At 48.8% G+C, this 107,870-nt stretch overlaps 5 protein-coding genes and 1 long non-coding RNA gene across 7 annotated transcripts; 1 reads left to right on the top strand and 5 right to left on the bottom strand.

Moving 5' to 3' along the window:
* Positions 1-9,449: 9,449 nt before the first annotated feature.
* LOC117049274 (whey acidic protein-like) lies at positions 9,450-17,858 on the bottom strand. Its single transcript, XM_033154013.1, has 4 exons — positions 17,789-17,858; positions 16,613-16,801; positions 13,220-13,360; positions 9,450-9,637 (listed from the first exon to the last, which is right to left on the bottom strand). Exons 1-4 carry the CDS (start codon positions 17,856-17,858, stop codon positions 9,474-9,476), a joined length of 564 nt encoding a protein of 187 aa, XP_033009904.1. The 3' UTR covers positions 9,450-9,473.
* A 5,752-nt stretch (positions 17,859-23,610) lies between these two features.
* LOC117049187 (waprin-Phi1-like) lies at positions 23,611-32,549 on the bottom strand. Of its 2 annotated transcripts, none has more exons than XM_033153903.1 (4): positions 32,433-32,549; positions 26,133-26,282; positions 25,426-25,578; positions 23,611-23,699 (listed from the first exon to the last, which is right to left on the bottom strand). In XM_033153903.1, exons 1-4 carry the CDS (start codon positions 32,440-32,442, stop codon positions 23,668-23,670), a joined length of 345 nt encoding a protein of 114 aa, XP_033009794.1. In that variant the 5' UTR covers positions 32,443-32,549; the 3' UTR covers positions 23,611-23,667. The 2 variants fall into 2 exon arrangements, with proteins under 2 accessions (XP_033009794.1, XP_033009793.1); XM_033153902.1 differs by lacking the exon at positions 32,433-32,549 and adding an exon at positions 27,199-27,383.
* A 1,359-nt stretch (positions 32,550-33,908) lies between these two features.
* LOC117049188 (waprin-Phi1-like) lies at positions 33,909-41,328 on the bottom strand. Its single transcript, XM_033153904.1, has 4 exons — positions 41,149-41,328; positions 40,661-40,810; positions 34,883-35,035; positions 33,909-34,094 (listed from the first exon to the last, which is right to left on the bottom strand). The coding sequence occupies exons 1-3, from the start codon at positions 41,255-41,257 to the stop codon at positions 34,884-34,886; spliced, it is 411 nt and encodes a 136-aa protein (XP_033009795.1). The 5' UTR covers positions 41,258-41,328; the 3' UTR covers positions 33,909-34,094; position 34,883.
* A 14,558-nt stretch (positions 41,329-55,886) lies between these two features.
* LOC117049191 (nigwaprin-a-like) lies at positions 55,887-57,656 on the bottom strand. Its single transcript, XM_033153908.1, has 3 exons — positions 57,541-57,656; positions 56,758-56,891; positions 55,887-56,053 (listed from the first exon to the last, which is right to left on the bottom strand). Exons 1-3 carry the CDS (start codon positions 57,617-57,619, stop codon positions 56,042-56,044), a joined length of 225 nt encoding a protein of 74 aa, XP_033009799.1. The 5' UTR covers positions 57,620-57,656; the 3' UTR covers positions 55,887-56,041.
* A 6,309-nt stretch (positions 57,657-63,965) lies between these two features.
* Positions 63,966-74,225, bottom strand: LOC117049273 (WAP four-disulfide core domain protein 18-like). Its single transcript, XM_033154012.1, has 5 exons — positions 74,212-74,225; positions 73,915-74,015; positions 69,041-69,175; positions 67,745-67,879; positions 63,966-64,652 (listed from the first exon to the last, which is right to left on the bottom strand). Exons 1-5 carry the CDS (start codon positions 74,223-74,225, stop codon positions 64,636-64,638), a joined length of 402 nt encoding a protein of 133 aa, XP_033009903.1. The 3' UTR covers positions 63,966-64,635.
* Positions 74,226-86,773: 12,548 nt separating this feature from the next.
* On the top strand, positions 86,774-88,422 carry LOC117049194. Its single transcript, XR_004426924.1, has 3 exons — positions 86,774-86,849; positions 87,494-87,627; positions 88,271-88,422. It is a non-coding gene; the product is annotated as an uncharacterized LOC117049194 (long non-coding RNA).
* Positions 88,423-107,870: the final 19,448 nt, after the last annotated feature.

Here is a 107,870-nt window from a genome sequence, read left to right as displayed (position 1 = left end):
TCAGATATTTGAAGGCAGGGTTGCCATTCGTCCATCAGAAATAGGGTCCTGGCGGAATTTCTGAACATTGCTAAAAATGTCCTCCAGATTTTCACTTATTGAAATATGGCCGCCCTTTTTGAAGATGGCTCCCAAATCTCCTCTCACTCTCCTCTTCTTGAAGCTAAACTCCCTCAACTGTTCCACACAAGGCTTGGTTTCCAGGCCCTTCATCATCTTGGTCTCCCTCCTCTGCACATGTAAGGAAAATATCTTTTTTAATGCAGAGTAACAGTATAGACTCAGCGGGTGTAACCCTTGGTGACAATGCCACCCACAGTAATGGCATATGAATCTGAATGCAGGACTTTATGGAAGCAACCTTTCTGAGTCAAGAGTCAGGAGAGGAACAAAATATTAAGGTAAAGGTAAAGGGACCCCTGACCGTTAGGTCCATTCGCGGACGACTCTGGGGTTGCGGCACTCATCTCGTTTTACTGGCCGAGGGAGCCGGCGTTTGTCCGGGTCATGTGGCCAGCATGACTATGCCGCTTCTGGCAAACCAGAGCAGCGCATGGGAATGCCATTTATAGTATTAAAACAATAAAAATTATTATAAAAAAGGAAGCGCCGTTTATAGACTAGAGCAGCTCCCAGGGTTAAATGTGGCAGAATTGGTTTAAGCTTTGAGGTGGACGCAGCCCTGTGGATGACCCAGTCTCTTTCTGCTCAGCTCCTCATTTACTTCCGTCTCCAAACTTGGTGGCCTCCCAGTGTGTGTTTGTGTGCAGGCTCAGCTGTGGCCACCAAGAGCTCTCTCAGCCAGGCCCCGGAACTGGAAGGGAGGGGAACAGACAGGGTGGGTTTGCATGGCCCCCAAAGCCTGGGGCGAAGCAGGGCAGCCTTACCTTCTTCCGCCTCCTTGCAGACGTTGCTGCAGCTGATGGAGCAGCATTTCTTGGTGCCCTCGCAGTCAAAGTCATGGCTGCAGTTCTTCAGGGATGGCTCTGGGCAAGGCCCCATGGAGCCCCTGAGCTGCAAAGGACACGCTCCAGGCTTCACTGCAACACACAAAGGACCTCTGAGGCACAAGGGCAATGGAGGTGGGGATCCCACCAGAGCAGGCTGGAGAGGGGTCAGGGGACGAATGAAGCAGGAAAGCTTTCCAGGGTCCATCTGGCAGGGCAGTGCAATTTCCAGAGAGAAGGAGTTGGGAGATGGTGACCAGGAGATCACCTAGGAAGCTGCCATTGGATCATCTTGCTCAGTAATGTCAGGGCCATCTTCACCCGGGGGTGCACGGGGTGCGGGGCACCCAGGCGCCGAATTCTGGGGGGCGCCAGGCACCTGCCGCTGAAGCTGCCTAAGCTCTTAACTATCTACCTGTTATGAAATAATAGTTTTGATCAAGCTAGAAAAACAAAATACATATATACCTAGGTATTACCGAAATGTATACCTACTGTTTCACTAAAGGACTTTCGAATTTGTGCGCTCATTTACCAAAGATGCGCCGCACCAGCAGCAGCGCTTATCATTCACAATGACGGCACTTGTCATTCTCTCTCTTTTTTTCTATTTTTTTTATTAAGTTTTCTCATAATTATAGTTTAAACAATAATATACAACATTTATAACTTATATATGTATATACAAATTTGTATAAATAAAAATACACTTAAACCTGTGTCATATTCTCAATGGCGGCGTGCATGAGAAATCAACTTCTGTTTCAGTGTATCTGAAGAAGTGTGCATGCACACGAAAGCTCATACCAAGAACAAACTTAGTTGGTCTCTAAGGTGCTACTGGAAGGAGTTTTTTTATTTTGTATCAAAATATTATGTTACGTATTGTATTGAGCTGCTATGCAGCAGCGGGGTGAGTCAGCGGCACCTTTGACACGATTGATGTTTCTCCTAAGTAGGTGCCTAAACAATACTCATAAGTTTAAGTGTGGTGGTGATGTATATTTAAAATAATTTTACGGGGATGTATATTTAAGTATAAGTGTATTGTAAATAAATGAGCAAATAAAAAAGTTTGTTTCTTTTCCCTCCCTTTTTTCATAAACAAGAGATAAGGCATAAGCGTGGTGTCTGACATAAGCAAAATAAAAGTTAATTTGGAGGCTAAGCTAAATTTGGGGGCGCTGGGCAGATCTTTGCACCCCGGCAACGCATATGCTAAAGACGGCCCTGAGTAATGTCCACACTGACCGGCAACAACTCTCTGGGGTTAAGGCAGGGAGTCTCTCCCAGACGTACCTGAAGATCCTGGTGAGGATTGAAACTAGTCAACCTCCTTGCAATGCAGGAAAAACAACTAGAGAATTCTGTGGATAGTTTTTGGGCAATGACTGCTTGGGGTTTGCATGCCACACTAAGCTACGGTTAATGTTAACCATGGTTTGTAAACCAACTACAAGCCTTTAGCCATAGTTAATAAACCTCAAGTAAGCTCAGCTGGGTTCACACAGAGCAGCAAGCCACAGCTTACTGAACCATAGCTTAGCAAACCATGGTTTCATGTGACGTGTGAACCAGGCTACTGTGGAAGATCCTGAACTAATGGACCAATGGTCTGACATTGGATAAGGCAACGTCCCATGTTTCTATGTAAAATACTATTAAGAAGAACATCTGCTGGATGAGGCCAATGGCCCACCAAGTCCAGCATCCTGTTCTCACAGTGGCTAATCAGACGCCCCAATGGAAATCTCACAAATCTCCAACGAGCTGTAAGAATTGCAGAAAGGGTAATTGATGTTAGCTTGCCTTCAATAGAGACAATTTATGCTACCCGAGTTAGGAAGAGAGCAGAGAGAATTGTAGCAGATCCTTTACATCCCGGTCATCATCTGCTTGATTTACTTCCATCTGGACGTCGCTACAGGACTTCATATACAAAATCGGCCAGGCACAAGAATAGTTTTTTCCCTTGTGCCATTAAATTGTTAAATTCATAGTTGTATAGCTTAAGGGGAGGTAAAATACGGGTGGGGTTTCTTTGCTTCTGTCATCCTGACAGCCTCCTCCTCCTCCTCTGTGAATTCATCTGATCTTCTTTCAAAGCCTACTAAAAACCACATTAGTGCACCATAGCTGCCTCTGTTCTCGTGTGTCCTCTGAAGGCCATGCTCCTCATGCGCATGATGCAGAATGAAGCATGTTCCTGCAGCAGCATCCCTAATACCTGACCCTTAACCCCCTCCAAGAGGCAACTTACCCAGGACAGGCACCAAACAGACCCGGGCACAGCCATTCCAGCAACACTTCCTTGCTCCGGGGCACTCGCTGTCAGTCCTACACCCCGTCCAGCACCACTGTGGGGCATTCAGGGGGACGACAGGACAGGCTCCAGGCCGCTCTGCCTCTGACAGGAGAGGGAAGCAGAGGGGGAGAGTTTAGGAATTCCGTTTGTTTCCACTATTAAAACTTGTTCATTGGTTACCCCATAGATGCCCACTTTGCCTTTCTCTGTGTTTGATCGCTTTTAATAATAATAATAATAATAATAATAATAATAATAATAATAATAATAAATTTATTTATATCCCACCCTCCCCGGCCAAAGCCGGGCTCAGTGCAGTTAACAACAAGTAAAACTAGTACACTGTGCATAATATCACACAGTCAATTAATTGAAATACATTCTAAAATCAATTCAGAATCAAATTAATGGCCACCATTGGGCTAGAGTTCTGTGAGGATTAGAAGAAGGAGAGTTGGGGTCTGACTGTGCCTTGGCCAAAGTCTTGCAGGCCTTGCAGAAAGACGTCAAGTCCCGCAGGGCCCTAGTCTCTTGTGACAGAGCGTTCCATCAGATCGGGGCCACAGCAGAAAAGGCCCTGGCTCTGGTCGTGGCCAGTCTGACCTCCCTGGGGCCCAGGATTTTCAGGGTGTTGTTATTGGCAGACGGTAGGGTCCTCCGCGGGGCATACCAGGAGAGGGGGTCCCGTAGGTACGAGGGTCCTAGGTTGCATAGGGCTTTAAAAGTCAAAACCAGCACCTTAAACCTGATCCTATACTTCACCGGGAGCCAGTGCAGCTGGTATAGCACCGGGTGAATGTGATCCCGCAGTGAGGACCCCATAAGGAGTCTCGCCGCAGCATTCTGCACCCGCTGGTGTTTCTGGGTCAGTCTCAAGGGCAGCCCCACGTAGAGCGAATTACAGTAATCAAGCCTGGAGGTGACTGTCGCAAGGATCACTGTGGCCAGATCAGGGTGACAGAGGTAAGGGACCAGCTGCTTAGCATGGCGAAGGTGGTAATATGCCGCCTTTGCTGCAGCTGCAACCTGCGCCTCCACGGAGAGGGAGGCATTGAAGGTTACACCCAAACTCCTGACAGAAGGCGCTGGCACTAATTGCACCCCTGCAAGGGATGGGAGTTTGCTCCCCAACACCAGAACCGGCACTGGTAGCAGTGCTGCACAATACCCATTCCGTATTTGTAAGACATTGATGTTCCAGCATGGTAGCATCTGCACTTTGGAACTCCCTGCTTCTTGATATATACCAAGCGGGCGCTTTTACCTGTGCCTGCTGCAAGCATTCTTGTTTAGACAAGCCTGCACAGACGCATTGGGGGCTGGAGCACATTTAATCTGTACTGAGTTTATTGCTGAACTTATTTTTTGAATGTTTTCAAGAGTGGCTTTCAATGACTATTTTATTGTTTCATTCTCTTTGAGAACCGCTTTGAGGGTTGTTGCTGGGTTTCTTCAACCATGAAGCAGTGCATAGATTTCAAGATCCAACTGGCACAAAATACTCCGGCATCCCCCTCCTCCCCCCCTCCAAGGGCTCAGAAAGAGGGAGGGACCTTGTTGTCATAGCTACATGACTGGGTGAGGATTGGCTGAGCAGTGCAGAGCTGACCGAGGAGGAGGAGGAGGAGGAGGAGGAGGAGGAGGAGGAGGAGGAAGAGGGAGACTGGCAGAGATGCCCAAGGGCTCCTCCACACTTCACTGGAGCCTCACCGGGAGAGCATGGCGATTCTGGAGGGAAATCGTTGTTCCTGGGGAAAACCACTCTTTAGTGCTCAACAGGAGCAAACAGGAATTCAGGTTTTCTCCTGGTGGCCATGCTTCCTAGGCAAGGCACAAGTGAATTGCGAATGAGCCCCTATGGAGGAAGTCTAAGGGGTGTGGGGAACAGGAAAGGGTGAGTGGCTCTGAGATTTTGAGGATTTTTTGTGTTGTTTTTTTAAAAAGAAAAAGATTCTTGAGTTTTCACGGGAGGGTTGTGCCCTTGTAGCCCCAGTACACCCAGTGGAGTTGCCTCCAGAGTCACTCACCTGCAGGTGGAGGGGTCAGGATGGGGCCCTTGGCTGGCTGGCCAGGTGCGGAAAAGGTGGCTCTCACGGGTCTCGGCGCCACTGTTGCAGCTGGGGGGGGGGAATGGGGCAGAATCAAGAGCAGGAGAAGCGCTTCTCATTCCACAAGAGACCAAACAGGGACATCCAACCGGTCAATTGCAATCTACCGGTCGATCGCGGGGCCTTCCTGGTCAATCGCGTGATCCTGGTCGATCGCCCCCCCCCAAAAGCTCAACAACTTTGCTGAAGTCTGCCCAGAAGAAGCTGAACAACTGTGGGTGTCCCTCTCCCCAAAAAGCTCAACAAGCTCAACAACTTTGGTCAATCCAATGGCTAGATCACTGGGAGTGTTTTTATAGGGGGAGTAGATCACCGTCTCTTGGGAGCTGGACAGCCCTGAACTAGAACAATAGAATCACTGAAGTGTGGAGCTGGAAGGGACCCCCAAGGGTCATTCAGTCCAACCCCTGCAATGCGGAGGTTTATATTGGGTGAGTGGGTGTCACCTGACAGATTCCCGCCTTCCTGCGGAGGCTGGAGAAAGAAGTTTACCTTTCAGGGGTGCCACCAGGGCGAGACAAGGTACCTGGGTGAAGCGCTAAACACTTGAAGCCACAGTCCGTGGCGATGCAGCTCTCGCCTCCCGGGCAGCCAGAGTCATCCCGGCAGAAATCGACGCAGCTCTTTGGAGTGGTTTGGGCTGGTGCCTCTGAACACGGAGCTGGATTTTCTGGAGGGGAAGGGGGTTGTCCACAATCACAATCTTGCTCACTGCCTCCTGCAGGAGGGAGTTCCACAGTTCAACGCATGAAGAGAACCCTTTCCTTTATCTGTCTGGAACCTCCCAAAACGCAGCTTCATCGGATGCCCACAAGTTTTAGTGTCCTTCGTTTATTTTAATTTTAATTTTTTATTTTATTTATTAATTTTTAATCTGCGTATCAGGGCAGTTCACAACAATACAAAGTAACAGAATACAAAGTAAAAATACAAATAAGTGGTTAAAACAACAACAACAAAACAATAGCACCCCCACCTAAAAACACAGTGCTTTTTTTCTTAAAATATGCTTAGGGGTACTCTTATTTTGACTCAAGAAAATCACCATTTTATGGTTCAAATCGGGAAAAATACTGTAAATGGACAGAAATACAGAGATTCACAAAATGTTTGGTGTATGCATACCCCTGCGTACCCCCAGGAAAAAAGCAGTGTAAAAACACATTTGAAAGGCTGTAGAATATTAATCAGCCAAAGGCCTGCTTGAAGAGGAACGTATTTTAATTATGGATGTTGCTATTTTAATGACTTTATACTGGGTTTCTATGCTTGGAAACTGCACAATAACTAATAATAGGAGTTGGTTTAGCATTTTAAATCAAAAGGAAGAGAAGCATTAAAATGGTTTGAATAATGCACATGACAACCCTTCAAATTGCACAAGTGAATCACTGTACCAAAAAATACATTTGATTTGTCCCATGTGCCACATTTACTGTGTGATTAAAGACACACATATGCACAGATGACCTGCCTGGGACTCTTTTTCTTTCAGGTCACTCAAACCCACGTATTTAAAACTTTTCCAGTGATGTCTTTGGGTTGTTTTTTCTGCTGGTTTTACTTTGCTGTGTTTCATGTCATTGCGAACTGTCCTGGATAACAAGGACAACAGATAAACATATCCTGAGTAAACATGCCTGCTGTCTTTGTCCATGGAGTTTTCTTGGCAGGGGTACTGGAGTGGCTTGCCTGAGAAATCTCTATGTGGGACAAGAAGCTACAGTTAGAACTGGATATGGAACAACTGATTGGTTCAAAATTGGGAAAGGAGTACGACAAGGCTGTATATTGTCTCCCTGCTTATTTAACTTATATGCAGAATTCATCATGCGAAAGGCTGGGCTGGATGAATCCCAAACCGGAATTAAGATTGCCGGAAGAAATATCAACAACCTCAGATATGCTGATGACACAACCTTGATGGCAGAAAGTGAGGAGGAATTAAATAAACTTTTAATGAGGGTGAAAGAGGAGAGCGCAAAATATGGTCTGAAGCTCAACATCAAGAAAACTAAGATGATGGCCACTGGTCCCATCACCTCCTGGCAAATAGAAGGGGAAGAAATGGAGGCAGTGAGAGATTTCACTTTCTTGGGTTCCATGATCACTGCAGATGGTGACAGCAGTCACAAAATTAGAAGACGCCTGCTTCTTGGGAGAAAAGCAATGACAAACCTAGACAGCATCTTAAAAAGCAAAGACATCACCTTGCCGACAAAGGTCCATATAGTTAAAGCTATGGTTTTCCCAGTAGTAATGTACGGAAGTGAGAGCTGGACCATCAAGAAGGCTGATCGCCGAAGAATTGATGCTTTTGAATTATGGTGCTGGAGGAGACTCTTGAGAGTCCCATGGACTGCAAGAACAAACCTATCCATTCTCAAAGAAATCATCCCTGGGTGCTCACTGGAAAAACAGATCCTGAAGTTGAGGCTCCAGTACTTTGGCCACCTCATGAGAAGAGAAGACTCCCTGGAAAAGACCCTGATGTTGGGAAAGATGGAGGGCACAAGGAGAAGGGGACGACAGAGGATGAGATGGTTGGACAGTGTTCTCGAGGCTACCAACGTGAGTCTGACCAAACTGCAGGAGGCAGTGGAAGACAGGAGTGCCTGGCGTGCTCTGGTCCATGGGGTCACGAAGAGTCGGACGCGACTAAACGACTAAACAATAACAACAACAAAGTAAACATGGTGCAGAAGGCAGAGCTTGCCAGCAGAGCAACCACTCTAAAGAGAGCTTTACTGTTTTAGGTGGGTTGTCATGTCTTCTCCTGTTTAATTTCTGGCCTCACTTTGTAAAAGCCATTTCAGTGCAGAAGGCACGAGAACCAACTTTTAACAGATGGTTCAGAAACTGGCTCAGAGACGCCAAATCTTCTTTTTCTGCAAGAAGCAGCTATGCCTCCCATTCCAATCTGAATTGGCATTATGTGATGGGGTCTGTGTGTGTGTGTGCCAATTCTTCTGCTGTGTCACTGACGTGCCCGCCACCCCCATCTTTAACAAGTGGGGAAAGTAGCCGCTGGAGGACCAGACCTTTCGCCCTGTGGAGGCATTTAAGTCTGGACTGCTAATTCCCCAAAGAACCATAGAATCTTTGCATTGAAAGGGACACCCAGGGGTCATCTAGTCCAACCCCCTCTGCAACACAGGAAGACCTGGGCACATTTCCCCCCCCCCCCAAAAAAATCCTTCCTATTTTAACCCTATGCTTAAAGACACCCCCTCTCCCATTCTCCAGGCTCCCTGGCCCACAGCCTCTCTGAGCTCAGTCCTATTCCTGGGAGACAGTTGGGAAAGGCAGAGGTTTGTGGTGTGAAGAGGCCTTAACTGGCTGCGGAGGATTTTCTCAGAGCATTGGGAACTGGCTCCTGGCCACCTTCTCTCAGATGCAGCAGCGAGTTTGGCAAACAAAACCTGCTGGTGCATTTCATTGAGCAAATAAGGTTAGCGGGAGGGTCACTGGCACAAAACTCCCTCCTCCCTCTGCTCTCTCTTGTTTTTCATCGTTGCCTTGTCATGTGTTTAGCATTGTCTGCCCTGACTGGCAGCAGCTCTCCAGGATTTCAGGCATGGATTTCTCCCAGCCCTACCTGGAGATGCTACCAGTGGGGATTGAACCTTGCGTGCAAATCAGGCACACTGCCACCGATCTGTGGCCTTGCCCTAGGGCTGCTTCATCCCAAACTTGCTTTTTGTGAGGACCAGAAATCAGGAAGGACTTCGCCTGGCCAGGACTTTTCTGCCCAGGAAAGGGTGCCCAATTTGGAGAGTCTGTGAGTTTCCCTCTTTTCTCTTCCGGTACGAAGCAGCTGGGCTTGCTTGCTTGAGCCACCTGCAACTATTTGCACTGTAAGCAGCTGACTGCTAAGGTCTGGGCGGCCTGGCTTGATCTGTGAAGTTGGGTGTCATGGTGAAGAATCAGACGGGATGGCCATGGCTGCGTTTGCAACCTTTGGCTGGATGCGCCTGAGAGTTTAGAATCACAGAATGATGGAATTGTAGAGTTTGAAGGGACCGCAAGGGTCATCTAGTCCAACCCCCTGAGGTGCAGGAAAGTGAAGCACCCGGAAACTCCCCACCCCCATGCTTTGTGCCCCAGAGATGCTCATGAGACGGCTCTGGTACCTGCAGAGGGGTTCAGGCATTCAAGGCCACAGCCAGCGAAGCAGCACTTCTGGTCCTCAGGGCAGTCTCTGTCCTCTTTGCATTGGTTCCCGCAGGGGGTGCCGTTCGGCCACACCGTCCTCCGTGGGCAAATGCCGGGCCGAACTGGGGCAAAAAGCAGCACAACAGCATTCAGTCGAAGCCTTTGTTCTCCTGCCCAAAGGTTGCTACCCAGGAGCCTTTCAGCACGACATGTATTCAGGCCCGTCTCGTCCATTTGGGCTGGGGGCGCGGCGCACCAGGGCGCTGGGCCCCCAGGGGTGCCCCCGCGAGCCCACCAGCATACCGGGCGCCCCCTCCCCAACCCGACCCCACGGGCGGGTGGGCAGGCGGGCGCTCGTGCGCCGGTGGCACAGCCCCGTCTTCGAGCGCAGCAAGCGGGGAGGGAGTAGCGCGGCCCTGCCGGCGGCCTCCCCCCCGCTCCCACGGGGCGGCGGGTGCTTGCGCCGCCAGCGCTCTGCCACGGACGGATGGGAGCACCGGAAGGATCGAGCCCACCGGCATACCGGCCGCCCCTCTCCCCAACCCGCCCCCGCCCCCAAGGACGGGCTGTTGGCCGGGCGCTCGCGCGCCGGCGGTGCAGCCGCTGTCGCCCATGCCGGTCCCGGGTGGGCTGCGAGCCGGCCACCCTCGCCTCCCGTCCCGGGAGCACAGGAAGGGCGCGCAGAGCCCCGCGCCGCTCCAGCGCCACGCCCCTCATCCCCCGCTCGCCCACCCCCCCTCCCGAGGGGCGGCAAGCGCAAGAGGGAGGCAGTGGAGAGGCGGTACGGCGGGGGCGCCGGAGGGATCACTGCGCCACGGCGGCCGATCTCCTTAAGACGGCCCTGCATGTATTGCAGCGTCTAAACTTTTGGTTAGACCCAGAATGCAGATTTCTCAGAGGCTGGGGGTGCGCATACCTCCCCCCCCCTTCTCAGAAACAACACCCCTGTCCTCTGATGCTAGTTATGCAAGTTTATTGATTCGGAGTGTTTACTTTGCTCCCCGATCTCGTGACCCCCCAGGCCTCTTCCTGCCTCTGCCCTTCGACGCTGCCATCAATCTTCTGTTCCAGTGACCTGTTTCAGTCTGTTCCCTAGACACGAACACCATGATCTAGAAGAGGCAGCGCAGAGGGCACCTGCCATATTCGCAGGCAGCGAGTGCCAGAATGTTGCTCTTGTTGCCACCTGGAAAGTTCAACCCCTCGCAAGCGGAGAAGGAACATTATGTGCCCCTTACGGAGGTCAAAGCTGTTGGAGGGATACTTAGATTGCGGGGGAAGGCGATTCTTGGACCAAACTGACTCTAAGCTGCGGAGGGCTTTATCTGCTCAAAGGGAAGCCTTTGAATTTGGCCAGGTAACAAATTGGCAGCCAGGACAGATCTCGGAAGAGGGAGGATTTCTTCACATCTGGGCGTTAAGCCATGTGCAAATAAATAACGCCTGGTATAAGCAGCGCTCTCCCCCCTAGAAAAAGAGGTGCTGGTACTCGCCATGAAGTTGTTGCAGTAAGTGCCACGCTTTTTAACAACAACAAAAAGACTACATACCCTTGAGCACCCCCTGAAAAAAGCACTGGGTATAAGCCACATCACGATGTCTGTCTGAAATCAGGGAGAGCTGCTGCCAGTCTGTGTAAGCAGTGCTAAGCTAGGAGGCCCAAGGGATAATAAGGCAGCTGCTTGTGTTCCTAGGACCAGCTCTCAATTGCCTTCATTTGCTTCATGAATCTGTCTGATCCTTTTTTAAAGGTAAAGGGAGCCCTGACCATTAGGTCCAGTCGCGGACGACTCTGGGGTTGCGGCGTTCATCTCACTTTACTGACTGAGGGAGCGGGCGTTTGTCCAGCTTCCGGGTCATGTGGCCAGCATGACTAAGCTGCTTCTGACGAACCAGAGCAGCGCACAGAAACGCCGTTTACCTTCCCGCCGGAGCGGTACCTATTTATCTACTTGCACTTTTGATATGCTTTCAAACTGCTAGGTGGGCAGGAGCTAGGACCAAGCAACGGGAGCTCACCCCATTGTGGGGATTCGAACCACCGACCTTCTGATCGGCAAGCCCTAGGCTCTGTGGTTTAACCCACAGCACCACCCACGATCCTCTTTTAAAACCATCCAAATGAGTGGCCATTGTTGCTCCAGGGGGGGAACAAATCCCATAGTTTAGCTGCATGCAGAGGGAAGGATTCCTTCCTTTAGTGACTGTTCTGAATCTCCCATTTTCTATTCTACCCTGGGTCCAGTTCTGGGCACCACAATTCAAGAAGGATATTGACAAGCTGGAAGGTGTGCAGAGGAGGGCGACCAAGATGATCAAGGCGACCAAGATGATCAAGGGTCTGGAAACCAAGTTTGAGGAGGCAGTTGGGGGTGTTTAGCCTGGAAAAGAGCAGTCTGAGTGGAGATATGAAAGCCATCTTCAAATATCTCCAGGGCTGTCCCATGGAAGAGGGAACAAGCTTGTTCTCTCCTGCTCCGGAGGGTAGGACTTGAACCCATGGATTCATGTTACAAGAAAGGAGATTCTGACTAAACACCAGGAAGAAATTCCTGACAGTACAAGTTGTTTGACAGTGGAATGCACTCCCTCGAAGGGTGGTGTCTCTCCTTGGAGGTTTTTAGGCAGAGCTTGGAAGGCCATCTGTCAGGGGTTCTTTAGCTATGATTCCTGCCTTGTAGCGGGTTGGACTTGGGAATTCCTTCTGAATCTACGGTTCTGTGATTCTGTGGTTAGGAACAGTGCTTTTTTCTGGGGGCACGTATACCCCTAAACATTTTGTGAATCTAATGGGAGAAGAAACTATTTTTTTTAAAAAAAAGTTTATTCTCTAGCACGGTGAATCGTCAGTTCGGTTGCTACCCCTGATAGTGGCTTCCTTTCATTTCCCAGTGTTTCCTGAGTCGCAGACGGAAGCGAGCGTTTAATGTGTGAAGCAGTGTGAAATGTGGATGTGTGGTGTTTTACTGATGAAAGTTTGGCCTCATTGAGGGGCAGTCTTCCAAATGAGTAGGAAGGTGTTAGTGCCCACAACCCATGTCAAGCCTCCGCTTAAAGACCTCCAAAGAAGGAGACTCCACCACACTCCTTGGCAGCAAATTCCACTGCCGAACAGCTCTCACTGTCAGGAAGTTCTTCCTAATGTCTAGGTGGAATCTTCTTTCTTGTAGTTTGAATCCATTGCCCTGTGTCCGCTTCTCTGGAGCAGCAGAAAACAACCTTTCACCCTCCTCTATATGACATCCTTTTATATATTTGAACATGGCTATCATATCACCCCTTAACCTTCTCTTCTCCAGGCTAAACATACCCAGCTTCCTAAGCCGTTCCTCATAAGGCATCGTTTCCAGGCCTTTGACCATTTTGGTTGCCCTCCTCTGGACACCTTCCAGCTTGTCACTATCCTTCTTGAACTGTGGCACCCAGAACTGGACACAGTATTCCAGGTGATGTCTGACCAGAGTGGAATACAGACCTCACCTGGAATAAATCACCATTTTATGTGGTTTTTTTTTCAAATCTGGAATAATTTTTCCAGATTTGAAAAAACAACAACACATAAAATGGTGATTTTCTTGAGTCAAAATGAGAGTACCCCTAAACTTTTTTTTTAAGGGGAAAAAAAAACCACTGGTTAAGAAGACAGGCGAGAAGAGCTTCCCTGTCCCAAGCAGAGATCTGCCAGCTCAAAGAACGCTGCTTACCTGGGGCAGCTGCCACACAGCGCATGTGGCAATTGTCAGGGCAGCACTTCTCTCCGGGGCCACACCAGGTGTCATCCAGGCAGCTCACGTGGCAGGCCTCCTTCAGCCCAGAGCAGAGTTTCGGACAGTAACCTGGGCTCACTGCGGAAGAAAAGGGATTGGGGGGCGGAGGTGAGGAGCAAAATCTGCCAGTGTGGTTTCTCATATTTCTTCATGAAAATTCACCATATGAACATAGAAGAGCTCTGCTGGATGAGGCCAGTGTCCCATCCAGTCCAGCCTCCCGTTCGCACAGTGGCCAAGCAGATGCCTCAATGGGAAACCCACAAGCTGGATCTGAGCACAAGAGCAACTCTCCTCCCCTGGGGTTCCCAGCAACTGGTATCCGGAAACATTTACTCTGTCTGACATGGAGGCAGAGTATAACCGTCATGGCTTGTCGCCACTGGCAGCTTCTTCTCCATGAAAATATACATGCTTGTGTATGCACTTTGGCTGAATATACAAATTTTGCAAGGAATTTGCACGTTTGCATCTTAGTTTCACTTATGCATGCATTTTCATGCACACACTGCCCTGTTATTTGCACTCTTGTGCACATTTCTCATTTTTTAAATTTTTTATAATTTTTATTTATTTATGATTTTCAGTAATGTACATTTCAATAGTCTTACAATCATTCTCACATTTCAAAACCCGACTTCCTCTTCCTTCTGCGGTTCCTTAATTTATTATTTTTTTATTTTTTTACATTTCCTGCATATTCTAAATTAACTCATTCTCATCTGGAAAACTGCACCGTGCTCGAGAAGTGCAAAATTGGAAGGACGCCTGTATTTTTGGAAGGAGCAAATCGGGCAGGTTTGTCTTGACGTGTGAGCTGAACGGAATTTCACCCCATTGGCGAAGACTTCGGCGAGAGGCGAGGTTCCTACAGAAATGTTCTTGAGATGAGGCCAAGCCAGGTGGGAGCAGGTCAGGCACTGAGTGAGGAAGTCTTGCGGGTCTGTCCCAGCCAGGAGGAGACAGACCAGAAGGGATGCCATGTTCCCACAGCTGAAACCCCTTTGGCCAGGCCAGGGAGCCTGTCCCTCAGAGTGGCCGCAGGGCTTGTGCTGATGACTCAGTGCTGAGGGAAGATTTGTTCTGACCTCCTCCTCCCAACAACAGCTTGATAGATAAAATGTTGGGGTTGGTTCACCTGCAGGAGGCATCCAAGTTCTGGACTGGATCCAGGAAGATCGGACGATTCAGGACAGGTCAAAGAAAGAACACAATGCATAGATAAACTATGGCAGTGTTTTTCAACCTTTTTTGGGCAAAGGCACACTTGTTTCATGAAAAAAATCATGAGGCACACCACCATTAGAAAATGTTAAAAAATTTAACTCTGTGCCTATATTGACTATATATAAAGTAATTTTTCAATTGTTCCCACGGCACACCAGGCAACATCTCGCGGCACACTAGTGTGCCGCGGAACAGTGGTTGAAAAACACTGAACTATGGAACTCCCTGCCACAGGAAGCAGTGTTGACCACATAAAGAGATGCCTTTAAAAGAGAATTGGATAGATTCATGGAGGAGGAAAGGGCTGTGGGTGGCTACTAGCCAGGATGGCTCTGTTTTGTCTCTGCAGATGGAGGCAGCAATGCTTCTGAATCTCGGTTGCTGGAAACCACAGGAAGGGAGATGGTTCTTGTGCTCAGGTCCTGCTGGTGGTTTTTCCACAAGAGGCATCTGCTCGACTATTGTGAGAACAAGGTGCTGGGCCCTTTGGCCTGATCCAGCTGCTACTGCAAGTGTTTGCTGAGGTTCTTCCTGGAGCTGTTTCTTTCACCCTGGTTTGACAGTCATCTTGCCAAGAAACTGAGCTACATGAAAATTACGGCACCCTTCCTGCTGACATTTTTTTTCTCTAAAATTTATGTTCAGCAGAAATAATGGCACCTGTCTGTGATTTTTGCATTGCAGAGGGTTGGATTAGATGACCCTTCCATCTCTACAAATCTATGATTGTATGAAGGTTTGCTGCTGGAAAGGCAGAATCAGGAGGGGTGTTTGAATATCTCTTTCCTGTACACGGAATATAAGCATTTTATCTCTCAGCCACTTTTTGTTAGCATTTCACAACAGAGTCTTCTCCCTCAAGACCTGGAGTGTTTTTGAATATTCATGGCAGAAAGTTGGCTGAGCCAATGGCCAGGGGTGAGGGGAGGGAGGCTTGAAAAGATAAGAGGAGCCCTGGTGAATCAGGCCAATGGCCCATCTAGTCAGAGAATCATAGAAGCATAGAATGGTAGAGTTGGAAGGGGAGCCAAGGGTCATCTAGTCCAACCCCCTGCCATGCAGGAATCTCAGCTAAAGCATCCATGTGAGATGGCCATCTAACTTCTGCTTAAAAACCTCCAAGGAAGGAGAGGCCACCACCTCCCTAGGGAGACCTGTATCCTGTTCTCACAGTGGCCAAGCAGGTGCCCCAGTGGGAAACCTGCAAGCAGGACATGAGGGCAAGAGCGATTCTCCCCTCCTGTATCTTCCAGCAGCTGGTATTCAGAAGCATCGCTGCCTCCGACTGTGGAGGCAGGGCAGAGCCATCCTGGTTACTAGCCTCTGAGAGTCCTCTCCTCCATGAACTTGCCTAATTCTCTTTTCAGGGCATTGTTACGGAAATTATGGGGGGGGGGTCACCCAAGCAAAGTCTCCTCCCGAGCAAAATCATTTTGGGTATGGAGTGATGCCCTTAAGGGGACCCATCTCTCTGCCATGATCCAGTAGGAGAGACCACGTGCACAGGGAAATGCCTCAGCAGGTAATCTCTGGGTGCTTCAGGCTAATATCCCTCAGCTGGAATCCCATTGTTCTCTCCCAGATAAGTGCTCAAGGTATCCTTGCCAATACTTAACACCAATTCACATTGGCCCAGGGCTATCTCCCTGATATTGCTCTGTTTCCCCCATATGCTAATCTTGTTTTTCCTATATGTTAATCATGTATAACCCTCCCCTTTCGTGATGTAGTGATGATGTTTCCAAACTGTATTCTGGGATATGGTAGGAGTTTTTAAAAGTTCTTGTAACGCTGTTCTGGGTGGGCAGTTGGACTGTAACCTATTGCGCAATAAACCCTGTCTTGTCCTTGCTCCAGTGGCTGGACTTCTTTTATTTAACTCCGCAGAAACCAGTGGGCTTATCCCCAAGGGCCAGGTGGCTGGGCCGTTCCACACCTGGGATTTTTCCATTTACAGCATCCAGACTGGCGGACGTGACCTGCCTCTTGTGGGAGCGAGTTCCACCGTTTAACTCTGTGCTTGTAGAAAGTCGAGCCATTTGGCCTCCCCTAAGCAGGCGGTTCTCACCACCGCTGCCCCCGTCCTCTGCCTGCCCCACTTACCCATTGCAGGATGCGCACAGATCCTCAGAGTCCCCACGTTGCAGCACTTCTCACTGCCGGGACAGGAAGCATCGGAAAGGCAGAAGACTTCGGAGGGCTGGACATCCTGGTTCCCTCCTGGTGGGCACAGGCCAGCTTTCTCCAGGGCAGAGGCAGGAGGTGAGGGCAGCGGACTTCTCTTATCAGCACCTGCCATGGAAAAGAAGAGACCATTTGGGCAGCAGAGCCTGCCGGAGAAAAGTCGCAGCCCTGCCTCTTGGCCGGCCGGCCTTTCTTGTGAATTCCTCTGCTCCGGAGGAAGGAGAGAGAGGGTGTTTCTCTGGAGAGGAAGGTCTTCCAGAAAGGCTGCCAGTGGGTGCTGCTGGTCCCTCGGTGGTAGGGCAGCTGCCTTGCAAGCAGAAGTTCCCAAGTTCAATCCCCAAAGGCGTCTCCCGGCAGGGCTGGCAGAGGGTCCTGCCTGAAGCTCTGGAGAGCCATTGCTGCCAGTCAGTGTAGGCAACACTGGAATAGACGGACCAACAGTCTGATTCAGGGGAAGACAGCCTCCTAGTGGAAGCCAGCAGAGTGTAGCGGTTAGAGTTGTCAGAGTAGGACCTGGGAGAGGCCGTGTGACCGTGGGGGTGGGCAGATGGTGCCTCTTAACCTAATCTACCTCACAGGGTTGTTGGTGTGGGGATTAAGTGAGGAAGGGGAGGAAACCACGTACGACACCTTGAGCTCCTTGGAGAGAGAAAGGTGAGATATAAATGAAATTAAAGGTAAAGGTAAAGGGACCCCTGACCATCAGGTCCAGTTGTGTCCGACTCTGGGGTTGCGGCTCTCATCTCGCTCTACTGGCCGAGGGAGCCAACGTACAGCTTCCGGGTCATGTGGCCAGCAGGACTAAGCCGCTTCTGGTGAACCAGAGCAGTGCACGGAAACGCCATTTATCTTCCCGCCGGAGCGGGACCTATTGATCTACTTGCACTTGACGTGCATTCGCACTGCTAGGTGTGCAGGAATAAATGCAATTAGTAAAATAAGAAAATAAATAGTCCCTGAGCTGCAAATCCCTTCTAAGCAGCTCCTGGAGGATATGGGGAGCTCCCTGCTTGTGCATGAGAAGACTCAGATCTCTTTCTTGCAAACCCAAACACACCAACACAGACACATGTTTGCCCGCCCTTCTCCACTAACCTCCCAGCCCTGGCTTGGCCACTGAGACGATCAGCCCCGCGAGAAGGCAGAGGGATGATGGGAGCTGCATGGTGGCGCTGCATGGAGGCGGCTGGCCTGCCCTGCCTCGGGCTATATATATACATTGGCCTGGCGGACTTCCCTCCCTCGCTGCCTTCCCAGGAGAAGAGGGGGCGCATGCACAGGAGTTTCCCATCTTAGCCGGCAGTGGGTCCCTGCCAGCATTAAAGCAGCCTCTGCCCTCCTTCTCCAGGGTTTTGTTCTCCTGCTTCCCTGCAAGCCACGATTTCTCATCTGCAGCTGTCACCTTGACATGAGCAGAGCTCCTGGGTCAAGGCTTGAAGCAGTGGGACACAGGCCCAGGGAGGCCTGAGCACTGAGCCATGGAAACGTGAGAAGGGCTGGAGGAGATGACGGCCGGAGGACGTCGTGCTTCTGAATTCCAGCTGCAGGAGGGAAGGGAGTTGCTCTTGTGCCCAGATCCTGCTTGCTGGTTTCCCATAATGGGCATCTGGTTGGCCGCTGTGAGAACTGGATGCTGGACTAAGTGGGACTGGGAATCTCTCCTACCTAACCCTTGTAATAAAAATTAGGTTCAACCCCAGAAGGGAGTCCACGAACCCGGGGGAGAGCCTTAGTAGGGCTCCCCTCCTCTCAGGAGCACTTATGAATAAATAGAGACGATACAGAATCTCCCAAAGCAAGGCGGTAGCCCTTTATTAGAAACTGCTGCAGCAGGGTGTTTTTGCAAGCAAAAGACCCCGAACAAAGGTGCGCAAGCTTCTATATAGATTTTTGAAATTGCCCCCCTCCAGCTCAAGACCACCCCTCCATACATTAGAATTACATCACAAATTGGGAGGGTCTGGTAGCAATGATCTGAGCATCTTGGACCCTGCCCCCCATGTCTCCTCTTGCCCTCCACCAAAACCCCATCAAGTGAAACAAAAGATATTTACATTTCCCTATCTCCCAGCCAAGTTAATCACACCTTTTTGTCTGACACTCAGATATCAGGATGCCAGAGATTATCACTCAGGCAGAGGGCTGCTGAGTAGCTGGAGGGGCAAACCCCCCCCCCTTTGTTCCTGAGACAAAGAAATACTTGGTCAGTTGGGAGTCAAAATGGAGTGAGGCCGGTCTGTGCTGTTTTTCAGACATTTGGCCTTATTTGTTTTGGTACATTAATAACAATTATTATATATAAAATACCTTAAAATTCTTACAACACCCTGAAATGTTGCTGCCAGTCCGTGCAGACAATACCGAGGTGGATGATGGACCAATCCCCTGATTCAGTATAGGGCAGCTTCCTATGTATGTTTCTACACAGTAATACTAGAAATATGGCAAAAACGTAGTTCCGTTTCATTGGAGTAAAGCTGTCCTTGTTGACAGGAACTGGTGGTAAGGGGGTGCAGCTAAAATGGAAGTGATGGGGAGGGGTCCCTGCAAGAGATATGTTTCTGCTGTGCCGCTGCCTGGACGTGCCCATTTGTCAGCGGTTGCCTTTCCATTGTTCTCTGCAGTCAGTGAGGGGAGGACAAGAGGAATCGGAGTCGGGTCACGTTGCCAAGGACTGGGGGAGTCCAGAAGCAGCAGAGGTTTTCCGCTTTGCCCATTGAATTCCAGGACAATGCAGCTCTACTCCTCCAGCCAGAGGCCACAGAAGCACCTGGCCAAGTTTGCAGAGCTGTTGCTCCTACAGTCATAGAATTGAAGAGTTGAAAGGGACCCCCAAGGGTCATCTAGTCCAAACCCCCTTCCACACAATGCAGGAATCACAGCTAGAAACTTCCTGACAGTTCAACCTCTGATGGAAAACCTCCAGTTTAGTTAGGAGAGTCTGCCACCTTCTGAGGTGATCAGCTCTACTATCAAGCAGTTCTCGCTCTCAGAAGGTTCTTCCTCATGTCTGGTTGGAAGCTTAATTCTCCTTTCTTGTCACTGGAATCTATCGGTTTGGGTCCTCCGCTCTGGAGTAGCAGAAAACAAGCTTGCTCCATCTTCTGCAGGTCTGCCATTTCCTAAGGAAGGGCTCTGGGTCTCTTGGGTGCCAGTCAGAGAGGCCGGGCGAGGAGATGGACTCAGAGGCGACTAAGGCAGAGAGCCAGTGCGGTGTAGTGGTTAAGAGCGGTAGACTCGTAATCTGGGGAACCAGGTTCGCGTCTCCGCTCTTCCACATGCAGCTGCTGGGCGACCTTGGGCTAGTCACACTTCTCTGAAGTCTCTCAGCCCCACTCACCTCACAGAGTGTTTGTTGTGGGGGAGGAAGGGAAAGGAGAATGTGAGCCGCTTTGAGACTCCTTCGGGTAGTGAAAAGCGGGATATGCCATGGTGCCTCCCCCCCTTTCCTTCTCCCCAAATGAATGTCTCTGGGCTGCGTGGAGACTGTCATGTTGGGAACTGGCAGGTTTTGTGTGTGGCAGAAGGAGGTCCAGGGGGAGGAAGAGACCAGAGAGCAGGGTGGACATCGCGGATCCTGCTTCTCCTGGCTCATCTTAATGGATCAGGGCATCATTCCATCGGGACTCATAATACAAAAATCTGGAGCCCTCTCGGCCTCTTGGCCCACTTGTGACACTGAGCTGCTACAACAGAGTTCCTGACTCCAGAGACTGCAAGGAGGGTCACCTTCCTTGAGAAACTGTCTGGCTACCAGAGAAAACCTGCTGATGCATTTCCACGGCCATGGACAACTCCAAACAAATGGCGATGCCCACTTTTTTTTTTTTTTTGGCTCGCTTTATGACACCTCGTAATTCATAAGATAAAGCTTGTTTTTCTCAGATGGGGGAATTTGCCCTCTTCACCTCATGTAGGCATGATTCCTTATAACCATTTATGACCGGAAGGTAGAATTTGTACTGTGGAAAAAGGAAAGGGTCAAACCACCGCAAGGGGTGTTGAAATTTCGGGAGGTTGGATAATTACAAGGGAATGGTCTCGGGGGTGGGGCACACATTTTTATTCTTATTTATTTATTATTACTTTGTCAAATGAAAAATTAAATTATAAAAAATAATTATTGATAATACTACTACTACAACTACTACTATTTATTTATTTATTTATTTGTACCCCGCCCATCTGGCTGGGTTTCCCCAGCCATTCTGGGCAGCTTCCAACAAAGATTAAAAATACATTAAAACACCAGTTATTAAAAACTTCCCTGAACAGGGACATGACATGAAACGTATACACTGCTTGATTGTAAAAAGGCAGCGACAACCTCAGAGCACTTTACAAAAAATATAAAACAATAAAAATTTTAGTGAGCAGAATCATTTGAAGATGCCTCTCCTATCTCCTCTCAGTCTCCTCTTGTCCAGGCTACGCATACCCAGCTCCTTCAACCATTCCTCATAAGGCTTGGTTTCCAGACCCTTGATATTATTATTATTATTATTATTATTATTATTATTATTATTAAATTTGTATACCACCCTTCATCCATAGCTCTCGCAACATAAAAATACTAGAAAACCCCCACAAAATATATACTAAAAACAAGAACAAAAGCAAACTGATAGCCCCGCTCTCCCCTATCCGCCCCCCCCCATCTTGGTTGCCCTCCTCTGCACACATTCCATCTTGTCTTTAATTGTGGCGCCCAGAACTGGACCCAGGACTCCATGTATGGTCTGACAAGGCAGAATAGAATGGTCTGCTTACTTCCCTTGACCTGGACACTAGACTTCTCTTGATGCAGCCTGGAATTGTGGACTCAGGTTCAGCTTGTGTTCCACCAAGACCCCTAACCTGCTGCTGCCCATAAGCCCCAGCCAGCATGGCTACGTGATGGTGGGATCTGAAGTCCAAAACATCTGGAAGGCACCAAGAGACGTATTAGAACCTCCTGCACCTCAATGTGACGGTTTTGCAGCTTCCGTGCATGGACGCAATGGATCTCGCCATTTCCACCCTTGACATAGCCATTGTTTCAGAGTCAGTAGCAAAGGCTATCTGACTTTTAGAAACAGGTAGGTAGCCGTGTTGGTCTGCCATAGTCGGAAAAAAAAAATTCCTTCCAGTAGCACCTTAGAGACCAAACTACCGTAAGTTGGTTCTTGGTATGAGCTTTCATGTGTATCTGAGGAAGTGTGCATGCACACGAAAGCTCATACCAAGAACAAACTTAGTTGGTTTCTAAGGTGCTACTGGGAGGAATTTTTTATTTTATTTTGACTTTAAGAAGACATCTGAAGGCAGCCCTGTACAGGGAAGTTTTTAATGTTTGATGTTTAATCATGTTTTTAATATTCTGTTGGGAGCTGCTCAGAGTGGCTGGGGAAACCCAACCATATGGATGGGGTATAAATTATTATTATTAATTATTATTATTATTATTATTATTAGATGCCCCTGACCTCGTCTGGGCCGATTTTCATGAGATGACTTTTCTAGATAATGACAGACAGCTGAGGAAGTGGACAGGATCCTTGGCTGTGATCAGCCTCTGATAGGGATTTGGCACTTTGACTTCCGGCCCCTGGGCTAGTTGCGGCCGAAGAAACTAAGAAGAGCATTTGCTGGATCAGGCCAAAGGGGGCCCACCTAGACCAGCCTCCTGCTCTCACAGTGGCCAGCCAGCTGCCCCAAATGGAAACCTGCAAGCAGGATCCGAGCACAAGAGCAGCCCTCTACCTCTTGAGGCTCCGAGCAACTGGGATTCAGAAGCATTTCTGCCTCCAATTGTGGCCCTTGGAAGCTCCTCTTTTGGCCCCCAGGACCTCCCAATTCTCACCCACTCCCTTCTCTAAGGCTTCTGTGCTGGGTGCAGAGGCTGTAGGTTCTGCAGGCTTGATCTGGATATGTGCCCTGTTCTATGAAGATGTGGGTGTGCACACTGGGGTTTCAATTCTTTTGCTTCCGCTAAGAATCTGGCCAAGACCAGCTCCCTTCTGCCTTCATCTTGCATTGCCCCCAAAGTATTGCTTTCTTCAAATGGATCCCAGGTGCTCTTGGATGATACAGATCTCCTAGAATCGATGTTGTGATGGTCATGTAACTTAAGTTTTGCAAAGGCCGAGTCACTTGTCTTATTATCAATTTTTATTTCATAAAGTCCACATTCCACTTGAAAAAATGTCACACAAATCTCAAATTGGTTTACCAAAAAACAAAACAAAACAAAAATTCAGTAAAAAAAAAAATTAAGAAGTTAAAAACAGCTATTCAAAACATTCCAAAAAATTTAAATCAGTGATAAATGAAAAACACATTAACATACCAGGTACATGTCAACATTCTACATATCTGGGTATGCAATGTTTTTAGCCGGTGCTAAAAAGAGGACAGTGCTGGCTGTTCGATCAAAGCAAAGCATTTTGCAAGGCATCTCAGATTCTCTGCAAGCTTTGTGAAAACTCAGCTCCTTTGCAAGATAACTTTGCTAAACCTGAGGTGCCTGGCAGCTCATGTCTTGAAGAATTTCTTTAACTGCAGGAAACACAGGGCACAGGCGACATGCGCACAGAACAGAACGACAAACCTTTAATTCTATTATACATGATAAGAAGCACCTTAAATGTGTTTGCTGGCGGTTTATGATCAACATGACTGCTTTCTTGGCTTGGCTTTCATTGCGAACCAGGAGGGAGGAATGGGAGGCGGGACCCCAAATCCAAAGGGAGGTCCTACACCTTCCTGATACTGTCAGGTGTTGTGTGCATGTACAGAGCGACGGGCGCAGGTGGTCCGGAGGACGGAGCAAGCAGTGGCGACCAAGGCAAGCCATGTGAACTGAGGGCTGCTGTGCAAAGGGAGAGTTTGACTGCGAAAGTGGGTGAGGGACTCCAATGAACACGGCGAAGGTGAAGAGGGAGGCCAGTGGTTGTCATGGCCCGGGGGTCGGGGTCTGTGGAGGGTCCCCCGCCTCAGGTGTCCCATGGGTTCTCGGCTGCTGGATCTGCAGAGGGAAGATGAGAGATGGATTGGTGAGCATAACTTTGCTGGAGGTGCGCAACACAGGGTATGGGTTACCGATCCAGAAGTCACTTTTATTTCGAGGAGTTAAGTGATCTGACATGGTTACCTTCCCTGCCTCTGTTTGCTTCCTCCTCTCTGTCTCTTGTTCAGCTCTTCAATGGCTGAGAACAGCCTTTAATGCCCTAATCTGTGATAGTGCTGGGCACCTTCACCTTCTTTGATGTCAGGCATTGTTTGGAGAAAGTGAGGCACTGGGAGAGGGTAATTAATAATAATAATAATAATAATAATAATAATAATAATTTATTTATACCCCACCCATCTGGCTGGGCCTCCCCAGCCACTCTGGGCGGCTTCCAACACAATATTAAAATACAATAATTCATCAAACATTAAAAGCTTCCCTAAACAGGGCTGCCTTAAGATGTCTTCTAAAAGTCTGGTAGTTGTTGTTCTCTTTGACATCTGGTGGGAGGGCATTCCACAGGGCAGGTGCCAACACCGAGAAGGCCCTCTGCCTGGTTCCCTGTAGCTTGGCTTCTTGTAATGAGGGCTAATGAGTTATCTGCATGTAACCAGTCCAGCAAGCCATGCAGGCTAACAGGCTAGCTAGCTATAAATCAGATGGTTTGGGGCATAGTTTCTGAGAAGCTCGTGCACAGACTGAGGCTACCTGGAGGAGTCACTTTGCCACTCCTTGAGGGCTTCCAAGTGGCAGGTTGAGGTGCTTGCTTGGCATGTATATAGTGCCTTCTGTTTATTCAATCTTCTCACTCACTCGTGTTTTGTGTCACTTCTGAATCTCATTTTAAAAGAACCACCTTGCATTTGGCAAGACACACAGCATCATCTCCGTAGATGGTGTTTGACATGGGAGGATTTCAGTTACATATACAGTGCAATCGCATCTTACGCATGTTTAACTTGAGCGATTTCAACTGTATGCGGCTGAAGGTAGGATGGTTGAAATTGCACAAGTTAAACCCAAGCAAAGGAGAGAAGCTCGTTTCTTGCCAGTTCTGCTTGGGTTACCCTGTGCATAAAGAGCCTTTAAACTCTCTGTTTTTCTGGGAGGGGGGCAAGGTCTGCTCAGCATGCCGGATCTGCGAAGCTCAGACATGATCTTGCGGGCACCATATGAGTTTCTGTGAGATCTCGCACGACCATCCCTAGCCTTATCCAGCATGAATATAGCTTTTAAGCTCTCTACTTCGCTTGTCAGGCAAGGTCTACTCAGTGGACTTGGGTGGAATCTACACACATGTAAAAATAACGCTGTGAAAATGCTTTAAAAAAACGTTTTGAAAAAAAAAACATTGAATTTGCCATAGCTCACTTTCGCCATCTAGTGTCACATTTGTATATTGCACTTAAGACTTTTGTTTGCAGCTGTATAGCTGAGTCCTGGGAATTCTCTGTCTTTGCTTCACCTGCTAGCCGAGAAGGAGCCTGCACCAGATTGCAAAAGTGTGCATCTCAGGCAAAATCACATTCAAAGGTGTTCATATTAGGAGAAACTTGCCCTAAAATGTTGATGAATTTTCAAGAGGACTTAAGAAAATAATACCGCAGAAATGAACATGAGACCAGCAAAACGAAAAACCAGGAGCCATCAATACTGACAGGTTCACTGAGACCTCCTGCCTCTGAAGACCCACAACACAGAAATGATCTCTTCATGCCCCGCTTCTCTGCCACTCACTTACCTTGCTCTCTGGGAAGGACGCAGTTCCATTTCTTGCAGCCACTCATGCAGCACTTCCTGTTGCTCGGACAATCGGAGTCCTCCCTGCACTGATCCCTGCAGAAGCCCAGCAGTGATATGATAGGCGGATTTGGAGGGCAGAACCCAGGTTTATCTGCATGGGGAGAGAGGGAGAGCATCAGACTCCTAATCTCAGGGTCGTGAGTTCGAAACCCACTCTGGGCAAATAATAATAATCCTGCATTTCCAGACGGGTTTCAGGCCGGCTCTTGCACAGCTCCCCCTCCCTCATCCCACAGAAGGAGCGGAATCTGGATTGTGCTCCTTGCAGGAATGCTTCACCCATCAGAAGCTGCTTGGTGGGAGCTGCAGCCAAGTCGTCTCTCTGGCTGCACCTTGCCAGCAAATACTGTTAGCCCAAGTTACAATCTGACCATTGCTTTTCCTGGACACTCTCCTGTGCGGAGGGGCCCCTGCCTGGAGACTGTGCCACTGCTGGGCCCCTGGCACCATGGGCACCTTGCCTCCTGTCACAGCTATTCCCCCAGGTTGCATCCAGCACCTTAAAGTGCGACTCCTGCATCGCGGGATCCGTCGGGCCCCTTCCAGCTCTACTGTTCTATGAACCTGTCATTGAGGCAGAGGCCCACCTGAGACTGGGTCCTGGGGGCAGGAGAACTGCAGGGGGCAAAGGAGGGCAAGCGTTACCGTTTGGGAGATGGCAAGAGGCCCTGCAGCCCGTCCAACAGCATTTCTCTGTCCCCGCACAGCTGGCATCAGACTGGCACTCTTCTGTGCAGTTTCCACGGGCCGTGACCATTGTTGCATTGGGGCATGTGCCGGCTTTCTCTGCAGCAACTGGAAAAGGCAAAGAGAAGCAAACATTACGAAGAACTTTCGGGCTTTAAAAGCTGTTTGGCCGTGGAACTGTCTCCCGCAGGAGGTTGCGGACTCTCCTTCCTTGGAGGTTTCGAAGCAGAGGTTGGATGGCCACCTGTCACAGATACTTTGGCTGAAATTCCTGCATTGCAGGGGGTTGGACTAGAGGACCCTTGGGGTCCCTTCCAGCTCTACAGTTCTATGGTAAAGAGGTAAAGAGACCCCTGACCATTAGGTCCAGTCGTGTCTGACTCTGGGGTTGCGGCGCTCATCTCGCTTTATTGGCTGAGGGAGCCGGCGTACAGCTTCCGGGTCATGTGGCCAGCATGACAAAGCCGCTTCTGGCGAACCAGAGCAGCACACAGAAAACCGTTTACCTTCCCACCGGAGTGGTACCTATCTATCTACTTGCACTTTGACGTGCTTTCGAACTGCTAGGTTGGCAGGAGCAGGGACCGAGCAACGGGAGCTGACCCCGTCGCGGGGATTCAAACCGCCGACCTTCTGATCGGCAAGCCCTAGGCTCTGTGGTTTAACCCACAGCGCCACCTGCGTCCTATGGTAGCCACCCTCAAATATCTAAATGATATGGGAGATGGAACAAGCTTGTTTTCTGCTGCTCCAGAGGGTGAGATCTGAACCAACGACTTCAAGTGATAGGAAAGGAGTTTCTGACTGAACTTTCTGAGGCTAAGAGCTGTTGGATGGTGGACTGGCAACAGGCCTCCAAGATTCCAGGTAGAGGTAGCTCCCAGTTCTACCTGGAAATGTAACCAGGGATTGAGAAGGTGGGTCTTTCCAAGGCAGGCACTCCCCCCGCTGAGCTTTGGCCCTTCTGCTCCTTTGTCCAGCTGGGCCTCTCCTCTTCTAGGGACTGCCACCCGCTCACACCCACCTGTAACGTTCTGCCCAGGTGTGTCTATCAGCTGAGCTGAGGCTGTGAGAAGCCCCACCAGGGAGACAAGGAGGAGGAGGTGGAGGCAGCTGCTATTCCTGGGCTTCATGGTGATGCTGCTCACAGGGAAGATGTTGTGGTCTCTGGCTGCTGCAGGCCAAGCTTTAAGCTCTCTCAGGTGTGGCTGGTGGAGGGGGAGGGAAGGGAGGGAGGGGGGAGGGAGGGCGAACAGAAGCAATGACTGGAGAACAAGGTGAGCCCAGCTCCCTCCTCCTCCCATTGCACAATCGGATCAGGTAACACCCCTGGCCCTCTTGCGAACCAGGAAGCTGGAGGCTCAGAGAGCAGGCTCAGACCCAGGGGCACAGCCCAAGCCAGGTGGTTTGCCATCAGCAACCTGGAAGCCCAAGGAATGGCTCTTACCTGTGTTGGCCCGGGGCTAAGGGCTTCCCACAAATCCCGTGCTTGCACCTGAGCTGTGAGGGGTTCTTGGGGTGCAGCCTGAGGAGCCTTGCAACTTCCATGCAGCTTCTTCTGGGGTGGAGCATATCTGATGGTGCAGCAGGAAAGAATTACAATCCGCAGCAGTGCTTCTGAATACCAGTTGTCAGTTGTCCTCTTGTGCTCGGGTCCTGCTTGTGGGTTTCCCGTGCAGACACCTGGCCGGCCACTGCGAGAACGGGATGCTGGACTAGGGGGACCATTGGCCTGATCCATTATGTTCTTAGGAAGGAGAGAGCCTGGACTTGATGGCTGCTGGAAGAGGAAATGCCCCACAAGACAGAGAGGGCAATGGGGGTGGTCTTTAAGGTGCCAGTAGAGACATTCCTCTGCCCTCTTTCAGGACATATCCAGAGCTTCAGCCCTGTAAAGCTGCAAGGCAGCCTTTTTGTTGCCCCCCCCCTGGCTGAGTTATTGGGGGCGAGGAAAAGCAGAGTTTCAAAGTGGGCACCAGTGGTGGCTGAAGAATAATGCACCAAATTCCAGCTTATTTGAAATGGTTGTTGAGTGATTTTTGGACCTGCTTAGTGTCAGTTGTTAGAGAGGAATCTCTCTCTCTCTCTCTCTCTCTCTCTCTCTCTCTCTCCTGACCCACTCCCTGCCCAGACCATGATGACGGAGGCTCTTAAGAATAAAGGAGAGATTGTTACTGAAGCAGAGGATGCTTGATATTTACAGGCTGGGCACCATGAGTCACAGCAGCCTCTGTGCTCATGCTAGATTCCAGGCAAAGCAGGACAATCAGGGCTGGGAGCAGCAGCCCAGGCTGAAGGAGCCCACAAACAGGGCAAGGAGTTCAGAACTCCAGAGAAGCAAACTAGCTGGCCACTTACTCAGAGAATCAGAGAGCTGGAAGGGACCCTCAAGGGTCATCCAGTCCAACCCCCTGCAGCACAGGAATCACAGCTCAGGTGACCCTAACAGGTGGCCACCCAAACTCTGCCTGAAAATCTCCAATGAAGGAGAGTCCATCACCTTCTGAAACCGTCCATACCACCATGGTCAAACAGCCGCCAGATAGTCCTTCCTAATGTTGAGTCAGAATCTCCTTCCTTGCCATTTTAATCCATTGGTTCGGATCTTCCCCTCTGGAGCAGCAGCAGAAAACAAGCTTGCTCCATCTTCCATGTGGCATGGCAGCCCTTCAGAGACTTGAAGTTGGCTATCGTATTGCTTCTCTCTATTGGTTCTTAGGTGGAAATCCCTCAAGGGCTTGGAGAAGCCAGATGGACCTTCCTGGGTTACTGAGGTCCAGCTACGTGTCTCTGCTATGGATGCCTACTGCACTCCTCCCTTTCGGGTCTGGATCATCTCCAGACATTGACCACCAAGGATAGCTCAGTTGGTTTGAATGTGGTGCTGATAACACCAAGGCTGCAGGTTCAATCCCCATGAGAGACAGCTGCATATTCTTGCTTGCAGGGGGTTGGACTAAATGATCCTCAGGGTCCCTTCCAACCCTGCACCTATACTTCCATGATCAGCAAAACCTTCCCTGCCGTTTAAGAATTTGTGGCCACTTGGAAAACTCCAGAGGTGTGACCCTGGTCTGTTGAGACAGGTGAGTCACACTTTCCTTTTTATGAGAAGGTTTAGCCTCTTCAATGTCACATAGCTGGGTTGTGTTTGCAGCTAATTTGCAGACGGCCCCCGGCCACAGTCCCCTATGCAGCATCTCTGAAGCTTAGGAGAGTCACTGCTGCTCCCAGTCAGTGTTGGTGACAAATAGTGCTACATGGACGGTCCAAGGCAGCATCCAGCATTCCTACCAGACTGATGTAGATTTGGTCTGTTGCTTCCTCTGGACATTTTAGCATATACCAGCGGCACTACTCCTTCTCTTGATCTTGCTTGCAGGGGGTTGGACTAAATGATAACATAACATAACACCGGTCCTGAGAGATCTTCATTGGCTCCCAGTACATTTCCGAGCACAATTCAAAGTGTTGGTGCTGACCTTTAAAGCCCTAAACGGCCTCGGTCCTGTATACCTGAAGGAACGTCTCCACCCCCATCATTCAGCCCGGACACTGAGATCCAGCGCCGAGGGCCTTCTGTCGGTTCCCTCACTGCGAGAAGCAAAACTACAGGGAACCAGGCAGAGGGCCTTCTCGGTAGTGGCGCCCACCCTGTGGAACGCCCTCCCATCATAAGTCAAGGGAATAAACAACTACAGTACCTGACAGATGGGCGGGGTACAAATAATAAATTATAATTATTATTATTATTATTATTATTATTATTATTATTATTATCAGGACACTATACTTCTGGATCAAAAGTAGCATCCAGATCAAGGGAAGTGATAGTACCTTGGTCAGACCACATCTGGAATACTATGTCCAGTTCTGGGCGCCACAATTTAAGGAGGGTATTGACAAGCTGGAAGGTGAGGATGATCAAGGGTCTGGAAACCAAGCCTTATGAAGAATGGTTGAAGGAGCTGGGTGTGTCTGGCCTGCATAAGAGGAGACTGAGAAGAGATACGATGGTCCTCTTCAAATACTGGTATCTCACAGGCTGTCTCATGTGAGAGGGAGCAAGCTTGTTTTCTCCTGCTCTGGAGGGCAGGACTCGAACCAATGGCTTCAAGTTACAGGTAGGTAGCCGTGTTGGTCTGCCGTAGTTGAAACAATTTTTTTAAAAAATCCTTCCAGTAGCACCTTAGAGACCAACTAAGTTTGTGCATGCACATGAAAGCTCATACCAATAACAAGCTTAGTTGGTCTCTAAGGTGCTACTGGAAGGAATTTTTTAATTTTGTTTCAACAATGGCTTCAAGTCAGAAGAAAGGAAATTCTGGCTAAAGCTTGGGAAGAATTTTCTGGTGGTAAGAGCTATTCAACGATGGAATGGATGGCCTTGGAAGGTGGTGGACTCTCCCTATTGGGAGTTTTTTAGACAGAGGGGATTATAAATCCTCAAGCAAGGAAAATAGATTCAGAATAAGATTAGATATTATTGATGATTGTACAATGTTAAGAATTTTCTAAAGATGTTATACAGTGTACGCAGAAGGAGAGGATGTGAGGGAGTCAATTAACAATGTTAAGGAATAGAATGACTTTGGTTATTGTAGGTCATTTTCGTGTTTAATCTTTTTGTATTTCTTTTTTAGTTTTTTTCTTTCTATTTTTTGTATTTTTGTACAATTTTTCTTATTGTGATGTTTATGTGGATTGTTGGTGTTTTATGTTTTGAAAGCTTAATAAAATTTATTGGAAAATATATATATATATATAAATCCTCAAGCAAATGACCCCCCCACACACACACACACACCAACCAACTTGGGTCCCTTTTTACTTATGCAAGTTTCACTTCTGAAGTTTCGCTTCTTCATTTTCCCAGTGTCAGAAGAGCAGCAAGGATTGAACAGCCTCCACAGTGCAGCCACCTAGTGGCAGGGAACGGACATTGCCTGACATATACCTAATCTGCACAGCTGGTAGTGACTGGCGTTATTTCCACGTTTTGTGGTAGAGCTACTGGAGGCGTGTCAGTTGGTGCAATGACAAGCAAAGTGATATTGGCCAGAAGCAACTCTTACAGCTGTGGCTCAGCTATCAGGGGAAGGCAGGGTCTAACTGTCCAGTAAGCACTTGCCCTAACTGGCATTGGGCTGGGAATTTCAGGTCTAAGGAAGTCAGAAGCAAAGTGAAAATGGCTTTGCAAAGTTTCCTGGGCTGATAAAATTTGCAATAAGACTCGCTGCTGTGCCTCTTCTACAAGAGGCCCGGAGGGTGCTGGCTGTGTGATGCCCCCCCTTTCCATGGGGGGTAGGAAGGGGATCTTGCTGCGCTGGGAAGGGTTGCCATTACTTGAAGAGCAAAAAAAGAGGACAGAGCAAGCTGCTGCCAGCCCAAGCTGGGGAAAGAGGCATGTGGGGCCGCCACTGCCATGCCCTCGTGCCTCTTTCCCTGGCTCAGGTTGGCAGCAGCAGTGGCGCGCAGAGGAACCCAAGTCCAAGATTTTTTTCTATTTTGCTGCCAAGGAGTGTGGTGGAGTCTCCTTCTTTGGAGGTCTTTAAGCGGAGGCTTGACAGCCGTCTGTCAGGAATGCTTTGATGGTGTTTCCTGCTTGGCAGAAGGTTGGACTGGGTGGCCCTTGGGGTCTCTTCCAACTCTAGGAGTCTATGATTCAAGATACCACTAACTAAATAAATAAACCCCGAAACCCGGACATTTCTCTTAAAATGTAAAAATCTCCCCAGATGGGCATGTTGCCCCCCCCCAAAGAGGACATGTCTCGGATTTCCCAGATGTATGGTAATCCTACTGCTGGGGGAGGCACCGTCTTCTCCTTGCTCTGCAGCTTCCCCTCTGAGAGTGACCAGGCTGACACTGCAAGAGGGAACGGATGTGCAGAAAGTCATGCGCAAGGCAGGGGAAGAAGGGCCAGCAAGCCCCCCGGGAGGAAGTTTGAGCGCTGAGACAGATACGGACCTCCCAGACTATCCTTGTAGCTTTATTTCTATGCTGACCTCTCTTACTGTCTCCTTGCTGTTTAGACTGATACCTCTCCGGTTGCATTGTGCTTTCGGCTTCCTCTGCCTTCTCACACTCCTCTCTCAGACCACGAGAGGTCATGCTGGAACGTTCCTCCAGGAGATCACAGGAGGAGCCAGCGCATTGAATAAAATAACACCACAGGCCAGTCAGTCAGACTAGAACCAGGAACGTTTCTCCCCAAGTATGTAGGTACGACAATAAACGGCTTTGTTATTCTCCTACCTGCAAGCATCTCCGTTTGTGTGATTGCTGGTTGCCACAGGTAAAAGTCTTCTGGGATCCACTCCCTTATTGCTTCCTTGCTGGGTTTCAGGAAGTGACCCAGTGGACCCCAGCCAGCACACTTGCAAGGAACTGCTCATTCCCCCACCCGCAGAAACATCCCATGAGAGAATGAAATCAGGCCTGCATTTTCAGGGGGAGGAGGCACTCAGCCTTAAAGTCTTCCTTCCTGCTTTGAAATTCGGCCCTCCAATTTTGTTTCATGTTGCCTCATTTGCACATAAAGGGAACGGTGGTTTATTAGATTAAGCCTTGGACCTGGTCAGGGGCTTAACCATGGGTTGTTTCCTGCCCACAAGCAACCGTCTGAAGCCATGGTTGGTTATTTGTGGCTTGATGGGCCACCTAGCAGCAGGTGCTTGCCAAGGGATAAAGGCAGGAGGAAAGAACAGCTGGAAAGCAAACTTTGGAAACACAAGCCACGGTCTGTTTGATTATCCAGAATAATTTTTTTAAAATGTGTTTGTGGGAGGGGGTGCTATTGTTTTGCTTCTGTTTTAATTATGTTTTTATCTTGTATCTTTATGCTGTGAATCACCCTGACACCTAGGGATGAAAGGCAATAGACAAATTTAATAAATGAAAAAAGTAAATATTCAGGCACAGATTGTGGTTAAGTCTTGCGTTGTTAAACAAAGCAAGTAATTGTCAAGTAAGTAATTTAAGCTTTGCAGAAACTGAGCTACTTGGATAGCTGGATAGTTCATTGTGTGGTGCTGACAATGGCAAGGTTGCAGGTTCGATCCCTCCAATGCTATGATTCTATGAGACCAACCAAAGCAAAGCACTTTGCAAGACGTCTTTCTGAAGAAGAAGAAGAGTTTGGATTTGATATCCCGCTTTTCACTACCCGAAGGAGTCTCAAAGCGGCTAACATTCTCCTTTCCCTTCCTCCCCCACAACAAACACTCTGTGAGGTGAGTGGGGCTGAGAGACTTCAAAGAAGTGTGACTAGCCCAAGTTCAGCCAGCAGCTGCATGTGGAGGAGAGGAGACGCGAACCCGGTTCCCCAGATTACGAGTCTACCGCTCTTAACCACTACACCACACTGGCTCTGCTTCTCTGAAAGCTTTGTGAAAACTCAGCTCATTTGCAAGTGAAAATAAATTTGCTAAACCCAGCAGCTCTTGCTTTGAAGAGTTTCCTTAATCCTATAACTGCTGCAGCAGGAAACACAGGGCAGGTGTTTCTGTGCAGTATGCATTTTGGCACATGATCTGTGTTACTCTTTTCTTGCCTTGACTTTCATTGTGAGCCAGCAGGGAGGAATGGCAGATGGGAGGAATGGGAGGTGGGCTTCTCCCGGGGGGGGGGGTTCTCCATCTCCCACTTTCTGGTGTCCCCCCCAGAGCAAGGGAGGCGGGTGGTTCGAAGGGCACAGCGAGCGGCCGCGACAAAGCCACAGGAACCAGGGACTGCTGTGCAAAGTGAGAGTTTTACTGCAAAAGTGGGTGAGGGGGTCCAACAAACATGGCGGAGGGGGGGAGGCGACCGGGGGCTGAGAGCAGAGCATCAGGGAGATGGTGGTTGTCACTGTCCTCAGGGTGGGGTCTGTGGAGGGTCCCCCACTGCAGCTGCTCCACAAGGTCCCGGACGCTGCATCTGGAGAGGGAAGATGAGAGAGGGAGAAGGTGAGCGTGGCCTCGCTGCAGACGGGTGCCTTTGCAATTATTACCGTTTATTAAATTTAGGGACGTGGGTGGTGCTGTGGGTTAAACCACAGAGCCCCTAGGGCTTGCCGATCAGAAGGTTGGGGGTTCGAATTCCTGTGACGGGGTGAGCTCCTGTTGCTCGGTCCCTGCTCCTGCCAACCTAGCAGTTCGAAAGCACACCAGCACAAGTAGATAAATAGGTACCACTCTGGCGGGAAGGTAAACGGCGTTTCCATGCACTGCTCTGGTTTGCCAGAAGCGGCTTAGTCATGCTGGCCAGCTCCCTCGGCCAGTAAAGCGAGATGAGTGCTGCAACCCCAGAGTCGTCCGTGACTGGACCTAATGGTCAAGGGTAACTTTACCTTTACCTTATTAAATTTAGACACTGCCCTCCATCTGAAGATCTCAGGGCAGTTCACAACATAAAGGAGGGAAAAGGCACTGTTGCAAGGCCTGTGTTTTACAGGCATCCCAGAGTTGGGCTGGCAGAATCCAGCCCACGACACTCACCACCCCAGTGCCATAAATGTCCCACAGAAATCCTGCTAGCAGGTCGATATCGTGATGCCCAACTAAACCCCGCGGGGGGCTCATGGCAGGTTCAGGGGGTGTCTCTGATTTCCAGGGAATGGCAGTGTTTTTCCTGCAGGCACGACCAGTTCTGCCTGGGGTTTCTACCCGCAGACCTCTCCTCCCTTGGCTCTCCAATATGCTCCCTGCAGGACATCATGGGGTCACCTCAGAATTCAGGAGTGGAACAGGCCAATTTGCCACAGCCGTTCTGGCAGCATTTCTTGTCCCCCGGGCAGTTCGAATCCACTTCGCACGCATTGTGGCAGGCGCCCAGCATGGAGATCCCGATGGAAAGGCTGGGGCAAGTGCCGGGCTTATCTGCAAGGGGAGAAGAGCAGAGAGTGAGCAGGAAAAGGAAGGCAAGCGCAGAGGCAGCCGCTGCCGCTGCCGCCCATCTGGCAGTGGGTGTCCTCCTCCAGGGCAGGGCAGGGCAGGGCAGCCCAGGCTTTGCACTGCTTGTGGACAGGCAGGTGAAGGTGAGAGAGAGTGTGTTTGGAGTGGAATCACAGAAGGATCCTACAAAGCAGAAGACCAAGGAAGGAAGGAAGGAAGGAAGGAAGGAAGGAAGGAAGGAAGGGGAGGAAGAAGGAGCTTCAGAGTCACAAAGAACCCCAGAAGAGCCTGGCTGCTGGATCAGGCCAGTGACCCTTCTAGTCCAGGATCCTGTTCTCCCAGTGGAAAACCAGATGCCTATTGTGGGGATTGGGGAACCTGTAATAAGTGGAAGCAGCAGCAGTTGCCTTAAAGGGGAGGCCTCTGCTGCTGGCGGACAGCTGCCATCCCAAGCACATTTTCTAGGACTGGACAAGACTTACCTCTGAGGTTGGACACAGGAAGCCTTTGAAGCGCACACCAGTCCCCTTTCCACACTGCACTTTTCATAGAGTCCTAGAGTTGGAAGGGACCCCCAAGGGTCATCCAGTCCAACCCCCTATAATGTAGGATTCTCAACTAGATCATAGATGGTGTTTCCTGCTTGGCAGGGGGTTGGAACGGATGGCCCTTGTGGTCTCTTCCAACTCTAGGATTCTATGATAGATCATTTGCACAAAACGGTATGCAACTGGACACACAATAACATTGTCTAAAGCAGCAGCTACTCTCTGTGTTGTCTGTGCACACAGGTAGGCATCCTTACAAACGAGTGTGCCACAGTGTTCTCTATTCCCCTCCCCTTAATTACTGTTTCCATTAACTCCTTCTTTGGAGGTCTTTAAGCGGAGGCTTGATAGCCATCTGTCAGGAATGCTTTGATGGTGTTTCCTGCTTGGCAGGGGGTTGGACTGGATGGCCCTGGTGGTCTCTTCCAACTCTAGGATTCTATTCTATGATTCCCCCCCCTATTTTTTATTTTAAGGTTAGGGGTTCCAAGGGCTCTGCACATACATACCCATACTCTTGGGGCCCTGCCCAAGACCTTTTGGCACACAACTTGAAACATTAAAGAGTGACCCCTGCCAGGGAAAAAAGGGTGACTGTAGATCTACATTGGAAAGAAGAGTGTGGGGTCGGTGGGTGTCAAATCAACCTTCAATCTGGGAATCAAAGGCAGCTGCAAGGGGGGGGCACTGAATGATGCTGGGCGGTTCAAACCCCAGGAGGCGCCAGAAGGCAGCCCCCACCCTTTGCTCCCTGGGGGTGGGAGGAGAGCATCAGTGCCACCTATTCACCCAAAGGCCACTGTAGAGGCAGCACTGGGGGGGGGGGGGGCTCCTGAGGAGGGTGACAGCCCTCCTTCCCAGAAGTGCACCAGGAGTGCAACGCAGCTGTTGCTATCATCGCAGGATCAACAGCAGCCGTGGGTGGTGATGCAGTCATCGGATGCTGGATCTCCTGCCTGAGATACTTGCCTCACAGTAGATGCAATAGATAGATAGATAGATAGATAGATAGATAGATAGATAGATAGATAGATAGACAGAGTGCTTTTTCTGGCAGGGCGCGGGGGAACGCATACCCCTAAACATTTTGTGAATCTAAGTTTGGCTTCATTGAGGGGCAGTATTTTAAAATGAGTAGGAAAATGAGAGTACCCCAAAACATTTTTTAGGGGGGGGGGAGCACTGGATGCTTTTGAATTGTGGTGCTGGAGGAGACTCTTGAGAGTCCCATGGACTGCAAAAAGATCAAACCTATCCATTCTCAAAGAAATCAGCCCTGAGTGCTCACTGGAAGGACAGATCCTGAAGTTGAGGCTCCAGTACTTTGGCCACCTCATGAGAAGAGAAGACTCCCTGGAAAAGACTCTGATGTTGGGAAAGATGGAGGGCACAAGGAGAAGGGGACGACAGAGGATGAGATGGTTGGACAGTGTTCTCGAAGCTACTAACATGAGTTTGGCCAAACTGCGAGAGGCAGTGAAGGATAGGCGTGCCTGGCGTGCTCTGGTCCATGGGGTCACGAAGAGTCGGACACGACTGAACGACTGAACAACAACAACAACAAGCACTGGATGGAGAGAGAGAGAGAGAGAGAGAGAGAGAGAGAGAGAGAGATGACAGATGATAGATAGATAAATAGATAGATGATAGATAGATAGATAGATAGATAGATAGATAGATAGATAGATAGAGAGATAGATAGATGATAGATAGATGATAGATAGATAGATAGATAGATAGATAGATAGATATCAGTCTACAGAGATGGCAAGGTTGCTGCACTGCTTCCTATCCTGCCTATTTCATAGAATCCTGGAATTATACAGTTGGAAGGGGACCCCCTCCTCCTCAAATCCAGGGATCATAGCTAAAGCATTCCATTCATAGACATGTTAAACACGGGAAGTGGAAAGCACAGCCCTGCAAAGTCTGCTGCAGTCGAAGGTGACCTCTGAAAGCTCCATGCCGCCCATGAGCTCTGAGAAGGGCCTTCTTGGGCCAGAATGAGTTGACTAGTGCAGACCCTTGGGGTCCCTTCCAAATTACAATTCTATGATTCTAGGGACAACATGGGGATGGTGTTGCATGCACAGGACCCCAAAACGGCACCTGCACCCAGCAGTGGGTGCACCTGATCGTATGGTTTGTACACGCCCTGAGTCAACACTAAGTTCTTGCCTGTGTGAGACGCTCATTAAAGGATTTCAACAGGGAAAGAAGCACTATATTAAGTATTTCCTGGAACTGCAGTTGGTTGCGAAAGAGAAATGCCTCTGGGACGCGGCAGGAGGACCTTCTCCAAATGGGGAATGTCGGCCCCGCAGAGACGAAAAGGAGATTCTCTTCAGAAGTAAAGTTCTCTGCATCTCTATCAGCCTAGATGGGGCACCATCCCACCTCCAAAGTCCATCCCAGCCCACGGGGTTGGCAAGCTTGGCCTGGCATTTAACAGCATCGTTAAATTCTGGGCACCACAGTTCAAGAAGGATACTGACAAGCTGGAACGTGTCTAGAGGAGGGCAACCAAAATGGTCAAAGGCCTGGAAACGATGCCTTATGAGGAACGGCTTAGGGAGCTGGGTATGTTCAGCCTGGAGAAGAGAAGTTTGAGGGGTGATATGATAGCCATGTTCAAATATATCAAAGGATGTCATATAGAGGAGGGAGAAAGGTTGTTTTCTGCTGCTCCAGAGAAGCGGACACGGGGCAATGGATTCAAACTACAAGAAAGAAGATTCCACCTAAACATTAGGAAGAACTTCCTGACAGTAAGAGCTGTTCGACAGTGGAATTTGCTGCCAAGGAGTGTGGTGGAGTCTCCTTCTTTGGAGGTCTTTAAGCAGAGGCTTGACAGCCACCTGTCAGGAATGCTTTGCTGGTGTTTCCTGCTTGGCAGGGGGTTGGACTGGATGGCCCTTGGGGTCTCTTCCAACTTTATGATTCTATGATTCTATGAAAACGCAGAACTGAAAGTGCTGAAACAGAGGAATCCCCACTGCTTTGTGGAGAAGCTCAGCTGGAGACTTGGGCATCTCTCCAAAGGAAGGGGAGCCTGGGAGTGTTTTGGGGCTACCCAGGGGATCCCTGCACAAGATCGTGTTGCCGGTTCTCACTTCTCCAATGCCACTGCATGTGCCTCCTGCCCGCCCCGTCCTGCCCCCCACCAGAGAAGCAAGAAAAAGCCACAGCCGCTTCTCCTGCGGTGGAGGCTGCCTCCAGAAGCCAGAAGCCTCTGCCACAGCCATACGACCCCAGCAAGTCAGGCTTCAGCAGGGGGTGGGGTGAGCTTGGAACCTGAACATTTTGCCTCAGGTGGCAAAATGGACCATCTCTGTGTTTAGCAAAGGAAAAATCAATTATGGACTGCAAGAAGATCAAACCTATCCATTCTTAAAGAAATCAGCCCTGAGTGCTCACTAGAAGGACAGATCCTGAAGCTGAGGCTCCAGTACTTTGGCCACCTCATGAGAAGAGAAGACTCCCTGGAAAAGATCCTGATGTTGGGAAAGATGGAGGGCACAAGGAGAAGGGGACGACAGAGGATGAGATGGTTGGACAGTGTTCTCGAAGCGACTGGCATGAGTTTGGCCAAACTGCGAGAGGCAGTGGAGGATAGGCGTGCCTGGCATGCTCTGGTCCATGGGGTCACGAAGAGTCGGACACGACGGAACGACTGAACGACAACAACAAACTTCCAAAAAGCCACTAGGAATTCCCGTGAAGGCTTCCCTAACTGGGGGAGGACAGAGAGTGAGCAGGCACCTCTGCCCCCATTCTGCCCCACTAGCACATGGGGCTCCAGTCACTCTTTGCAGACTGGAGTGGCAGGAGATTTCTGCCCTGCAGGGGGCTCAGCTAGATGGTGGGAATGGTGCATCCAATCTGCTATGCAAGGGTTAATGCCGCAGCACAGAATCCTATGGTGTTAACAGCACTGTTGGGTCAGAGGGTGAGTTTTAATTGTGAGAGCAGCAGGTGTTTTGATCCTGCTGTGTTCCTGTAAATATTCGTCAGTCTCATATATAAATTCATGTAAATATGTTTCAGAATACCAAGTAAAAGGAAAGTGTTATTTTTAAACTTTAAACAAAGTCTCTTAGTAGTCTTTTCTGGGATAGAATAAGAGAACTATTTAAAAGGGTCAAATGACCCCAGGCAATTTCCGCATAACTCTGTGTAAAGTATAATTACCACATACATCAATGCCCCCCTCCCCCCCCCCCGGGGTCCCTTCCAGCTCTACAATTCTATCATTCCACAAAGGAGATCCTTGTCTCCTGCTTCTGCAGGATACTGGTTGTTACAGAAAGGCTTCAGGCTGGCTCCTGCGCGGCTCTCTCATCCTCCTACTGAGAAGCTTAGAATCATAGAACCATAGAGTCTGAAGGGACCCCAAAAGGTCCTCTAGTCCAACCCCCTGCAATGCAGGAATCTCAGCTAAATCATCCAGGACAGATGGCCACCCAACCTTTGCTTAAATGCCACCTCCCTCCTTTATGCCACAGAAGGGGCAAAATCTGCTCTTTGCATGGATGCTCCACACATCAGGAGACCCCAGGCCTCACCTGCATACCTTGTTTTCCCAACATATGACCTGACCATTCTGCACCCGTTCAGAGGGGCCTGGGCATGGTGCCACTGACTGCTGGAAAGGTGGGGCAGGGGCTTCCATAACGGGCAGCCCCCCTCCCACTCACAGCATCTGGCATCATGGTGCTGAAGCTGAGGCCTAAGATTATAAGAGGAGCCTGCTGGATCAGGCCATTGGCTCATGGGAGTCCAGCCTCCAGTTCTCACAGTGGCCCATGGGAAATTTGCAAGCGGGATCTGACCACCAGAGCCCTCTCCCCTCTCTGAAGCATCCTGGTTAGTAGCCATTGATGGCCCTCTCCTCCGCTGAGTTATCTAAACCTCTTTTTAAAGCCTTCCAATGGGTGACCATCAGGGTCCCCTGTGGCAGTGAGTTCCACAGTTCAACCATGTGCTGCTTAGCTGAGACTGGCTCCTGGGGGGGGCAGGGGGATTGCAGTGGGCGGGGGGGGCACAGGAGGGCCAGCGTTACCATTTGGGACATGGCAAGAGGCCCCGCAGCCCGTCCGGCAGCACTTCTCGACACCCTCGCAGCTGGCATCAGACTGGCACTCTTCTGTGCAGTTACTGCTGTTGCTCTCCATCTCTGTATCTGGGCATGTGCCCCCTTTTACTGCAGCAACTGGAAAACGCAAAGAGAAGACAGTGTTGCCTTAAGGGGTTCCACCCGGCCTCTTCTTGGGGGGCCCTTGATGCGGCCGCAGGCCGTTCCCCTGCCCTTGGCACGTGGAAGCTCAAGGGGGTGGCAAGCTGGCATCAATGCCCATGGCGGGCATTGCACCAAATGCCTTTTCTGGGGGGGTGGAGAGCAACTGCCCGCGGCTCCCTCCCCGGCACCCACTTGCAGGTAAGAGAGGCAAGAGAGTCAGATGGGCTGGGCCTCTTCATCCAGCTGGGCCAGGCTAGAGACAAGGGCTTTTCTCTTCTTCTCGTCTAGGGATAGCACCCTCTCACACCCACCTGTAATGTTCTGTTTGAGCACCTCTATCCGCAGAATCGAGGCTGTGAGAAACCCCACCAGGGAGACGAGGATGAAGAGGTGGAGGCAGCTGCTATTCCTGGGCTTCATGGTGCTGTTGCTTGCAGAGAAGGTGCTGTGGGTCTCTGGCTGCTGCAGGCCAAGCTTTAAGCTCTCTCAGGTGTGGCTGGTGGAGGGGGAGGGCGAAGAGAGGCTCCTGGGCGATGGACAGAGAACAAGTGGAGCCCAGCTCCCTCCTTCTTCCATTGCACAATCGGGTCGGATCAAGTAACACAGCTGGCCCTGGTGTGAACCAGGAAGCAGCAGGCTAAGGGAGCCACGAGTAGAATCTGGGAGTCTCTGCTCAGACAGCTAGGGACCCTTCTATCTCTCCACCAGCTCCTGTTCTCCTTGAAGCATGCAGGTGTTGAAGATGCTCAAGCAAGCCTCTGTTCTCCCCAGAGGAGAAGTGCAAGTTGGACCAGCATCCTGAAGGCCAAGAGCATTGTGCCGTTGAGCAAAAAAACCCCACCGAAATCTCATTTCACCATCTGAGCCAGCAAGGGGTTCTCGGGAGACCTGCCAGGGCGGGTGGAGCTTGAGGGTCCTCAGCACTTCTGCCATCGAATGTGGTGCCACGGGAAAAGGTTTGGAGGAAGAGAGGCCGGCTGCTGGCCCTGAGGCAGAGAAGGCAGCAGAGTGGCAGAGTCCCTCTTTCTTTCAAGATAGACCCAGAACTTCTTGTAGTGCCTCCCCTGACACCTGAACGGCGGTCAATGGTAAATGATGATGCAATGTTTGATGGTAAGAAGAGTCTGCTGGGTCTGGTCAGTGGCACACCTGGCACAGCATCCCATTCTCACAGTGGCTGAACAGTTGCCTCCATGGAAAAGCAGCATTCGAACACAAGAGGACTCCCTCCTCCTGTGCTTTCAGGTCTTCAGAAGCACTGTTGCCTCCAGCTGTGGGGCAAAGCAGAGCCATCCTGGCCAGTTGCCATCAACAGCCCTCTCCTCCTCCGTGAATTTTTCCAGTCCTCTTTTAAAGCCATCTAGGTTGGTGGCCCAGGTGGCGCTGTGGGTTAAACCACAGAGCCTAGGGCTTGCTGATCAGAAAGTCGGCGGTTCGAATCCCTGCCACGGGGTGAACTCCCATTGCTCGGTCCCAGCTCCTGCCCACCTAGCAGTTCGAAAGCACGTCAAAGTGCAAGTAGTTTGAAAGCACATCAAAGTGCAAGTAGATAAAAAGGGACCAGCGGGAAGGTAAACGGGGTTTCCGTGCGCTGCTCTGGTTCGCCAGAAGCGGCTTTGTCATGCTGGCCACATGACCCGGAAGCTGCCTGCGGACAAATGCCAGCTCCCTCGGCCTATAGAGTGAGATGAGCGCTGCAACCCCAGAGTCGGACACGACTGGACCTGATGGTCAGGGGCCCCTTTACCTTTACCTAGGTTGGTGGCCATCACTGCCTCCTGTGGAAGGGAGTTCCACGGTTTAACTACACACTGTGTGATGAAGTCCTCGGTGTTGTTTAACTTACTTGCTAGATTCATCAAGAGATACCGGCTCTCTCAGCCCTTCTCTAGCTTTCCACCGACTCGTGCCCTCACCAAAGGCCAGAGCAATCCGCTGTGCCAAATTGGTGCCTGCAAAGGGGTGGGCGCAGTGCAGAGTGATGCCCTGCTTTGCGCAACCAGCACTTGAGCAGGAGAAAGGAGGGACAACCAACCCTGTCATCTGAGGTACCAGGCTGCCTGTCCAGGTCTCAAGTTCCATGTTAGCCCGGCTGCGGGATCCACCCAGGTCCCTTTGCACCCTCCCTGCTGGGGTCACAGGGCACCTGGCAGCCTCCCTCCTTGCTTGCGTTCTCACGCCAGTTCAATCCACACTGTCAACAATGAGGCAAGGTTTTGGGAATGCTGGAGCTGACGCTTTGTTTGCAGTTGCAGGCACCATGCCCTGATCGAGGGACACAGATGTCCGCTTACGTAATGGGGGTTTAACTCTCCCAGCTTCCAGGGCAAGCAAGATTATCGCTGACCACTGCGGCCCAATCAGGGTTAGCACCCCTTGCTTGGATAGCCTAAGAGGATGGGCTACGAAGGTGCCATGAGTTCTGATGGAAAAGGTTGACAAGGAGGGGCGTTAGGCTTCTGCCTGGCCCGGGCAGGTGAGCACTTCCTGGCTGAAGCGTTCCTTCACAAGAACATAAGGAGGCCCTTTTGGATCAGGCCAATGGCCCATCTAGTCCAGCATCCTCTTCTCATAGCGGCCCAGGAATCACAAATGCTTCTTAGAACCTCAGAAGATCCCCTCATGCCGATGGTCCGAATCCATTCTTTTCACCACTCACTCTGATAGTGGCAGGAAAGCGTCCAGAGTGGGCTGTTTTGCAGCTGTGTGCGCAGAGGAACCTGGGGCGCAGATCAGCTCTGATTTCTTTAGACTGGGAAGGGTGACTGGCAGGCCAAGGGGCAGATCCAGATCTTATTTCTATATCTGCACATCTCCAATTGAAGCACAAAGTAAGCCGGAGAGGAGAGTGACCGAACTCTGGAGAGGAGCACACCTCCTTTTCTGTCGAGAGACTCCTAATCTTCAGGACACATTAACAGCCCACAATCACATTTGCCCACATTATCCAGAAATATTTGCAAGAGACTGCTGGATCAGGCCAATGGCACATCTGGTCCAGCACCCTTGTTTCTTGCTTCTTGTTTTGGAGTTTATTGCATTATTATTTTCCTTGGTGGGTCCCGCAAACCACTATTCCGAACCAAGGGGGTGGCCCCCCAAAAAGTTTGGGAACCACTGGTTCAGAGGGACAGATGGCCTGGCTTGGTGGTTTCTGATGTTCCTCAACCTTCCCAGACTTTTCTTTCTTCTTGATGCCATTTGCTTTGGTCCCTCCTGGCTTATCTACCTGTAATCTCTCCCTGTGTAATTGTTCTTATCATTAGGAAGCAAAGCAGAAAGAACCGACAAAGGAGGAAGATGTGGTTAGAAAAGGATCTGTTTGCAAATGGCAGGGAGGCACCCCCACCCGCTCTCTTTGTCCTTCTCTTCAGTGAACCATGTTTTCATGGCGCAGCTGACTCTGGTGTATCGCCCTGGCTCCTTCTGAAAGTTTGCCATGTTCAGGAGAATGGCGAGATCCTGCTTCCCTAATAAGCTCTGGCTAGCTGAAGGGGACCTTGCCAACAAAGGTCCATATAGCTAAAGCTATGGTTTTCCCAGTAGTAATGTATGGAAGTGAGAGCTGGACCATAAAGAAGACTGATGGCCGTAGAATTGATGCTTTTGAATTATGGTGCCGGAGGAGACTCTTGAGAGTCCCATGGACTGCAAGAAGATCAAACCTATCCATTCTTAAAGAAATCAGCCCCGAGTGCTCACTGGAAGGACAGATCCTGAAGTTGAGGCTCCAGTACTTTGGCCACCTCATGAGAAGAGAAGACTCCCTGGAAAAGACCCTGATGTTGGGAAAGATGGAGGGCACAAGGAGAAGGGGACAACAGAGGATGAGATGGTTGGACAGTGTTCTCGAAGCGACTGGTATGAGTTTGACCAAACTGCGGGAGGCAGTGGAGGATAGGCGTGCCTGGCGTGCTCTGGTCCATGGGGTCACGAAGAGTCAGACACGACTAAGCGACTAAGCAACAACAAGCTGAAGGGGAAACAGGCAAAATGCCCTTAACAGCACCCTGAATCAGGTCATCCTGGTGCTTGGCACAGCACTGAGGGACTCATCCTGGCTTCCTTTTGTGCCATATCTCTAGGCACAGGTCTGTGCTTTAAAGCATTGTGTCCAAGCACTTTTATTTTGGCCCTGGCACTTTCCCCAGGAAAACCCACTGTTCACCGCTGGATCAACGCAAATGTCAGTCGGCAGAAATCCTGAACTGCCGTTTGTTCCAATGGAGCTTTAAAGAATGGGTTTTGTGGGGAAAGCACTGGGGCAAAGAGAAAAAGAAGAAGGTGCTCAGACACAGTGCTTTAAAGTGTGTGTCTGTGCCTCACAAGTGTGGATGAGCCAGATGTGGATGAGGTCAGCATAATCATCTGTTGATGTTCTTGCAAAGCAGGCTGCCATTCCATTCAGTGCAGAGCTTCAAAGTCTGGTGTAATATGCTGGCAATTCTGTTTGCCTTGTGCGCTCCAGATTTCATAGGGCTAAGCCTGTGAGTTTGGGAAACATTTTCCCATGGACTGCAAGAAGATCAAACCTCTCCATTCTGAAGGAAATCGGCCCTGAATGCTCACTAGAAGGACAGATCCTGAAGTTGAGGCTCCAGTACTTTGGCCACCTCATGAGAAGAGAAGACTCCCTAGAAAAGACCCTGATGTTGGGAAAGATGGAGGGCACAAGGAGAAGGGGACCACAGAGGACGAGATGGTGGGACAGTGTTCTCGAAGCGACTAACATGAGTCTGACCAAACTGCGGGAGGCAGTGAATGATAGGGGTGCCTGGTGTGCTCTGGTCCATGGGGTCACGAAGAGTCGGACACGACTGAACAACTGAACAACAACAACAATGGATGAAGATAAATAAATAATAATAATAATAATGGGAGTTCAAGGCTCATTTGTTCCCCCCGACCTTAATTTCCACAATGGGGATATTTGCCCCCCTTTCCAGTGCCAGGGACCTCCCTGCTCATCCTTGGCTGCCACATGGTCAGAGCCTGCAGGAACCATGCATTGCAGGGGACGGAGCCAGATGACCCTTTGTGTCCCTTCCACTCTATTGTTCTGTGGTTCTGCAGGGAGCAGGGGTCTAGGACGGTGCTTTATAGCTTGGATGAAATTATATAGGCCGAAGCAAAAGCATCCCTCCCTCCCTTGGTCAATGTTTGTGCAAAACTGCTCTACAGTCCAGGCCAGATCCATTTTCACCTGAGAACAATCCCGCCTGTGTCCTTTGAGCCGCATTTTGAGAAGAGCATTTGGGCATGTTGTGTGCCAGAGATGAGCTCCTTGGCAGAACTCTTCTCGCACCCATGGCGGCAGGGACTTGGAAAGTGGTCAAACTCAGGGAGGGGTTTAGGAGAGAGAGAGAGAGAGAGAGAGAGAGAGAGAGAGAGAGAGAGAGAGAGAACTACCTGGTACATTTCCAGCCAGCTTCCTTAGGCCAGTCAGCAGTTTGTAACCTGAGTTGTGATCATCTGTTACATAAAGGATTAATTGGTACTTACCTTACAGATGATAACTATGAGGGTGAAAGCAACAGTGGCAAAGGGGGGGGGAAGCAGGGTGGGGGTGGCCATTGCATTCTAGGACTTGTTTGCCGCCTGATATATTTCTGTTTGCTCAGCCTGAGGAACTGCTCTGCCTTTCAGCAACTTCTCTAACTGCTGCCAAATTGCAAGCAGTTACTTATTTTGTGCCCCAGCCTTTGGGGCAATAGCGTCCCTGTCCTGGCCTGCTTGGGCTGCTTTCTCTGCCGCAGCCATGCATTCGTGCATTTAGGTGTGTCGTGCATGCATAAAAGATTTTTTTTAAAAAAAAAAAAGTGGAAGGTTGCACGACTGCACAAAACGCATGGAGTCAAGGCATGGGGAACCTCACGGCTGTTGGATTGTCACAAGCTCTGGAGGAGATGGCTTGGAAATAAGTACGGCCTTCTCATCCCAATAGGTCACAGTTGACTGTGTACTTGACCACCTCTAGCAATCTGCTGCAAGGACCAAAGGCAGAAGCCCCAGGGCAGCGTGGCCTGGATGAGCCTGAAGCCAAGCAGAGCTGGATTTGACTCAGTGCCTGGATGGCTAGCTGCCTGGGAGAACTTTGGTCGGCATGTTGGAAAAGATGCAACATGTAAGCATGAGAAAATCAAGAGATTCTTGCATTGCACGGGGGGTGGACTAGATGGCCCTTGGGGTGCCTTCCAGCTCCACAGTTCCATGATTCATTGCACTTCTCAACTTGAGGATGGGGCCAGGATCTGGAGGGGAGTGGGCAGGAGGGCAGGTGGACCTGGCTGGCTGGCCGGCCCAGAAGACCTCCCCCTCCAAGTCTCTGTCCGGTCTGGACCCTGTCCAGATTAATGAGATTAGATGTGGACTTGATGTATCCAAAGATTGACTTTCGCCGTGACGTCTGCATTCCTGCTCCGGAGGACAAAAGGCTCCCTTGCCACAGAAAGCCCTGCCCTTGTTTGCTTTCTAGGCTCAGAGCAGCAGGTTTGGGAGGTGCTTGCTGGTTCCCAGGTGAGCAGTTAGGGTCCGGTGGCAAGAAGATGAGCTGGGGGAGGGGCGTGGGTGCAGCGGGAGGGTGGGGGCGGGGAGAGTTTCTCTGCTCTTTCTCAGAGGTCAAGAAACATGGATCCACCCAAGGAAACTAGGAAACCACCTAGCTCAAGATGAACAAAGTAAGAGAACTAAGAGAGGAGAAGGAGCCCATGGATCTCACTGCAAATTTTTATGGTCCCTGGAGTTGTCTTTGAGTTGGTGACTAGTACTAGCCATGATAGAACCACAGAATTGTAGACTTGCAAGGGAACCCCAAGCATCATCTAGGGCTGACCCACACTTACCTTTCCTCTGCTGTTTCCAGGCACAGTCCGTGCTTCAAAGCTCTTTGTCCAAAAACTCTTTTATTTTATTTTTGCTCAAAAACCTGCTCTCTAAAGCTAAATTGCAGCCCACATCAATTCTGGATTGCTCCAGTTCAGCTTTAACAAGTGACTACACCGATTAACAAAGCTTCCACAACAACCCTGCAGGGTAGGGCACTGTAATAGGAGTGCAGGCACTATCACCTCCATCATTAGATGGGGAAGCAACATGCTCAAGGTCATGCAACAAGTTAAAAGAATCATAGAACTGAAGAGTTGGAAGGGTCCCCCGAGGGTCATCTAGTTCAACCCTCTGCAATGCAAGAATCTCAATTAAAATTCCGGTGCTGTAAGGAGCTGATCAAGATCCCTTAGACCCGAGCCATGTGCTCTAGCCACTAGACCACCGTGTCTCTCAGGGCATCAATGGAAGGGCACTCTTGTCCACAGACAATTCTCCCAGAATAAAAGTGCTAGCCTTTAGTGTTCCACGTGCAGCTAATCTTGCAGCAGACTAACACACGTGCTGGAAAACAGGTCCAGTCTCTGGCTCTCAGCACACATTTTGGTGCAGACATAATTTTGGGTTTTGCAGGTTGCCTCTGGGTTTGCTTTTAAACTGGCAGAAATCCTCCTTCTGGCAGTGAAGGAGTCAACATGCTTTTGCCTCTGCAGTGGTTAATGTTTGCAAGGCGCCCCCCTCTAGCTCTGCCCCCCTCCCTGCTCTGGTCCCACCGCATTCCTGAGCCTGTGTGGGTCAGAGAGTGCAAAGCAAGGGATATGGGGCTCCATGGGTCTTCTGGCAATCCAGAAACGCTCTCCCTCTGCCCAATCCTCTCCCCCAGCATCCCACAGGTGAAATGCACACTCACCTGGGATCTGAGGCAGGTGGTGCCAGCTGGCTGAGCACCAGCTGAGTCACAAGTCACAAGCTGCCAGTTACAAACTCACATAGAATCAGGGAATTGTGGAGCTGGAAGGGACCCCAAGGGTCATCCAGTCCAACCCCCTGCTGGGCTGCGTCTCGATTTGTCTGTGTGCATTTACAGCATGCTTCCTTTTATATACATAGAACAAATTTCGAGGGTGGCTGAGAGCCTGAAACCCTTTTTAAAACAGCCAACCAATCCAACAATGACTAGGAGCAGCCCAAATGTGGCAGGCAGGTAAGGATGGAGAAAAGAAGACCGAGAAGGTGATACGATAGCGGTCTCTGAATATCTGAATATCTGAAGGGCTGTCACTTGGAAGATGGAGCAAGCTTGCTTTCCTCCTGCTCTGGAGGGGCGGATTCAAGTTAAAAGAAAGGAGATTCTGACTAAACATCAGGACGAACTTTCTGAAGGTAAGAGCTGTTCCACAGTGCAACAGTCTCCCTCGGGAGGAGGTGGACTCTCCTTCCTTGGAGGTTTTAAAGCAGAAGTTGGATGGGCATCTGTCTTGGATGCTTTAGCAGAGATTCCTGCATGGCAGGGGGTTGGACTAGATGGACCTTGGGGTCCCTTCCAACTCCACGATTCTATAAGGTGCCAGAGGACTCTGCCTTGCCTTCATTCAGCTCCACGTCTCCCTCGTCCAGCCTCTCTGACAGGCACCCAAGAGACCAAGACCCTGCAGCCTTTCGAGAGGAAACGGCAGACCTGCACTCACCTTGGGAAATGGTTTTGGGGAGAGGAGATGCTGCAGCTGATGGAGGATTGGGCCCGAAGAGCTCTAGGTTGAGCGCCAGGAGGAGGAGGAAGACGGTGAGGACCAGCTTCATGGTGCTGCCTGTGGGAAGGGTCATGGAGCCAAGTGGAGCGGAGCCAAGATATAAACCCTCTGGCCTGCTGTGTGGGTGTGGGTGGAATTGGGGGTGGGAGGGGCCGCTTCAAGGTGACCTTGTTGACTAGTCAAGGTCCCCCCCCCTCCATTTGAGGTTGGTTCTCCTTGCCCCAGGCACTGGCAGCCGGCCCCAGACGTGCCTGAGACTTGATGGGTTGCCTGAGCAACTGCCCAGCGGGTGCAGCCATGCGATCGATGCAAAGCCACATCGCCACCTGCCTTGTTCCTCGGACGAGAACGCAGCCAGGAACTTGCTTTATTGGCAAAAACTGAGGAACAAATGATGCATTTCCAGAGGACAATGTCAGAAGGACAGATTTTGCAGAGGTCTGGTGTGATTTCATGACAGATGTCAGTTAGGACGAAGACAGTCTGCCCCCTCGCTCTGCTTATCGGTGGATTTGGTTGATTCAATAATATGTGGTGTTGTCCCTCTTTAAGATTCGGCCCAGTAATGGGTTTTATTTCATTCTGTGTTAAAAATCATACCCAGCCTTCTATTTTTGTTGCACCTGCTCAATGTGGGTCTTCTTTTGCTGCTGCTGCTTCTGTTAGCCCAGTGATGTATTTTCTTTAAGTCACTTTTCTTATTTAAAACTCATTTAAAGAGGGAGACAGAAAAACACAGCCATTGATTTCTAAGCAATTTTTTTTTGGGGGGGGGGGAGCTTGCTTTATTGGAAAAGCTGGCTTACAAACAACACACCTCCACCTGTCAGGGACTCCTTAATGCGATTCCTGCCTTGCAGGGGATGGGACCAGATGACCCTGCAGTTCTATAAGGCAGCCAAACCCACGAAATTGCCATCTATCTATCTATCTATCTATCTATCTATCTATCTATCTATCTATCTATCGGAAGCTGCAGGCAGTAAATGGTGTTGAACCAAGGGCCACTTGGGCATTCCAGGATTCGAACCTGGACCTGCCAGCTTTCAAGCTGGCATTTTAACCACTGGGCTGCGCTGATTCTTGCTGGTGAAAGGAGCAGGTGGAAGGCACCCCCGCGCCCCCAGTTTTGCTTCCACAACAGCAGGACCCACCTTTGCAAGGCTGCATGCCCAGCTAAGCCCAGTACCCCCCTTGCCAAGGCGTGTCTGGTGGCGTTGTGTTGCTGCTGCTGCTGCTGTTGTTACTTTTTAAGAGTTACATAACACATTGTGCTCCAGGCCTGTCCAAGGTCAGAGAGGTCGCCCGGGCAGGGAGACCCCAGGGAGGCGGCTGGGCTGAGAGCATGTGTGTGTTTGAAACATGATGGGGCCGCCTAAGTGTGTCAACAAGGCTGCGTGTCTCGGTGTGTGCGATGCACGAGGGCGTGCCTTTGCAAAGACGGGGATTAAGGAACAAGCAGAGTGTGAAAGGATCCCGAAGGGGGAAAGTAAATGTAACGAATTCCGGAGGAGGAGGAGGAGGAGAAGGAGGGGGAGGGTGTACTCTAAAAGGAAAGGGGGGGGGGAAGAGATTAAAAGATAAAAGGTACATGGTCACCTTGCCAGCCCATCAATCAGCCCGTTTTTATTGCCAGAGTTTCACCTGAGCAAACAATTTAATCATGCGCTTTGACACAAAATACAAGATCACCAGGAACATATCAAAATAGTAACAAGAGGATAATAGTCACAGGATGTAAAACCAAGCGGGCAGGTGGGTATTTGTAGCAGAGTGCTGGACTAATTTATGTATTTATGGCATTTCTATCCCACCTTTTCCTCTGCAAGGAACTCAAGGCAGTGTAGATGCTTCTGCCTCCTTGCTTAGTTAATCCCCACAACAACCCTGTGAGGCAGGATAGGCTGAGATGCAGTGACTGGTCCAAAGGGAGCTTTATGGACGAGCAGGGAATTGAACTCTGGTCTCTCCCAGGTCCTGGAAGGCATTCTAGTTCCTGAACCACTCTGGTTCTAGGGACGAGGGCCAGGGAATCCCATTTTCCAATTGCAAAAACATCAGCAGAGCCTGACTGCTGGATCAGGCCAATGGCCCATCTAGTTTAGCATCCTGCTCTCACAATGACCAGATGCCTCTTTTTGGGAAACCTGCAAGCAGGTTCTGAGTGCAGGACCAACTCCAGCAACTGGGAATCAGAAGCACTGCTGCCTCCAACTTCAGAGGCAGAGCAGAGCCATCCTGGCTAGTAGCCCTTGAGAGCCCTCTCTTCCTCCATGCATTTGTCCAATCCTCTTTTAAGGCCACCCAAGGAGGTGGTCATCACTGCCTCCTGTGGCAGGGAGTTCCATAGTTTATCGTACGTTATGTGGAGAAGTGGCCCTCAGTTCCAAAGTTTTGACCATTTGCTGCAAAAAGAAGCACTTCCTTTTGTGTGTCTTGAAGAAGAAGAAGAAGAGAAGAGTTTGGATTTGATATCCCGCTTTTCACTACCCGAAGGAGTCTCAAAGCGGCTAACATTCTCCTTTCCCTTCCTCCCCCACAACAAACACTCTGTGAGGTGAGTGGGGCTGAGAGACTTCAAAGAAGTGTGACTAGCCCAAGGTCACCCAGCAGCTGCATGTGGAGGAGTGGAGACACGAACCCGGTTCCCCAGATTACGAGTCTGCCGCTCTTAACCACTACACCACACTGGCTTCCCACATGCAGCTTCAATCCTTTCTTACCCAGCCACAAAACTCCTGGCGTGCCCTTAAGCCAATCCCCATTTGTCTGCCTAATCTACCTCAAAGGGTTGTTGTGAGGATCCAAGGATGTGGGCAACCTGCCACCCTCAGGCCCTTGGAAGGATAACATGTGTAAGGGTTGTGTTCAATTAGCGTTTACTTAAGAGTACCTTCCTCCCCATTGAAATGAATGGCCATGGCTTCCTTAGGTCCATTACTCTCAATGGGTCTACAGTACTCTGAGCAATAGTTGGTTGAATACCAGAGAGATAGATAGATAGATAGATAGAGAGAGAGAGAGAGAGAGAGAGAGAGAGTGCAGAATAAGGAAATATGCCTGCCTAGGAAAGAACAGGCGCTTCCACTTCCACTTCCACTTCCACAATAAAACCTAGAGACAACCCCCTCCTGTAGCTGCAGGGTTTGGGCCCAACAACGCCATGGTGGTGGCCTCTCACACTGCAAAGGGAGCACTCTTGTCTTAGGGGTGTGATGTAACTCACAATACGTATTTTGATGCCACCCTCTCCACACCTCCGCCGCTCTGATTCTGCAACTGAGATCTGGATCAAAAGGAAGCAAGCTGTATTTTCTACACATATGAATAACAGCAGGCCAAACCCTCCATCCCACAGCCTTATTGCTCTGGAGGCGGAGCTGGAAACCCGGTGGACTCCAATTGCCACCCTTCGCCTCCTCCCTGGCCATTTTGGCTAGAGCTTATAGGAGACTTTCTTCTTCTTCTTCTTCTTCTTCTTCTTCTTCTTCTTCTTCTTCTTCTTCATCATCATCATCATCGCTGCCACCAGCAGTTTATCTTTTCCACAATTGTGCCCAAATGACTTCCAGCACAACATGTGAACAAACAATCGTGGCAATCCAAAAGGAAACGATTAAAAACAATTAAAAATAATCACCGTGTAAATAAGCAGAGAAAACAAATCCATGCAGCACAATAGAAAGATGACTTTCTTTAACAGCTTAAAACTAAACAGGGGAGAGAATAATATAGAAATAAAATGTCATAATTTGCAAAGCAAGCACATCACTGGTACGGAGGTGACCACCAGGAACAGCACACTCTTTCCACCATTAGGAAAACACCGTTAACAGCATTTTAAAAATGTACTCCATGTTCCCGTATCTTATTAACAGTCTGATCCATTGCATGTTTGCTCTAAAGCAAGTGTTGGTTAATAGGATGTATGTCTACGTTAGTATTCAACGGGTCAGGGGGCCTGGAAAGTGCCCATCAGAGTTGCACATACCAGCACCTGGACTGCAGACTAAGCAGATGCACCGCTCACCTGTCTAAAGATGGAATTACTTCTACATTTGCATCTCTATGTATAAATTAACAAATGCAAATTTGATGCAAATCTATGCCCACCTTTGTGATTTTTTCCCCCGCTTTTTGGCGCGGGTGGTGGTGGTGGATGGACCAAAATTGCTCTTTCTCCAGGAGCCACGAACTGAACAGGTGGCAAGACTGCCAAAAGGTTCTCAGTGCCACAATTCCCAGAGTGGGAAGGTGAATGTAGAAAATAACTACCTATTCCACTGGGGAGTGTCAAACCGAAAGAGGCTGGAGAAGACCCAGAACATCTTTCGTTGCCAAATGTCAGTCCCACCTGGAGTTGCCACCAAACAAATCAACTTGACCTTCACTAATGAGGTGCTAAAATTAGAAATGTTGCAACATCTCTCTGCAGCTGTAGCAAAGTTACCTTTCCAGGAGTGTGGATGGTGTAAATATGAAAACAGCAAAGTATGAGTGATGCTTACATACAACACTGCTGCTGTGTCGGGGGGGGGGGGTCGCAGAGGCTTCTCAAGTTCATGCCCACCCCCTACCCCCGTATTGCACCACAACCTCAACAAACCCAGTGGTGCAGCTGCAATGTGGGGGCAACTTCTTCCTCCTGCATCCGGCACTGCTGGTCTCCATTCTTGTTCCTGATGTAGCTCTAGAGATGTTTCTCCCTGGTTCCCGATGTAGATCTTTACTCACCCCCAAATTCCTAGTGGGGGGCATGCCATTTTGTGGTGGGACTAAGGTGCCAAAATGTCTTGGGCTGGCCCTGCACCTGCCCACAGCATTTCACTTTAGCAGGATTTGGCCCTATACCACCCTATATCTTAACATTGGACAGTAGGGTAATTTGGTTGGGGAAATGCAGTGGGGAGCTAAATGCATATTCATCCTGACAACTACTGGAATGTACTAATTCCTCAAAGTCAACAAGGTTGAAGTGGCTCCAGTCCACTGGCAGAGTACAATTCCCTCTGTGGTTGCAGGGACCTCCAGATTGAACATCCTTATTCTAAAAAGTGCACTTCCATTAGAAATCAGGCATTATGAGAGTCTGAATGGATGCCCATAATCTCCCCTCCCCATCCTGGCAAGGGGGAGACCAGTCAGGTGGCTTGCTGGTGCCATCCCGCTTCCACAGCAGTGCTCACTTTTGTTCATTCACACACCTATGTGCTGGTGGATGGGTCCTTCACACAGATGGAGTTTCCCTCGAGGACTTCCTTCCTAGGCAGCCTCGCCTTTGGGCTCAATCTGGGTCCAGTCTGACTCCACTTTCAAAGTGTCCTGCTCACCTTCCTCTCTGCCAGGCACTTCTGACTCTTTAATAAGCTGAGATGTTTCTCTCTCCATGTTATGGCTGACGTCATAATGCTATTGGGCTGGTTGGCTTAGCTGCAAAGGGGATGGGGGCTGGAAGATGGAAGGTGATGACAGCATCCCTGGCCGGCCAACTTTGGCTGAAAAACCTCCAATGAAGAAGAGTCCACCATATTCCCAGAGAGTCTGTTCTACTGTCAAACAACTCTTACGGTCAGAAATTTCTTCCTAATGTTTAGTTGAAATCCCCTCCCTTTTGACTTCAACCCATTGGTGTGGGTCCTCCCCTCTCCTTTTTCGTGACCCAGGAAGAGGGCTCAGGATGGCTGAGTATATTTGACTTGGTTGGGAATCTGGGCCTCTTTGCTCTGGGGTGGCATGAAGAGGATGCCTTGCTACCCTATGGAAATGGGGTACATCCATGGATGCTGCCTCTGAGGAACAGGATTCCCAGCCTGAAAGGCCAGGCTGCCTGTGTTTAGGAGGACTGCTTCTGCCTTTCTTCCACTTGAGGGTCACACATTGATGCCACTTGGACTCTGTGTTTAACAGGAACCAGCTCTTGGTGGGTGAATAGCCAGAGGAGGAGGCCCCAGGAGTTCTGGTCACCCTCCCTGTCCATCACTGCGGGGGGGGGGAGGGTCCTGCACATGCAGGTGGTGCCATCCCATGTCCTGTTGCTTTCAAAAGAGGAAGGTGGGCACGAAAACAGCAACCCATTCCAGGAGAGAGACTTCAAAGGACCTGGGTCCCAGAGGCAACTCATAAGACACACGAAGCCCTGCTTAGTTAGACAGTCAAATATTCGGGAACTAGGGATGGAAGTCAAGAGAGGGGTGCATCAGTCAACCTACTAGATCCCGTTACACCCAGCCTGCTTTAAATCAATGGCCTTAGTTCTCCTGCTTCTGCCCCCAGTGGACAGGGACCCTTTGCCCTTCATCCAGTGCATTTTCCCTACTAACGCTGCCCCATTGCGAAGCTGCCCTTCCCTGGTTCTATGTGTCATCTGTTGGGTTTCCACAGTCCTCAGCCAGAGGCTCTTCCTCCCTTCCTCCTGCCAAAACCCTTTTGGAAAGATATAAGCAAACAAGACTCAAGGACAAGACACTCTGGTATGCAGGTGCATGGATCATTTTATTGCAGGTGGGGAAGGATGCTGGTTTGGGCCCACTGGGTCAAGAGGGAGCTGGGTCTATCGCTGCCTTCACTCCTTGGGTGCTGGGTTCACATCTCCAAAAGTGTAGAAGTTGCAGGGAATTCTAGTTATGCATCACTCCCATTGCTGTGGAAGTAAGAGAGTGTTCAGGCACCCATGGAAAGGCAGGGCCAAGAACCCTAGAGAGATTGGTGCTCATCACCCTAGCTAAGCAGACAAGAAGGGTTTCCCTTACCTGGAGATGCCCAGATGGAGCCTGGGACCAAGGTGCTCATTGACAGAGCTATGGCGCTATCCCCCTGTTCCCATGTCATGATTATGGACCATCTCTTAGCTGGCAATTCAGAGGCAACAGGCATCGCTCCTCCAGCAAAAAGGCACTTGGGCAATTTGTGCACAACTGCTGTCTTCAGCCCACCTAGTTCCTCTCCTGACTCCATTCAAGGTGCTTACATTAGTGGCTAAAGTCCTAAATGACTTAGGCACCAACTATCTGAGAGAGCTTCTCCACACTTGCAGGCTCTCTTGGGAGCCCCTCCACCCTGACAAAGTATTCTCTGTGGCAGCCCCTAAGTTGGGGGAACTCCCTCCCCACAGAGGTGCATCTGGCGCCCTCATTATGTTGTTTGCATCGCATGCTGAAGATGCACCCTGAACTTTGACACCTGATAGATATCTACATTTTTGGACCCACTCTATTTCCTGAGACTGTAATTTGTTTTAATTGCAGTTTCAAACTGCAACCCACACTGGGAGCCCGTAGTGAAGGCAAAGGTGGGGGGACCCCAATAAATAACAATAAATCGCCCACAAGAGGCTCAGCATCTTACTGGGTTTAGGCAGACCATGGAGCACATTCTTGGACAGCATTTCATGATGCCGTCACAATCATAATCTGTTCTACATTCCTTTATGCAAGGTGGCCTCTCTACTGCAGGAAACATAGGGCATCTTCCAGGCTTCCCTGCAACAAAGAACATCATTATGGGTCAGAGACAACATTTGAAAAGGAGGCACCAAGAGCGTAGAATCTGTTGTGGCTTTGCACATCCCAGCAGCCCAAAATCCCCAGCCTTTATAGGATGAGCACAGCCCAGATGAACAAGCTTTCTCCGGTTTTCCCCTCCTTCCCTCACAGCAGAGGGATGCACATCTGGCTTGAAACTGGACCAGTCTTTGCTGGGGCTGGCTAACTTCTCCCACAGTGGCCACCCACCCCCATCCCTTGACACCAAGTTCTTTCCAGCTATGGACTGTGCACCAGAGACTTCCTTTGGGCACTTGCTTAACTCCTGGGCTGCAACTTTAAGGGCCACCTTGGGGGGGGGTGTTGGGGAGGTGCCCCCATCCCCACCCCCCTCCCCTCCTCATCCTACTTCTCTTCCTCCCTCCCATCCACAAGAACTCTCTGGTTTCCTACAAGAGATGGCAACACATTGAAGGATTCACTGTGGAGCCACCGAAAACATTCCCAGGTACAGCAGTGCCTCTGCTCCTCTGAAGAGTCTGAACTCTACACCTGGAAGGGTTTGGAGGTGTGGGATGAAGGGGGTCCCACATGGAGGCCCACACAAAGCAGCATCAGAAGGATTGGCCCCAATGGGGTCACATACCTCGGGCTGAGGCAGAGGGCATCATGGCACAGAGAGTGAGGAGTCCCACGAGGAAGAAGGCGAGGCCAGCAGACTTCATGGTGAGGCAGAGCAGAGTGCTCTCTAGCCTGTAGCCAGGTGCTTTATAAGGCCACGTCCTCAGGGGAGCCCTGCCCAGATTTAATGGGCTGTAGGAAGATGAGGCCATCATTGCACAAGAAATGATGGGAAACATGTATTGCATAGGTGCAAGGGAAGATCAAAGAGGTTATCTTGCAACATATTCCACATTTCCCCATTCAGAGACACAACAGCACCTGTCCCATTTAGAGGCTTCCCTATGCTTCTGGTTGGCCCCAGTGAGGATGGAATGATGGATGGAGCAACAGCAGGGTCTTTGGTCTGATCCAGCGCAGGGGGCTCCTCTGGCCTCCTCATGCTCTCTTCCAAGTGCAACCAGCAGACCACTTCATTGAGCGGTCTTTCTGGGCCCACCTACCACCTTCTGTCATGTTCAAAGAACCACGGGCTTGCCAAAACAACAACAACACACACAAAAACACCACCAACCCCTTAACCATTTGAGCAGGAAGATGGAAAAAGCATCTGGAATACCATGTAAAGTTCTGACCACTCTCCCTCGATAGGATATCTTTTCTGAAAAGGTTCAGAAAAGGGCAACCAAATCTATGAAAGGGATGGATCCCAAGCCCTACAAAGAAAAGTCGCAACATTTGGGATTTCTTTAGCTTTAAGAAAATACAAGTGAGGTGACAGGATAGACCACAAACTTGACATGAGTCAACAGTGTGATGCAGCAGCTAAAATAGCCAATGCAATTCTGGGCTGCATCAATAGGAGTATAGCGTCTAGATCAAGGGAAGTAATAGTACCACTGTATTCCGCTCTGGTCAGACCTCACCTGGAATACTGTGTCCAGTTCTGGGCACCACAGTTCAAGAAGGATACTGACAAGCTGGAAAGTGTCCAGAGGAGGGCAACCAAAATGGTCAAAGGCCTGGAAACGATGCCTTATGAGGAACGGCTTAGGGAGCTGGGTATGTTTAGCCTGGAGAAGAGAAGGTTAAGGGGTCATATGATAGCCATGTTCAAATATATAAAAGGATGTCATCTAGAGGAGGGTGAAAGGTTGTTTTCTGCTTCTCCAGAGAAGCGGACACGGGGCAATGGATTCAAATTACAAGAAAGAAGATTCCACCTAAACATTAGGAAGATCTTCGTGACAGTGAGAGCTGTTGGACAGTGGAATTTGCTGCCAAGGAGTGTGGTGGAGTCTCCTTCTTTGGAGGTCTTTAAGCAGAGGCTTGACAGCCACCTGTCAGGAATGCTTTGATGGTGTTTCCTGCTTGGCAGGGGGTTGGACTGGATGGCCCTTGGGGTCTCTTCCAACTCTAGGATTGTATGATTCTATATAGGGCAGGCATGTTCAACAGGTAGATCGTGATCTACCGGTAGATCACTGGACACCTGCGGTAAATCACCAGTAGATCATTGGCTCCCTCCAAAGCAGCTGTACAACTGTGACTCCCCTTAAAAAAAGCTTAACATTTTACCTCCTACCTGAAAAAAACTCAACAACTTTGACCTGAACCCCAAAATAGGGGGTAGTTCACTGTAAGTTTTAACTCTGTGAGTAGATCGGAATCTCTTGGGAGTTGGCCACCCCTGATATAGGGGAACGTGAGGTCCTGGAAGCCAAATTTAGGTTGCTGGGTAGGATGCTGAGAGACACGACCTCCAAGGTAGCTTGCTCTGAAATGCTGCCTGTTCCATGTAGGGTCACAAATGCTGACACAGCTTTGGGGTCTCAGTGCATGGAAGAGGCAGTGGTTTCAGGAAATGGGGGGGGGGGGTGGATTTGTGAAGCAATGTCTGCGGAACATTCTGGGGCAAGCACCTGAATCGGGATAAAACCAGGCTGTTGGCGCTTAAACGAAAAAAGGTGGCAGAGCAGGTGGAGCCGAGGAGTCTCTGATTCAGAAGAAATCTCCCCCCGGGATGTAGATGATAAAAACCAATGGAAATTTAAATGGGGGTGGCAGAGAACCAGGCATCGTTAGTGCAAGGGCACAAGAGAGGAATTCAGAGAGGCCAAAGCATCACAGTTCAAAATGCAAGTGCCAAAGGCAGCTGGGGAGAGAGGGGAAGCATACAAGTGTTTCTATGCCAATGCCTTAAACGCAATATTAGGAGCTCAGCTGGAGCGTATGGTGCTGAGTTAAACTCTGGAACTTTGCTTCTGCAGGAGGCATCGAGGGCCACCAATCTGGGTGTCTTTTTTTTTAAAAAAAAAGATTGGACAATTTCATGGGAGGAGAGAGGGCTCTCCATGGCTCCTGGCCAGGATGGCTCAGCCTCCACTGCTGGAGGCAGCAATGCTTTTGAATGCCAGTTTCTGGAAACCACGGCGGGAGAGAAGAGTTGCTCTTGTGCCCAGGTCTTGCTTGCGGGTTCCCCTGTGAGATTAGGATGCTGGGCTAGCAGGGCTCTTCTGAAGCTCTTGTGGAACCTCCAGGCGCTGAGGCAGTCTACCTAGATTCCTGGGATGCTTGGGGCATTTGACCACTGTGAGAAGAGGGTGCTGGACTGGACTACTGGGATAAATCAAGTCGGTAGAGCATGAAATGGGCCATTGGCCTGATCCTGCAGTCTCTTCCGATGTTCTTCTTCGCGTGAGCTGTAATTTTTCATGCGAGCCGCTAGAGGCCGATCTGGTGCCAATTCCTGGGTACATCGGTGGCTGCAGATTGTACGGCCCTTTGAGGCCCGGGGAAGCTGGGAATTGTAGTTTCTCTGCAACAGGCAGGCTGATAGGCGCACGTGCATCTCCGCGGGGCTAGACCTGCGTCTTGGTTCCCTTTGCTTCCCAGGCACCCCTTGTAGAGTTGGAAATCACCCAAAGGTCATCTAGTGCAACGCCCTGCAATCGTCTTGGTTCTCGGCTGGCGGCCGCAGGGCGGGTCCTCCTACGCCCGGGTCCTGCAGCCCTCCGCCGCACCTTTGCCAGGAGAGGTGGAAGCAAGCGGGCAGAGGCGGATCGGTGACTCCCCATCCTCATCCCACGGTCCTTGGAGATGCTGGAGGGGACGGATCCTGCTAGCTGCCGCATGCAAAGCAGGTGCTCACCCCGCTGGGCCTCGATCCTCCTTCCCCCAAGCGCACCGCGGAGAAACCCGCTTCGGGAGGCCAACCCAAATGTGGCAAGCTCGTGACAGTTGCAGAATCGGGATGGTACCCCGGGGCGAGTCGTGTGTATGTGCTTGCCCGCGAGAGAAGCCCCAAAGGCGTGCAGTCTACTCTACAACATTCCCCGACTGCAAGCTGCCCGGGGCGGGGATGCGTCAGTGGCAGCTTCGTCTTCTGCAAACTGCTCCGCTCCCCAATTTCATTCCGTAGGTACCAACTCCCTGGATGCCCGAGCACCCGCAAAATTCCCCATGAAGGGGCCAGGCATCCCCACATATTTCGGTGCCGGGGCCATGCACTCTGCATGTCACCCACGGCCGGGCACCCGCGGTTGCGTTCCCAAGCTGGCACCTGGCCAGTCCCCTATATTCGGTGCGCAGGAGGCGCAAAGGCACTAGATCGGTCCGCGGACAGTTGCGCCTTCTGACCACGAGGGGGCATCCACTCCGCTGCTGGTTTATGTTCGGTGGTGTGTGAAAACAAGGAATTCTGGGAGTTGTAGTTTCTATGTGGAGGGAGAGAGAGAGAGAAAGCGACGGATTGTTTCCACGTGGCGGGGCTGGAGGGTGGAATTGGGGAGCTGCAGTTTGGATGGAGCCTGGAGGTGCCTTGAAGATGACGAGAACAGAAGCAGATGTGTTGTAAGCCAAAAATGGCTTTATCTTCTGAGTTTGCACCAATAAAACTCAGAGACGAGGAGTTGGGAGTCCATTGTTGTTTATTGCTAGGCAACAGGTTACAGTTGAATTGTTAAGCAAAACTGCAACCCACCCACCGTGGGGCAGGGGTATTTATAACATTTCAAATAAAGGATTTCATTTTTCATCAATCATGTACATCATTACCTCATTTCATGTTTAATGCACATGCGCAATAAGCATTGCTAACTAATTCTCACCGTGATCTGTTACGTATTCTTAGTATGCATGTTGGGAACCTGTGTCACGCGTAGCCATTTGCACCATGTGTCAACTTGTGTTCTAGTTTATGAGCTGTGTCTTTGTGATTCACATACTGTATTATGTATCTGTACTTCTGCCCTAATGGCAACAGGTTACCATAACTTCTCTATTAGAAGCACACTCAAGGATTTATAGGGGTTCACATTATCCCATTCATTATGGCCCTGTGGGCCACCACCACAGAAGCACTGGGGATACTTTGCGTTTTGGAAAGATATTACCTGCGTCTCCAAGGTGTCTTCCCAGGGGCGGGCACAGGAGGCAGAAGAGGAGGGCTGTTTGGGCTGTATCCTGCCCACTCCTTTCTCTGCCCTGATCTGGAGTTCTGAAGGTTTCCGGTGGACTAGCTTAGAATCCATGGCATTGTAGAGTTGGAAGGGACCACGAGGGTCATCTGGTCCAAACCCCCTGCAATGCAGGAATCCTTTTGCCCAACATGGGGCTTGAACCCACGACCCCGAAATTAAGAGTCTCATGCTTGACCAACTGCAGCAAATAAAAAAAAATTCCTGGAAGTAATTTTTTTATTTTGTTTCGACTACGGCAGACCAACACGGTTACCTACCTGTAACTGCAGCAAATAGGATCTTGTTGTTCTTGTTGTCGTTCAGTCGTTCAGTCGCATCCGACTCTTCGTGACCCCATGGACCAGAGCACGCCAGGCACGCCTATCCTCCACTGCCTCCCGCAGTTTGGCCAAACTCAGGCTAGTCGCTTTGAGAACACTGTCCAACAATCTCATTCTCTGTCGTCCCCTTCTCCTTGTGCCCTCCATCTTTCCCAACACCAGGGTCTTTTCTAGGGAGCAGGCGCATAGGGAGCCACTTTGCCGCCTGGGGCGGCAAAGCGGGGGCAGCCCCCTGGAGGCAGGGTGCCGCTCGCTGCGCAGTCCACCCAAGATGGCGGGCGCGAGTGGCTGGCACCCCTTCGGACCGTGTGGCAACGGTGCAAAAAGTTTTAAGGCTGCCGTATGGTCCGAAGGGGTGCTGGCCGCTCGCGCCCACCATCTTGGGTTTGTGTGACCAGCACCCCTTCCGACTGTGCGGCAACGGTGGTGCGGCAAGTTTTAAGGCTGCCGCTGCCACCCCTTGCGTAGTCAATGAAGCAGAAGTAGATGTTTTTCCTCGAACTCTCTAGCTTTCTCCATAATCCAGCGCATGTTTGCAATTTGGTCTCTGGTTCCTCTGCCCCTTTGAAATCCAGCTTGCACTTCTGGGAGTTCTCGGTCCACATACTGCTTAAGCCTGCCATTTAGAATTTTAAGCATAACCTTGCTAGCGTGTGAAATGAGTGCAATTGTGCGGTAGTTGGAGCATTCTTTGGCACTGCCCTTCTTTGGGATTGGGATGTAGACTGATCTTCTCCAATCCTCTGGCCACTGCTGAGTTTTCCAAACTTGCTGGCATATTGAGTGTAGCACCTTAACAGCGTCATCCTTTAAAAATTTAAATAATTCAGCTGGAATATCATCACTTCCACTGGCCTTGTTATTAGCAGTGCTTTCAAAGGCCCATTTGACTTCACTCTCCAGGATGTCTGGCTCAAGGTCAGCAACCACATTACCTGGGGTGTACGAGACCTCCATATCTTTCTGGTATAAATAAATAGGATCTTAGACTTGTCTTATCCAACCCTCTGCAATGCAAGACGCATAGCTAAATACAACTCAATTCCAAGTTGCACCTAAAATACATTCAGATTTGTTAATCTTTTCCCTCTCGCTTCATTTTTCACAATTTCTTGGCAATGTGTGATATATGTGCCTGCGACTCTGGTTAACTCAGGTTGAAACTGAAGAAAGAGGCTGTATTTCATCAGCTGTGAAGATGCCACAAGCCTCTCTGAGCTCATTCCTGGCCTCTCCTCCCCTGTGACCTGCCCACCTACTTATGCTTGAAATGATAAATGCATAGTCATAGGCTCATAGAACTGTAGCGTTGGAAGGGACCCCAAGGATCATCTAGTCCAACCCCCTGCAATGCAACCTGCCACTGGGGTCGGCATATTTGCAGGTGGGGTAATAAAATGGCATTTTCTATTTGTTGATGTGGAGCTGCCCTGACACTTTAAAATAGAAAAGGTAGGTTGAGAAGCAGAAGATCCAGCTGAACGGGGTCAAAGCTTCCTTTGGGCTCCAACCGAAACATCCCCCCTTGTTTCCAAGGGAGGCCAGGCCTGGGAAATATTACTACTTGTTGTGGGTGGTATTGATGCAATAGTTGCAATCAAAGTTTGCCCTGTCTCATGGATATACCCAAAATCACATGAGTCAGTGAGTGGAGAAGGAGTCCTGTTGTATTTTATTTCTGTACAGAAAGGACCAGCAGGGCTTTCGTTGTCCCAAATCAACTGGCCGCCGGATCCAGCGTTCCAAACAGTTTTATACATTTGGCACAGGTTCCACACATTCTATTAAGATTAAATTTCCTATCCAATCAAAGTACTCAGTTCCTATTACCCCATTTCCTTATAAGGCACTTAACCCCGTGATTGCTCTGAAGTTCCTACAGTGGGAAGCATGCGTACTAGATACGTGTTTAGACAAAGGAGCTTCCTCCTCGTGGTCTGCTAGAGTTTCATTGGCAGGATTAGATTTCACCTCCGGTTACCGACCACATTCCCTGAGTATGCTCAGTAAGTCGAAACCTTATATGGTACAATTACAGTATTTATAATTCTACTTCGCAAGTGTAAATAGTTGTGGGGAGAGTTCTGGTTGCTTGTTCCATGCGCATTTACTAAAGAAAGCAAGAGTCTTCCCCTGTAAGAGAGTTGTGTGAGTCTCGCAGCAGCTGTTGTCAAGGTGCATATGTTCCAGAAGCATTGAAGAAGCAGCGATTCCAGGTGGTTGGTGGGAGAACTGCCTGGGCTCATGAGGTGGGAGCCCACCTTTGGCGAGGAGTGAAGCTGTGTCCTTCAGCCGGACTCCTCTAAGCCCTGCTGCCCTTTAGGCCTCATCGAAACCTGGGAAGAGAAGAAGGGAACAGTTAGAGGGAGGTGAAGGAGTCCTGCCCTGGGTGAGCCGCTCCATTTGCAGAGTCTGGTTTGCTGGGGGTGCTAGGCATTGAACCTGAGACCTTCTGCATGCCAGTCAGCCATCCTGGCCACCACTGAGCAATGCCTGTTCAACCCCCGGCCTTTGGACGAGGGACCAAATGAAAGGCATGCTTGTAAAAAAAAAAAGGAAACAAAATAGAAAATTCTTTCCAGTAGCACCTTAGAGACCAACTGAGTTTGTTCTTGGTATGAGCTTTCGTGTGCATGCACAAACTCAGTTGGTCTCTAAGGTGCTACTGGAAAGAATTTCCTATTTTGTTTCTGTCACGGAGCAAAGCGGGGCTGGGAACAGCAGCGCAGAGGAAAGAGGGAGAGAAAGTTGGAAAACAGTCAGGCTGGGGGAGGAGACGGCATATAGAGACAAAGGGCCGGTTATCTCAACAGATACATCATCGTCAAGCAGCCCCCCCGAGCCGGGGTCGCCGGAGGAAAGAGAAAGCACTCAATTCAGAAATAGACAGGGGGAGGAGAGTCGGAGGGTAAGAAAGAGACATAAACGTCACTTCAGATTGAACCGGAAATTCCTGTGCTGGAAAGTGCGCGAAGACAGCAGTTAGGATTTTTGTAGCAATGGAGTGCAGACGTGATTTATAGCTCTGTAATTAGCAAGGACAATAAAATGCTTTTGAAAACCGAGAACCGAGCCGGCTGTTATCTCACAGCAACATCCAACGGCAAGGGTTGCCGTGACAGTTTCCTATTTTGTTTCGACTATGGCAGACCAACACGGCTACCCACCTGTAACTGGAACTATGGAAGGCACCACATTGAGCCGCATGAAATGGAAGTCCATCAATGGTATCTGAAGAAGTGTGCATGCACACGAAAGCTCATACCAAGAACAAACTCAGTTGGTCTCTAAGGTGCTACTGGAAAGAATTTCCTATTTTGTTTCCTATTTTGTTTCGACTATGGCAGACCAACACGGCTACCCACCTGTAACTGTAAAAAAAAAATGTAAATGAAGGGACAGTCAGGAACTAGAGAAAGATCTGGTAGAACAGAAAGATCTGTTCGAACAACTTCCTGACAGTGAGAGCTGTTTGACTCCTTGCTGCCAAGGAGTGTGGTGGAGTCTCCTTCTTTGGAGGTCTTTAAGTGGAGGCTTGACAGCCATCTGTCAGGAATGCTTTGATGGTGTTTCCTGCTTGGCAGGGGGTTGGACTGGATGGCCCTTGGGGTCTCTTCCAACTTTATGATTCTATCTGAGGAATGGGCTCAGGCAGGGCCAGTTTCCAGTAGAATGAAGCAATGGTTTATGCAAAGCTGTGGGCAATTGGGCAAGATCTAGGGTAACCTTGGAGGAAGCCGGTTACATCTATTCAGGCCAGAAGCTTCTCTGCCTGATGGATCCACCCCTTCTTTCATGAATACAAGAGGAATATTTAGAAACAAGGCTGTTTCCTCACCATCGGGCACTGTTAAGAAAGAAAAAAGATGGTTGCTTTTCCTGCTCATTTATCCACTGCACCAAGGGCTCTAGCAGAACACGGGAACACCAGAAGAGCTGCTGGGGCAGGCCAGCACCCTGTTCTCAGTTGCCTGTGGGAAATCATCAAGCAGGATCCAAGCTCAAGAGTCAGCTCTCCTCTCCCGTGTTATCCTGCAAGTGGTATTTAGAAACACCACGCCCTCTGACTGTGGAGCCAGAGCATAGTCATCCTGGCTAGGAGCCATCAACAGACTTCTCCTTCATGAATTTTTCTAATCCTCTTTTAAAACCATCCAAGTTGGTGGCCGTCACTGCCTCCTGAAATTAGGTGCACTTGCATCTCGTTGGGAGAAGAGAGGGACATAGCAATGGTCAGGAGACGGCCAGAACTCAGTTACAGACTGTAACCGTGTGCCAAGGAAGAACTCAGGAGTGGAGTTTTAATGGTGGAGTTTGTTTATGTTCTCTGGGACTGATTTGTAGCCGCAGCCTGTATGCGAGTGATGAACAGCGGAAGTTGGAATGTGATCTTGCAAACACTGCAAAGACCGGTGAAAGGCTTTTGGGATATGATATATAATGAAATTAAGAAAATGTTGAAATATACATTTGTTAAAAAACCAGAAGCTTTTCTATTGGGAATTACCGGTACAGACATTAAAAAGCAAGGTGTTAAATTTTCCCAATATGCTGTAACCGCAGCGAGAATCTTAATTGCACAAAAATGGAAACAGGAAGAAACACCAACAAAGGAAGAATGGAGAGTGAAACTAATGGAGTATGTGGAACTGGATAAGATGACAGGAAGAATCTGAGAACAGCGGGACCAGAAGTTCATCAAAGATTGGACTAAATTTGCAGATTATTTGAAGGACAATTACACTGAATTGAATACGTTGGTACGACTGCAAGAAGCTTTGTAGATTAAAGAAGGAAGGTCATTGTAATATGAAATTTTAGTGCTAAGTTTAAGCGTGATAATTTTAAGCAATGGTTAATTTGTGAACTATAGAGATTAGTGAGGAATGTTAGGATATCATAAGGAGGGTTTGAAGGAAGTTGTGGCCTTAAAAAGTCAAAATGATAAGAGTTGAAAAGATAATGTGATGGATTTTATTATTGTATTGTTATAAAACCAATAAAAATGATACGGCAAAAAAACTGCAAAGACTGAACAAAGGAAGATGATAATCAACTCTCCCAGCACACCAGGTCCGTGACAACGAGAAGATTATGAAGGACTACACGCGTGAAATGGATTTTATATTCATAAGCGATAACAGAGGTGCTGCCCGAGAGGTGGAAATAATGGCTGGCTGCAAGAATGGACAACTAGTAAAGGATGAAATGGATATTCAAGAAGAGATGATGTATCAACAGGAGGAAGAGATGGACATATGTTTGCAACAGTAGCGGGAAACCTGATTTTTTAAAAGAAATTGTATTAAATCAAAGTAATTTGGACTGATTTGTAATGATTTGGAATAAAAATGTAGTATCTGTAAAAAAAGGAGAGGGCCAGACTCTATAGTCGTGTGCTTGAACTGCTGCATCCACCTGGCCTTACCTGCCGGGGCGCACACCTTGCTGCATCCCATGGGGCAGCATTTGTCAGTCCCTTTGCAGTGGTTGTCCTCGCAGCATTCTAGTTTGCATGGCAGCCCAGGAGGGATTTTGAACTTGGGGCACTCGCCGGGTTTTACTGTGGGGAAAACACACACACAAAAAGAGAGACCGTTAAACCGTGGAACTCGCATTGTTACGATTTCCCCCTGTCCTCTTGAACTTATAAGCCACCCAGGGGCCAAAGGCTAGGTGATGGGCGACACAACAGGTGTACTGCAGAACGGACTCTCCCCAGGTGGAGGCGTCCAGTGGTCTGGGTCTGGAGTGTGGGCGCCTTTCCCAGGTTGGGATTTAGGAGAGTCACCCACCTCGGGAATAAAGGCTATAATGGCAGATTTTCAAATTCTGTGTCTGTGTGATAGGATCCTGGAAGAGGATGTGAAGTTCCTCTGGATTCCATGGCAGGGGATGCCTTCATCATCTCTCCCTCCCACAATGAGCCAAGACCAAGGACCCTTCTGATCCACAATGGGTTTCTGGGGGGGTTGACTGTATCCTCCCCAGGCTCCTCATAGCATTATTTGGGAAGCAGATGGTGGTCTGCGGTGTGTCCTCCTTCAGCTTTCCCAACTGCGTTGGCTTCGAGAGGGTCAGGGAAGTCACACTTCTGTTCCTTTATTCTGATGCTGGTGTTGGGGTCAGTACCGTAACCCCACAGACTCTGGCACAGAATCGTCCATGTGACGGGCCTTCAGCTATTTGAAGGGCTGTCTCACTTGAACAATTGTTTGACGTGTGCATTTGTTTTGTGCCTTCTTTAGATACAACTGACCTTTCGATACGATTGTAATGATTGTAGCATTTGTTAATTGCCATTGTTAACTACTGTGAGCTTATCTGAGCTCAGCATTGTTGCTGGAATAGAAGGGGAATAGAAATACCACTGGTAAATCACATGGTGATTAAAAAAGATCATTGGGGGGGGGGTTCTCGGAGATGAGGGCTACACTTGTCCCTCTGAGTATTTCTCAGGAGCGTTTGAAAGCCTTTGTGCCCGAAGCACATTGAAGTCCTGGGGGATTTATAAAGCTAAGAATCTTAACAGCTGCGGAATGGCTGGATTCTAACCTCTCAGTTCTTGCTGAGCTCCTCAGTAAAGAGCTCACAGTCACAGGCTAGGGGTCCCAGATCTTTCCCATACACCCCACCTCCCTCGGATATAGGGGGCATCCTACTGAAGGCGAGACTGTTGCACCCCAAGACCCCAGTCTGCTTCTGAGGGGAAAGGACTTCTTACCGTTTAGCGGAGTTTGGCAAGTGTGGCCACAGTTGTTGCTGCAGCACTTCTGGTCCCCATCACATGATTCATCTCCAGAACAATCCTCCACACATGTTCCACCACCTTTTGGTGGGGGGCAGTATCCTGGCTTCCCTGGAACAGAACAACCACGTGACTACCTGGCAGTGGGATGGGGGTCTTTTAAGTCCACCCACTCTGGGCTCCAGTGTCCCTTATAGATTTGTACAGTTGGAAGAGGGTAATCTAATCCAAGCCTCAACTCAATAATTCCTGGCAGATGGTCATCCAATCTCTGCCTAAAGGCCTCCAAGGAAGGAGAGTCCACCGCCTCACGAGGGAGACCACCCCACTCTCAAACAGCTCCTATCATCAGAAAGTTCTTCCTGATGTTGAGTCATCATCTTCTTTCTTATAATTGTAATCCATTGGTTCGGGTCCTACTCTCCGGAGCAGCAGAAAACAAGCTTGCTCCATCTTCCTGTCATGTCATGTCACCTGCTCTTAGTCCTAGACTTAGTCTTCTCTTCTCTAGGCAAAATATACCCAACTCCCTCAACTGTTCCTCACAAGTCTTGGTTCCCAGACCCCTGATGACCTCTGTTGCCCTCGCCTGCACACCTTCCAGCTTGTTAATATCCTTCTTAAACTGTGGCACCCAGGACTGGACATGGTACTGCACGTGTGGTTATAGAATCATAGAATTGCAGGTGGTCATCTAGTCCAACCCGCTGCAGTGCAGGAATCTTTTGCCCAAGGTGGGGCTTGAACCCAAGACCCTGAGGTTAAGAGTCTCATGCTCTACTTATTTATGTGTGCTACTACCACAGCCTGTGTTTTTTTAGCGCAAAAATAAGCAAGGTCCCAACCAAAGAAGAATGGCAACTTAAACTGATGGAATACGCGCAGTCTGTAGACTTATAGAATAAGAGAACAAGAAGAATGCATGTTTAAAGAAGACTGGAAAATGTTTATTGAATATATGGGAGGAAATTGTGTACACTTGAAAACGTTGGCAGCGTTCAGATAAATTCAACAGTGTAAATAAGTTTTGATGGATGTAACAATGGATTCCTGAATGGTTTAGTTCATGTAAAATATGCAGGGATGGATGATATGCAAAATGAACCACGGAAGGAGATGAAGGGAAGTCATTGATTCAAGGTTGTTTAAATGAATATTTTGAAGTGTAATTTAGAAAATATTATTATTATTATTATTATTATTATTATTATTATTATTATTATTATAAAAAGAGAGTCTCATGCTCTACCAACTGACCTATTCCCACGACAGAATAGAATAATATTCGGTTACGAAAAGAGAAACAGATAAAAGGAATTAGGGTGGGAGAGAAAGAATATAAATTACGCGCCTTTGCAGATGATTTGATGCTATCCCTACAGGAACCGGAAAGCAGTGTCCCCAAAGCCTTGGAATTAATCGAACAATTTGGACGTGTAGCTGGCTTCAAATTAAATAAACAGAAAACCAAAGTTTTAAGTAAAAATATGAGTGCAGAACAGATACAAAGACTACAAGATGGCACAGGTCTCAATTTTGTTAAATCTGTAAAATATCTAGGTATCAATCTCACAGCAAAAAAATTGAACCTGTACAAGGACAATTATGAAAAACTGTGGACAGAGATAAAGAAAGATCTGGAGATATGGACGAGATTGAAATTGTCGTTAATGGGAAGAATAGCAGCGATTAAAATGAACGTCCTACCAAGGATGCTGTTTTTATTCCAAGCCATACCAATTTTGGACAAATTGGATTGTTTCAAGATATGGCAAAGGGACCTATCGAAGTTTATATGGCAGGGCAAAAAGCCTAGAATCAAGTTCAAGATTTTGACAGACTCTAAAGAGAGAGGAGGCTTTGCCCTGCCGGACTTAAAGATTTATTTTGAAGCAGCGGCCTTTTGCTGGTTGAAAGATTGGTTTAAACTGGAGAATGTGGATGTGTTGGACTTGGAAGGATATGATAATATGTTTGGTTGGCACGCATACCTTTGGTACGACAAGGTTAAAATCCACAAAACTTTTAAGAACCATATAATTAGGAAAGCTTTGTATCAGGTTTGGATAAGATATAAAGACTTACTGGAGAGAAAGACTCCTAGATGGATCTCACCAGTCGAGGCCAAGGCCTATAAGAGACCGAATATGTCTGCAAGTTGGTTAAGATATATGGACATATTGCAGCGAGAAGGAGACTCATTTAAGCTGAAAAGCTATGATCAAGTAAAAAGTCAAGTCCCCGACTGGCTGCAATATCACCAGGTTCATGAAACATTTAAATTAGACAAGAAAATTGGTTTCCAAGTGGAAAAATCAAAACTGGAAACAGAACTGATCGAATCGAACTCTAAAAACCTTTCCAAGATGTATAATTTGTTGCTAGAGTGGCATACGAAAGATGAACTGGTTAAATCGACAATGATAGATTGGGCGAAAGATGTGGGACATAATATTATGATGGATGACTGGGAGAGATTGTGGCAGAAAGGTATCAATTTTACTGCTTGTAATAGTTTAAGAGAAAATATAATGAAAATGATGTATAGATGGTATCTGACACCAGTCAAGATAGCTAAGATGAATTCGAAAATGTCGGATGTGTGTTGGAAATGTAAGTCTTCGAAAGGTACCTTTTTTCATATGTGATGGTCGTGTCCAGGGGTAAAGGCTTTCTGGGATAAGATTTATAATGAGCTTAAAAAGGTAATGAAAATTACCTTTAGTAAGAAACCAGAGGCATTTCTCTTGAGCATGACCAATGAAGAGATACCCAGTCAGGACAGAGTATTTTTTATGTATGCCACGACAGCGGCTAGAATTCTACTGGCAAGAACTTGGAAAGGTGAAGAGATCCCAACAGTGGAAGAATGGCAGATGAAGTTAATGGATTACATGGAACTCGCAGAACTGACCGCTAGAATCCGAGACCAGAGGGAGGAGAAGGTGTCGCAGGACTGGAAAAAATTTAAGGACTATTTAGTTAAATCTGAAAAATTGAATATTTGAGCAGAATTAAGCAAAAGATTGGCTTTAGCAGGCTAATGTTAGATAAAATTGCATAGAAGAAACTTTTTGTGAATGATTTAATTGTTAAAGAATATTTTAAGATATTGTGTTTAAGTTATGATTTATATTGGATTAAGTATACTTAAGAGTATTAAGAAATACAGTAAATGTTAAGGGAAGAAGATATAAAGTTACCTATAACGTATATATGATTTTGAAGGCAGTGGAGGGAACAGGGGAAGTCCCCTAGCAGAGAAGCTAGAAACAAGAAAAATACAAAGATAGGTGTTTGTTAAGGTTTGTATGTTTTTCTTTATGCTTGTTGATATTGTTATTGTTTTTATTGTGTTTATATATTGTGTTTTTATTGTGTTTATGTTTATGTTTATGTTGTGTTTTTTTCTTTGTTTTATTGGAAAATAATAAAAAATCTTAAAAAAAAAAACAGAATAGAATAATGCTGTTACCTCTCCCTTGATTGGGACACTAGACTTCTGTTGGTGCAGACTAGAATAGCGTTAGCTTTCTTTGCTGCCGCACCACACTGTTGATTCATGTTAAACTTGTGTTCCACTAGATCCTTTGCACATGTGCTGCTAGTAACCCAGGTGTCCCCCCCCCCATCCTATATTTGTGCATCTGGTTCTTCCTGCCTAAGTGCAGAACCTGACATTTGTCCCTACTGAAATTCATTCGGCTCAGGACCACACTACCTCAAGGACCGCCTCTCCGCATATCAACCTACCTGGAGCCTGAGATCATCTGGGGCCCTCCTATGTGTGCCTCCTCCTCGAGAGGTCCGGAGGGTGGCAACACGAGAATGGGGCCTTCTCTGCAGTTGCTCCCCATCTAAGGAATGCTCTCCCTGGGGAAGTTCACCTGGTGCCTTCATTATGCACCTTTAGGCGCAGGCAAAAATGAACCAGGCCCTTGCCTGACTTGATCTACATCCTATACCCTTTTTAAAACGCTGACTCTTTTTTTGGGGGGGGGGGTTTATTGGGTTGTTGTTTTTGTTTTGATTTTGTGTATTTGATATTTTGTGTGAACCACCCGGAGACCTTCGGGTATAGGGCGGTATAGAAATGAAACAAATAAACAAATAAAAATAAATAAACAAACAAACTCCCCACACTCCCCATACAGCAAACTGTCCCTTTGTGCTCACAGCAACATCTGAAGAGGAAGACAGACAGGCTGGCTCCCTGGGTGCACAAAGGCTGGCAGGAGTCCAACACCCCCCAAGCAAGAGCTCCTCTGAGGTTCTCCATAAAGGCACAAGATATTCCTGTGGAAAACCTGAGGATCTCATTGAAACAAAAGATGCCTGTCCAGGCTGCTGGGGGAGGTCAGTATTCCTTCCAGGAGCACAGGCAGACCATCCCAGAAAGTTTTGCAAAGCATTTCAGGGACTGACTAATACTGAGGTCTTGGGTGCAACTGGCAGTTTGGTTAAAGGGGGAAGTTTGGAGCCTCAGCTATGTCTGTTTCTTCTGTGCCCTCTTCTAGGGGTTGTTTCTGTGCGAGGGATGAAACCCAAGGCAACCCTACTTGGGAGTATCCCATTAAACTCAGTGTGATTTCTGAGCAAGCACACAAAGGGCTGGGCTGGGCAGGTGGGGGATGCAGCTGTCTTTTAGCAGCACACCAAGACCACAGAATTCCAGAACTGGAACCCCCAAGGGTCATCTAGTCCAACCCCCTGCAACACAGATATCCCAGCTAAAGAATCCATGACAGGTGGCCATCCATTACTACGTATAAACCTTGAGTGAAAGAGAGTCCACCACTTTCCAAGGGAGCCTCTGCCTTTGAGGGCCCCTTCCTGGCGGTGCTACTTACCTTCTGGCGGGCAGTATGGCCTCAGAGACCCTGCCCATGTCAGCTCAGCACAAAGGGTGACGAGCCCCGCAAGGACCACGAGGGCAGACTTCATGGTGCAGCTGGAAGAGAGGTGAGAGTGCCAAGCACACAGCCCCTCGGGGATATATAAGCCCTCCTTGAAGAAGGGGTTGGCTTTGGAACCAAATTAGCAGGTGATGCAACGATGAGATGGCAGTTTGGGTGACCTTTTCACAACAACAAAAAAATGGGTTTTGGCAGGAAATGAAGACATTGCCTCCGGAGATTGGTTCATACCTGTTTGGGGCCATTGTTGGCAACCTTTTCCAGTCAAAACTGGAGCCCTCCTGGTTCTGCTGGCTTCTGGCAGGAGTCAACCCTGGGACATGGGGAAACTCCACAGCCCTGACCCGGCTTGGCAGAAGGCGGAGGGGAGCATTGCTGGTGATTCTCAATGGGAAGTTCTTTGTCCCCTGAGTAAAAATAAAAATAAATGGCAAAAATGTTACCGCTAGCAAAAGTGGAGCTGAGAGCATGAAAATATTATTAAAATCGACCCAAGTCTCTGGGTAGTGAGAGACTCCAGGGATTAGAGGTGCTTATATGGGTTCCCTGCTTCCTTGGAGAGAAGGTCACCGGAGACTGTGGAGTCTTTGGGATAGATGGTTTCATTTACACATATATACAACAAAATAAAAAATTTAAAAAATCCTTCCAGTAGCACCTTAGAGACCAACTAAGTTTGTTCATATATACAACCTGAGCATAGGAGGGGAGGGGGCTCACAGCATCAACACCCCAAAAAAATCTTCCTTCCCGTTTAGTCTCAGCTTTGGCTTCAGCACAGAGCAAGCAGGTCTCTATGTCTCCAGCTCCCAACCTGCTTCCAGCTCAGCTCACACCCCAAAACTTGGGCAATTGTTCTCCTACCGAGCAGGCAGGTGAAGGGGTGGAAGAAAGGACCACCAATTTGTTATGTGGCACAGAGCAACTTACTTGGTTATGCTGATGGTGGTGCTTAACTAGTCATTCCCTAGATCTGTGGTCAGCAAACTTTTTCAGCAGGGGGCCGGTCCACTGTCCCTTAGACCTTGTGGGGGCTGGACTATATTTTGGAAGAAAAAAAAAGAATGAGTTCCTATGCCCCACAAATAACCCAGAGATGGATTTTAAATAAAAGGACACATTCTACTCATGTAAAAACACGCTGATTCCCGGACAGTCCGCGGGCTGCATTTAGAAGGCGATTGGGCCGCATCCGGCCCCCGGGCCTTAGTTTGGGGACCCCTGCCCTAGACTGGTTTGGAAAGTTTGTTTTCAAACTTTCTACCCCCACAGATACAGGATCACAAGAACTGCAGGGGACTCTGTGCATCATCCAGACTGACCCCCCCCCCCCAAATTTCATAACAATAGTATTTCAGCATAATTATGGAACAGATTAGTTTTAAAGCAAAACTCTTCATTTCTGGCTTTTCACTTGGAATGGGGAAGAGCTGTGATCCGAGGTCATGAAGAAGCCCTATTTCTTGTATGCATTCCCATAGAATCAGAGATTTGTAGGGCTGAAAGTGACCTCCAAGGGTCATCTAGTCCACTGTTTCCCAAACACTGGACTACAACTCCCAAACAGCAGGAGACCCAAGTTTGGGAAACATTGATCTAGTCCAACACCCTGCAATGCAGGAATCACAAGGTTCCCCATTGACAGGATCCCCACTGCTCCCTCTCCGTGCTGTTGAACAGCTGCATGAAACTGTGGGGAGATCTGGAACGTGGTGTCGGCAGCCTGAGAGCGAGAGCGGTCTCTTTCCCCTCCTCCTCCTCCACGTATCCCAAGAAGGCCACACAGAGACAGAAGGTGTGCTGAGATAACTGAGATCACATGCAGAGGCATCGCTGGCCGTTCCCTAAATTGGTGAGGCTCGTTTGACAGCAACAAGTAGGCCAAGCCTTTAGGGCCGTCGACCAAGTCCTGTGGAACTCTCTGCCACTAGAGATTCAACAGGCGCCTTCTGTGCCAGTTTTTAAATGCCTGCTGAAAATTTTGCTATTCCACCAGGCCCATGCAAGCAGTTAAGAATAAATTGTTCCACAATGTTAATCAATGTCTGTTTTTAACTTTTTTATTGTATGCGTTTGTGTTTTTATTGCTGTAAACCACACACACACACACACACACACTCCTGTGGTATACAAATATCTAAATGAATGAATGAATAACTGTTGCTTGAAAGCAGCCACGGACCAGATCATAGAGGCTACCAAACTGGAAATGGATCTAGGCAACAAGGCAGAGGCTTTGTCAGAGAATTATCCAATTTGAGGCTAAATTTACAACCAGTCTTGGATGGAGTTGCATTGTGGCGGTCACCTGTGGATTACGATATGTAATATGAATCATATCATTACTGGGTCTGAATCATAAGCATAGGTTTCTGATAAAATCCCACAAGGCTGTGTGTTTTCCCATAAGGCCATGCACTCTTTGCCAGTTTTTAAGCGGGCAGAGCAAGCTCTCACTAAAGCTGGTGTCTGCTGAGACCAGATGCTGCATTTTCCCATTTGTCAGGCATTCCTGTGGTAAACTTAGCTCTCTGATCCCCAAGCCTCAGAAGGGAAACTGCCTGATCAATCTCATGAGTTGATAAACAACTTGGTTTTAGGGTTAGGATGCTAAATCCTACCTCCCTGCTATCTTCATGACTTTTCCCTTCCCTTCCTACAATGTTCTGTTCTGGCTATATATCCTATACTTTGATGTGCAGGAATGTGGTGGGTTTCTTGGGATGGTCAAGGAAATCTCTGTTACCTGACAGCAACCACATGGAGACGGATTGAGGTGTGTTGTCTGTATCTGATTGGATGGTTTGAATTCTGTGACGTGTTTTTCTTTGGTTAATAAAATACCCTGGTGGGAGTTCAGGGGGGAGACACTGTTTCCTCTCTCTGCTCTCTCCCAGTCAGGGCTTGCTGGTCAAGTCTTTGTCTCTCATCCTTGAACTCACGCAAGTAAGTAAAACGCTACATTGTGATTCGAGGACCCTGCTCCCGCATGTCAGGAATAAAACACAATGACACATAATTTTTGGTTAAATGGAGGTAAAAGGCCACAACTTTATTGGTTACAGCGTGTGAGTGGTATTGGCTTAGGCATTGGGTCGAACAGACTATAGTTGACTTCCTCCGCAGAGCGTGGAGTCACTCAAGGGTTAACCGCCCAGGAGGTGGAGCCTGTTGATGCAAGATACAACTGGAAGCTCCACCCCCTGAAGTCACCGGAGGTCGTGCCATGGCCCCTAGCCACCAACAGGGCATTGGACAGGATCCACGAACACCAGATTCCTTTACGGAATACCCAAAATTTAGGAGGGTTAGGCGATGGCCCGAACCTTGCCCTCCGATACCACACTAAACCCAATGCCTAACCGCCAATCTAACAGAGTTGTGACAATTTGCTACGAGGTAGGCGAAAAACCAAGAGGCCGTGCCAATTTGCCACTTGGACAAAAACTCCTACCAGGCCCCTTGCGCAAACAAGGCGACCAACCGCAGTCCATAGCAATGTCCTAACCAAGAAACAACCTAAGGGAGGGTGGGCGGGTGATCCGGCGGAGGAACGACGCAGAATGGCGGAGAGGAGCCGCCGCGGCTGCCCAGGTGCAGCAAAACCACGCCCCCACGTCAGCCCTATTGGCTGACTGCTAGGGGCGCGGCGCGGCGGTGGGAAAGGTAAGGCTGGGGCGAAACGCCCCCGCCTCAATGCCGGAGCCGGCTCCCGCTCACAACCCCTCCCCTCGCTGAGGAGGAGAGGCTTTGCATTTCAGCATCCGAGTCCCATCTGAGCCATGGAAGTGATGCTGGATGTGGGTGTTCAGCTGGCAGCTGTGGCCAGAAGTCTTATCGCAGAGCATCTGCTGCTGTGCCAGCTGCTGTAACCTGTTCCTGGAAAAGGCAAGCTGGCAAGCTGGCACATGCCTCAGCCACACCCAGAGGAGGTTCTGGCTATCATTATCATTATCATTATCATTATTAATTACCCCGCGTTTCTCCCCGATGGGACTCAAGGCAGCTTAAAGGTGATAATAATAATAATAACCACTAAAAACATAGAATAAAACACAAATTAAAAACAATTAAACATTGAGCGTGTGTGTGAGTAATATATATTTATTAAAGCCAAACAAATAATTACATTAAAAACAGCACGACACCAGCCCTTTCATTAAAACAGCACTTCCCAAAAGCCGGTTGGAAAGTCTTCACCTGCCAGCTGGACAAGGATGCAGTTAAATGGATGCAAAGCGCTGCAGCAGCCCAAGTACTGGTGGAGAATGTTCCGTTGGTCACATTGATGGAACCAGAACTGCAGGTGGAGCAATGCCTTTGATGAGTTTCTCTTGCTTTCTGTTTTACAGTAATTGGTAAGCTGAGCTTGCTATGGGGCTGATTCAAATGGAATATAGTTACCCCAGAGACCCAGGGCTTTGAGCATCAACTAACATCTGCTTCTGGGATGAGCTTGCATGACATGGTCATTCTGAGAATGAATGAAAGAAATACTTGCAGGGTGGTGAACCGTGTCATTTGGCAAGGCGGCCCAGACCTGTCTTTCCCGCTGCTCTGGGGAACCAGCACCTAGACAAACTAGGAGGAATGGTCTGGACAGACAAAGCTTGGCTGCGTTCTCAGCACAATATCCTTCCTGGTATCATCATTATCTTCCTACTTGCTCTTGTGCAAACAGTTCCCATCTGGGCACCCCATATGCTTCTGGGTGGAGAAACATGTCCAGCTACACTTTCCAGTGCCAGAGCAGTCAAAATGATAGCGCTGAATAAGGCAAGGGACCCCGGGGTCTGCCTCTCGTTCAGGGGTCTGTGGCAGAAACCCTTCAGCTCCACAATTTATTTTATTTATCTCATAAAATTGATACCCTGCTCGACTGTAGAAAAGGATGAAGCTCAAAGTGGCTTACAAAACAATAAAATGATCAATAAGGACTTTCAAAAAAGTAAAATAACAATAGGCTAAAAGCGGATTAAAACTTGCACCAGCTTTCTAAACATCTGGACAGATTTGTCTATAAGATACTGTTTCTAGCGGGTGGAACTCTGGAGGGTAGGACTCGAACCAATGGCTTCAAGTTACAAGAAAGGAGATTCTGACAGTAAGAGCTGTTTTGACAGTGGAACGGTCTCTCTTGGAAGACGGTGGACTCTCCTTCCTTGGAGGTTGGGGGGCCACCTGTCTTTAGTTAAGGGAAGCAGATCCAGCCTCCAAGGAATGCATCACCCATTGCTGCTGCTGCTCCTTGGAGGCTGGATCTTCTCCTCCTTGGAAGCCCATCCTATTCTCTCACTCCAGTGGCCTCTTGGCAAATGGGAGGCACTGCTGGTCTCCATTCTTGTTCCTGATGCAGCTCTAGAGATGTTTCTCCCTGGTTCCCGATGTAGATCTTCACTCACCCCCAAATTCCTAGTGGGGGGCATGCCATTTTGTGGTGGGCGTAAGGTGCCAAAATGTCTTGGGCTGGCCCTGCACCTGCCCACAGCATTTCAGTTTAGCAGGATTTGGCCCTATACCACCCTATATCTTAACATTGGACAGTAGGGTAATTTGGTTGGGGAAATGCAGCGGGGAGCTAAATGCATATTCATCCTGACAACTACTGGAATGTACTAATTCCTCAAAGTCAACAAGGTTGAAGTGGCTCCAGTCCACTGGCAGAGTACAATTCCCTCCAGATTGAACATCCTTATTCTAAAAAGTGCAGGAGGTTGTACTAAATGACCCTCAGGAGTAACTTCCAACTCTACAATGCGATGATTTTAGGTGCTGAAAAGCGTACCGTGAAGGCACCAGCCTTGGATCAATGGGTGGTGAGTTCCAACGGGTCGGCGCTGCCACTCTCAAAAGATCATTCTGAAATTTAATCATTTCGTCAAAGTGGCTTGTTTCAAAGGCTGTGGTCTCAGCTGATTCTTCAGTTGGCCAGCATGACTGGGCTGGAGGTGCCCTTTCTCTTCTAATTGGTAAGTACAGTAAGCTGATTTTAGGATGGGGCTAACAGAAGTGGAATAAGTACCCCAGAGACCTTTGACTTCAAGCGTCACCTAACTTCTCCTGCTTCTGGGATGTGTTTCATGACATGGGAGTCTGGTGGATGAGAGAGGCAGGCTCACTGGATTGGGAACTGTGTTGTTCGGAATAATCATAATCATAATCTGGATTGGGAACTGTGTTGTTTGGAATAATCATAATCATAATAACAATAAAATTATTACTTATACCCCTGCCCTGCCCATCTGGCTGGTTTTCCCCACGCACTCTGGGTGGCTTCCAACAAGAGATTAAAAATACATTAAAACTGCCCCCCCCCCCCCAAACCTGTCTTTCCTGCTACTTTGGGGAAACAGCACCTAGGCAGACTGGGAGAGGACATTGTCCGGGACAAACAATGCTTGGCTGCTGCTCCCAGCACAGCATCCTTCCCGGCAGCATCATTATCTTCCTCCTCTTCATGCTCTTGTGAAAACAGTCCCCATCTGGGTCATCCCAAATGCTTTTGGATGGAGAAGCATTTTCAGCTACGCTTCCCAGTGGCACAGCCATCAAAGTTGTATTTAATGCATAAAATTTATACACTGCTTGATTGTAAAAAGAAGAAGCTCAAAGCAGTTTATAAAAGAGAGAGAATGATACAATTATCCGTAAGAAATATTAGGACTTTCAAAAAGTTAAAATGACAATAGGCTGGAAACAGATTAAAACTCACACCAGCTTTCTAAACATGTGGACAGGAGTGTCTAAGCTGGAATGTTTTTAGCAGTGGCCGAGAAGCGTATTGTGAAGGCGCCTGCTGCGAATCAATAGGTGGGGAGTTACACCGTGTAGGCACTGCTAAAAGATCATTCTGAGATTTAATTATTTTTTCTAAGTTGTTTGTGTCAAAGGCTGTGGTCTCAGCTGTTTCTTCAGTTGGCCAGCAAGACTTGGCAGGAGGCACCCTTTCAGGGCCGCACTGCATATTTTAGGGTCAAAAAGGAGACTTATCTATTTTGCCCCAGCACAAAATGTGAGAAGACATGAATAGCCCTGTGGTTGGATCAGACCTAAGACTTGGCCCATCTAGTCCAGCATCCTGTTCTCACAGCGGCCAAGCAGAAGACCCAATGGGAAGCCCAAAGCATCACCTGATGGGGTGGCCAAGAGCCTAGTTCTACTTGGGCTCCTGTGCCTTTGCAGATCCATGACAGCTAGGCCAGCAGCTGTGCTGTTCCTCATAGTTGCATCTTGACGCCAGGTCTGTCGTCACCATTGACATAACACTCAATCATATAGGGCTTGCAAAGTGATGGGGGGGGGGAGCCTGTCTGGACCAGGAAACATGGTGGTTTCACATAGGAGCAACTGCAATTGTGCCAGTCAAAGTTGATGGTTGTGGGCACCCTATGCCCCCACCCTGTGAGCTCTGACCATGGATACTCCATAAATGTCTGTGAGGACATCAGAGAGAGAAAGAGATAGATTGATAGATAGATCAATAGATAGATACCGGTAGGTAGATAGATGATTTGTTGTTGTTCAGTCGTTCAGTCGTGTCCGACTCTTTGTGACCCCATGGACCAGAGCACGCCAGGCACGCCTATCATCCACTCCCTCCCGCAGTTTGGCCAAACTCATGCCAGTCGCTTGGAGAACACTGTCCAACCATCTCATCCTCTGTCGTCCCCTTCTCCTTGTGCCCTCCATCTTTCCCAACATCAGGGTCTTTTCCAGGGAGTCTTCTCTTCTCATGAGGTGGCCAAAGTCTTGGAGCCTCAGCTTCAGGATCTGCCCTTCCAGTGAGCACTCAGGGCTGATTTCCTTGAGAATGGATAGGTTTGATCTTCTTGCAGTTCATGGGACTCTCAAGAGTCTCCTCCAGCACCAGAATTCAAAGGCATCAATTCTTCGGCGATCAGCCTTCTTTATAGTCCAGCTCTCACTTCCGTACATTACTACTGGGAAAACCTTAGCTTTAACTATACGGACCTTTGTCGGCAAGGTGATGTCTCTGCTTTTTAAGATGCTGTCTATGTTTGTCATTGCTTTCCTCCCAAGAAGCAGGCGTCTTCTAATTTCGTGACTGCTGTCACCATCTGCAGTGATCATGGAGCCCAAGAAAGTGAAATCTCTCACTGCCTCGATTTCTTCCCCTTCTATTTGCCAGGAGGTGATGGGACCAGTGGCCATGATCTTAGTTTTTTTGATGTTGAGCTTCAGACCATATTTTGCGCTCTCCTCTTTCACCCTCATTAAAAGGTTCTTTAATTCCTCCTCACTTTCTGCCATCAAGATAGATGATACAGTAGATAGATTAATAATAATATAGCACCCTTTATCAGAGATCCCAGGGTGGTCTACGTTAAAAACACATTGCAGAACTTAAATGATAAAAACACAATAAAAACATACTAAAACATAGATAGAGATATGTGAAAAGGATCCAGGGATCTTAGTAGACCACAGCCTTATTATGAGTCGACAGTATGATGTGGTGGAGCCAGTGTGGTGTAGTGGTTAAGAGTGGTAGACTCGTAATCTGGGGAACCGGGTTCGCGTCTCCACTCCTCCACATGCAGCTGCTGGGTGACCTTGGGCTAGTCACACTTCTCTGAAGTCTCTCGGCCCCACTCACCTCACAGAGTGTTTGTTGTGGGGCAGGAAGGGAAAGGAGAATGTTAGCTACTTTGAGACTCCTTAAAGGGAGTGAAAGGCAGGATATCAAATCCAAACTCTCTCTCTCTCTCTCTCTCTCTCTCTCTCTCTCTCTCTCTTTGCCACCTCTCCAAACAGCTTTTGTTTTATTTTTTAAAACCAGAGCCTCTATCTGTACCACAAACTAAGAAAAAAAATCCCCACAACACTTAACAGGTACACACAAACCATGCTCAAAGCATGGAAAGCAGAAACAGGCAAACTATCCCCAACCCCATCCCCACTAACTCCCCTGACTTACCACCCACTATTCCACAATGCAGCACAAAACCTCCAAACCAAAACCTGGCAACCCAAAGGCCTATATCACTTAATAGACTTTTATAAGAATAACAAACCTCTGTAAACACAAGAAATACAGGACAAACTAGAAGACACCCAAATGCCCTGGTTAACACAACACCAATTACATGCCCTCTTAAACAATCCAACAGTAAAATCAGCAGCAACTAGACCCCTGACAACCTTCGAAAACCTCATCCTAATGACAAAGGGACGTGGCAGAGGGCTGGCATCCGCAATATACAAAATACTACTCAAAAATCCCATGAGCTCCCTAGACACAATCAAAAAACAATGGGAGGATGACATAGGATACAAAGTCAACCCCACCCAATGGACCAGAATGTGGTCCAAACCCCCCTTTAAATGCAAATCAACAAAAAGAAGAGAACTCACCCTAAAACTAACCTACAGGTGGTATCTAACGCCTAGAAAATTAGTGCTAATACGCCCAGGAACCTCACCAAAATGCTGGAGAGGGTGCACCTCCACAGGCACATACTTCCATATGTGGTGGGAGTGCCCCAAAATCCAAACATTCTGGACAACAACCACAGGAGAAATATGTAAAATAACCAAGCAAGTGTTAGAAATCACCCCAGAATTGGTCTTACTAAACATCTTCCAAGACAATAATGCCCACTTACAACACAAAGAACTCATAATCCATCTACTCTCAGCATCCAGAAACATCATAAACAGACACTGGAAAGACCTGTCAGGAGTAAACATGGACCAATGGTACCAAGTAGTATGGGAAACAGCCCTACTAGAAAAACTAACCAGTAAGCTGAAACTGACATGGGGACAAACAGAAGAAGACACCTTCACCCCGATATGGTTCCCCTTCATCACACACACAGCCCAACAAGACAATGACAAAAATCTACTGACAGCATACAAATCAATATGGCTAACCTGACCCAAAACACCCACCAACCCCACTCACACAGGAAACCGAAGATCACCACAGCCAACCACAAATGAACAATCACATCCCACACCAACCCCGACCGCTCTCACCGCCAAAGGAGCACAAGCAAACAACAGAGAACCTACATAAACAACGCTGACACAAACCCTACTCATATCAAGTAAAAAAGAAACATCGTCACCCCACCCCACCTATCTCCCCGTCCCACCCACCTCTCCCCCCTTTTTTCTAATGTCTCAACAACACTGATTTGTAAAAATGTTATATGGAAAAATACGAGAGAGACATTGCACTACCTTTGAAAATCTTTAATAAAAAACTTTAAAATAACCAGAGCCTCTAGTCCTCTTTCCTGGGAAGCACTCAGATAGATGTTTGCCCAGTTGCTCCCTAAATACACTTGCTGATGCCCTTCTCGCATGGTTTGCCACTGCCCATAATAAATTACTATTTCTCCAGCAATGCTACCTTTAGACACACATACCCCCAAAGCATTTCATCCCCATCCCAACCGGTTGGGCAGCTGCCATAAGGAAGAGTCCCACCTTCAAACGACCATATTCTGACTGAGCTGTTATACTAAACCTTGACGTTGCTTAAGCATGCAGAGGGAAGCTCCAGGATGTGGTAAGAGGAAGCCAGCCGAGGGGAAGCAAGTTAGTGGCAAAGTGAGCAGCATTTCTCACTTGACTAGCTGCACCTTTTCACTGGCCCATATATGCAAAACTCTCTTGTTAGAGTGGTGGCAAAAACAATGGGCATAGTTGTCAAGTTTCGGATTTGAAAATAAGGGATCGGCAGCCTCACCTATCCCGGGGACAGTCACATGGCAGTGGTGGGCGGAGCCAGAAGCAAAAGTGGGCGGCACTGGTGTGAATCCGCGCAGTAGGCTCACTGTATTTTGGAAACGCTGCCCGTGAGCTACGACGCTTGTAAGCGCGGGAAATGGCTCCCGCTTGCTTTGAGGCTGCAAGGAGGCGAGGTCTTCCCAGTCCCTGGCCAGCAGGGGGAGGGAGAGGAGCTGCTTCCTTTGAAAAAACGGGAAATTAAAGGGATATAAAAAATAAGGGATGGCAGCAGGAAACTGCTTGAAATAAGGGAGATTCCCGGGGGAAACGGGATACTTGGCAGCACTGACAATGGCATGCATTCCAAGCACGGTGGGAAGCCCACAAGCAGAATAGGAGCACAGGATTCCTCTGCCTGCCTGTGGATTCCAGGAACTGGGAATCAGAAGCATTTCTGTGACCAACTGTGCAGGCAGAGCATAGCCATCCTGGCTAGAAGCCATCGATAGCCCTCCATGAATTTGTTCAGCCCTCTATCAAAGCCATCCAAGTTAGTGGCAAATGCAACCACTGCCCCTTGAAGCTGCAAATTCCACAGGTTATAAAGCTGCATCAAGAAGGACTTCCTTTTATCCACCCTGAATCCAACCATATCCACTTTAATTGGATGTCCACAAATGTCCATGATGTTATGCAAGTGACAGAAAAACTTAATCCTATTTCTCCCTGCCACACATCATTTATGAACTTCTATCATAGAATCATAGAATCCTAGAGTTGGAAGAGACCCCAAGGGTCATCCAGTCCAACCCCCTGCCAAGCAGGAAAACACCATCAAAGCATTCCTGACAGATGGCTGTCAAGCCTCCGCTTAAAGACCTCCAAAGAAGGAGACTCCACCACACTCCTTGGTAGCAAATTCCACTGCCGAACAGCTCTAACTGTCAGGAAGTTCTTCCTAATCTTTAGGTGGAATCTTCTTTCTTGTAGTTTGAATCCATTGCTCCGTGTCCGCTTCTCTGGAGCAGCAGAAAACAACCTTTCACCCTCCTCTATATGACATCCTTTTATATATTTGAACATGGCTATCATATCCCCCTTAACCTTCTCTTCTCCAGGCTAAGCATACCCAGCTCCCTAAGCCGTTCCACATAAGGCATTGTTTCCAGGCCTTTGACCATTTTGGTTGCCCTCCTCTCGACACGTTCCAGCTTGTCAGTATCCTTCTTGAACTGTGGTGCCCAGAACTGGACACAGTATTCCAGGTGAGGTCTGATCAGAGCAGAATATAGTGGTACTATTACTTCCCTTGATCTAGATGCTATACTCCTATTGATGCAGCCCAGAATTGCATTGGCTTTTTTTAGCTGCTGCATCACATTGATGACTCATGTCAAGTTTGTGGTCTATCCTGTAACCTCACTTGTATTTTCTCTAAGCTAAAGAAATCCCAAATATTGCAACTTTTCTTTGTAGGCCTTGGGCTCCATCCCTTTCATAGTTTTGGTTGCCCTTTTCTGAACCTTTTCAGAAAAGATATTCTATCGAGGGAGGGGTGGTCAGAACTTTACATGGTATTCCAAATGCTTTTTCCATCTTCCTGCTCAAACGGTTAAGGGGTTGGTAGTGTTTTTGTGTGTGTTGTGGTTGTTTTGGCAAGCCTGTGGTTCTTTGAACATGACAGAAGGTGGTAGGTGGGCCCAGAAAGACCGCTCAATGAAGTGGTCTGCTGGTTGCACTTGGAAGAGAGCATGAGGAGGCAAGAGGAGCCCCCTGCGCTGGATCAGACCAAAGACCCTGCTGTTGCTCCATCCATCATTCCATCCTCACTGGGGCCAACCAGAAGCATAGGGAAGCCTCTAAATGTGACAGGTGCTGTTGTGTCTCTGAATGGGGAAATGTGGAATATGTTGCAAGATAACCTCTTTGATCTTCCCTTGCACCTATGCAATACATGTTTCCCATCATTTCTTGTGCAATGATGGCCTCATCTTCCTACAGCCCATTAAATCTGGGCAGGGCTCCCCTGAGGACGTGGCCTTATAAAGCACCTGGCTACAGGCTAGAGAGCACTCTGCTCTGCCTCACCATGAAGTCTGGTGCCCTCGCCTTCTTCCTCGTGGGACTCCTCACTCTCTGTGCCATGATGCCCTCTGCCTCAGCCCGAGGTATGTGACCCCATTGGGGCCAATCCTTCTGATGCTGCTTTGTGGGGGCCTCCATGTGGGACCCCCTTCATCCCACACCTCCAAACCCTTCCAGGTGTAGAGTTCAGACTCTTCAGAGGAGCAGAGGCACTGCTGTACCTGGGAATGTTTTCGGTGGCTCCACAGTGAATCCTTCAATGTGTTGCCATCTCTTGTAGGAAACCAGAGAGTTCTTGTGAATGGGAGGGAGGAAGAGAAGTAGGATGAGGAGGGGAGGGGGTGGGGGTGGGGGCACCTCCCCAACAACACCCCCCAAGGTAGCCCTAAAGTTGCAGCCAGGATTTTAAGCAAGTGCAGAAAGGAAGTCTCTGGTGCACAGTCCATAGCTGGAAAGAACTTGGTGTCAAGGGATGGGGGTGGCCACTGTGGGAGAAGTTAGCCAGCCCCAGAAAAGGACTGGTCCAGTTTCAGCCCAGATGTTCATCCCTCTGCTGGGAGGGAAGGAGGGGGAAACTGGAGAAAGCTTATTCATCTGGGATGTGCTCATCCCATAAAGGCTGGGGATTTTGGGCTGCTGGGATGTGCAAAGCCACAACAGATTCTACACTCCTGGTGCCTCTTTTTCAAATGTTGTCTCTGACCCATAATGATGTTCTTTGTTGCAGGGAAGCCTGGAAATTGCCCTATCTTTCCTGCAGTAGTGCAGCCACCTTGCATAAAACAATGTAGAACAGATTATGATTGTACTGGCATCAAGAAATGCTGTCCAAGAATGTGCTCCATGGTCTGCCTAAACCCAGTAAGATGCTGAGCCTCTTGTGGGCGATTTATCGTTATTTCCCTTCACTACGGGCTCCCAGTGTGGGTTGCAATTTGAAACTGCAATTAAAACAAATTACAGTCTCAGGAAATAGAGTGGGTCCAAAAATGTAGATATCTATCAGGTGTCAAAGTTCAGGGTGCATCTTCAGCATGCGATGCAAAGAACATAATGAGGTGCCAGATGCACCTCTCTGGGGACGGAGTTCCCCCAACTTAGGGGCTGCCACAGAGAATACTTTGTCGGGGTGGAGGGACTCCCAAGAGAGTCTGCAAGTATGGAGAAGCTCTCTCAGATAGTTGGTTCACATAGTAAGCACCTTGAATGGAGTCAGGAAAGGAACTAGGTGGGCTGAAGACAGCAGTTGTGCACAAATTGCCCAAGTGCCTTTTTGCTGGAGGAGGGATGCCTGTTGCCTCTGAATGGTCCATAATCATGACATGGGAACAGGGGGATAGCGCCATAGCTCTGTCAATGAGCACCTTGGTCCCAGGCTCCTCTGGGCATCTCCAGGTAAGGGAAACCCTTCTTGTCTGCTTAGCTAGGGTGATGAGCAACAATCTCTCGAGGGTTCTTGGTCCTGCCTTTCCATGGGTGCCTGAACACTTTCTTACTTCCACAGCAATGGGAGTGATGCATAACTAGAATTCCCTGCAACTTCTACACTTTTGGAGATGTGGACCCAGCACCCAAGGAGTGAAGGCAGCGATAGACCCAGCTCCCTCTTGACCCAATGGGCCCAAACCAGCATCCTTCCCACCTGCAATAAAATGATCCATGCACCTGCATACCAGAGTGTCTTATCCTTGAGTCCTGTTTGCTTATCTCTTTCCAAAAGGGTTTTGGCAGAGGAAGGGAGGAAGAGCCTCTGGCTGAGGACTGTGGAAACCCAACAGATGACACATACAACCAGGGAAGGGCAGCTTCGCAATGGGGCAGCGTTAGTAGGGAAAATGCACTGGATGAAGGGCAAGGGTCACTGTCCACTGGGGGCAGAAGCAGGAGAATGAAGGCCATTGATTTAAAGCAGGCTGGGTGTAACGGGATCTTGTAGGTCGACTGATGCACCCCTCTCTTGACTTCCATCCCTAGTTCCCGATATTGACTGTCTAACTAAGCAGGGCTTTGTGTGTCTTATGAGTTGCCTCTGGGGACCCAGGTCCTTTGAAGTCTCTCTCCTGGAATGGGTTGCTGTTTTCGTGCCCACCTTCCTCTTTTGAAAGCCACAGGACACGGGATGGCACCAGCTGGATGTGCAGGACCCCCCCCCCCCGCAGTGATGGACAGGGAGGGTGACCAGAACTCCTGGGGCCTCCTCCTCTGGTTATTCGCCCGCCAAGAGGCTGGTTCCTGTTCCACACAGAGTCCAAGTGGCATCAATGTGTGACCCTCAGGTGGAAGAAAGGCAGAAGCAGTAATCCTAAACACATGCAGCCTGCCTTTCAGGCTGGAATCCTGGTCCTCGGAGGCGGCATCCAGGGATGTACCCCCATTTCATAGGGTAGCAAGGCATCCTCTGTCCTGCCACCCCAGAGCAAGAGACCCATTTCACAGAGACCCAGATTCCCAACCAAGTCAAATATACTCAGCCATCCCGATCCCTCTTCCTGGGTCATGAAAAAAGCAGAGGGGAGGGACCCACCCCAATGGGTGAAGTCAAAAGGGAGGGGATTTCAACTAAACATTAGGAAGGACTTTCTGACCGTAAGAGTTGTTTGACAGTAGAACCGACTCTCTGGGAATATGGTGGACTCTCCCTCATTGGAGGTTTTTCAGCCAAAGTTGGCTGGCCTCGGATGCTGCCATCACCTTCCATCTTCCAGCCCCCATCCCCTTTCCAGCTAAGCCAAGCAGCCCAATAGCATGATGGACGTCAGCCATAACATGGACAGAGAAACATCCCAGCTACTCAAGAGTCAGAAGTTCCTTGCAGAGAGGAAGGTGAGCAGGACACTTTGAAAGTGGAGTCAGACTGGACCCAGACTGAGCCCAAAGTCGAGGCTGCCCTAGGAAGGAAGTCCTTGAGGGATACTCCAATCTGAGTGAAGGACCCATTCACCAGCAATAGGTGTGTGAATGAACAAAAGCGAGCACTGCTGTGAACGTGTGATGGTCTCCCCCCTTGCCAGGATGGGGAGGGGAGACATATGGGCATCATTCAGACTCTCATAATGCCTGGTTTCTAATGGAAGTGCAATTTTTAGAATAAGGATGTTCAATCTGGAGGTCATTGCAACCACAGAGGGAATTGTACTCTGCCAGTGGACTGGAGCCACTTCAACCTTGTGGACCTTTGAGGAATTAGTACATTCCAGTAGTTGTCAGGAGGAATATGCATTTGCCCCCCCCCACTTCATTTTCCCCAACCAAATAACCCTACTGTCTAATGTTAAGATATAGGGTGGCATAGGGCCAAATCCTGCTGAAACTGAAATGCTGTGGGCAGGTGCAGGGCCAGCCCAAGACATTTGGCACCTTGGTCCCACCACAAAATGGCATGCCCCCCACTAGGAATTTGGGGGTGAGTGCAGATCTACATCAGGAACCCGGAAGAAACATCTCTAGAGCTACATCAGGAACAAGAATGGAGACCAGCAGTGCTTCCCATTTGCCAAGAGGCCACTGGAGTGAGAGAATAGGATGGGCTTCCAAAGAAGGGAGAAGATCCAGCCTCCAAGGAGCAGCAGCAGCAGCAGCAATGGGCGATGCATTCCTTGGAGGCTGGATCTGCTTCCCTTGTGGATCCCACCACCTGAGACGGTTTGCCTCACCTTGGCTCATGTGTGGGCTAGCCCTGGGTGGGTGGTCCCTTGTCCAAGAATTATTGCATTGCAGGGGGTTGGGCTATGGGAGCTTTTCTGGGTCTCTTCCAACTCTACAACCCTAGGATTCTATGAATGAATGATTGGTGAGAGCAACTGAGAGAGAGATTGCTGCAGTGGCTGGGGGTGCTGGTGGTATGTTGTGTGTATTGGTGAATGGCGGGGGGGGGGTGAGGAGTAGAATGGACTAAGTGATATGGGATGAGCCGTTGCAAAAAGGCACCGAAAAAGGTGCATCTAGAGCAGCAGTTCCCAACCTTCTTTTTTTTGGCCCATGCCCCACCTAAGCATCTCTAAAATCTTGATGCCCCCCACCCTTTGACATATAATTCTTATTATTCAAAACAAAAATAAAAAATAATAAAAATTCCTTCCAGTAGCACCTTAGAGACCAACTAAGTTTTTTCTTGGTATGAGCTTTCGTGTGCATGCACACTTCTTCAAGATACACTGAAACAAAAGTCACCAGACCCTTATATGCACATGAAAGCGTATAGCAAGAACAAACTTAGTGGTCTTTAAGGTGCTACTGGAACGATTTTTAATTTTTTAATTTGTTTCGACTATAGCAGACCAACACGGCTACCTACCTGTAAACTCTTATTATTCAAAAAGTGTACTCCTATTCACACGGAGGGAATCCTAAAAGGCCATTAACTTGGTCTAACTCATCTTCGAATTGTCCCCCCCCCCTAAAAATCAAATTGCCCTCCTTGTGAGTCATGTGCCCCATGGATCTAGAAGAACGTTGTGAGGAAGCAATTAGCTGGGACATGAAAAGATATGGAAGGGACTAGCTTTCGCAGATTGCCTTGTGAGAAAAACACAACTGGCACTGCCCCCCCAATTAATTTTAGATCCAGCAAAGGAAATAAAGACATATATTGACAAATGCCCATAGGATAAGAGCAGGTTGAAAGCAACATAATACAACGCCTCCCCCAGATTTTTCCATGAATCTATTGGGTTGGTTTAGAAGAAAGGTAAGATTTTCAAATGGAAACAAACAAACAAGGACACTTTTGCTTTAGTCTGATATTTTATTATTCAAGATATAAATTGTACATCAGGTGCAAGGGTATTCCAAGCAGGGGCATAGGAAGGGGGAGTGGTGGGGGCGCTCCGCCCCGGGTGCCATCACCGAGGGGGGTGACATTCGGCTTGCCGCCCGCCCGTGACTCCCAAGGCTACCCCAAGCCATCGTGGGAAGGGGGAGCTGCCCTGCTTTGCCGGTGGCATTTCCCCTTCCCGCTTGGTTTTGACAGTTCAGGGAGGCTTTGGAGTCCGGCCGGCCGGTGCGTCGAATGTCCGCCATGGGCTGCTCACTCCGCCCCTGGCTGCAGGGTGCGCACGACGCTCCGGCACCTGAGCGGCTAGCTCCGCCGCAGACCCCCAGGGTCTATGCACACCTTTGGCTGATAGGAACATTCAGGATTCTTGGAAGTCTTCTTATTGGGGCGGCTGCCAGTTTGAGCATCTGGAACAAAGGAATAAAGGAACAATAAGGAACTATGCTAGAGAGGTTTTGTCTTTGTACAAAAAGAGCCTTAAGTGCCTCAGTGCTTACGTTTTTCCCCAATAATGCTCTTTCTCACTGCAGTACATTGCAAAAACAGCTCAGACCTGCGATTGTTAAAATTACTATTGTCATTTTATCTGGTTTGGGCATCGGTCCTAGCAAATTCCCCCCAGGGCATGGCTGTCAACTTTCCCCCTTTTTAAAGGGAAATTCCCTCATTCCAAATAGGATTCCTCACAAGAAAAGGGAAAAGTTGACAGTTCATCTCGGTACCTGGCTCTCGCTCCAGCATGGAATGTGGGGGGGGGGCAGAGAGGCACTGAGTGGAAATGCACTTTGCCTGTTGAAATCCTCCAACGCCGCCATTAAGAAGCAGCGGTTCTCCTGTTAATTAGAGCTTAATTGAACTAAAGTACAGGCACGTGCTAAAAGAGATGAGATCACAAACAGTGGAACAAAACCAACTGCCAGGACTTTAAGGTTTGAACTTGAGATAAGACTTCATTCGTTGCAAAAGTCCGGGGGGGGGGGGGGGGAGCCTAAAGTTTCCTTTATTAAAAGTTTTCTTCTCTACATTTACGATTCAGCCACCCTCCTCTGAATGTTAGTTCAAAGTATATTTGTACAAGTGAGGATGGAAGAAATTGGATTATAAATATGGAATATAACATTAAATGTAAAAAGGAAAAGAAAAAGAAACAGGGAGGGAAGCTCTATTTTGCAAAAGGTTTACGATGGAAACTTAGAGCTGACTCTTCCCCATCCTTTATTATTTATGGAGTGAGCTGAATAACAGTAAGAGGACTTGAAATTTAATTTAATTGGAAGTATAATTGCTCGTATACCTTCTGTTGGAAGGAAGGATGAAATGGGTCTGTGAACTGCCAAGGAACTAATAAGGTTCTTTACTGATTCATCTGCAGTTCGACAGACCGCTCTTCTTCCCAGGCCGAGAGGAAAATGGGGAAAACAGGTTATTTATTGGGACAGACTGATTTTTGCAGCTGTTGTTAAAGTTGCAAAACCACGAAGCACGGGAAAGAGCGAGGGAGAAATCTCTGCAACCACAGTGGGATGTCAGCTCCACCCAAGGCATGACGGGTAACAGCAACAACCAGGGGGGAGAAACGTCTTACAAGGACAGGAAGAAACAGCATGGGCAGGATAAATGCCACATACAGGAAGAACAAGGATACAGTTTGAAGGCTTCACCTGTAGCTTTATAAATCATTTAATGTGTCAACACAGATAGAAGGTATTAATATTGCAGTTGTTGTATAAGGGATTATTATGATGACCGGAATGTAATGGAAATTAATAAGATTTTGGAACACAGAAATAAAGCAAATAATCAAGCCATCAAATCTAGCACGTGGGGGGCCACCTTATCTAAATTATATAATTTGTTATTTGAACTATTGGTGATAATAATAATAATAATAATAATAATAATAATAATATATAATAATTTATTTATACCCTGCATCTGGCTGAGTTTCCCCAGCCACTCTGGGCGGCTCCCAATCGAGTGTTAAAAACAGTTCAGCATTAAATATTAAAAACTTCCCTAACAGGGCTGCATTCAGATCTTTTAAAAATAGGATAGCTGCTTATTTCCTTGACCTCTGATGGAGGGGCGTTCCACAGGGCGGGCGCCACTACTAAGAAGGCCCTCTGCCTGGTTCCCTATAACTTGGCTTCTCTCAGCGAGAGAACCACCAGAAGGCCCTCGGTGCTGGACCCCGATGTCTGGGCTGAATGATGGGGGTGGAGACGCTCCTTCAGGGATACAGGACCGAGGCCGTTTAGGGCTTTAAAGGTCAGCACCAACACTTTGAATTGTGCTCGGAAACGTACTGGGAGCCAATGCAGATCTCTCAGGTGTTATGTGGTCCTGGGGGCCGCTCCCAGTCACCAGTCTAGCTGCCGCATTCTGGATTGATTGCAGTTTCCAGGTCACCTTCAAATGTAGCCCCACGTAGAGCGGATTGCAGTAGTCCAAGCAGGAGATAAATTGGTATTGTTATAATGAGGCACAGAAAGCAAAGAGCCCAAGGAGGAGGAAGACGAGGAGGCCACCAGACTTCATGGTTAAGCAGGATGGAATGCCCTCCAGCCTCTCAGCCGCTGGCTTATAATACCAGAGCCCAGATGGATCCATACCCAGAGTGTGCAAAAGCACTCTCCCATTCCCTCAGCATCTTCCCTTTTCTTCTGCACAATGACATTTGTTTTGCAAAAGGGCCATTGACCCCTGAGACAATTTATTGGAAACTGGATTGCAAATGGAGAACGCAATGTGAAGTGGCCCCTTTGATCTTACCTTGCCGAGGGACCGTGACCTTTACATTCTCCTCATAGTTTCTTGTGCAATGCAGGAAACTTTGCCAGCCCCACTTTTCCTCATTGTCGTCTCTCTAGTCTGGGTGGGGCTCCTGCTGCATTGGGGCATTATAAAACCACCTGGCTGGAGGCTGGAGGGCACAGTGACCTGCCTAGCCATGAGACCTGGTGCTCTCGTCTTCCTCCTTGCGGGGCTCCTCTCTCTCTGTGCCACAGCGTCCTCTGCCGCTGGCCAAGGTATGTGACCCCCTTTGGACCCCGCCTGAAAAGATAGAGCCCTTTCTACCTGAGCAAGGCTCTCTCTACACGCCTGTTCTGCTGCTGCTGCTGCTGCTCTGTGTGCAGAGTTCAGATCCTCAAGAGGAGCAGGCATTTCCGTGCCATGGAGGGCTGTCTCGCTGGGAGTGTTTTAGGGGGCTCTACCATGGACCCCCCACTTTATGCTCTGGTTTGGACTGACATCAGCTGCAACAAACCATAGAGCCCTGTTGAAATTAGAGGAAGCAGGCATCAAGGTTGGACGGAGGCTTCCAACACCTGTGTCCCATTCAGCAGGCAGCTACCCTCTCCGCACCCTGTTTCTGGTATGGCAGCTTTGTGAGCTCCTCAAGGGGTGCCCAGGATGGGGAAAGGACACTTTCCACTCAAAGTCCTTTCTCCAGCCTCTGCCTCCTCCTCCACCAGTGGCTTTACAATCCCACAGCTGGGCTTGCTTTTGTAGGCCAGCACTAAATTCTGCGGGCAACTCTTCCAAAATTTATCATAGAAATTGGAGGCTTTTTAGCAGAGGAGATCTTTCAGGGATTCTTTAGTACTGATTCCCTTTCCAACTCTACAGTTCTAGGATTCTGTGAATGACAGCTGGGGAGGAGGGGGAAGGGATGGAGATGCCTCTCCAACACCCACCCACAGCCCTTAAGCTGACCCTAATACCTGCAGCCCAAGAGTTAAGCAGATGCGTTGGAGGCCAGGGGTTCTTGAGCTGTGGTTCCAACATTGCTGAGGCTTGGACTTGATGACCCTTGGGGATCCCTTCCAACTCTACAAATCTATAAGGGACACTGTAGCCCAGAGTGGGCTGACTTAAAAGACCCCCACCCCACTGTCGGGCAGTCATGTGGTTGTTCTGTTCCAGGGAAGCCAGGATTCTGCCCCCCACCAAAAGGTGGTGGAACATGTGCGGAAGAATGTTCTGGAGATGATTCATGTGGTGGGGACCAGAAGTGCTGCAGCAACAACTGTGGCCACACTTGCCAAACTCCACTAAAGGGTAAGAAGTCCTTTCCCCTCAGAAGCAGACTGGGTTCTTGGGGTGCAACAGTCTCGCCTTCAGTAGGATGTCCCCTATATCAGAGGGAGGTGGGGTGTATGGGAAAGAGCTGGGACCCCTAGCCTGTGACTGTGAGCTCTTTACCGAGGAGCTCAGCAAGAACTGAGAGGTTAGAATCCATCCATTCAGCAGCTGTTAAGATTCTTAGCTTTGTAAATGCCCCAGGACTTCAATGTGCTTCTGGCACAAAGGCTTTCAAGCGCTCCTGAGAAATACTCAGAGGGACAAGTGTAGCCCTCATCTCCGAGAAAACTCCACACTAAACAATGGTAAGAAGTCCTCTCCCTCAGAAGCAGACTATGAGCAAAGCAGATGCACGAAAGACATCTCTGATGCCCACTTCATAGCTGGGAAGAACATTGCATCAAGGGATAGAGGTGGCCACAGTGGGGAAACTTAGCCAGCCCCAGCAAAGACTGATCCAGCTTGAACCCAGATGTTTATCCCTCTGCTGGGAGAGAAAAAGGGTAAAACTGGAGCCTTTTCATCTGGGCTGTGCTCATCCAGAAAGCCACAACTAATTCTACACCTCTGTTAATAATAATAATAATAATAATAATAATAATAATAATAATAATAAATAAATAAATAAATAATTTTTTATTTATACCCCGCCCTCCCCAGCCACAACCAGGCTCAGGGCGGCTAACACCAATAAAATTACAATAAAACGTAAAAGAAAGAAAAAACAGTTAATTAAAATACAGGATTAAAATACGAGTTAAAATACAATTTAAAATGCAGCCTCATTTTAGTAGTAGCCCATAAATCAAAACCATAAAAAAGCCAATGCAATTCTGGGCTGCATCAATAGGAGTATAGCATCTAGATCAAGGGAGATAATAGTACCACTATATTCTGCTCTGGTCAGACCTCACCTGGAATACTGTGTCCAGTTCTGGGCACCACAGTTCAAGAAGGATACTGACAAGCTGGAACGTGTCCAGAGGAGGGCAACCAAAATGCTCCAAGGCCTGGAAACGATGCCTTATGAGGAACGGCTTAGGGAGCTGGGTATGTTTGGTCTGGAGAAGAGAAGGTTAAGGGGTGATATGATAGCCATGTTCAAATATATAAAAGGATGTCATATAGAAGAAGAGAAAGGTTGTTTTCTGCTGCTCCAGAGAAGCGGACACGGGGCAATGGATTCAAACTACAAGAAAGAAGATTCCACCTAGACATTAGGAAGAACTTCCTGACAGTGAGAGCTGTTGGACAGTGGAATTTGCTGCCAAGGAGTGTGGTGGAGTCTCCTTCTTTGGAGGTCTTTAAGCGGAGGCTTGACAGCCACCTGTCAGGAATGCTTTGATGGTGTTTCCTGCTTGGCAGGGGGTTGGACTGGATGGCCTTGGGGTCTCTTCCAACTCTATGATTCTATGATAAGGGGAGGGAAACATAAGGGTCAGACTGAGTCCTACCCAAAGGCAGGCGGAACAGCTCTGTCTTGCAGGCCCTGTGGAAAGATGTCAAATCCCGCAGGGCCCTGGTCTCCTGTGACAGAGCATTCCACCAAGTCGGGGCCAGTACTGAAAAGGCCCTGGCCCTGGTTGAGACCAATCTAACCACCTTGCAGCTTGGGACCTCCAAAGTGTTGTTATTTGTGGACCTTAAGGTCCTCCGCGGGGCATACCAGGAGAGTTGCCCTCCTTTCAAAAGATGTCTCTGAGCCATATTGTTCTGTGTTGCAGAAAGGCCTGGAAGCTGCCCTTTCTTTCCTGCAGTAGTGAAGCCACCTTGCATAGAGAAATGTTCTGAAGATAAACACTGTCCTTTCCCCCAGAAATGTTGTGCAAGCATGTGCTCCATGATCTGCATAAATCCAGGTAAGAGGCTGTTCTGTACTGAGCTGAATAGGATCCAGAATGCAGCAGTCTGATTGGTCCTAGAACAATAGGATCCAGAATGCAGCAGTCTGATTGGTCCTAGAACAATAGGATCCAGAATGCAGCAGTCTGATTGGTTCGCAGGAGCCACCCAATCCAGCTCCAGGTGGAAGTGAATCCGCAATCTGATTGGCCTACCGGAGTATCCCGGAATTAGCCAATCACGTGGGGCCCATTGTGTAAATAATGCATTTATAGCAGACGTTTTGGGGAAACATTCATTCCTTGCTACTATGAGCTGAATAAAGGACATGAAATTCACACTTGACTCCGAGTATATTTCAGAGGCTGAGCCCCTTGTGGAAGGACACAGCACAATTAGGCAGATGGATGATTTATTGTTAATTATTGGGTCCCCCATAACAGCAGCCAGAGAACCAAAACATCTTTCTGGCAGTAAGAGCCCTTTGACTGTGGAATAGATTCCCTTAGAAGTTGGTGGACTCTCCTTCCTTGGAAGTTTTTAAGCAGAGGTCGGTTGGCCATCTGCCATGGATTCTTTAGCTGTAATCCCTGCATTGCAGGGGCTTGGCCTAGATCAGGCATCCCCAAACTGCGGCCCTCCAGATGTTTTGGACTACAATTCCCATCATCCCTGACCACTGGTCCTGTTAGCTAGGGATCATGGGAGTTGTAGGGCAAAACATCTGGAGGGCCGCAGTTTGGGGATGCCTGACCTAGATGATCCTTGGGGGGGGGGGGTTTCCTTCCCACTATAGGACAAGGATTAAGGATCAAATCTGTAGTTTAGATCTAAGACTCCTGTCCCATGGGTGTGTGAGAAATACAAAAGGAAAAACGGTCTGTGAAGCCTTTTTAACACAGTGGAACACTTTTAAGTTGTGCACCTTATTAAAGCTTAGGCAATTATACGTTTTTATCCCTTCTGTTTGTGGTCTGATGACCTTCCCCTCTTCACCCCTGTTGTGGAGAATGAACCAAGCATTTTTAGTAAGATGAATGAAAAAGGGGATTTACTTACATTTCAATGCAGGCAGCATTACAACAAAATAGTTGGCAGAAAAGTACTAAGTTACAGCAAAATAAAAGTTGGTAGTCTTAGCTAACATGGCTGAAAGCAGGAGCCTCAGCCACGCATGCCTGATAAGCTTGGAGGCTTGCTGGAAAGAGGAAGTCTCATCACAGGCAGAAGGAAGTTCTTTTTTCTCAATAATGACTAGGAACTGTGTTAAGCGATTGCTACAGTCTTCCCTGGATTCAGGCTTAAGTTTAATCAGATTTGTCACCCATGCCCTAGGAGAGAATTTACTGGTATACCAATACGCCTTCTCCAAATTAAAACTTGGAGCCTCTTCACCTGGGGTGTACACATCCTTGAAATGCATAATCTTGGGTTTCTGGGATGCGCAAAAGCCACAACCAAGGCTTGGAATGGTCTTGGGGGTGGGGTGCACAATTTTATTCTTATTTATTTATGATTATTACAGTGTCAAAAGAAATTTTTTAAAAATTAAATAAAAGGGTTCTGCGTGGGGGGGGGGGGACCAAGGAAGTAAAAGGGTTTGAAAACAAAATGTTCTGAGGAATGGTGGAGGAAGTTGGGGTCTGCTTAGCCTGGAGAAGAGATGGCCAAAAGGAGGTAGTAGAGCTATCTTCAAATACTTGAAGGCCACCATATGGAAGATGAACTGCTGCTCTGAAAGGCGGACTTGTTCTGCTCCTGAGCTGCTGAGAGTGCAGGGACCACGCTATGGCAGGGGGTGTGGGGTTGTCATTGGGACGTCTAGTTTTGTGCGACACCTCAGAACTCTGAGAAGACAGAGCCCACGCTAGGAATGCTTGGGATCCTCTGGCTACTGGGTGCAGAGGCGCTCTATCCCACTGAAGAGAGAGAGAGCCCCTCTGGCCAGACATCTCTCAACCTTGGAATTCTGCTCTGTTGCAGATGAGAAGCCTGGGCAATGTCCTGGGGGTCGGCCAGGTATGGCCGGACCCTGCGTGGTGCTGTGTGACAATGACTGGTCGTGCCCAGGAGATCAGAAGTGCTGCGGGAGTTGCCCACGAACATGCACTGGTCCTCTCAAAGGTGAGACCATTATTCTGTGGAAGTTGGGGTGGGAAAAGATGCTCCTCTTCTTCAAGAACCAAAGCCATGGTGACTTATGAAGAACTGCAGAATCTCTAAACTCAGAAGTGCTTCCCTGGCTTATGGCTGGAGGCAGGAGTCAGTTGACCCTAGAGAGCAAGGGAGCCCCACAAGGAGGAGGCGGCCACCACAACGCATGATGGACAGCTTGGGTCTGCTGCCCAGACCACCAGCTGACTAGAACTGGCAGGCTGGAAGGGAGCCCAAGGGTCACCGAGGGCTTTTTTGCAGAGAAGCCTGGGAGATGCCCCCCAATTCGTCCAGGTACGGTTGGACCCTGCATTGCAAGGTGTTCAGATGACTGGTCCTGCCCCGGTGTTAGAAGTGCTGTGGTGGATGCCCACGAGTGTGCTAATCCTGTCGGAGGTGGAGACCATTTATTCTGTGGAGGGTGGGGTGGGATAGGAAGCTCCTTTCTTCATGAACCAAAGCCATGGTGACATGAATAACTGCAGAATCTCTAAACTCAGTAGATCCTTTAGGATCTCCTTCTCTTTCCCAATTGCTGAAGCGAAGCTTTCATGCTGCTGTTTCATGCCTGCATTGCAGGATGCAAATAAAAAACCAGCATCAAGATGGATTCATAAGAAGCAAAATGAAGAAAATCAATGATTGAAAATATACATTCTAGGCTAACATTACATGTGAAAATATAATGTTCATTTTACTATTCTGGGTGTTCTTACCTAAGCAAAAATCATTTTTAGCAGGTACCAAGAAGAATGTAGAGAAAGGCCCTGCATGGTGTCAAGGGGCAAGGAGTTCCAAAGTGTAGGAGCTGCCATGGTAACAGATCAGCCCCTTTCACACGCAGAAGGAACATTACGTGGCTCCCTGCAAAAAGGGCCAGTTCTGGTAGCTGATGTTGGAAACAAGATAATCACATTGCAAAATCCCAGTCCAACAAATCAATGTACAAGCATGCAATATAGCAATGCATTGTATCTTTCAGAAAATACAGTTTAAAAATTTATGCCTTGTTTTGTGTGGCATAGGAATAGCAGCATAATTGCCTTGCGAAGGCACCCAGGGTTCGTTTCCTATCACATCCTGAAGCTCTGGCCTCCTTCAGCCCATCCAGTTGTAAAACAGAATTTTGGAAACAAGCTCCTAGGTTCCCGTCCAAGACTGTGTGCTTGGATCCTGTGGCTTTCAGCAAAGCTGGGAGGATAGATGCAGGGAGAGAATGCCCCTCTGAGTGTGCTTTAGTTTCAACCAGGAGGGTGGGGATTTCCCATCTTTTAGGTCAGTTTGCATGGCTCACATAGGTGAAGAGGCAGAAGATACGGACTATGGTTACCCTAATCGATCTGGGGGAATGCAGGTGGGAGCCCTGCTTCTCTAGCTGTTGGGGATAAAGGGGTTCTGGCCCTCACAGCCTGCCCAACTGCCTCCTGCTTCACTTCTTCCCCGTTGACATGAAGTAGTTGAAAAGAAAGAACGTCTTCACACAGTACATAGTTTAACAGGAGGCAGTGAGGGGGGGGCACCAACCTGGTGCTGTAAAAGAGGATAAGAGGACCCAAGGAACAGGTTATAGTGAGGACTACTAGCCATGATGGCTCGGCTCTGCCCTCGCAGTCAGAGGTCAACAATGCTTCTGAATACCAGTTGCTGGAAACTGCAGGAGAGGAGGGTTGCTCTCGTGCTTGAATTCTCCTGGCTTGTTCCCCACTGTGAGACAGGATGCTGGGACTAGAATAAAAGGTCTCCACCCCAAGCATTCTCACCCCACCCTCCAATGGACTTTGGTTCTCTGGCTGCTGGATATGCTTCAGCTGCAGCCCACCATTATGGGGAGGGTCTGAGAGCCTTGGGGTTGTTTTGTGTTTGCAAGAGGCCCTGGGAAATGCCCTATACCACCTCAAGGTACTGTGACAACCTGTGACATAAGGTGTATGAATGACCTACGCATCCCCTGGCCAAAGAAGTGCTGCAAATATGCGTGCACCGCTAAGCCTGCTTCTACCCCGTCTAAGGTGAGCTAATCTAAATCATCCTATGGGTTACCCTGAGGCAGTTGCCAGAGAAATTCCCTTGGGAGTTCCAGTACTGAGGGTCACACACACCAAACTCCGGCTGGTCAGCAAGAGCTTTCCATTATGACTACCCTCTGCATAGGAAAAATATACACCATCTTAGCTGTCCATCCCCTTGCCAAGAATTTATGGCACCCCGCTGCCCCCACCATTGCTTCATCCAACCACAGCCCTCGAAATGCAACTTTACTCACCCATTTTCACCAGCAGAACCCTCATTGTTACCTTATACGGAGTCGGTCTTCAGTTTAACTACCTGAAGAAGTGTGCATGCACACGAAAGCTCATACCAAGAACAAACTTAGTTGGTCTCTAAGGTGCTACTGGGAAGAATTTTTTTAATTTTGTTTCGACTACGGCAGACCAACACGGCGACCTACCTGTAACTTCACTTCAACTGCAGGGTTAAGTTGCTCCTAAACTGGTTCTTACCATTTTGTGCTCAGGCTGCACTCTTGCGCATGTGCACTGGCCTTACTGATGATGTGTCACATGCATGCCCCCACCAAAAAAAAAGCCCAGTTGAGGTTCCCTCTGGGTGCTTGTCTCCTTGCCCCATTAAAGCAAGTTGCGGGGGGTGGGGAGGTGGGTGGGGGGAGCAGTAGCAAGGGTTTGCACAAGGCATTGGGGACATGAACCAATGAATACTATACAGATAAAGAATATATAAGGAAGAAGGCAGAAGTCAGGAAGCTGCCTTTTACCGTATTGCACCATAGGGCTGTCGAGCTCAATCTGACGCCTATACTGGCTGGCAGAAGCAACCCCAGGATTCCCAGCAAGTATCCTTTCCCAGTCCTACCCAGAGAGGCCCAGGGAACTTGGGCCCTTCTGCATGCAAGGGAGATGCTCTGCCGCGGAGCTGCAGCTCTGAAGAGGGTCCTTGAGAGTGGAACTTCATCCTGTCTTTGGGTTCTTCTGCCGTCCTTCTCCTCCTCTTGTCCTGACTCTGTTTTCTATCCCAGCAGAGCCCCAAAAGAGCCCTGAAAGAAGTCCAGCACCAAGGACAGCGCCACAACCTGACTGCTCCAAGAGGGTCTCTGAGCTGCCCCGGGGAAACTGGAGACCTCGCCCTGGAGCCAGCCTTCTCCTGCTCCTTCTTCCTCCTGCTGGAGCCCATTTCACTCAAGTTCCTCTTTGCTATTTCCCATAAATAAACCTGGATATTGCACCTGAATCCTAGAGATGTGTCGAGTTGGTGGGGTGGGTGGGTGTTTGGCAGAGGGAGGGCTATCCTTTTCTGACTGCGCTCTGCTTGCTGAACTCCCATGACATTATTCCTCAGTGGGAAGCAGAAAGAGGCCTTCCTGGGCTTCCACTGGTGATCTCTTTTCCAGGAAAAATAATAATAATAATTACAAAAAGGGCCAGAGGCTTTGGAATTTTCTGTGTGTGGATACCTCAAATCCACAGCACGGGACACAATTTTTTTCTGATTAAAGAATGTTGCAGAATCAATAGAATTGTAGAGTTGGAAGGGACCTAAGTGTCATCTAGTCCAACCCCCTGCAATGCAGGAATCTCAGCTAAAGCATCCCTGGCAGATGACCACCCAACCTCTGCTTAAAAACCTCCAAGGAAGGAGAGCCCACCAGCTTCCAAGGGAGCCTGTTCCTCTTTCAAACAGCTATTACTGTTGGAGAAGTTCTTCCTGATGTTTAGTTGAAAGCTCCTTTCTTGCTGTTGATCTAGTCCAATGCACAGGAATCACAGCTAAATAATTGCTGGCAAGAACAAAGCAAAGCAGAACACAGTCAACACTCACACAACCATTATTGTGGCAGCAACATGCTCGTTCTCACCTCCTTCCCAAAAACAATTGTCGATGATAAAAGCAAAGAAGACTCAAGAACAAGGCACTCTGGAGTGCAGTGATGTGGGTCATTTTATTGCAGGGAGGGGAGGGGGCTGGGTTGAGCCCAGGAGGGCCAGGAGGGAGCTGGAAACAACCGTTCCCTTGCATGTTGGGTCCTGAGTTTTAAATCTCCAAAACCAAGACTGCAGAAGCTGCTGGGATTTCAGGCTTGGTGTCACTGTCATGGCCCTGTTGAGGGAAGAGAGGAGTGTAAGGCTTGTGCCTAATTATTTTGTCTTTGACAATACTTACCATCACTTTCCATTTCCCGTCCTATTATGTGCTTATCACACAGAATGGAGCAAAATTCAGGTGACGAGTTTCAGGAATTTCCATAGAACTAAACGCTTTGGCATCTTGGATCTTTTGAGATAATAATTGTAGTTATCTATTGCAAACAGTCGAATGCCTCTCTTCAGATACAAGCAGGCCTCTCAAAATGTGATTTAAAATAGTCATACAGTAAAAGCCAGGAACATTTGTTTGCTTGCCTGTTTGCATTGATTCTATCATTTATTTTTTAGATTTACATAGCACTCTTCATCATAGAATTCAGTGTGGTTTGCAGAATAAAATACGGGATAAAACAAGTAAATAAGTTAAAAACAAAAACAAACAATAACCCTCCCCCTTTCAATGGAGACATTTAAAAGGCTGTAGAATATTAATCAGCCAAAGGCCTGGTTGAAGAGGAACATTTTGCCCTGTGCCTAAAAATAAATAATAAAATTGTATAATATTGTAATAATATAAAACTGTGATTTGTTTTAACTGCTTTAATATTGCAGTTTTCAACTTGTAACCCAATAAACAACAATAGAAGAGAAGAAGAAGAGTTTGGATTTGATATCCCCGCTGTTCACTACCCAAGGAGTCTCAAAGCGGCTCACATTCTCCTTTCCCTTCCTCCCCCACAACAAACACTCTGTGAGGTGAGTGGGCTGAGAGACTTCAAAGAAGTGTGACTAGCCCAAGGTCCCCAGCAGCTGCATGTGGAGGAGCAGAGACGCGAACTCAGTTCACCAGATTACGAGTCTACCGCTCTTAACCACTACACCACACATCCACATAATAGTGCTGTGTCCTTCCACAAAGGGACCGGCATCTACTTGGATATACGCAGACCATGGGAGCACATCTTTGGACAGCATTTCATGGGGTGAGTGCAGTGAAGATCAAGTGTACATTCCTGCCGGCAAGGTTGCTTCACTCTTCTCAAGTTGAAAGGGCAGATTCCAGCCCTTGACCTCCAAGGCCCTGTGACAACAGACCAACGTCCTCGCTTAGGGACATCTTTTCAGATATAAGACAACTTTGGGGCAGAACAGGTTGTGCCTCTTCTTGCATAGCCCTACCCAAAGATCCTTGCCTTTCTAGGATGAGCACAGCTTGATGAAGAGGGTCCTAGTTTTTGCCTGTCTCCCTCCCAGTAGAGGGATGGACATCTGGGTTGAAGCTGGATCAGTTTTTCACTGAGGCTGGCCAACTCCTCCCACAGCTGCCACCCTCTTGCCTTCATGTCCTTCCATGTTCTTTCAGTTATGGCATGTGCGGCTGATACTTTCCTTTCTCAGCCTGCTCTGCTCTTGGGCTGAAGCTATTAGGACCAGCTTCACTTGTGTGTGTGTTGGGGAGGTGTCCTCCATCTCACCCTCCCTCCCCAGCTATCAGCCCACTTCTCTTCCTTCTTCCCATCCAAATTGAGCTCTCTGGTTTGCTACAGAGATGGCAACCCAAACAGAGAGGGGAGGATTCCCTTTGGAGCCTCCTAAAACAGGGTTCCAAATTAGGGGGTCCAGGGACCCCCAGGGTCCACAGAACACACCCTGGGAGTCTGCGTCCCCAGTCCCTTGCCTCCACCCCCACAGTAATTTATATATATATATAATATATATATATATATATATATATTATATAGTTATACATACATACATACATACATACATACCCCCACCCATCTGGTCTTTTAGGCCTAGTAACCAGATGTCCCCGTTTCCTGGGACAGTCCCCAGATTTACAAATCAGCCCCATAGAAAATCAATTGAAGTGGAAAAGTGTCCCCCGGTTCATTGAAAAAAATCTGGTTACCTAGTTTGGGCACTCTGGCGATTTTTCAATACTTGGCCCAAATCGGTTTAAAATCACACCGCGATAACGATTTTGACCCAGCAATACGCAGCAACATATCTCTCCTCTCGTGAAGGAGAGCAGTGCAGCCTGTTTCAAGGCATTGCTGATATTGCACGATGATCTCAGCCAACAACACTGCTGACCTGAGCTGTCTTCTCTCAGGCTGAGGGAGAACAGGGGAGCTGATCGCCCTCAGTTCAAGCACCAGGGCACACCTTCCCCTGGCACTGAGGCAGAGCGTAGCTTTCTCAGTCAGAAGGAAAGCAGTAGCGGCCACAGTGGATGCGCCTCTTCACTGGCTGCTACTGCTGGCTGCCCAGCTGACGGCGGCTTGATGCCACCCCCACCCCCCACCCCCTCCTCCCACTCAACCATGCATTGGGAGTGACTCCGCTTCCTCTCCCCCAAATCTCCATGGCTGCTCCTTCCCTCATCCCAACACCTAATCTCCAATTTCACAGGCATAGAGTTATCCAAATTCTCAAAATTGGGGGTCCGTGGCCTGGCTTTTGAAAAATAGGGGGTCCCCAGTAATTAGCTAATTGGGGAACCACCGCCCTAAAACATTCCCATGCAGACCACTTGACAACCCCTCCGTGGCACAGAAATATCTGAGTTCCTCTGAAGGGTCTGAACTCTGGAAGGGCTTGGGGGGGAGGGCAAAGGGGGTCCCACTCTGAGCTGCCCACAAAGTAGCACCAGCGCTAGAAGAATAGACCTGTCCAGAGAGCTTTGCCCAGGCAGAAAAGGGTCCGTCTTTGAGTCAGGATCCAAAAGGCGTCACGTACATTGGCCGGAGGCAGGAGGCGTCATGGCACAGAAAGCAAGGAGCCCCATAAGGAGGAAGACGAGGCCGCCAGACTTCATGGCCGGTAGGATTGTGTGCCCTCCAGCCTCCAGCCAGGTGGTTTTATATGCCCCATCCCACCAGGATCCCCACCCAGACTAAACATGGAAACAATGGGAAGAGGAGGGGTTGGCAAATATCCCTGCAATGCACAAAGAACTGCAAGGAGAATGTAAAGGGGAGGTCCCTCTGCAGGATATGATCAAGGAGGGCACTTTAGGTTCTGCTGCACCTCCCTAGGGAATCCCACCCTGCCAGGGACTGGTACCATCCACTTTGAAAACCACTGGTTACCAAAAACTCACAACCGTGGTCAGGTGGGGACCATCATTGTACCTTGGGGGAGAGACCCCCCCCCCGAATTGTTGTCCTCTATTGGCAATGAACACCCCCAACACCAGGCTCTGGGTTATAAAGTCCTCTACTGACTTTTTGACAGCAGACATTCAAAGATGAACCTCAAAATAAATTTTATACCTGGTTGGTGTGTGAGTTGAAGGCGCTGCGCATGCTTTCTTCTTTCCCATGGGAAAATTGCTTTTGTTTTGGTTTTCATACCGTTTAAAGTACATCTGTGTCCACAAAGCTTAGGAAGACAAACAGTGGTGATGCCAAATTGTCTAAGAGAATGAGCATGAAGGCTTTTTTCAGGAGGGGTAAGTTTGTCCAGGGAAATATGGTGTACAATTGGTCATGCTTCAGATTACATTGATGTTAAGTACTATCCAGAAGAAAATCTGTTCTAATCTCTCCACTCTCATAATGTCATGAGGAGAGAATGTTTCCTGGTGGTTCTCATTGTTGTGACACGTAGAGCAGGCTAGCCCAGCCCGGAGGCAGGAGAGGAACCCCTTCTCTTAATCGTAAGGAACCGAGGGATTCTTTAGCTGTGACTCCTTTTTCCTCTAACACTTGGCCAAGGACAGGTAAGTAGCCGTGTTGGTCTGCCATAGTCAAAACAAAATAAAAAATAAAAATTCCTTCCAGTAGCACCTTAGAGACCAACTAAGTTTGTTCTTGGTATGAGCTTTCGAGACCAGAGCTTTGAGCTGGAAGAGGAACTGACTAGCTGGCCAGCTCCCTCCTGCCTCCACGGGGCTTCCCTCAGACCCCCTTTTAGGCAGGAATAGAGTCACCCCCAAGCACTTAGCAGGTGGGGTCTGGGGGCGCACAAATGATAAATGGCCCCTCAAAATTCTAATGCTAAATTAAAGAAAGATCATTGCTATAACTGTGAGCAGGATGCAAGAGACAAGAGGAAAGCAGGCAGGGACTCTGAGAAGGTAAACAATGGCTTAAAGGCTAGCTTTTGGAAGGAGTCCCAGGATTTGGGCCCATCAGGCCCAC

The sequence above is a fragment of the Lacerta agilis genome, chromosome 6 (genome assembly GCF_009819535.1).
Source record: "Lacerta agilis isolate rLacAgi1 chromosome 6, rLacAgi1.pri, whole genome shotgun sequence".
NCBI classification, from domain to species: Eukaryota; Metazoa; Chordata; class Lepidosauria; order Squamata; family Lacertidae; genus Lacerta; species Lacerta agilis.
This window is presented reverse-complemented; position numbering and strand designations above follow the sequence as displayed.

What these genes read in the sequence shown, in the direction of transcription:
- LOC117049274 (XM_033154013.1), bottom strand. Translation starts at nt 17,858, where the DNA reads ATGCAGCTCCCATCATCCCTCTGCCTTCTCGCGGGGCTGATCGTCTCA. An exon ending in GGCCAAGCCAGGGCTGGGAG is followed by an intron (nt 16,802 to 17,788) that starts GTTAGTGGAGAA and finishes TTTCCATGGCAG; the next exon opens with GTGCTGATAAGAGAAGTCCG. An exon ending in CTGTGCGCATCCTGCAATGG is followed by an intron (nt 13,361 to 16,612) that starts GTAAGTGGGGCA and finishes TTTCTTCCGCAG; the next exon opens with TGAGCCCAGGTTACTGTCCG.
- LOC117049187 (XM_033153902.1), bottom strand. Translation starts at nt 27,307, where the DNA reads ATGAAGCCCAGGAATAGCAGCTGCCTCCACCTCCTCCTCCTTGTCTCC. An exon ending in CTCTTGCCATCTCCCAAACG is followed by an intron (nt 25,579 to 26,132) that starts GTAACGCTTGCC and finishes CTCCCCATGCAG; the next exon opens with ATAAACCTGGGTTCTGCCCT. An exon ending in CGTCCTTCCCAGAGAGCAAG is followed by an intron (nt 23,700 to 25,425) that starts GTAAGTGAGTGG and finishes TTCCCTCTGCAG; the next exon opens with ATCCAGCAGCCGAGAACCCA.
- LOC117049188 (XM_033153904.1), bottom strand. Translation starts at nt 41,257, where the DNA reads ATGAAGCCCAGGAATAGCAGCTGCCTCCACCTCTTCATCCTCGTCTCC. An exon ending in GCTCAAACAGAACATTACAG is followed by an intron (nt 40,811 to 41,148) that starts GTGGGTGTGAGA and finishes TGCGTTTTCCAG; the next exon opens with TTGCTGCAGTAAAAGGGGGC. An exon ending in CTCTTGCCATGTCCCAAATG is followed by an intron (nt 35,036 to 40,660) that starts GTAACGCTGGCC and finishes CTCCCCTTGCAG; the next exon opens with ATAAGCCCGGCACTTGCCCC.
- LOC117049191 (XM_033153908.1), bottom strand. Translation starts at nt 57,619, where the DNA reads ATGAAGTCTGCTGGCCTCGCCTTCTTCCTCGTGGGACTCCTCACTCTC. An exon ending in GCCCTCTGCCTCAGCCCGAG is followed by an intron (nt 56,892 to 57,540) that starts GTATGTGACCCC and finishes TCTTTGTTGCAG; the next exon opens with GGAAGCCTGGAAGATGCCCT.
- LOC117049273 (XM_033154012.1), bottom strand. An exon ending in GCCATACTGCCCGCCAGAAG is followed by an intron (nt 69,176 to 73,914) that starts GTAAGTAGCACC and finishes GTTCTGTTCCAG; the next exon opens with GGAAGCCAGGATACTGCCCC. An exon ending in TTGCCAAACTCCGCTAAACG is followed by an intron (nt 67,880 to 69,040) that starts GTAAGAAGTCCT and finishes TTTTCCCCACAG; the next exon opens with TAAAACCCGGCGAGTGCCCC.